The sequence below is a fragment of the Myodes glareolus genome, chromosome 26 (genome assembly GCF_982192425.1).
Source record: "Myodes glareolus chromosome 26, mMyoGla1.1, whole genome shotgun sequence".
NCBI classification, from domain to species: Eukaryota; Metazoa; Chordata; class Mammalia; order Rodentia; family Cricetidae; genus Myodes; species Myodes glareolus.
This window is the reverse complement of record NC_142051.1, coordinates 12,739,286-12,861,400: the sequence shown is the minus strand read 5'-3', so window position 1 is coordinate 12,861,400 and position 122,115 is coordinate 12,739,286. Positions and strand designations below refer to the sequence as shown.

General features: G+C 48.9%; 5 protein-coding genes, 1 long non-coding RNA gene and 2 other non-coding genes across 23 annotated transcripts; 6 read left to right on the top strand and 2 right to left on the bottom strand.

The window, feature by feature from the left end:
- Positions 1-3,564: 3,564 nt before the first annotated feature.
- Zc3h10 (zinc finger CCCH-type containing 10) lies at positions 3,565-7,737 on the top strand. Its single transcript, XM_048418497.3, is given in 4 exon segments — positions 3,565-3,692; positions 4,470-4,533; positions 5,786-6,347; positions 6,349-7,737. Coding segments are annotated over 2 exon segments (1,308 nt in total). The 5' UTR covers positions 3,565-3,692; positions 4,470-4,533; positions 5,786-5,837; the 3' UTR covers positions 7,147-7,737.
- A 40,513-nt stretch (positions 7,738-48,250) lies between these two features.
- On the top strand, positions 48,251-65,103 carry Esyt1 (extended synaptotagmin 1). Its single transcript, XM_087901924.1, has 31 exons — positions 48,251-48,669; positions 50,548-50,589; positions 51,005-51,139; positions 51,233-51,306; positions 51,401-51,473; positions 51,614-51,703; positions 52,253-52,308; positions 53,119-53,242; positions 53,349-53,525; positions 53,620-53,702; positions 55,097-55,145; positions 55,274-55,360; positions 55,446-55,538; positions 55,772-55,843; positions 55,944-56,030; positions 57,246-57,395; positions 57,610-57,756; positions 57,858-58,034; positions 58,167-58,249; positions 58,337-58,385; positions 58,474-58,563; positions 58,645-58,740; positions 58,951-59,022; positions 59,125-59,211; positions 63,122-63,262; positions 63,390-63,532; positions 63,624-63,722; positions 63,811-63,942; positions 64,019-64,124; positions 64,289-64,338; positions 64,675-65,103. Exons 1-31 carry the CDS (start codon positions 48,307-48,309, stop codon positions 64,712-64,714), a joined length of 3,267 nt encoding a protein of 1,088 aa, XP_087758050.1. The 5' UTR covers positions 48,251-48,306; the 3' UTR covers positions 64,715-65,103.
- Positions 65,104-77,739: 12,636 nt separating this feature from the next.
- On the top strand, positions 77,740-82,567 carry Myl6b (myosin light chain 6B). The gene is made up of 7 exons (XM_048418459.3): positions 77,740-77,896; positions 79,250-79,466; positions 80,017-80,044; positions 80,282-80,425; positions 81,582-81,755; positions 82,136-82,213; positions 82,317-82,567. The coding sequence occupies exons 2-7, from the start codon at positions 79,296-79,298 to the stop codon at positions 82,343-82,345; spliced, it is 624 nt and encodes a 207-aa protein (XP_048274416.3). The 5' UTR covers positions 77,740-77,896; positions 79,250-79,295; the 3' UTR covers positions 82,346-82,567.
- On the bottom strand, positions 80,725-80,828 carry LOC146889806 (U6 spliceosomal RNA). The gene has a single exon (XR_014999832.1). It is a non-coding gene; the product is annotated as a U6 spliceosomal RNA (small nuclear RNA).
- Positions 82,568-82,773: 206 nt separating the features above from the next.
- Positions 82,774-85,853, top strand: Myl6 (myosin light chain 6). 2 transcript variants are annotated; one of them, XM_048418461.2, is made up of 7 exons: positions 82,774-82,902; positions 83,162-83,189; positions 84,016-84,159; positions 84,344-84,517; positions 84,608-84,685; positions 84,953-84,997; positions 85,680-85,853. In XM_048418461.2, the coding sequence occupies exons 1-6, from the start codon at positions 82,900-82,902 to the stop codon at positions 84,979-84,981; spliced, it is 456 nt and encodes a 151-aa protein (XP_048274418.1). In that variant the 5' UTR covers positions 82,774-82,899; the 3' UTR covers positions 84,982-84,997; positions 85,680-85,853. The 2 variants fall into 2 exon arrangements, with proteins under 2 accessions (XP_048274418.1, XP_048274417.1); XM_048418460.2 differs by lacking the exon at positions 84,953-84,997.
- Positions 85,854-86,513: 660 nt separating this feature from the next.
- On the bottom strand, positions 86,514-114,658 carry Smarcc2 (SWI/SNF related BAF chromatin remodeling complex subunit C2). Of its 15 annotated transcripts, none has more exons than XM_087902168.1 (29): positions 114,499-114,658; positions 112,539-112,658; positions 110,772-110,857; positions 109,854-109,935; positions 109,668-109,760; positions 108,410-108,479; positions 108,141-108,210; positions 104,918-104,993; positions 104,634-104,765; positions 104,417-104,547; positions 104,061-104,185; positions 100,248-100,307; positions 100,090-100,127; positions 99,715-99,845; positions 99,366-99,437; positions 95,047-95,160; positions 94,556-94,709; positions 93,799-93,891; positions 93,352-93,471; positions 93,208-93,270; positions 92,581-92,839; positions 92,188-92,349; positions 91,872-91,936; positions 91,132-91,267; positions 90,885-91,051; positions 90,400-90,534; positions 89,006-89,372; positions 88,338-88,766; positions 86,514-87,801 (listed from the first exon to the last, which is right to left on the bottom strand). In XM_087902168.1, the coding sequence occupies exons 1-29, from the start codon at positions 114,607-114,609 to the stop codon at positions 87,725-87,727; spliced, it is 3,738 nt and encodes a 1,245-aa protein (XP_087758294.1). In that variant the 5' UTR covers positions 114,610-114,658; the 3' UTR covers positions 86,514-87,724. The 15 variants fall into 15 exon arrangements, with proteins under 15 accessions (XP_087758294.1, XP_087758293.1, XP_087758303.1 ...); XM_087902167.1 differs by having other exon boundaries at positions 100,248-100,311; positions 104,062-104,185; XM_087902177.1 differs by having other exon boundaries at positions 88,683-88,766; positions 100,248-100,311; positions 104,062-104,185.
- Positions 114,659-115,234: 576 nt separating this feature from the next.
- On the top strand, positions 115,235-115,316 carry Trnas-cga (transfer RNA serine (anticodon CGA)). Its single transcript has one exon. It is a non-coding gene; the product is annotated as a tRNA-Ser (tRNA).
- A 1,855-nt stretch (positions 115,317-117,171) lies between these two features.
- LOC148117739 (uncharacterized) lies at positions 117,172-121,832 on the top strand. The gene is made up of 2 exons (XR_015736789.1): positions 117,172-117,850; positions 120,850-121,832. It is a non-coding gene; the product is annotated as an uncharacterized LOC148117739 (long non-coding RNA).
- Positions 121,833-122,115: the final 283 nt, after the last annotated feature.

The window sequence follows — 122,115 nt, the reverse complement described above, 5'->3', positions numbered from 1 at the left end:
AAGGAAAATTGTGGGAATAAAAATGGCTCGGTTAATACTTCAACCCCAGCAGTTTGCTCCTGACTTGTTTCGTTTGGGTCTCTGTATGAGACCTTTCTCATTCTTTCTGGAACTCACTATGGAGACCAGGTGGCCTCAAACTCTCAGATCCACCAAGTGCCGGTTTATATCCCACCATGCCTGGCTACAACGAGGAAGTGTTAAGGAAGCCACTGAAAAGGAAGGATTATCAGCACACAAATGAGTCTCTTAAATATTGAGCCAGAGATGTTTGGCACACATTTAATCCCAGTTCTTGAGATTTAATCCCATTCTCTGGGCTATTCTCATGTATGTATCCTGGCTGGCCAAGACTACATAGTGAGACCCTGTCTCAAAATAAAAATCTAAATTGTTTTAACAAGATGAAGTTTCTATACCTAAGTTTAAGGTTTTTTTTTTTTAATGTAGACGGGTCTTGAACTCCTTATGTATCACAAGCTACCATAGTTTATGATCCTGCTTCAAAGTGCTAAGATTACAGACAGACGTGTGCCTGCTTTTCCTTTGGAACTCAAGACACAACCCACCATACCCAGCCTTTTTTCCTCTTCTTTTTAAATCACTCTTCCATAGTTAGGTTTTTTTGGTTTTTGGTTTTGTTTTTTTGAGACAGCATTTCTCAGTGTAGCCCTGGTTGTCTGAAACTCACTTTGTAGACCAGGCTGGCCTTGAACTCATGGAGAGCTGCCTGCCTCTGCCTCCCTTCTGTGAACCTGGAACTCACTGGGCAGAGTAGGCTGGCTTAAAACTCATATCCTTGTCTTTATCTCCTGTAATTAAGTTGTGTGCCACCATATCCTGGTAGCCAGGCAGTGGTGGCTCATGCCTTTAATCCCAGCACTCTGGAGGCTGAGAAAGGTGGATCTCTAAATTTGAGGTCAGCCTGGTCTACAGAGCGAATTCTGGAACAGCCAGGGCTCCACAGAGAAACCCTGTCATGAAAAGCCAAGAGTTCGAAGCCCATGAGACCCTCTCAAAGCAGTAATAAGTGACAGGTGTTGTCCCGAGGACTTGAGTTCATTCCCAGCAACTCCCAGCAGCTTGTGAAGACTGCTTCTGGGGATCCAAATGCCCCTTCTGCCCTTGGCTGGCAACTGCATGGCCCTGCATATACAAACAGAGACACAAAGTAAAAAAAAGAAAAATTTCGAGGGATAGTGGCTTACAAGTGCAGCACCGTGGCTGTGCCTGCAGGGTGACAGCTTTCTCAGCTTGCCAGGTTCCATTCTCCCATTTCTAAGTTGTTTGTTTTGGTTTTCCAGATAGAATTTCTCTGTGTAACAGTTCTGGACGTCCTGGAACTCACTCTAGTAGAACCAGGCTGGCCTTTAACTCAGAGATCCGCCTTTCTCAGCCTCCAGAGTGCTGGGATTAAAGGTTTGTGCTACCTCTGCTCAGCTGTTTCTAAAATCTTAAATCTTTAGAATCTCAGCGATCAACTATTTCCGAAGTAGTTTAACTAGGGGAGGGGGAGAGGATCTGTGGGAGTCAAACCAAAACGAAACTAGGAATTATTTACTTATACATTTACTTTAGGCAAGGCCTCATTATGTAGACCAGGCTTGTCTTTAACACACAGAAATCTGCCTGCCTCTGCCTCCCAAGGGTCCCAAGAGTTGGTAATAAAGGTGCACACCAACAAGCCAGGCCGAAACCAGTAATTCTTTGTTTTGTTTTCCGAGATGGGGTTTCTCTGTGTAAGAGTTCTGGCTGTCCTGAAACTGTAAATCAGTTTGGCCGCGAACTCACTGAAATCCGCCTGCGTCTACCTCCCAAGAGCTGGGATTAAAGGTGTGCGCCACCACCGCCCTGGTCAAGCCAGTAATTCTTTTTACAAGCCACACCTATTCATAATAAAATGGAGGTATTTACCAAGAAACTGCAACTTCCAAGAAGCAACGCGGGAGAAGACGGAAGTTACTTTTTCTCCATCTAATTTTTTCTGTCCCATACTCGAGGCAGATGCTCATGCTGAAATAATACAATGCCCTTAAAATAAATCTTAGAGAAGGTGGGGCTTGATAACTCGCAGTCAAAATATTTGTTTCCCTCAGTAAGGCAGCCGGAAGTCGCTGTTACACGATTGAGCAGCACCGCCCCTAGGGGATCAGAAGGCGTGTCACCGGAAGTGACGACACGGAGCACGCCATTAAAAAGCACTAGACCGACTTCGCCGCTCTCTCGGCCTTAGCGCCATCTTCCTTGGTGAGTCTTGTTGTAGCCGGTCTTCGGGCTTCGAGTACAATCCGTTAACATCTGGCTTCTGCACTTACCATCGTCGCAGCAAATTAACTGTAACTTTTTTTTCTCTTTTGCCGTAGACACCCCTGCGCCATGAGAGCGAAGGTGAGCGTTCCTAAAGTGTTGAGCTTGGGGGCAGGCGGACCCAGGCAGTGAGTCTCCGCCATGGTCCCTCTCTGGGCTTTCAAAGGTGCTCAGGAGACGGTTGAAGAGGCCGACTAGAGCCACCTTAGCCCTTGGCCGAGGAAAGTGGGCTGGGAAACCACGGGGTTCGGATCTTAAGTTGATCTGCTGTTTAAGTGCAACCGATATTGCTACCAATTCTTTAATCCTTTGTCAACCTATTTTTCTGAGTACTATTGCTAACGTCCTTTTTTTCCCCCCCTCACGTGATCGCGTTTCTAGTGGAGGAAGAAGAGAATGCGTAGGTATGTTGATTGACTACTGAGAAGGGCGGTGGGGCTAAGCTTTGGGATTTCGTTAAAACTACAAGTTTAAACTGAAAGTGTCAGTGTCGGCGTGAGGGATCCAGGCGCTTCTGCGCACAATAAGAACGATTGCTCGTGTGCTTTGTCAGCCTTTGTATACAGTGCAGACTGGTTTACGGCTGAAAGGAAAAAAAATCTCAGCTGTTTGGTGTATTTTGCATCACAGGCTGAAGCGCAAGAGAAGAAAGATGAGGCAGAGGTCCAAGTAAACCCGCCTGTCCACCCACGAAGGCCGAAGGAGCAGAAGTAAGGGACGCTGGAGGCCGGGACGCTGGGACAAGTTGGACTGAGCTGCAGTCGGAAGAAGTCTCTGGACCCGAGACCTCGCCACCTGCGCGCAGAGACCACCGAGAGACCGCCTGCCGCCATGACAACAGCCCCGCTGGCCCTTTGCCCTGGACCTATGGCGTTCTGGACTAGTTCTGTCCTCACTTGTGGCCAATTGTAACTTGTGTACAATAAACCATCTTTGTCGCTGTCAGCTGAAGGATGCAATTGCTGTTACGTGTCTTTTGCGGCTCCATTGGGTGGGAAATTTTCAGTATAGCTTGGTCTGTACTGTGGAGTGTCCAGAGCCTGCATAGGCGACAGTCTGGGTGTTTTGTGATCCGGCTGGAACCAGAAGTTGGCTCTAGCGTGTGCGCAATGAAGCTCGAGCGTTCGCCATTCCTGTCCTGCGTTTTGCCTGCAGGCACAGCAGCTCGTCTTCCGGCTGGGCCGTGTTGCCATGGTGACGCGCAAGGCTTGCTGGGAGCTTCCTGCGGCTTGTATCGCGCAAAGGAGACCATAGAGTGTGGTTCCGGGTCTGGTGGCTAGAGCGTCACTGCTTCCGCAGGAAGCGGAAGAACCGTAGGGTGGGCGGCTCTTTGTCGAAGCTAGAGGACCGGCAGGCGGCAGCAGCAACTACGGCGGCGGCGGCAGGTGAGGGAGGCGGGAGACTTAGGTGGAGGCCGCGCCCGGAGGGGAGGAGTCGGGGCCGGCCCAGCGGCCGGGCTCTGCCGGGCCATACGAGCCCCCCTCCCCACGAACCGAGCTGGCTAGTCCTGGCTACCCAGAGCAGAACCCCTTTTCTGACTGACCCCGCTTCACGAGCAAACGCCAGCTCCGTGACGTCACAGCCCTGCCCATCCCCTCAGCCTGATGTCACCCCCTCCCCGCTCACTGTGCGCTTCCTCAGTGTCCCAGTCACCTGGTCCACGCTGTGTGCTGGCGCCACTTGACGGGGCCTGCCGAGCCCGAAGACTTCCCGGGAACTCTAGGGTGCTCGGGACCGTTTTAATCACCGCCCCCGAGGCTAATCTCGCCTTCCCACTCTACTGTCAGTTGTTGCCCTTGTCCAGCCTTCAGGTTCGGCGTCCCGAACTCCAACCCTAGACCGGACTCTGACCCCCATATCCTTCTCATCGTGAGGTAAAGCTCCCCTCATCCTTCACCAAGAACTGTTTTGTTTTTTTGTTTTTTTTTTTTTTCAGCAGACTTTATTGGTAGGCTCTAACCTTTATCCTTTTCCCTTAAGAGGTGACGTTCAGTTTGAACTTGTAAGACAATCCTGAAATGCCTCAAAGCTCTTAAGGTTTTGTCAAAATTCGTTCCAGTTTATGAAAACCACCCCATAGCCCTTCACGCTTTTCCCCTCTTCCACTCAAATCTCTATCTCTCTTTTTTTTTGCTTTTGTTTTTGTTTATTTTCTTGTTCAGAACCCAGCAGTGATGTGGGAGTGGAGACTCGCAGGAGCCCCGGACTTCACCTGAGCTACCTCAGGTATTAATTCTGGGATAATTGGGCGAGGAGAAGTATCGTCCTTTTCTGTTATCTGCTGCTGGTGGGACCTGAAACACAGGTCAGCCTTTGAGGACATTTATTCTTCACCTGGTCGTTAGGGTTTGTCTCTCCTTAGAACTTTGCTTTATTCTGGGGCAACTCTTCCGTTGTGCAGATTCTTGGGTATCTCTGGCCTCTGGTCTGATTAGTCATTTTAGGGAAATCTAAAGATTGTGTGAATGGGGAAATCGAGAAACGTATCCTTATGCCCAATGCAAAATGTATGAACTCCTATTTGGTCAGCAGGGGGAGCCTGAACACTACTTAGGAAACCTTTAGAATTTCAGACACGTGGTAGCAGGGACTCCAGTCTTCTGGGGGGGGGGGGATAGAGAGAAGGGAGGGCTAGAATTAGGGCAGTGGACTGACATTCCAGAGCTCTCCTGGGAAACAGGAGACTTAAAAAACTTTTATAGAGTCTATAAATAAAGAGGGTTTTTATGGGGTAGGGAGTACTGTGGTTTGATAGTGGGATCTTTTCATGGAGGCCGGGGTGGAGAATGGGGAAAGGTCACCATTCCTATGAAATTAACTCCTTCCCACCTTGACCTTGCTATAGTTTTGTCCTGGGGTCCTCCAGGTAGAGATGTGAACTGAGAACTTCTTTCCCTGAAGTGGAGGGGTCTGTGTGTGAGCAGGCTGGAGATGAACAAGCTTCAAGGACTGCCCTCCAACTGGTGACACCAGTCACCTGAAGGGTCACCCAGGATGTCTAAAACACTTGGAGACAGCAGCTAACGTCCCATGGAAGAGGGGATCAGGGATGTGTTGTTATTGGTGTCCCTTCATCCATAAATTCTTAAAGCGAAATAGCCTGTCTTAGAGCGCTGTCTCCAGTCTGTCTGTTCACACACCAACGCCTGTTTTCGTTTCTCTCCCACAATAAGAAGGGAAGGTAAAATATAACACTAGTCTCTCCCTGCCCCCTCCTTGGCTCATCATCATTTGTAAGAGTGGTTTCACTCAGCTCTCTTCCCTCCTCCGTTAGCCAGGCAAGTGTGAATCACTCCAAGCAAGACCAGGTGCACAAGGGCCTGGGCGGGGCTTCTGGCAAGGCAGCCAGGCCAGCTAGAGTTCTCCCTTAGATTCTCCTCTGCAGAGCCACTGCCCCAGAGGACTGCCCACTGTATAGTCAGGGAGAGTGGCAGCTTGCTGGAGGGCCCCTGTTTAACACGGTTCTCTTTCTTAACAGTCCCCAGGAGTGGCAAGAGAAAGAAGAAAACCCTGAGTTGGGGGGGACCAGGATGCCTGACCGGGACAACTATGCCAACGGCACTGGGAACAGCGGTGGAGTCCCTGGAGGTGGTGGCAGTGAGGAGGCCAGCGGGGCAGGGGCAGGCAGTGGGGGGGCCACCTCAGATGCCATCTGTAGAGACTTCCTGAGGAATGTGTGCAAGCGGGGCAAGCGCTGTCGGTACCGCCACCCGGACATGAGCGAGGTGTCCAACTTGGGGGTGAGCAAGAATGAATTTATTTTCTGCCATGACTTCCAAAACAAGGAGTGCAGCCGCCCAAACTGCCGCTTCATCCACGGCTCCAAGGAGGATGAGGACGGCTATAAGAAGACAGGGGAGCTACCTCCTCGGCTGAGGCAGAAAGTGGCGGCTGGGCTGGGTCTCTCCCCTGCTGACCTGCCCAATGGGAAGGAGGAGGTCCCTATCTGCCGCGACTTCCTCAAAGGGGACTGTCAGAGAGGCACCAAGTGCAAGTTCCGTCACCTGCAAAGGGATTTTGAATTTGATGCTCGAGGTGGAGGGGGGTACTGGAGGCGGGGGCTCAACAGGCTCCATTCCCTCGGGACGACGCCATGATCTCTATGATATCTACGACCTTCCTGAAAGGGGCTTTGAGGACCACGAGCCAGGCCCTAAGCGCCGGAGAGGTGGATGCTGCCCTCCTGATGGCCCCCATTTTGAGTCCTATGAATATAACTTGGCTCCGCCCCGTGGAGTAGAGTGCAGACTGCTAGAGGAGGAGAATGCCATGCTCAGGAAACGAGTGGAGGAGCTGAAGAAACAGGTCAGCAACCTGCTGGCCACCAATGAGGTACTTCTGGAACAAAATGCCCAATTCCGAAATCAGGCCAAGGTCATGACCCTGAGCTCCACTGCACCAGCGACTGAGCAGACCCTGGCCCCCACTGTGGGCACTGTGGCCACTTTTAACCATGGCATCGCCCAGACTCACACTACGCTGAGCAGTCAGGCTCTGCAGCCTCGCCCTGTGTCCCAGCAAGAACTTGTGGCCCCTGCTGGAGCCCCAGCTGCTCCCCCAACTAATGCTGCACCTCCTGCTGCTCCACCACCCCCACCTCCACACTTGAACCCAGAGATCACGCCACTGTCAGCCGCTTTGGCTCAAACCATCGCCCAGGGGATGGCACCCCCGCCTGTTTCCATGGCCCCGGTAGCTGTGTCTGTGGCCCCTGTGGCTCCTGTGGCTGTGTCCATGGCGCAGCCCTTGGCAGGAATCACAATGAGCCACACTACTACTCCGATGGTGACTTACCCCATTGCTTCCCAGAGCATGCGCATCACAGCCATGCCGCACTGACAGGACTAATGGACACTCTGCTCCCTGTCACAGCATCTGGGGCTGGGGTCATGGCCCTTCCCCACGTGCCCAGCCCTTCTGTCTGAAGGGCCACTCAAAAACTAGGACAAGAGACTACAAGGGAAGTACTTTGTAGAAGCATCTCCTGAGGCAGGGCTGTGCTTGAGGGTCTCTTGTCCTGCAGGCCTCTCCTATACAGAGGCTTGCATAGGAGGTGAGACTGAAGCCAGCAGAAAGAAGGGACTGAGGGACTGTGTTCACTCATAGGAGGTTGGAGATGTCCCTGGTCTTGTCCTCACGAACAGCACAGGTTCCAGCACTGGTATGGGAGAGAAAAATTCCCCACTCAGAGGGAAAACCAGGAAAGATCGGGAGAGTGGGTGTGCAGGAGAGAAGGCCTCACACAAGCCTTCAGGTGATTCGGGGCCCAGAAATGCTCCTGGGTCCCTGGGAAGGCTGGGACCATAATACTCCAGCCCAAAGACTAGGGGAACATTCATTTACCAAGCTTGGCCTGGAAATCTGTAGGGCAGTGCCCACTACTTTCCAAAGAAATAAAAGAACATTATTTTTTAACAAAGAAAGTAAAAATTGCTTAGATGACTGTTGGGGAAGATGGGAGCATAAAGTAGATTTAATGCCAAAACTAAGGTAAAGATCTGCCCTCATGTAGCTTGTGTAAGTTGGGTGGATGCCAGCGATGAAGGGCAGAGATGTAAAATATCCAAATGGGACTTTGGTCTGGGGAAGGCACTTTGTGGGATAAAAGAAATGGAGCCACCTAGTCTAGTTTAAAAATAGCCCCATCTGTTTCTAGTCTCTGTCTTCATGTGCTGTTCCCAGATTGCCTTAGTAACCAGGGCTCTTAGGGTCATTTAGGGGGGCAGGTAATGAGGAGGGTGTATGCACTGAGAAATGGGGATATGGGGTGTTATGTAGTTGACAGATACTTCCCTTGTTCAAACAGTGGGACAGGTGGTGTTGCCTCTTGGAGCTGTTGATGGCAGCTTGTGTCCTGCTCCAGCACTTCATGGCCAGAACTTTAAGCTTTCCAGGCTTCAGTCATGCTAGGAAAAGGCAGATGTGTATTTGCACACCGCTAATCCTAGCACTTGGGAGGAGGGGACCAGAGGATCCGGAGTTCAAGGTCAACCTGAGGCCTCACCACACACACACAAAAATAATATAGGAAAAGGTGTTGATCCTTTCTTCTCTGTCTCTACACAAGAACAGAAGGTTTTAAGCCACATGAGAGTCATTAAGTAGCTGGGCGGTGGTGGTGCACGCCTTTAAGCCCAGTACTCGGAAGGCAGAGGCAGGTGGATCAATGTGAATAAGAGGCCAGCCTGGTCTACAAGAGCTAGCTCCAGGACAGGCTCCAAAGCTACAGAGAAACCCTGTCTCAAGAGAACAAACAAACAAAAAGATCAGTGGCCCCAATAGCTAAACTTTAGTGTCTCCTCCATCTATGGCTAATGTAAGGGAGACAGGTGTCTATTGGGGCAGCAGTCCTTGGTATAGGAAGTGATACTTGGTTGTGCCTGCTTCCACTGCATTACCTATGCTCTCACCTGGTTGATTTCAGGGTGGCCATACCTGGATTTGGAGATGGGGTGCTTGATCATGGTCAGCCCTTGAAAAAGAATTTCTTAAACTTGGGGAATGCCAGCCCAGCAGGTGTTGGTGCACGCCTCTAGTTCCAGCACTCGGGAGGCAGAGGCAGGTGGATCTCTGAGTTTGAGGCCAGTTTGGTCTGCAAGAGCTAGTTCCAGGACAGGCTCCAAAGCTACAGAGAAACCCTGTCTTGAAAAACCAAAAAAAAAAAAAAAAAAAAAAAAAAGAAAGAGTGGGGGATGCTGTAGCACATGCCTATAGTTGTAGCTGCTCACGAGGCTGGAGTCATGGGAAGAACTAAAGACAGAGTGTGGGTCAGTTGGGATGGGGAGATGGCTCAGTGGGTAAAGGTACCAACCACATTGGCCTGAGGTCAAGCCTTGAGTTCCACATAGAAGAGAACCAATTCTTTGATCTGGAGAGATGGCTCAGCAGTTAAGAGCACTGACTTCTCTTCCAGAGGACCTGGATTCAGTTCCCAGCAACCACATGGTGACTCACAGCCATCCATAAAGAGATCTAGTGTCCTCTTTGTCATGCAGGCATGCATGTAGGCAGAACACTGTATATAATAAATAAATGAATCTCTTGAAAAGAAAACAAGAAGCCGGGCAGTGATGGCACATGTCTTCAATCCCAGCATTCAGGAGGCAGAGGCAGGTGAACCTCTGAGTTCAAGGCCAACCTAGTCTACAAGAGCTGGTTCCAGGACAGGCTCCAAAGCCACAGAGAAACCTTGTCTGGGGGGGAAGGGGGGGAGGGCAGGGGAAAGAAGAGAATCAACTCTTATAAATGGGCTCTGAGCTCCAAACATGTACCATGGCCTGTGCAGCCTGTACATTCTCTCACACTTTTTTTTTTTTTAAGATTTATTTATTAGGTATACAACATTCCTTCCATGTATGCTTGCAGGCCAGAAGAGGGCACCAGATCTCATTATAGATGGCTGTGAGCCACCATGTGGTTGCTGGGAATTGAACTTGGGACCTCTGGAAGAGCAGTCGGTGCTCTTAACCTCTGAGCCATGTCTCCAGCCCCATCTCACACTTTTTTTAAAAAAAAGATTTATTATGGCAGGGCATTGGTGACCCAAGCCTTTAATCCCAGTACTCGGGAGTCAGAGGAAGGTGGATCTCTGTGAGTTCATGGCCAGTCTGGTCTACAAGAGCTAGTTCCAGGACAGGCTTCAAAGCTACACAGAGAAACTGTCAAAAAAAAAAAAAAAAAAAAAGAGAGAGAGAGAGAGAGAGAGAGATTTATTATGTATCCAGTGTTTTGCCTGCAGGCCAGAAAAAGAACAGACAGTTGTGAGCTATCATGTCCTTGCTGGGAACTGAGCTGAGGATCTCTGGAAGAGCAGCTGGTGCTCTTAAGCACTGAGCATTATTCTAGCCACCCCTTTTTCTTGAGACAGGGATTTTTTCCTGTGTGGTTCTGGCTGTCCTGGGTCTCCCTCTGTAGACCAGGCTGGCCTTAAACTCAGAGATCCAACTGCCTCTGCCTCCCGAATGCTAAGATTAAATAAAGGTGTGTGCCCATATCTGGCACATAAAATCTATTTATTTATTTTTTGTAGCTTTGGAGTCTGTCCTGGAACTTGCTCTGTAGACCAGACAGGCCTTGAAATCACAGAGATCCACCTGCCCCCTAAGTGCTGGGATTAAAGGTGTGCTCCACCACTGCCCAGCATAGCATATACAATTTTTTTTTTAAATGGGGAACTATTACTTACAGATTTTAGAAACATCTTGTTAAACTTAAAAATGTTTGTTTTGACACAGTAATATACATGTAGTTGAAACTGGGTCTAATGTTCTCTGCAGTGGAAGGGAACATGCACCATTGAGCATCGGAGGATGCCCCAACATGAAGTGATAGAACTTAGATGGGGGTGGGGCATGGTGGCACAAACCTGCAGTCCCCGCTCTTGGAAGAAAGAGGCAGAAGGTGCTCTGGCAGAGGACCTACGTTTGGTTCCCAGAACCCACATTGGGCAGCTCTTAACCACCTGTAACCCCGTCTCTCAGAGGTGTCTGACATCTGGACTCTGAAAGCACCTGCACTCCGCACGCACACGCCACACAGAGACACTGTGTGTCCGCATGTGCATGTGCGCGCGTGAACACACACACTTAATTTTAAAAGGGGAGAAATCTGATTTGGGGGATTTAAGGAAGTGAGTGTCCATCTGGATTGGGGATTGTCAAAAAGGAGGCAGGGATCACCCTACAGCTGGGCATCTCTAAAGGGAGGGCAGGCTACAGGGTTAGAGCTGTGGGGGTGGTGGAGCAGCGGTCCCAGCTCAGGAGCAGATGCTTGTTTCTTTGTCCCTGTACACTGACCTTGTTTTGTGCTTACAGTTATGGACTGAAGACCGGGCGGTGGCACATGCCTAGTTCCAGGACAGTTAGGGCTGGTACACAGTGAAACCCTTGTCTCAACAAACAACAACAACAAAAATTCCTTGTCTTCATCACAGTCATTGAATGACAGAGGGTGTTGGGTTTTGAGTTTTTTGGGGGTTTTGGTTTTTTGTTTTTGTGTTTTTTTGTTTATTGTTTGTTTGTTTTGTTTTGTTTTTGAGTCAAGGTTTCTCTGTGTAATAGCCCTAGCTATCCTGGAACTAGTTCTTGTAGACCAGGCTGACTTCAAACTCACAGAAATCCGCCTGCCTCTGTCTCCCAAGTACTGGGATTAATGGCGTGTGCCACCACTGCCTGGCATGATGGTCTTGTGCTAATATTTTGTATTAGGCTGAACACCAAAACTGTGAGCCCATCAGCTCAGCTCTGTCAGGCCAGCTCCTAGACAGCATGAGATAATGTGTGTGGTGTGGGTGTGCTTAAGCTATGTAGATAGTATGTGCGTGTGTGCACATTTGCTCATGTTCACGTTCCCAGTTCCAGTACTCCCCTCCCTCGCCCCCCCCCCCCCCCCGCCCAAACTGGAGAGATGACTCAGTGGTTCAGTGCATTGTCTACTCTTCAGGAGACCATGTTTGGTTTCCAGCCCCCACACGGCTGCTCACTGCAGTCTGTACCTTCAGTTCCAGGCGTCCAACACCCTCTTCTGGTTTCTGTAGATTCTACAACACATGGTGCAAAGATGGGAACTCAAGCACACACAAACACACATAAAGTAAATGATCAACAACAAAGCATTCCAGGCTAGCCTTGGCTACTTAGCAAGTTCAAAGCCAGTCAGGGTTACATGAGAGCCTGCCTCAAAAACACAAGAAACCACCACACTTTGTGAACTTTGGGAGGAGGTGAATAATCCCCTCTTCACCTCAGGGTGCCGACAGCACACCATATTAACCAGCCCTTTGAAACCAGCTTGAGAAGTCAATGAGTTTTATTTATTTATTTATTTGGTCTTCTGTGTGTAGCCCTGGTTGTCCTGGAACTCGCTCTGGTGACCAGGATGGCTTCAAACTCACAGAGATCTGCCTGCCTCTGCCTCCAAAGTGCTGGGATTTAAGGTGTGCGCCACCACCACCTGTATCATTAGGGTCACTTTAAGGAACATTAATGAAGTGATGCCCAACAGCGCTATCAAGGGTCCCCTCAACATGCGTGATAATTCCACAGAGCCACATAAGTGGACTCTCTCACCCATGCCTTATGGACTCTAGCACCTCATGAGTCCCTGTGACACAGGGCAAGATTACTGGGGAAGGATGGCACAGGAGGGAGTGAATTGCTGGACTCTCACGAGGAGGGCTCTAATGACCCTACACCATCTATGGGGCAACCTCAGCAGGACAAAGATCTTGCAGAGGGAGGGGTATTTGTAGGGTATCATAGCTGCTCTGATCAAGACAGCGAACGGAGAGTGGAGCTAATACAGGAGCCTCAGACCAAGAGGGCAGTAGACAGAGACCCGGGTAGCCAAAATGACTGGTTCTACAGGGATCAGAGACGCTGGGAGAAGGGCAGCCTGATCCTGGGCTGGAGAGTTTGGAGGAGGTGGCAGGATGTGCCAGACAGGAGACTCTGTAACAGGTAGGGATTGAGGGAGGCCGGTGGCCTGAGTCCACTTTGACAAGTTAATAGGCACTCAATTAGCCTTTTGTCCCGGGTCTGAGTCTAGCGAACAGTGCTTGCTGCTTTGGACATCTTCAAGAGTTCACCCGGCCTGCTAGCAAGAGCTCATCACTGCTGAATCTGGAGGAGGCAGGAGGGTGATGGGAGCCAACCAACTGCACGCAATTCTGCCTTGGGGCGGGGCAGGGGGAGGCATGTTCTTGGGGGCGGGGTTGGAGGATATCGGTGGGAAAGGCTGAGGGAATGAGATCTTCTCTGCAGCCACGAGGAAGCCATCGTCCCTCCAGGGTACAACTGTCCAGTGTGCTGCTTTAAGGTCACCTGTCCTCCCGCTCACGACTTCTCATTCGCTGCCCTGTAAGTAAGCCTAATAACGCACTCAGCCCCGGGTGAACTGGGTACAATTGTACCTTAGTCTTTGGAACTTTAGAATTAGGGGTGGGCATCGTGTTTGTCTACAGGGAAGGAATTTTCCAAACACTTGCCATAGTTGGCAGGGTGTAACAAAACCCAGGATGAGTTTGGGAAGAACATGGTACTGATCCTGCTAGAAGCATGCCCCGGACAGCTGAAGTGTCGCGGTCTGAAGGTAGGTTGGTTATAGAGAGACATGGTGGCTTGTCCCTATAGGGCTTGTGGGGGCGCTGACAGAGGCATGGGTAATATAGAGGATATTGACACACAGAACTGGTGGGGTTACCTGAAAGTAGGGTGTCTGTAGGGGGATCCCTGGTGGCGTTCTTCTGTGTAGTCTAAAGTGACAACAGGTCGATGAGTGGGGTCCACCAGTGACTATGGAGATGCCCGGAGAGTAACACACCAGAGACCAGGGCAGCGGAAGCGCCTGCAGGGCTCGCCGAGACACTACTGGGGGTTAGGAAGAAATAATCTCTGGGCCAGATGTGGTGACACACACATTCTTATTTTAATTAAATTTTTATACTTTTTTATTGATATTTATTGAGCTCTACATTTTTCTCTGCTCCCCTCCCTGCTCTTCCCTCCCCCTTTAACCTTCCCCCAAGGTCCCCATGCTCCCAATTTACTCAGGAGATCTTGTCTTTTTATACTTTCTACTTCCCATGTAGATTAGATCTATGTAAGTTTCTCTTAGTGTCTGCATTGTTGTCTAAGTTCTCTGGGATTGTGGTTTGTAGGCTGGCTTTCTTTGCTTTATGTTTAAAAACCACCTATGAGTGAGTACATGTGATAATTGTCTTTCTGTGTCTGGGTTACCTCACTCAAAATAATGTTTTCTAGCTCCATCCATTTTCCTGCAAAATTCAAGCTGTCATTATTTTTTTTCTGCTGTGTAGTACTCCATTGTGTAAATGTACCACATTTTTCTTATCCATTCTTCAATAGAGGAGCATTTAGGTTGTTTCCAGGTTCTGGCTATGACAAACAAAGCTGCTATGAACATAGTTGAGCACATGTCCTTGTGGCACGACTGAGCATCCTTTGGATATATACCCAAAAGTGGTATTACTGGGTCTTGAGGAAGGTTGTGTCCTACTTTTCTGAGAAATCGCCACACTGACATCCAAAGGGGTTGTACCAGCTTGCATTCTCACCAGCAATGCAGAAGTGTTCCCTTTTCCCCACAACCTCTCCAGCATAATTAATTAATTTTTAAAATTTTACATGCCAACCATGGTTTCTCCTCCTCCCTTCTTCCCGTTCTCTCTCCCTCCTCCTTCCTTCCCACCCCCCAATCTACTCCTCAGAAAGGGGTAGGCCTCCCATGGGAGTCAACAAAGCATCAAGGCTGAGCAAGGCATTTCACCATGGGGAATAGATCCCAGAAAGCCAGCTCATGCACCAGGGACAGATTCTGATCCTACTGCTAAGGGCCCCACAAACAAACCAAGCTACACAAATGTCTCCCACATACAGAGGGCCTAAGTTGGTCCCATGTAGGCTCCCTATCTGTTGGTCCAGAGTCCATGAGCTCCCAGGAGTTTGGGTCAGCTGTCTCTGGGTTTCCCCACCATGATCTTGACTGCCCCCCTCCCCACTTTCTCATATGATCCCTCTTCCCTCTCTTCAGCTGGACTCCTGGAACTTGGCCCAGAGCTTGACTGGTGACTTTTTTGTTGTTTATTTTTTTAATATTTATTTATTTGTTTATTATGTATACAATATTCTGTCTGTGTGTATGTCTGCAGACCAGAAGAGGGCACCAGATCTCATTACAGATGGTTGTGAGCCACCATGTGGTTGCCGGGAATTGAACTCAGGACCTTTGGAAGAGCAGGCAATGCTCTTAACCACTGAGCCATCTCTCCAGCCCCTGTTGTTTGTTTTTCAAGACAGGGTTTTTCTGTAGCTTTGGAGCCTATCCTGGAACTTCCTCTGTAGACCAAACTGGCCTCGAACTCACAGAGATCCTCTTGACTCTGCCTCCTAAGTGCTGGGATTAATTGCGCCCCCAACACACTTTTAATCCCAGTACTCAGTAGGTAGAGGCAGGTGGATCTCTGAGTTTGAAGCCAGCCTGGGCTACATAGTGAAGCCCTCATAACAACAACATGTGAACGCCTGTTAAGTGAATCATACATGGGGAAGTAGTTCTCAAAACATTCAAAAGCCAGGTGTTGCTGTGGAATTCTTGGGAGCTCTATGGGTTGTATAAGGCCCAAGTGATACTCAGCAAGGTGGTTAAGAGAAGTCTACAGCAGCCAGGGCCTGCACATGCGGAAGGTGAGCGAGGCTATGTAGTGAGGGTAGAAATGGGTGCTCCCAGGAGCTGGAAGGTTGCTAGTCAGGAGTCCCAGTGCTAGGACTGGGCCGTCTCCCTGGGAGCTGTTGGCCATAGAGGTCCTAGAGGCCCCTGAAGTGTAAAGGCTACTAGTAGGTAACTATATATCTTGGTTGCTATGGTAGTTATGTTAAACTCTTTGGACTCTTTTGGGGGGCCCACCACCCGGCTCTCAAATAAGTCACACAGAGGCTTATTCTTAGTTATAAATGTCCGGCCTTAGCTTGGCTTATTTCTGGCCCACTTTTCTTAATTTATATTATTCCCTCTACCTTTTGTCTCTGGGCTTTCTCTTTCTCTTATTTCCTTAAATCTTACTCTTGCTCCATGGATTGCTGTGTAGCTGCGTGGCTGGCCCCTAGCGTCCTCCTCCTCCGAGGGCTATTTCCCTTCCAACCCCCTTCTCCCAGTTTTCTCGTATATTTTCTCTCTGCCTGCCAGACCCACCTAGCCTTTCTCCTGCCTCACTATTGGTCATTCAGAGCTTTTTTAGGCCATCAGGTGTTCTAGACAGGCCAAGTATCACAGCTTCACAGAGTTAAACAAATGCAACATAAACAAGAGTATCACACCTTAATATTCCCAACAGGTTGTAATGGTAACCTACTGCTGAAGATGTCACATGCTTCGGTCACAGGACTCAGAGAAATAAAGCTAGGGTTAGACAGGAAGTATCCCCCTCCTCCCAACTAGCTCCTGTAAGTTCCAGAGGGTGCTGCTAGGGATGCTGGGTAGACTGAGGTCCAAATCCTGTCCAGCTGCGGGTCCTGTGTGCTTTGTGATGGATGTGGCAGCTAGTGCAAGAGCCCGCCTTCTGATAGGATGTAAGGCTGTTTCACTGGGGGAAAGACAGGTCTGCAAGTGCAAACTTAAACACCTGTGAGCAGAGGAGCCCTAGGCTCCGGTGGAGAGCGACTGCTGTCACCTGGTTATGGGATGCCCTAGGTCAGGCGACTTCCCACATACTTTCAGTCATACATAGGCTGTTTCTACCGTCCGTGACCACTCAGATTGTTCTTCTTTTCTGTTCTCATGCTTTTCCTCGCGGGTGTTTGTAGAAGCCACCTCTGGAGACAGAAAGGGCACAAGGGTGGGTACCTCACTGGAGTTAGAATGGTCAGCTTGTTTCCCCCAACTCCCAGGTTCAGGGATCCTTGTGCAAGAGGCATGGAAAGAATGTAAGAGCTGGAAGAAGGGGGTAGAGGTTTTGTGCGGGACTAACTTCCAGCCCGAACTGCCGTCTAGGAGTTCTGCTGGGCCTGCTCTCCTAGAAGAAGGAGGCAGAAGGGTCATGGGACCCTCATCTGAGTATCCAGCCAACCCTGCCAACCAGCTCTAAGCAGTTTTGCCCTAATTGACTTGGGTTCGTGGTTCTTGGGGGTGGGGCTGGAGGATATCAGTGGGAAAGGCTGAGGGAATGAGGTCTTTTCTACGCAGCCATGAGGAAGCCATCGTCCCTCCTCAGGACAGACTGTCTAGTGAGCCGCTTTAAGGTCACCTGTTCTCCCGCTCACGACTTCTCATTCGCTGCTCTGTAAATAAACCTAGTAACTCACTGGGTCCCCCTCGGGGAACTTTGGTTGTCATTGAAACTTTAGAATGAAGGATATATTGTGTGTCTCTCTCAGAGGAGTTTTAGCAACACTGCTCTTACAGAGGACCTGAGTGTGGTTCCCAAATCACAGTTCACAGCTGCCTGGCATGTGCACACCACTCACACACACGTGCGCGCGCGCGAGCACACACACACACACACACACATGCACGCACACACACATGCATGTGCATGCACATGCACACACACATGTACACACACAAATGAGATCTGTTTGTCTGTGCATATGCACATGCATGTGTGCTGATTCACAGGAGTAGATTGGTGCTTCCAGGAGCAATCATGTCTCACGTCAACAGAACCCTAAGTTATTTAAATGCCATATACTATAGATCTTCAAAGTGGTTGAAGATTACCTATCTATGCAGAATACAATCTCAATGTATCTAAAGAACCTAATTAGTCTGACTATAAGTATAACAAATATGATTGACTATTGACCTATAATACGTAATACCTGTATAACTTAAAGACTAAGACTTCATATCAGAAATATTAAATTATCTTTAAACAACTGTGCAGTAAATGAGGACAATGACCTCAAAACGTATAAATATCTTGATCAGAGGTAGAAATATATAGTGCAATATGATAAATATATCCTAAAAATTGTATCAATATACAAAATGTCTTAAACAGAGGTAGAAACATGCATGCGTACAATCTGACAAAATAACTTTACATAGGTGTACCAATCTTGTAAATAGAAATAACATATTAGCCAGGCAGTGGTGGCGTATGCCTTTAATCCCAGCACTCGGGCGGCAGAGGCAGGCAGATCTCTGTGAGTTTGAGGCCAGCCTGGTTGGTCTACAAGAACTAGTTCCAGGACAGTCTTCAAAGGTACAGAGTTTCAAAACCCTGTTCTGAAAAAAAAAAAAAAAAACAAAAAAAAGAAAGAAAAAGAAGTAGCACATTCATTATAACAAATATAATCTAAACTTGTATCATTATACAAGAATCTATACCAATGTACCATTACCCACTATTATTATTATTAATGTGAGTAAGTTCACACTAAACGACCTATTGTCCCCTTCAATTTTCCCTCTTTTTTTTTTCAAGGCAACCTCTGGGCCTACATAATTTCCACCCCAACCCTGAACCCTGGACAAGTAATAATCAACCCCTAAATGGTGTCCTTAATCCTAAGGACAAACTTTGTTAGAAGAGGGGATGTCGTCTTCTAGAATTGCTTTCGGCTGTCATGAGGGTGATGTTCTTTCTATGGGATCCTGTAAAAGTAAAGTTATGGCTAAGTTTCAAGATTACTGTCTTGTATAATTGCAAGTGATCTCTGAGTAGTTGATAGGGTTTTTCTAAAGTTCTTATTTGAAGTTCTGGTCAGAATGTTGTAAGAAGGGGCACTGTTTCAGCAGCTGGTACCAAAAACTGGTCTTACAGTAGGGCTGTCAGCATCGTGATGGCCTCTCAAGCAGGTACAGTCATTGTTGTGGGGTCCCAACTTCTTCCTGGAAACTTCAACGATTACTGCAGGAAAATCTACTGTTCATTGTGAAAAATTTAAACACTATTCATATAGGTATATATTCAATGAAAGGTACGATATAGACAAAAATAGGCATGGAGAAAAGTAAAATTTTTTCCTAAATTCTTTCTTCTTTCTGCTCCTTATCAGATGGCTCACAACCATACAACCATCTGTAATGAGATCTGGTGCCCTCTTCTGGCCTGCAGGTAGTGCTCGCTTTTAATCCCAGCACTCAGGAGGCAGAGGCAGGCGGATCTCTGTGAGTTCGAGGCCAGCCTGGTCTCTACAGAGCAACTTCCAGGACAGCCAGAGTTACACAGAGAAACCTTTCAAAAAAAAAAAAGAAAAGAAAAGAAAAGAAAAAAAAGAAAGGAAGGAAGGAAGGAAGGAAGGAAGGAAGGAAGAAAGAAAGAAAGAAAGAAAGAAAGAAAGAAAGAAAGAAAAGGAAACTGCATCAAGAGATGAGTCAGAGTTAAGACAACTGGCTGCTCTTCCACAGGCCCTGGGTTCAATTCCCAGCATCCACAAAACTACTCAACCTTCTATAACTACAGTACAGAATGACAACCTCTCCTGACCTCCTCAGGTACCAGGCACTCAGGACATACATGCAGGCAAAACACACACACACACATAGACATATAAATTATAAAAATATAAGATTATAAATATATTATAATTATGAAATATATAGGGTTTTATTAGATAGAATAAAAATTTTAAGAAATTGGAAATAAAACATATGCGTATATTCTGCTAGGCTTCTGTGATTACTAAAGAATGGGGTCAGCATTGAATTAGACAGTCTTGACTCCAGATTATAACGAAGGTCTAATAGCAACCAAGGATAGGAGCATTATCCGACTGATGACTGACTGATTTTGAAGACGAGTAAAGAAGAAAGCTTCCTCAAATCCTGTCTCTCCTTCTGTTTTCCAAAGAGTGCTGAGATCAAATACTACATCCGACCCTGTGCTTCCCGCTGGAGGCAATAATAAAGTTAACCTGTGCACCCGCAAGTCCAGGAAGTAGGTACTCGACTCAAGCCTCCATCGAGACACCGCCTCTTACCGTATGCAACCACCAGGTGGCGCTTGAGGTGCGAGACGGAAAACAGATGGCGCCCCACCCTGTTTGTGCTGATAAGGCCTGGCCGTTAAACCTGTGGCTCTGGGACCACAGCTGTGACAAAACCTTCCTGAAGATGTTTTGTGTGTCGGATGGTGTCTTCAGAGGTCTCCCGATGTGGATGATAAGGAGGAGAAGCCAGAAATGCACCTCCAGAGCTCAGCCTGTCTGTTCAGCAGGAGCCTTCTCCTTCGCTCCAGTTTTGGTGGGTTGAGAGCATTCCAACTAAGGAAGGTTTCACTCTGCAGTCATAGTTCTGGCAAGCAGACCACCCATCTCTCGTGCAACCTCTGTCTTCTTTCCTTGCTCACATCTGGGAACGTGGAGAGCCTGGGTAAGGATAGAGAATGGTGTGTGCAATCGGATGGAGCAGTCTAGAGAAAGGGAAGCGAAAGTTAAGATTACTCCCTGATCAGTATATAGATGATGAGTTCTGTGTTTTGTGCCTACAGGGGTGGCAGCGCTGGTTACTAGGGAGGGCTTAGGGCTGTAGCTGTGAGCGTCTCAATCACTGTCCTGTCGCCGTGAATAGACATCATGACCAAGGAAGTTCTTTCAAGAAAGCTTTTGTCCCATGTGGTGGGGCATGGCTTTAATCCCATCACCCGGGAGACAGAGGCAGGGGAATCTCTGTGAGTTTAAAGCCAGCCTGGTCTACAGAGTGAGTTCCAGGACAGCCAGGGCTACACAGAAACCCTGTCTCAAAACTAAAAAGACAAGAAACCAAACCAAAACACAAAGCAAGCATTTAACTGGGGGCTGGCTTCCAGTGTTAGAAGTCTAGTCCATCATCATCATGGTGGGGAGCATGGAGGCAGACAAGCCTGGTGCTGGAGAGCTAGCTAAGAGCTACGTACATCCTGATGCATAGGCTTGGCATGGGCTTTTTAAAAATTATTTATTTATTTATTTATTTATTATGTATATAATATTCTGTCTGTGTATGCCTGCAGGCCAGAAGAGGGCACCAGACCCCATTACAGATGGTTGTGAGCCACCATGTGGTTGCTGGGAATTGAACTCAGGACCTTTGGAAGAACAGACAATGTTCTTAACCTCTGAGCCATCTCTCCAGCCCGGCACGGGCTTTTGAAATCTTCACATCCACCCTCTCCAAAGGCACACTTCCTCCAGCAAAGCCACACCTGTTAATCCCTTTCTAATAGTGCTACTCCCTGGTGGCTAATCGTACAAATACATGACCCTCTGGGGCCATTCTTGTTCAAACCTCCACAAGCGGGTAATTTTAATCTGGACGTGCTTGGGGGCTGTGTTTCATTAATGGCTGATGCTTTAAACCCCTTCCAGCCCATCCACTCACTCGGTCCAGCCAGTACTCTGGGTGCTGGCCCCAGGTCTCCTAGGTCCTAGAGGACCAGGGCATGCTGGGTAACTCTAGAACGGCCTCGCAGCTCAAAGGCACCTGTCATCTTAAAGGGTCCCAGGCAGCCTAGGCTGTCCTTGAATTCACTTTGATGACTTTGATTTTGTAATCCTCCAGCCTCCACCTCTTGAGTGCCGAGATTACAGGTGTGTGCCACCATATGTGGTTTTATATGGTGCTGGAGATGGAACCCCGGGCTTCGTGTAATCTAGTTATTTTAGTCTGTTTGGGTTTCTATTGCTGTGATGAAACACCACGCCAAAAAGCAAGTTGGGGAGGACAGGGTTCATTTGACTCACACTTCCATATCTTAGTCCATCACTGAAGGAGGTCAGGATAGGAACTCTAACAGGGCAGGAACCTGGAGGCAGGAGCTGATGCAGAGGTCATGGAGGGGTACTGCTTACTGGCCTCCTTATCATGGCTTGCTCAACCTGCTTTCTTACAGAACCCAGAACCACCAGCCCAGGGATGGAAGCACCCACAGTGGGTTGGCCGTCCAACATCAATCACTAATTAAGAAAATATCACATAGCCAGATCTTTTTGTTTTGTTTTTTTGAGGTAGTTTTTCTCTGTGTAACCCTGGCTGTCCTGAAACTAACTCACTCTGTAGACTAGGCTGGCCTCCAACCCAGAGATCTGCCTGCCTCTGCCTCCCAAGTGCTGGGATTAAAGATATGTGCCACCACCATCTGTCCTTACAGTCAGATCTCATGGAGGCATTTTCTCAACTGAGACTCCTTCCTCTCTGGTGACTCTAGCTTGTGTCAAGTTGACATAAAATCAGCCAGTACACTAGGCAAGCACCCAACCAACTGAGCTGTATTCTCAACGCTTACCTGACAGCTTGATCAGAGGAGCCATGAGGAGCCATGAGCCCACCAGAGGTTGGACTCCAACCAGCGTGTGTTCTGCAGAGGGGAGGGTCACCGCAGAGGGAATGTCCTCGCTGCCCCCAAGGGAAGCCACATGTCCAGCACGTCCCTGATCTATTCCAGCAGATCTCACTACTGGTAAAAACAAACAAAACAAAAACCAACCAACCAACCAACCAACCAACCAACCAAAAAAACTAAAGCAGCCAACTGGCTTCTTCCAGGTTCCTAAAAGTAACCACTGAGGACCTCAACTGACCTTCGCAACAATAAAACATGTGTTTATTTTTTTGTTACATAGTCTTAAACACCCAAGGGAAAGGTAAGCAAAACAATAATGTTACAAAATAAAATTCTACCAACTTCCAACTTGGGTTCTCATCCTGACCTGGTTTAGCTGGGGGCCAGTGCTCTCAAAGCCCGGCAAAGACAGTCATTCCATGAAATAGCGACAGCGACCTTGGAGGGCCTTTCACTGCATCTCAGGTGACAAAATCAACAACCAGGAGGCGTGCTCCTCACCCGCCCCACAAATCCTGCTACCACTGCCAGGTCCTAGTGCTAACTCACGGGTGGAAGATGGCAGTAGCTCAGAGGGCGCCACCATGGCCACCAACACCAGTCTTCCGCCAGGGTGCCCGCGTCTCTCCATGTGATCACCACTCCCCACCCACGTTAACCTTAAGGCTCTGTCTAAAGAGATTTATTTATTTATTATGTATTTTATATGTATGAGTGCTCTACTTGCCTGTGTGCCACACTCCAGGAGAGGGCATCAGGTCGTATTAGAGATGGTTGTGAACCACCATGTGGGTGCTGGGAATTGAACCCAGAACCTCTGGAAGAGCAGCCAGTGCTCTTAACCACTGAGCCATTTTAAGCAGTCCCTCCTGTCTCTTAAGACGTAGCTCAACCCCTTATGGGGCTGCTCCCAGGAGAAATGAGCAGTGCCAATCAGCACCAACCCACGTTTCTCAGTCTCGAAGCAATTCCTCAATGATTCCACCTTGCTCACCCAGTCACGGGGAAATGCAGAAATTAAAAAAAAAAAACCCAAACCTAAAAAGCCAAAAATAAAAAGTCAGGGCCAGGGGCTGGAGAGATGGCTCAGTGGTTAAGAGTACTGACTGCTCTTCCAGAGGACTGGGGTTCAATTCCCAGCACCCACATGGCAGCTCACAACTGTCTGAAGATCCAGTTGCAGGGTGTCTGACACCTTCACACCAATGCACATAAAATAAAGTTAAATAAACCATAAAAAATAAAAAGTCAGGGCCAGTGAGATGGTTTTTAGTGGCGCCATCAAACTCGACAACCTGAGGAGCCCACATGGTGGAAAGAGAATCAAGCCCTGCGAGATGTCCCCTGACTTTCATCCCAGCACACACAGTGGGAGCTCACACCTTTATTCCCAGCACTTAAGAAGCAGAGGTAAGTGGATCTCAGTAAGTTCAGGGCCAGCCTGCTCTGCAGAGCAAGTTCCAGGATAGCCAGGGCTACACAGAGAAACCCTGTCTCAAAAAGCAAATGAAAATTTTATTTTATGCATAAGGCCCCCTCATCTGATACTGGGGCATGGGCAACTTTGTTAGGGACCCAAGGAAACCAGAATGTTAATCAAGGTTGGGAAGAGTGGGCTGTGCCAGGCGCTGTCCGGGCTCTGCAGGACTATCTGGGGCCAGGGAAGAGTAGGCAGCAATGGAGAAGCTTGTGAGGCTGGACCATCTGGGGTTAGACGCTCGGGAGCTATCTAGGATTCAGATTCCAAGGAAACACCTGGGGCCGCTGAGCTGCTGGAGCAATCAGGGCTTGGTCTGAAATCTCCTGGAACAGAAAGGGGGAACATTTTTATCTTGGATATACATTTGAAACTTTTAGGTTAAATTGGGCAGTGGTGGCACACACCTTTAGTCCCAGAACTCATGAGGCAGAGACAGGCAGATTTCTGGGAGTTTGAGGCCAGTCTGGTCTATAGAGCAAGTTGCAGGACAGGCTCCAAAGCTACAGAGAAACCCTGTCTTGAAGAAAGAAAGAAAGAAAGAAAGAAAGAAAGAAAGAAAGAAAGAAAGAAAGAGAGAGAGAAAAGAAATGACAAGAAAAGAAGAATCTTTTAGGCCCATGGTCTTGGAAGTTGGGGGAGGAGAGTTCCAAGACCAGGGAAAGGGGGAAAGATCCCACCTTCAGGAATAGATAGTAGACAGATGGGGAAATTTAGGCTGTTGACTGGTGGGAGTACTTTTTGACCCTTTGACCTGCGATGTCCCCCAAAAATCAACAAGGAGACCAAGTCCTGTATGTAAAAGCAAAGAGCCTTTATTTTATGCAAGTTTTCAAACTTCGTCTATCTGCATGTCCCACATATTGGAATAAACACAGAGCCCTGAGCTTAGCTAGAGTTGAATTTTTGTAGTAGTAAAGGCGGGGATGAGAGGTTTCTGAAGTTCAGGACCCCTGATTGGCTGACATTTGTCTAGGGGTGCCCTGGTGAGTGTGTGCTGTCAGGTGATCCTATCTACAGCAGTTGGAACAGATGTTTCTGGGTGGTGCTCAGGTAATCTCAGTTTGTGGTTCTTCCTGCAACCAGATATTGCTTCAGGATAAACTACTGAAACTCAGCCTCCATTAAACTTATCAATGACTAAGTTCTACTGTGGCAGGTGATAATGGTTGGAAGTAAAGAACTTCCTTCGGGTGGTCTGTTTCTATTTAGCTTATCATGGCTGGCTCCTACCTTTCCTCCTTCACAAACACCAATCTTGGGTCCTGCCTGCCCATGGTTTTAAGGAGGTATCATTGGGACCTAAGAACTACTTAAGTTAATAAATCTATTAGCTGGCAACTTTGGGCCTTTTTATTTTTTATTTATTTAATTTTTTTTTAGTATATCAACAGGCGCTATAGGTATTTATCTTGTTCCCCATGCCAGGGAGTTCCCCCTTGTCTCAGCCTTTCAACCTATCCTATGCAGGGAGCATGGGACAATGTGTTCCTTTCCAAAACTACTTCAAGCTGACATTAGTGTGTTGTTATCAGAGCCCAAGCAGGTTGAAAGGCTAGCCAAAGCTGGGGAAGGAATTTAGGCAATGGGGCACTCATCAGACTTCGTTGAAGGAACAGGGAGTGTTCATATCAGCTGGACTGGTCCACATCAGCTTTCAGGAAGCCCAGGGCTCACCGCCATTCAGAGCAGGTGGTAGTCAGCAGCTGATGCTTAGATGCGTCTGTCAGTCAAGTGGAAGCCTATTGAGATAAGTTTAAACTGGGAACAGAAGTTAAAATTTATTTACTTAAAGAAAAATCATGTTGTAGGAAAAGAGCAGATAACGGGCATCTGTACACAGAAGGAACAAACTCACACCTTTGAGTCCTAGCAAAAACTACAAATTTCGGTTAGAAACATGTTTATTTATTTATTTATTTTTTTTGCTATCCAGAGAACCATGTATGGATTGGACAGAGATGCTTTTGACCCAACGAGAAACACCTTTTAGTTCATATTTAAATGACAACTAGAACAAATCTAAAATCTGGAGCGTGTGACCCAAACAGTAAGTAATCATTGCTCTATCAGCTTATCAGCACTATACCATAGTGGGAGGAAGACATCAGGAACATTTTCCATATCTTAACCTGTATTTACATCTCAAGTCATTTTTCAGACCCGCAAAGCTTATGAACTTTTATATCCTCAGACCTTAAAACATTTTTTTTAAGAGACCTAGTATCTTTAGAATGAGCTGACAATCTGTCTATAGCTTTTGAAAGGATCTGGATACTTTTTGCTGCTAAACTGACATTATAACTGCCTCAACCATCAATACTATCAGAGATCCCAGAAGGATAAACAAAGTAAATCTGAGTACAGACCAAGTAGTTTCCGAATCTAATAAAAATGACAGGGACCAGAGTCCATATACAGTTAGCCATACCCAGGTCTCCACAGCACTGGAGGCAGAAATATCCAGAAACAGCAGTCTTACAGTCTTAGCCAGGCCCATAAAGTGAATATTTTTCCTGTGGAAGAGGGACATGGAAAAGATCAATCTTGTTTTGTCTAGGAAAAAGAGGTGCAATCAATTCTCCAATATCCTGCTGTTTGTCCACAGTCTGGACCGGGTCCTGGCAGCAGGTGTTGCACTGGGGCACCTCGCCCAGTGGTCAGCGTCGTCGTAATCCAGGTGGAAACATCTGGTGTCCCATAATCTTCTCTGGAGACCTCAGGTTACTGCTAGGATCTCAGAGTCTCTAATATAATAAACTTTTTAATCATTATTTTAAATGTCATTTTCTACAGATCTCTGAAGTGTGAGAGCTGCCTAGGTCTGTCTGGTTAGACAAACTTTGTTTCTCATTTCTTGTTTTAAGTTTGACTTTGAAAACACATACGGGGACCTAAATAAGGCTTATTCCTTAATTAATTAAATCTGTACCTTAGAGATGATTGACTAACTTGTATTTCTTAACAGTCTATAATAAGTTAGCAGCTTTCACAAGACTAGAACTCCACACTGTAATGATTTTGAGTTGAAACTAATAAAGAAATTGAATTAGTCATTCTGAGGGCAAGCACAGAACAAGTTTGTATCTAGCTGTTAATGCTGTCTCCTGCAAAGGCAAAGAAGGGGTCCCAGGGAGAAATGGGAACAGGAGGGAGTCTAAGAGCTGGCACTGCCCTAGGGCAAACTGAGACTCAGGTCTCCCTTTCTGCTGAGCTATAGAACCCATCTTGGCAGGAGTGTACCAAGTTGCCCTGGGAAAGCTGTCCTGGGCCCTACATTTTTTCCCCCTTCACAAGTACTTATGACAGGACTCAATCATGGGTCCTGTCTGTCCAGGGGCTCGAGGGGGTGATACTGGGACCTCATACCATCAGTCAACAGTATTGATCCATTCTGAACAAAAGTCATTAAGTCTGTTGATAAGAAGAAGCAAGATCATTAGGGGCCCGTTAGAGCTGAAAGTAGGTGGTTAACCAAGGAGACCAGTTGAACAAGTTTTCATACCACCCAGATTTTGCATGAGCATTCTGTTCTCTATCATTAACAAGGCCACTGAATCTCTAATTACATAGAAACACCATTCTTTCCTCAGAAGAGGAGGTCCTTAGTATCAATACAAAAATTTATGAGAGGCTCTTTGTATCAGTACAAAAATTTAAGAGAGGCTTCTTAGTATCAATACAAAAATTTATGACTCAGTCTATCCAAATAGCTTAAACCCAACAAAGTTAGCAAAGACAAGGAAGCTAAACATACATTTTTAAGCCTGAATAGACCTTGACCATGGAAATAAATTTTAAACCATTAGTTAATTATTTTTAATGCTTTGACCTTTTAACATAGTATTCCATGTTATAGTGATCCCCCATTACAAAATTTTTCCCGTTTTTTTGCCTATGTTGTGAATCTCAATCCAAACATCCGACATGCAGGTGGTCCCAGACTACCCCTGTACAACCCCCAAAAGATTGAGATTCACAGGCTTGGACGCTGTTCCAAGCCCTCTATCAAACTGCTTAGGTCATTGTCTTCTGCATCACAAGAAAAGAAGAATTCTGTTTCTGGTTAGGTTTGGTGCTTCTGGCTCTGACCCTAATTTTTAACCTTTTATTTTAAGTTCAAATATTAGCAACATAAAACATTTTGTAAGCACAGATGTCCCACAGCCTTATACATTTATTTAATTTTTTTTTAAAAATATTTATTTATTTATTATGTATACAGTATTCTGTCTGTGTGTATTCCTGCAGGCCAGAAGAGGGCACCAGACCCCATTACAGATGGTTGTGAGCCACCATGTGGTTGCTGGGAATTGAACTCAGGACCTTTGGAAGAGCAGGCAAAGCTCTTAACCTCTGAGCCATCTCTCCAGCCCTTAAATTTTTTTAAATGATTAAAGTCTCTTAAATATTTTCCTGCAATATCAAAGACAAAGTGCTTCTTTGGTCCCACCCTGGACAGCATAGACACAGCCTGTCCTGTAGACCTCAGCCTGCTCCATTTCACTGTGGCTGGTGCTCCTGTGACTGTCACCTGGCACTGGCATCTCTAAAACTGTTAAGGTCCATTGTTGCAACTGCGCATTCTTTGGGACTCTAGTCCTGCCGTATATTTGCAAACCTCAGCTGTTTCCTATGATCCCTTTATGTTTTTATGACCATTTTACCTGGGTGACTCTTAAATTAACAGAAACTAGTTGGCAGAGCAAGGTACATTTTTGAGTATAAAAACATTGAGATGCAGCTTTAATACTTTAAATTCTCTCTTTATATATATTTTTAAACCTTGTTTTTAGAAAGGGACATGAGTCATCACGCACAAATCTATCCCAATCCAAACTATCTTGGAGATTTGTTAGGCCCACTCCACATGGTCACCTTTAGTCAAGATGGTGGTGAAATCATGTAAATCATGTAGTCATGTGGCATTCTTTTTTTTTATCATTCCTGCTATGTGAGTTTTTTTTGTTTGTTTGTTTTGTTTTGTTTTGTTGTTTTTTTTTTTGAGACAGGGTTTCTCTGTAGCTTTGGAGCCTGTCCTGGAACTAGCTCTTGTAGACCAGGCTGGCCTTGAACTCACAAAGATCCACTTGCCTGTGCCTCCCGAGTGCTGGGATTAAAGGCGTGCGCCACCACCGCCCGCATTCTTTTTTTTTAACTCTAGCAAAATGACAATTCAAAATTTAAAATTGAATCATGCCTCATGTTTTTTTTTTAAAATTACCCGTGTTTTATTTAAGTAAACAAATTTAAGTAAATAAAACATGGGTCTAACAAAGGAAGAGCCATAATCCAATTGTAGAGCCAGCTTTTCAATAATAAAAAAAAAAAACAGCATATAGCAGTTTTAACATTATCTATACCAAAGTCATCTGAATTTCTGCTAACCCAAATTTAGTAACCAGAGCTCAGTGATAAATTTCTGAAGTCAGGCCCATAAATGTGGCCACAGCAGTGATGGGTGGCAGAGACAGCAAAAATAGACCATTTCTGTCTTAGCTCCATGCTTGCAAGAAAACTTACGTAGACAACCTTTTCAGCAAAACAAGCACATTTAGTATTTGCAGGTATGAGAAACCACAGCAAACATATTTCACATCCCCTTCTGATCTTCTATAACTTTTTATATACCTTCAATCTGTTTTCCTCTCTTCATTCTTTCAGTCTCCTGCTTTCTCCCTCGCTTTACAGACAACATAAAAACTCTTACCAAAGTCTTTCTTGTGATTTATACAGTGGTGTATAATATATTATATGACTACAATATTTTAAGCAAGAACAGAAACATGCATACTATAACAAAAATAACTTGAAATTTACATCATATATAAAATCCTGTACCATCGTAAAACATTTGAGATCAACAGTAGTTTTTTCCATACCCTAACCATAATTTGTAACCAGCTGCTATAAATAATGACAGATATTTATAACACATTGGATCTGAATGACTAAAGCAGCTCTGGTGGAGTGAAGTCTGGCTACAGTGTCACAACATGGCCATTGCAGCTTAACACCTATAGCCAGAGTCCTTGACCCGCAGAACCAAACCTTGGTCAGGTTTGACCAGAAGTTGAGGTACGCATCCCCCAGGGCAGGCGGAGGGAACTCATCCACCAGCATGGGAGGGAGCAGGGTGGTATGCAGCATCGAAGGGAAAAGATTGTTAACCTCTCCAGTCATAGCAATTAACCCCAGATTCTCTGTTCAGTGTTTGCAACCCTATTGGGGCACATCTGCCCCCTACAACTGTGGTTGGCAGCCTTGCTACATTGTAACAAGGGTGTATAACCCAGCCACCCATCCATATAAGCCTTTGGGCAGCCCCGTGCTTGTGTGGCAAACCTGCCCATGTTGCCTCTGCACTACAGGTCAAGCTGACTCCTTTTCATGAAATGCTTAAGGCGATGGGTAGAGGTTATTTATTTTATCCCTTGAAGAAAAATATATCCCTATGCTTATGGCCCTATCTCCAAAGTCCTGTAAGTGATCCCAGTATCGAAGTCAAAGAAGTCGTGATTTGAGTCTGTCCCGTATCATCAGCGACAGTCTAAGTCAGGACAAAACGACAAAAACACAACAACACACAGACACACGGGGCAATGAACAGATAAATCCTCTTGGCGCCAAACCAAACCAAAGATGACAGCCAAAGATGACAGCCTCAAGTTGTTTTGCGGGTGTGACCCACCCGTCTATCTACAGAACCGGGACATAGGGAGCATCCCTTATGTCTCTCTACAGAGCTGAGACCGCATCCCGTGTGTCTCTGTACGAACTGAGACCGCATCCCGCGTGTCTCTCCACAGAACCACTACCGCATGTCTCACCAGAGGGAACCACCCTCGTCTCCTCCAGGAGCCTCGCCTGTGATCTTTTTCTGCGTCCTCCTAGATCATCCACAGGCTCTTAACAGTTCCTGGGCCGCTTACAGAAAGACACGAGACCTGAAACAAAACACAAAAAACTTACCGGCCAGTTGAAGGCTCTAAGGGAGGTAGTCCCAGTGGGCTTGGGGGATCTGGGACGAGCCCCCAAATATTAAGGCCAGATTCACGAAGTTCCCCAAAATCCAACAAGGAGACCGAGTCCTGTATGTCAAAGCAAAGAGCCTTTATTTTAGGCAAGTTTGCCAACTCAGTCTCTCTGCATGTCCAATGTATTGGAATAAACACAGAGCCCCGAGCTCAGTTAGAGTTGAGTTTTTTATAGTAGTAAAGGTGGGGGTGAGGGGTTTCTGAGGTTCAGGACCCCTGATTGGCTGACATTTGTCTAGGGGTGCCCTGGTGAGTGTGCTGGCAGGTGATCCTATCTACAGCGGTTGGAACATTAGGCATTTCCTTTGGATAGTCTGTTCTTGGGCGGTGCTCAGGTAGTCTTAGTTTGTGGTCCTTCCTGCAACCAGGTATTGCTTCAGGGTAAACTACTGAGACTCAGGCCTCCATTAAACTTATCGATGGCTGAGTCCAAACCGGCAGGTGATAATGGTTGGAAGTAAAGAACTTCCTCTGGGTGATTTGTTCCTATTTAGTTTATCATGGCTGGCCACTACAGCATCAAAAAGGGCAGTAGACTTATGTCTTTGAGTTGTAGTCAAAGTTTGGGAATCTAAACAATAGCATAGAGATGAGGAAAGAAATCTGAAACAATTTTTTTATGTACCTTAACTCACTTTCTAAGACCCTCACAGACTATTTAAGCTTCTATACCCTCAGACCTCAGACCTTTGTAACTCCCGTGTACAGGCTGTCCACGAGGTGTCACCGCCAAACTTTCACATCCACAGCCTTCATAACTGTGTCATTCTCTTAGACCATCGTGGCTTCAGACCTTTATAACTTGGTGGGTAGGGAAGGTGGAGAGGTGAGGTTCGTTCACTGACATACGTTGTAGGTGTGGGTTAGGCTCTGTAAAAGAGTCTTATCTGGGTACTGGAGAGATGGCTCAGCGGTTAAGGTCACTGAGTGTCCAGAGGACCTGGGTTGAGTTCCCAGCACCCACAGGGCAACTCACAACTGATACCCTCCAAGAGCTGATATCCCCACCTAGGCAAACACACAGGCAAGACACCAGTGCAATAAAGCTTTATATATAAATATATATGTTATATATAAATCTATATATAAAATAGATATATATTATATTATATATAAATTTAAATCTATATATAAATAAAATAGGTGTTATATATAAATTTATATATATAAATAAAATATATTATTGATAAATTTATATATTTAAGTATTTATATATTATATATATAAATGTATTTTTATTTTATCTGCTGGGGCAAGAGTCAGGTGAGTGGAGAAAGGACAAAAGGCATTTAGTATTAGAGCGAAACAGCTGATGTAAGCAAATGATGTCCTGTGTTGGAGACAGTAGGGATGTTGTCACCTGGGTTACACAGTAGGGTGGCCTGGAGGGAAGTGGGCGAAGTGCCTAGGAGTGAAAGGACAGCCTGATGGGCCGCCATGTTTACATCGCTATTGCCTTTAGTGAGGATGGAGGGGGTCAGTTTGATGTGTCTTGCAATGAAACAAGCCAAGCTGAGAGGATAAAAGAAGGGCCTTGAGGAGGTTATGGATATTTGAAGAGTTAGAAATTGTATTGTCTTTTTTGTTTTGTGCTTTTGGCCTAGCTCTGGAGTCAGCACCCAGCCCTAACCCATCCTTTCTGATTCAGATATCTTTTTGTTGCCCTATGGGAATCTTGTCTGAGAGTTTCCCATGGATACAAAGCCTATGTAAACCTTGGTTAGGGAGCAACCAGGAGATGGGCAGTGCCTCCTGCATCAGATGTTTGCACTCGGCATTGCATTTTTGGAAGCTTCATTCAGCGAATGGAAATCTACTGGCTAACGTGTAAATATGGGAAAATAAAAATGCCCTGGGTAAGGGAAAGTGCTTCAGTCCATTGAGTCTGGAGACCCCTGTGGCTGCAAGGCCGAGTTCATTCTCAAGCGTCTCTGGGTTTTCATTTCACGGACCTGTGTGGTGTGAACTCACACCTGCGCCATGTCACCCGTGACATTTTGGTGCCCAACGTGTCGCTTGAGAAAAGATAAAGGATTCACTGAAGAAGGACAATTCTAGAAGCTGGCCACTCAGAACTAGAAGAAGTTCTCACAGGATAAGAGGACTCCAGGACCTTCGCGGTCACCGGGAATTCAAACACGCCATCCCAGGAGCAACAAAATGTACAGTCGCTAAAATGCTTGTCAAAAGAAAAGGTGGAACTGCACGTTTTTTTAAGGAAAGAAATAAAATGGCTCCTGAGACAGAAAATAAATCAAGGAGAAAGGCCCTTCTCTGTAGAGAAGAAGGAAGGAAATAAAAGGAAATATCCCGAAGGAGAAAGGTCCTTCTCTGTAGAGAAGAGAGAAGGAAGGGAGACACAAGGAAATTTCCCGATACAAAAGGAAAAAAATGTTTAACCAAGGAAAAAGGGTTTTGCTGGTAAAAGGGAGAAAATATTGATGCAAGACCTAAAAATTAAAAGATCTGGTAAAAGAAAAATAAAGGAAAGAAAAAAGCCTCTTCCCAGTAGATATAGAGGAGGAAGAAAAAGGGCTCTTTCTGATATAAGACATTGAGAAGAGCTAAAAGTCTGAGCTCTCTCTGGCTGCACTCTGCCAGTTGGCTCTTCCAGAGGGCGGCCAGCACAGGGCTGCGGTGTCTGAATCCCAACAGGCGGCCTCGCTGCTGCAGCCTGAGCATGCTCCGCAAGCCCAGAAATTAGAATTTTGTTGTGTTCGCTTAACTCAGGTTAAAATTTTGTTGATATTTTCCCCTCGGAGTGGGAATAACTCAGTAGTAAAGGTTCCTTCATGGGAAATAGTTTTTATTTTTCACTAAGAGTGGGAATAACTCATTATCAATGACTCCCTTCATGGCAGAAAGAAGGATTTAAAACAACCCCAGCTTCTAGTAAGAACAGTTGAGGTTATCATGTAAAGTATTAAGTCAATTGCTGTCTAAATTTCCAGAGATATTAGTATTTGTTGTTTTGAAGATGGTCTCTTGATTGTCTAATTAATGTTTAAATAAATGTTTAATTTTCATAGTAAACGAACTAAAAGAACAAAATTCATGATTTAAAACTATATTAGTGAGTGTTATCTTGTCTGTCTATCATTATGGAAAATTTGACTGTCTTTAAGTTGTTTTCTAAAAATTTTAGTGAAATTCTATAAAAATGTAACACCTGAAACAGATTGAGTTGTTAAGTTATTAGATAATAGGACCACTGTTAGAAATATTCCTTAGACGAGTCTCTCTGCTGACTCAAATAATTCCAATCAGACCGAATCAGACCAAATAAAAGATGCCCATGTTTAATGCAGTGCTCCCGGGGGGCACCGGAAAAGCATGGCGAGGGGAAGAGAGAGAAGGGGAGGCCACGCAAAACCAGGAGATCACGTGTTCATTCTCTGGGGGGCAGTTTAAGTAGCCTGGGGAGTGGTCTTGACCCCCCCTGGGGAAGAATTGCCATTTGGTGTGGGGGGGGTCACCGTTTGGCGGGCTTTCTCGGAGGTGGAGTGTGGACTAAGGCTTCCTGCCCAGTATTCCAAAGTTGGGTACCAGGGGTTGGGATGAGGCCCCGACTATTATATTCCAGATTCTTTGTATAAAAGGGTGTTAGGGAGCTGGGGTGATGCTTTTGACCAAACATTCCAGGTTTTTTGGATAAGAAGGGTGCCAGTGAGCTGAGGTGAAACCCCTCAACCAAACATTTTAGACTCCTTGGATAAAGGGGCCCCAGCTCAAGTCTGGATGCTTCCTGCAGACATGGGGCGACGCGGGAGAGGGGAAAGCTGGGAGTTGGTGGGCTCACGCTCAGCGAGAGGTGTGGCTGGAGCGGCATCTGGTTTACTGCCACCCTGGAGACCTCAGCCAGCTGTTTCCTGAGGGAGATGAGAAGGCAGGTGGCTAGGAGAAAAAAAAATATTGTTATTATTGGCCCGATGAATGGGGCTAGCCATGGGAAGAGTCATTGACTGCCAGAAAGAATGGGACCGAAAAGTGCCCTGTTTGTACAGGTGAGGCTTGGGTTATAAGTGGGATACAATAGCAGATAAGTCCAGATTTTAGTTGGTAGGTGTCCTTGATCCAGAAGAGTTGGTACCAATGGTGAAGTCCCAGGAGCTGGTGCAGGTATTGGCATTGCCTGGAGAGCACTTTGTAAGTTGGTCTTGGCCCAGACAACAGGAGTGACCTGTAAAATATGCTTAAAAATGGGTGGTGTTAAAATACGCTCTGGAGGGGCTGGAGAAATGGCTCAGCAGTTAAGAGCACTGACTGCTCTTCCAGAGGACCCGGGTTCAATTCCCAGCACCCACATGGCAGCTCACAACTGTCTGAAAATCCAGTTCCAGGGGATCTGACACCTTCACACCAATGAACATAAAATAAAGATAAATAAATCATTAAAATAAAATAAAATACGCTCTGGAGACTGTTAGTCTTTATCAGACCAGATTTCTTGATGACGCAGTTTTTACAGCCTGTATGTATCTGTAAGGCAACTGGAACAGATTTACATCTTGGTGTCATAGCAAAAGGCTATTGCTGGGGCTGGCGAAACGGCTCAGAGGATGCGAGCACTGGCTGCTCCTCCAGAGGTCCTGAGTTCGTTTCCCCAGCAGCCACATGGTGGCTCACAACCATCTGTAATGAAATCTGGTGCCCTCTTCTGGCCTGCAGGGATACATATAGGCAGAATATTGTATGTATAATAAATAAATCAATCTTTAAAAAAACATAAAAAAACACAAAAGGCTATTGCTTTAGGTTAAAAGGTATGAACATTTTAGAAGATATTTAAAGGGAATTGGAAACTCTGAACCTCTGAAGATACACCTGAAACCTGTTAGTCCTGAACTATGAAGCCTGTGAAAGAGGCACACCTGTCTGTATTTTATCAGAAAATTAACGTATGAAGTAATGAGTACCAGTACCTTAAGTCATCAAATGCTATTAGACAGATCTAAGGGGAATAAATGAGCAGAAATGAGACAGCTTTTTGCTACACAGGCAATCCCAAGTCTCTCTTTAGTCCTCGGAGAACACCAGTCTAGAAGCAGTGCTTGCCGTTAGCTGCTGAGTACAAGAGGCCCAAAGATTTTCCTGTGTGTGTGTGTGTGTGTGTGTGTGTGTGTGTGTGTGTGTAGTGGGAGGGGGAAGATTTAGTCTCCCTGTCTTGGCAGGCTGAGAAGATCAATTCCTCGGGTGGCATCCAGGAACCAGGTATTGCCTCAGGGTAAACTACTGAGACTCAGGCCTCTATTGAGCTTGTCAGGACTGGGTCCTATAGTAACGGGCAAACTATACATATTGGGCCTTTATCCTCAATCCTCCAATTAATGTAGCAGTGAGTTGGGAAAATGTGGATTGCCACGGCCAGTGTAGCATGGATAACCAAGAATGGCAGAGGGTGCCAGGATTGAGACACGGAGCCTTTTTTTCAGGTGGAAGAACAGCAGCCTTTAGTTTGCCCAGCAACCTTTTATACCTCTACTCCTTCTGTGGAGAGCCACCGGCCAGAAAGAACACAAACATCCTTGTCAATTACAGACCAGAACGAAGTTCCCCTGCCGGTCAAGGGGAGTGAGGGCAGCTGGATCACAACAGTGGATATTCCTGTAGTGGTTAATGAATTTTCATGGCTACTGTTCCTTATGACAGCCAAGATCCTGCTCGGGCCAATGGGGGAAGGTAGAGTTACTAACTATTACACTGTAGGAGTGCAGGGAATTCCTATTTGCATGGGAAATAGAACTCAGTGCCTAAATATAACCTCTCCAACAAGACTATTCGACTATCTGCACTCAATACTACCCAAAATAATTGTAACAAGTTTTATATGCTTCAAGCATCTGGTTTTAAATGGCAGGAAGTGAATGCTACTAATTGCATAAATCTACCCTTCTGGGAGATGTGGGCTACCAACAAGGACTCTGGCTGAGTACACTGGCAACAATGTAAGAGCGAGCGGCTGGAGTGTTAGTTAGTATCTCCCAAGGAGCTATCAGGAGACATCACAGATTGGAGCCCTTTTGGTTTACCTCAAGGAAAATATTCTCACTCAGAGTTAAGATTGGAACGGTAATTTGAATGGAGCTGTAGAAATCATTACTTCTGCTAACGAACCTGTTCGGTGGTATGGATGAAAGACTCCCCTGGGGCGTCTTCCCTCGGGAGAGGCCCCTGTGCCCCAAAGATCAGTCGAAAACACACAGCCGGATGCAAACTGCAAGAGGTTTATTGGAGATACACAGGCACCTGTGGGCGGCAAAGTCTCTCAGAGGATTTGCGCGCCCCCAGGTTGGGGGTGAGGGATTTTTATAGGAGAGCAGAAGCACGGGTACAGAAGCAAAAAAGCGTGGTTACGGGGATTCATTTCATTGGTCAGTTCAAATAAGGCTAAGCTGAGTGGCACATTCTTGACCTTTTACCTAAATACCAAGGAGGGGGTTGTCCAGACCCACCTGGATACCAAGGAGGGGGTTGTCCTACCTGTTTTTCTTATCTCTTCCTGCCTTCCTAGCTTGGCTGGCGACTAGATGTCTGATCGCACAGCCCCTAACTCGTGACGAGCCTCGCTTTCTACGTGACTCAGGCCTCGCAATCTTCTCTTTCTTTGTTCCTATGACCAATTCAGAAATTCCCTGTTTTGCAGCCAGATAAGGCTGTCCTTGCTCTAACCTCAGGTAGGTATCTTTGCTCAGCGGAGGCCTTTTATGGAGCTTGTTATTTGTTCAGCATTCCAGGAGGTCCTGAGCTAAGTTTGTTATTTGCTCATCCTTTGCAAGAACGGTATGACTATGGTTAAAGCGAATTGGGGTCCTTCAAAAGTTTATGTATTCTTAGAGCAAGGCCAGCAATCCGGATACCAGTGAGATTGTCGAGGCCATGGCAGGACTCTCCTGTGACGATCCTGGTACAGAAGCTGGCTGAGAGAATATTGAAACATATCGAATGGTGGGCTGGTTACTGCAGCTGTTGTTCTGGCGGAAGTTCCATCCCAAGCCCCCTCCCCTGGGAGTTGCTTCAGTCTGGACTCCATCCCCGAGGAAGCCCAACGATGACCCCTCCCCAGAGATGCTCAAGACCCTCCCACAGGGTATTTAAACTGTATTGCAGAGAAAGAAACATGTGGCTTTCCAGTCTTCCTTCCCTGTCTCTTCTCTGGGGGGTTGGAAAGCCTTCTGGGAGCATGGTATCCATTAAACCTGGGCTTTTCCTAATTTGATCTGATTTGGATTATTGCGTCAGTGGAGAGGCTTATCGGGGTGCAGAAATCTTTCATCTGGGGGTCCCACTGAGGGGCTGTTTATCCCACTGCCCAGGGCCACATGCTGGGAAAACACCCTTCTACCCACACCTGCTCTCCGCCAGGCTAAGATCAGCTTTCAGCCGGGTAAGTTGCCCTTTTCAAGTCATTGCCTTAGAGACCTAGGGCCTCCTGTGATTTTCGGGTTGTCCTCCGAAAGACCCCTGCGGCTGCCAAAGGCTAAGTTTCTTCTCAAGTGTCTCTGAGTCTTCATTTCACGAACCCGCACAAACCTACACTCACACCGCATCACCTGCGGCAGGTCTGTAAAGATCTGGGAGGCAGAGAGCCAGGGCTAAAAGAGAGTTTTTAAGTTTAAAGAACTGTTTGTCGATGGGAGGAAGAGGCTAGTGAGAGATCTGGATGTAGCTTGGTGTAGTGGGTATACGAGAAGGGAGTATCTAGGGACCCATGAGCAGAAGACATTGGCCACCTCCAAAAAGGAAAGCAGTTTAGATTTTGTTGAGGGCAGAGCCAAGGAGTGGAGATGGGCAAGGAGGTCTAAAATGAGGTGTTTATGGGTTGGGGTGAGAGAGAATCCAAAATAAATGGTTTGGGAGAGTTGAGCTTCAGGAGGCGAGACCCAGTAACTCCTGGAACTGAGAAAGTGGAGGCTGAGGCAGTACCAGATTGGCCATGGGAAAGGGGGAGGTCACCACCTACTGAAGCGGACAGGAGGAGAGACGGAGGGAGGCAGGCCAGGTACCTGGGCAAAAAGGCGGGGTGTGTCTTTGAATCCCTGGGGAAAGACAGTCCAAGATGGTTGTGGGGATTGGTGGGCATCGGGGTCTGTCCAAGTGAAGGCAAAAGATATTGAGAATGAACATTTAGCTGTGTTGAGAAAACAGCATCTTTAAGGCCTAGGACTGAGAAGTGAGGAGTGTTGCCAGGGATATTAGATAAGGGTTGGGGACCAGAGGGCAGACAGGGACAAGCGGCGGCAGTGTTGATGGAGCAAAGGTCTTGGACTAGCTGGAAGCTTCCGGTATGGTTTTCGGCTGCCAATATGGGAGTATTGTAGGGTGAAGAGGAGGAGCACAGAAACCTCTTGAACAAAAGGGATAGAATGGCTGGGAGGTCGTATTGCACACCTTTGATCCTAGAACTCAGGAGGCAGAGGCAGGCGGATCTCTGTGAGTTCGAGGCCAAACTGTTCTACAAATTGAGTTCCAGTACAGACAGGGCTACACAGAGAAACCCTGTCTGGTACCCCCCACCACTCTCCCCACAATGAAGATTAAATGATAAATTTGAGTCCTCTGAGGCTGGTTAAGGGTAGGGGGCATTGGGCTTGGAGATGGAGGCAGAAGAGTCTTCAAGTAGAATAGAAAGGGGTTCTGAGCCGGGCGGTGGTGATGCACACTTTTAATCCTAGCTCTCAGAAGGCAGAGGCAGGCGGATCTCTGTGAGTTTGAGGCCAGCCTGGTCTACAAGAGCGAGTTCCAGGACAGGCTCCAAAGCAAAGCTACAGAGAAACCCTGTCATGAAAACAAACAAACAAGGGATTCTGGAGGGCGTGAGGGTGGACAAACAAAATTTATGCCAGAGATTATCTCTTTCTAGTAAGGAAATGAAGGTGAGGGAAGAAGGAGGCAGAAGCGGCAAGGAAAAGCCTGTGAAAGAGCATGTTAAGGGTGGAGTCTGGAGGGGCCTAGAGGACTGGCCGTGTACTCGGGCTGTGGGCGAGGGAGGAGCGTGGTGAAGCTGTAAGACTTTAAGACAATTCTGAAGTCATTTCTGACAATTCTGAACCCTCTCAGCCTCTGTGCCTTAGTGCTTGCCCTCCTCCCCTGGGAATCAAGGACCTAACAGCTACACATGCATGTATGCTCTCCAGAAATTGGAGCAAGATAACCTTTAAGATGTTGACTCAGTTCCTGAACAATTACCCATACACGTATGTTTTGATTCATTCCCCTGGGAAACAGGGCCAAAATGACCTCTTACCTCATCTGGTCTGGCAACAGCTCTCCAGTCCTTTCGAATAAGCCAATCATAATGGTCAAAGAACAACCCCCCTTGCTTCTGTGGCCTCCTTTAAAAGTAGCCTGTACCAGCCAATCGAGGTCTCTCAGCTTCCCGAATGCTGAGGGACCCTGTCATGACAGAATTAATAAAATCCTCATGCTTTTGTATCAGCTGTGGTGGGAGGGGTGGTCTCTGGGGGCGACTCCTCCTCGGTGTTTGGACACTAGGGTCTAACAAAGCAGCGGGCACAGAGTGAGGTCCGAGGCTCCTGGGTGGTGTTTGCTGTGGGTTTAGGCGGGTCAGTCAGTGTCATCAGAGATCTGAGAAGGATGAGCTACAGCAGTTGGTAGCATTTATGGCGTATGGATTAAAATGGCAGAGAGTTTTCCATTACCTGGACAGTTGCCCCTGGCTCCGGTGGTCTCGATGGCAGTGGTGATCTTCACTGTTGTGTGGGCAGTGGGCCTTTGACTGTCAAACCCAGCTCTGAGAGGTTTTTCGTGCTGAGGAACTTGGGGAAATTAGGGCAACCAACCCCAAAGTATTTACAGTTTGAGCAGAGCCCTGGCAGCAGGCAAGGCATGGGGCAGTTTATCCAAGTGGTTAGTGTCACCACAATCCAGGTGAAGTCATCGTCAATGCCCTATGTATCTTTTTTGGAGACCATAGGGTTTATGTTAGGCATGTCTCTATACCTATTAAACATTTAAAATGCCATAGTTTGTATATCTCTGAGGAGTTTGAGGACCTTCTATTTAGTATGTTTAACTTTGGAAGCATAGATAAATCAGGTGTGTGTAGTCAATGGAGAGAGAGGGTGGAGAAATGAAACTCCACTGAAGGGAATCTCCATAAGCCGAGGGGGGCACGGCTCAGTGGCTCAGATGTGTTCCGGCATGGAGAAGCTATAGGAGAGGCCTAGGAGCTCTTAAGGAAAAGAAAGAACATGGAAGGAGCTGAGAGCCAGAGCTGGCTGGACAGAGTGCAGGTGACAGCAGCCAGACAATGGCAGGCAGCTTCTGGGAGACGGAGAGGAAAGGGTTAAGCCAGGAAGTGGAATGTTGTACCTCCATGTATGTACATGCTCCACATGCATGCCTGCTACTTCCAGAGGCCAGAAGAAAATGCTGGATCCCTGCAACTGAAGTTACAGACGGTTGTACACTGGCGTGTGGGCGCTGGTGTCTGAGTTAGTCACAGACAGCTGTACACTGGCGTGTGGTGCTGGTGTCTGAGTTAGTCACAGACAGCTGTACACTGGTGTGTGGGCGCTGGTGTCTGAGTTAGTCACAGACAGCTGTACACTGGCGTGTGGGCGCTGGTGTCTGAGTTAGTCACAGACAGCTGTACACTGGCATGTGGGCGCTGGTGTCTGAGTTAGTCACAGACAGCTGTACACTGGCGTGTGGGCATTAGTGTCTGAGTTAGTCACAGACAGCTGTACACTGGCGTGTGGGCATTAGTGTCTGAGTTAGTCACAGACAGCTGTACACTGGTGTGTGGGCGCTGGTGTCTGAGTTAGTCACAGACAGCTGTACACTGGCGTGTGGTGCTGGTGTCTGAGTTAGTCACAGACAGCTGTACACTGGCGTGTGGGCATTAGTGTCTGAGTTAGTCACAGACAGCTGTACACTGGCGTGTGGGCATTAGTGTCTGAGTTAGTCACAGACAGCTGTACACTGGCGTGTGGGCATTAGTGTCTGAGTTAGTCACAGACAGCTGTACACTGGCGTGTGGGCGCTGGTGTCTGAGTTAGTCACAGACAGCTGTACACTGGCATGTGGGCGCTGGTGTCTGAGTTAGTCACAGACAGCTGTACACTGGCGTGTGGGCATTAGTGTCTGAGTTAGTCACAGACAGCTGTACACTGGCGTGTGGGCATTAGTGTCTGAGTTAGTCACAGACAGCTGTACACTGGTGTGTGGGCGCTGGTGTCTGAGTTAGTCACAGACAGCTGTACACTGGCGTGTGGTGCTGGTGTCTGAGTTAGTCACAGACAGCTGTACACTGGCGTGTGGGCATTAGTGTCTGAGTTAGTCACAGACAGCTGTACACTGGCGTGTGGGCATTAGTGTCTGAGTTAGTCACAGACAGCTGTACACTGGCGTGTGGGCATTAGTGTCTGAGTTAGTCACAGACAGCTGTACACTGGCATGTGGGCGCTGGTGTCTGAGTTAGTCACAGACAGCTGTACACTGGCGTGTGGGCGCTGGTGTCTGAGTTAGTCACAGACAGCTGTACACTGGCGTGTGGGCGCTGGTGTCTGAGTTAGTCACAGACAGTTGTACACTGTCGTGTGGGCGCTGGTGTCTGAGTTAGTCACAGACAGCTGTACACTGGCGTGTGGGCTTTAGTGTCTGAGTTAGTCACAGACAGCTGTACACTGGCGTGTGGGCGCCGGTGTCTGAGTTAGTCACAGACAGCTGTACACTGGCATGTGGGCATTAGTGTCTGAGTTAGTCACAGACAGCTGTACACTGGCGTGTGGACGCTGGTGTCTGAGTTAGTCACAGACAGCTGTACACTGGCGTGTGGGCGCTGGTGTCTGAGTTAGTCACAGACAGCTGTACACTGGCGTGTGGGCGCTGGTGTCTGAGTTAGTCACAGAGAGCTGTACACTGGCGTATGGGCGCTGGTGTCTGAGTTAGTCACAGACAGCTGTACACTGGTGTGTGGTGCCGGTGTCTGAGTTAGTCACAGACAGCTGTACACTGGCTTGTGGGCGCCGGTGTCTGAGTTAGTCACAGACAGCTGTACACTGGCTTGTGGGCGCTGGTGTCTGAGTTAGTCACAGACAGCTGTACACTGGCGTGTGGGCGCTGGTGTCTGAGTTAGTCACAGACAGCTGTACACTGGCGTGTGGGCGCTGGTGTCTGAGTTAGTCACAGACAGTTGTACACTGGTGTGTGGTGCCGGTATCTGAGTTAGTCACAGACAGCTGTACACTGGCGTGTGGGCGCTGGTGTCTGAGTTAGTCACAGACAGCTGTACACTGGCGTGTGGGCGCTGGTGTCTGAGTTAGTCACAGACAGCTGTACACTGGCGTGTGGTGCTGGTGTCTGAGTTAGTCACAGACAGCTGTACACTGGCGTGTGGGCATTAGTGTCTGAGTTAGTCACAGACAGCTGTACACTGGCGTGTGGGCGCTGTGTCTGAGTTAGTCACAGACAGCTGTACACTGGCGTGTGGGCGCTGGTGTCTGAGTTAGTGTTCTAGTGCTGTGAAGAGCCCCCGTGACCACAGCAACTCTTCTGAGGAAAGCATCTAATTAGAACTAGCTTACAGTTTAGAGGTTTAGTCTATTATCGTCATGGTAGCAGACATGGTAGCTGAGAGTTCTACATCTGGATCCACGGGCACACACTTTCTCCTGCAAGACCTTGCCTCCTGATCCTTCTCAGGTAGCACCTCTCCTTAACAACCATGCATTTAATAGGAGCCTAAGAGCGCCATTTTCATTTAAACCACTGCAACTAGGAACTGAACTTGGGTTATAAGGAGAGATCCCACAGAGCCATTGCATCTGGCTTGAATTCCGGAGTGATAGCACCCAGGCTTTGAGCACCTTTTATAGTGACTATGATATAGAAATGAATACTTGGTATGGACTTCAGTTTATTGACACAAATTTAAGATAAATTTTGTTATATGCATATTTCTACTCTTGTTTAAGGTTTTATATTTATACAGCTCTAAAAATGTAATGTATAATTAAAATTACAGATTAATAGATAGTCATTTATAATAATCAAACCTGTAGTTGTGTTAGATTTTCTAGATATATTTCTAGAGATATATTTCAGCTAGATAATCTCCAACATTTCAAAGACCTATAGAATATGGCATTTAAAAGGTTTTAAGAACTTAAACTTTTCTCAACAGTGAGACATGTCTGCTTCTGGCACATCAATTACTTCAGAGAGGTTGATGAGCATTGAAGAAGCTTGTTATGAAATTTGCCTTCAGTGTGACAAGGCTAGCCATTTGGGTAAGAAACTGCTCTTGTCTGGACTACTTGGCGGTGTGCTGTATGAATGAGACATGCAGGACATGCAGAAAATGACTGCTAAACTTGCCAAAAGAAGGTGAGACAGTCCTTCAGGGTTCCTGCTTCATAAAAGAGTCTACTAGACATTCTCTACAGCACACAGAAGAAAGTGACTGACAAACTGCCAATATAGGTAAAACATTCTTTCTTGATGGAATTGAAGAATAGATAACTATAATTTTAGCTTTCCTTAGTTATGACAAAAGGTAAAGTACATATAAATATTGTAACTGTAACTTTTGGTTGATAACTGTTTTGCCATATGTAATCTTCCTATGTTAAAATTAAAATCTTCCTTTTTAATTAGACAGAAAAGGGGAGGTGATGTGAAATTCCCCTCTGTATGCAATGAATATGTTTTACTGCCATTGCTTAATAAAAGAAGAAGCTGTTTTGGCCTATAGCAGGGCAGAATAGCCAGGCTGGAATATATATATATATATATAGAGAGAGAGAGAGAGAGAGAGACTAGGTGAAGTCAGAGATGCCATGTAGATGCTGGAGGAGAAGTAGGAGAAGTATGCATGGCATCGTTACCAATAAACCACAAGCCTCGTGGTAAAATATAAAGTAATATAAATGGGTTAATTTAAGATGTAAGAACTAGCTGGAAATAAGCTTAAGCTATTGCTTAACAGTATTGCAATTAATATGTTTTCTGTGTGATTATTTTGGGTCTGGGAGGCCAGGAAACAAAGGAGCAGCCTCCACCAACAATGACGTAACTGGCGATCAGTTCATCAGAAGCTGGCTCGCCATGCTGCCTTTTGCTAAGCCTGTATTATATTCTGGAGTGACCCCGTGTCTTCGATGGTCCCATGCAAAACAGAACCCCGACACTGGATCCTCTGCAAGAGCAGCCAGTGCTCTTAACCACTGCCCTGTCTCTCCAGTTCTACAGATTTACATTCTCTGTTAGAATTTCCATATCAGAAACCAGACATAACGCTACTTGTCTGTGATTCCAACACTTAAAGTTCTGAGGCAGGAGGATCAGGAGTTCAAGGCCAGTCGTAGCTCCTTTGAATCTGAGACCAGTTTGAGATATGAAAGCCTGTCCCGAAAAACAAAAAGGGCCTGGAGAGATGGCTCAGTGGTCAAGAGCTTATGCTGCTCTTCTAGAGGTCCTGAGTTCAATTCTCAACACCTTTGTTATGTAGATTACAACTCTAGCTCCAGGGGCATCTGATGTCTCTGGCCTCCCAGGCACCGCCACACACAGACACAAATACACATGATTAAAAATAATAAAAATAAATCTTTATCAAAACAATGAAAAAACCCACAACTCTTTTATATCAGACTTGGCAGAGACTGAGTAGTTAAAAGTACTTGCTGTGTAACATGAGTTCAATCTCTGGAGTCCAAGGTGGAAGGGCCAAGTCCTGAAAACTGTCCTCTGAGCTCTACATGCACATGTATGCAGTATATACATGTGTGTGTGTGACTGGATGTATCATTTATATTCCGTGTAAAAGTGGGAAGAGAGCCACCTTCACAAGGCTTTTCTCTGACCTATACGTGCACACACTACACATAAAATAATTTGTGAGGCAAAGGCAGTTGGATTTCTGTAATTTCTCTAACTTCAAAGCCAGCCTGGTCTACACAGTGAGTCCCAGGCCAGCCAGGGCAACATGGTGAAATCATTTTAAAGCTGTGTGTATACCAGAGTGCATGGGAGATCAGAGGACGGTCCCCAGGAGTTGGCTCTCCACCTGGTGGATCTGGGGCACTGAACTCAGGTCATCAGGCTCGGTGGCAAGGACCTTCACCCAGTGAGCCAGCTTGAAGGCACTCCGCCTCATTTTCTGAGAATAAGTCTCACTGAAGTTGGAACTTGCTATTTAGGCTAGGCTGGCAGCTCAGCAAGCCCTAGAAACCCTCCTCTCAACCTTCCCAGAGCTAGAATGGGACTAAGACACATGCTGCCACATTCAGGGGTGCACATGCATGTGTGCGCGCACGTGCGTGCGTGCGTGCGTGCGTGTGTGTGTGTGTGTGTGTGTGTGTGTCACGGCCCATGTGGGGGCCAGAGTTCAAGTGTGTCTATGTAAGTGAGGGCCCATGTGGAGGCCAGAGTTCAGGCATGTGTGTGTGTGTCTGTGTATGTGTCAGGGCTCAGGCATGTGTGTGTGTTAGGGGGCCCATTTGGAGTCCAGAGTTTGGGTATGTGTGCATTTGTGTATGTGTGTGTATATGTGTGTCAGGGCCCCTGTGGAGGCCAGAGTTCAGGTGAGTGTGTGTGTGTGTGTGTGTGTGTGTGTGTGTGTGTGTTAGGGGGCTATGTGGAGTCCAAAGTTCAGGTGTGTGTGTGTAAGTGTGTGTGTACGTGTGTGTGTGTGTGTGTGTGTGTGTGTGTTAGGGGACCATGTGGAGTCCCGAGTTCAGGTGTGTGTGCATGCATGTTTATGTGTGTGTGCATGCGTGTGTATGTGTGTTTTAGGGGGCCCACATGGAGGCCAGAGTTCAGGTGTGCGTGCATGTGTGTGTATGTGTGTGTGGGGGGCCACATGGAGGCCAGAGTTCAGCCTTCAGGGGTTATCCTTACCTTTCTACTTCTGAAGTGGATTGCTCTGCTGCTTCATAAACCAGCTGGTTCTGGAGCCTTGGAGAGTCTCCTGTTTCCACACCTTGTTTCCTGAAGGTGCCCAGTGTGATTAGAGATGCTCTTACAGGAGTGTGGGGATGTGAACTCAGGTCAACAGGCTTGCAGAGCAAAGGCCTCTACCCACTGAGCTTTCGTTTGTGGGTGCTGGGAACTGAGCTTAGGTCCTCATGGGCTATGTGGACTGAGCCATCTCCCAGTCTGGCCCTTTCTCTTTCCTCCCTTCCTTTGGTTTCTGCTATGTTGTATGTCAGGCTGCCTTAGCCTCCCAAATGCTGGATTAGAGCTGTGAGCCATCCTGCCTGGCAGAATTCATTGTAGTGTCTTAGAAGTTCCCAATTGAGCCAGGTGGTGGTGCACAGACCTTTAATCCCAGACCTCGGGAGGCAGAGGCAGGCAGATCTCTGTGAGTTCGAGGTCAGCCTGGTCTACAAGAGTGAGTTCCAGGACAGGCTCCAAAGCTACCAAGAGACCCTGTCTTAAAAACAAACAAAAAACAAAACAAAAGTTCCCAATTATGCTAATTTTATGTCATCTTGACACAAGCAAAGGTCATCTGAGAGAAGGGAAACTCAACTGAGAAAATGCCCCCATTCGATTGGACTATTGGCAAGCCTGTAGGGCGTTTTGCTGGGGGAGGGCCCAGCCTATAGTGGGTGATGCCATCCTTGGGCAGGTGGTCCAAGGTTCTACAAGAAAGCAGGCTGAGCAAGCAATGGGGAACAAGCCAGTAAGCAGCACCCCTCATGGCCTCTGCATCAGCTCCTGCCTCCAGGTTCCTTCCTAGTTTGAGTTCCTGCCTTGACTTCCTTCACTGATGGACTATAATGAGTAAGTGAACGCCGAATAAACCCTTTCCTCCCCAAGTCGCTTTGGGTCATGGCTTTCATTACGGCAATCGTAAGCCTGACTCAGACACCAAGCATCAGGAAATGACTGGAAACGGAATTGCTGCTGCAGCGGAACCCTCACCTACTTTTGGTGTCGATTGACTAACTGGGAGATGCTAGAGAGAAACAATCCTCACTTCGCCACAACCTCTCCACTAGAGAGAAACAACCTCTCCACTTCCCCACTTCCTTCAAGGCTGGAATATTAGAACTCTAATTCTCATTCTCCAGTTCTTTAGTTGTGTGTCCCACAGACAAGGGAGGGGACTGAGGATAGGATCAGTGGACAGCCGGAGTCGGTCATCCAAGGCTTTCATTCCAAATAGGGTCATTTCTCTGACGTCTTTGTAAGGACAGCCAGAAAATGCTCAGAAGACAAAGAATATTCTTAGAATCAAAACTTGGGAAAGTTGACAAAGACTGTGGAAGATTCAGACAGACACTGCCAAGCCATCTGAATGGGTGGAAAGATAATACTGACCACCGGACACCCCTCAACACAAGCTCTCCCTGAACTCAGTAATTAGAGTAGCGGCTCTGCATGACGTCACTCCACAGGCGCTCCAATCCCACGTGGGAGGAGCAGTTGCTCCCGCCTCTAAGTGGGACGCCGCGCCCTGTTCTTTCTATGACCAGTCAAATACTGCCTTTTGGTTTCTTTCCTCCTTTTCCCGCCATCCAGCCCTCCCATCTTGACCCGCTGGTCCAATCACAGAGGTCCTGCCATCCCAAGCCCTCTAGTTTCTCAGGTCTGCGCGGCGCGAACCAACCCCAACGGGCAGGGGCGGGGCGGGGCGTAGCTTGAGGTCCCCGGGAGCACTATATATTCGGGGGGGAGAGCTGGACAGACCCGGCGCTGCTGCAGCTAGTCTGGAGGGTGCCCCGCGAGTCTGCCCCATGGAGCGCTCCCCTGAAGAAGAGGGCGCCAGCCCCGAACCCGCGGGGCAGCCCCCTGCCACCGACACCACGCGGGACCCGGGCTCGGGGATCCCACCCGCTGGCCCAAGTGCTGCGAGCGAGGCCCTGGCGGTGCTGTCTTCCTTCGGACGGCGCTTGTTGGTACTGGTGCCCGTGTACCTGGCCGGAGCTGCGGGTCTTAGCGTGGGTTTCGTGCTTTTCGGCCTCGCCCTCTACCTGGGCTGGCGCCGGGTCCGCGACGGGAAAGCACGGAGCCTGCGGGCAGCGAGGCAGCTGCTGGATGACGAGGAGCGAATCACAGCAGAAACGCTTTATATGAGCAACCGGGAACTACCTGCTTGGGTGAGTTGCCACTTCAGCCCTTGGTGCGGTATAGCTCTTCCTAGTCCTTCAACTCGGGCTCTCCCTCCCTATGAAGTCAGCTCCCCGAGTTGGGACAGTGCCCTCCCCCCCCCCCAGACTTCACCTCGTCCCGTTAGCGTTTGCTTGCTGGAACCAATACCCACCCTCTCCGCCCACCCTTGCCGCAGAGCGGATGCTTCCATCGAATCGGGACTTCTTCCTCAGTCTACTCGGACTACGGCAGTCCCAGCCCCGGCTCCCTCCCAGCCAAACGTGTAGAAAGCTCACTGTTCCTGACTTCTGGCGTCACTCGCGCCTTTGCCACGCTGCCTCTGGGGATCCCTTCACCCCACCCCCGTGATCGCTCAGAGGTTCCCCGGCTTTGCTAGCTCTTTCAAGGCTTTTTATCTACTTAAGGGCATCAGGGCTTCCCGTTTCCTGCCTTGTCCCTAGGTACCCGCTGAGACCCAACCCTGCAAGCATTGTTCAGCACCTGGAAGTGACCCACCGCAGTCGCCTTCCAGGGAGGGAGGCAGAGCAGCCAAGGCAGCTGCTGGGCCAAGGGAGGGGGTGCTGGGAAGAGAGTAGTGTGGCTGCTACAGTTCCCGCTGCTCGCTCTATTCGCACCCTGGGCGGCCCCACCCTTTTCCGGACTGTGGGCCACCTTCGCTTGCTTGCTTAGCTGACCCAGACCAGTATTTCAGTACCCTGTCTCCTGGGCTGAAAGAGATGCCTCTCTGGCCTTGCTAAAGCTGAGCGGGTTACCAACCCCTCCCTGGTACCCTTTCCAGGAGAGGTACCAGTTAGGTAGAGAGTGGCAGACACAGTCACACTTACCATGCCCTGGAGAGAAAAAGGAAGAAATGGTTCCATCTACCCCAAGCAACAACTATTACTCCTTCTCCCTCCCCGCTCCATGCAGAGCACAGGTGTCCTTTCCCATAGAAGGAGTTACCCAGGAAGAGAGAGAAAGGAGGTAGCGAGGATGGAAGCGAGGCGAGAGAGAGGACCTCTGCAGAGGCTTGCTTGCTTGCGCAGGCACTAGCGCACCAGGCCTAAGTAGCTCTTCCAGCCCCTCCCTAGGCTATCAAAGGGTTGTTTCTTCTCCTTCACCTTCTTCTATGGGAGCCCACGCCCAGTCCCAGGAGAGCAGGGAAGGCTGGACAAAAGAACCAGGACTTCTTCGTCCCAGGATTCCCTGGAGCTCTGATTTGACAGGATCTCCCGAGAAAGAATGTGCCCTTCTCTTTAAGACTCCTCCTCCCTCCTCCTCCTTTGCCCCAGAAGCTGCCATTTCTCCTCTCCGCACTCTCTGAAGCCTCTGCATGTATAGCCCTACATCCTGCCAGCTCCCCTCTCTAAAGAAGCCTGAGTGGCCACATTCTAAAGACAGAAGTCTCCTGCCCCCCGGATTGTATGCTTAAATCTGTATTAAAACCTTTTTCTTACTGGGCGTGGTGGCATAAAGCTTTAATCCCAGCACTTGAGAGGCAGAAGCAGGTGGATCTCTGTGAGCTGGAGGCCAGCCTGGTCTACAGAGTGAGTTCCAGGTCATCCAGGGCCACACGATGAGACCCTGTCTACAAACAGAACACAACTTTGTGCTGTCTTTAGACATAGCCTAGTAGCCCTCCTGCCTCTACCTTCCAAGTGCTGGGAATGGTTTGTGTCCCTAAACCCAGCCACCCCCCCCTTTTTTTTTGCTTTAAAAGGAAGGAAGAGGAAAAGAGAGGGAGGGAAGAGAACCCAGCACACCCTTGGCGTGGGGAGTCCCTGCCAGAGGGACATGTTGCATCTCTTCTGCATGCACCCACTGCCCTCTTAGGAAGCATACATGTAACGTATACTTACCCCTGACTCTGCTGTTTCCACTTCCAGGTCAGCTTTCCAGATGTGGAAAAGGTTGAATGGCTAAACAAGGTGAGGACTGTCTTGGCTTTGATTTTTCCTGAGTGGGATTTATTACTCTTTCGAGACCTTCTTACACCTCAACTCTAGTTGAGCCTAGTCCCCAAAGCTGCACATGGAGGTGGCTCTATCTTCCTGCTGCAAAGGTAGCTCAGACTCCTGACCCTCCCAGCTTAGCATCACTCCTCCAAAAACAGCTATGTGCTGTCAGGACCAGGTAGAGCTTGCCTTTAGACCAGTGGTTCTCAGCCTTCTTAATGCTGTGGTGACCCCCGACCATAAAATTATTTCCATTGCTGCTTCATAATCGTAATATTTTGACTGTTATGAATCGTAATGTAAATATCTGTGTTTTCTGATGAAAGGGTCGTTCGACCCCTGAGGGTCGTGGGTGAGTGGACTCTCCTCTGTTTTCTTTTCCGCCCAGATTGTGGCCCAGGTGTGGCCCTTCCTAGGCCAGTATATGGAGAAGCTCCTGGCTGAAACGGTGGCCCCAGCTGTGCGGGGCGCTAACCCCCATCTGCAAACGTTCACGTTTACGCGAGTGGAGCTGGGTGAGAAGGTGCGGCAGGAAAAAATGGACCAGGGTTTGGGGAGGCGGCAAGGGCTGAGTTGCTCCTTTCCTCCTGCCTCTTCTGAGACCACCTCTCTTTAGCCAGTACGCATCATTGGCGTCAAGGTTCACCCTAGTCAGAGAAAAGATCAGATTCTGTTGGACTTGAACGTCAGGTAACTCACCCCCTCCCCATTCCCTGTGGGTGGGTCCTGGTCTCTCCGCTGAAGCCTAGCATAAACCTTTATTTTCTTCCTCACTGCCTGCCAGCTATGTAGGAGATGTCCAGATTGATGTGGAAGTCAAGAAGTATTTCTGCAAAGCAGGAGTCAAGGGCATGCAGGTAGGGCAGGCGTTGGGGGTTCGTTAGGAGAGCCCGAGGTTTCATGGGCTCTGGAGTGAACAGTCAAGGCTGGGGAAGTGCAGGAGGACACGGGGCCTCTTCTAGAGAAGACTCTGATCTTCCTGCTCTTCTCACCCTAGCTACACGGTGTCTTGCGGGTGATTCTTGAGCCACTCACAGGGGACCTTCCTATCGTGGGGGCTGTGTCGATGTTCTTTATCAAACGCCCGGTAAGAGAGGCCATTGGTGGGAAATGGGCAACAGGCTTGTGGGTGTTGGGAAGAGAGGGAGCTGGTATAGAGGTAGCTAAAAGGATTAAGAAGACTGAGTGTAATGGTTCCCTAAGAGCCACCCTGACTCTTCTGAGTGTGACCATGCTCCCTGAGAGCCATCCTGACTCTTCTGAGTGTGACCATGCTCCCTGAGAGCCACCCTGACTCTTGTGAGTGTGACCGTGCTCCCTAAGAGCCACCCTGACTCTTCTGAGTGTGACGGTGCTCCCTGAGAGCCACCCTGACTCTTCTGAGTGTGACGGTGCTCTCTGAGAGCCATATTGACTCTTCTGAGTGTGACGGTGCTCCCCGAGAGTCATCCTGACTCTTCTGAGTGTGACGGTGCTCCCCGAGAGCCACCCTGACTCTTCTGAGTGTGACAGTGCTCTCTGAGAGCCATATTGACTCTTCTGAGTGTGACGGTGCTCCCTGAGAGCCATCCTGACTCTTCTGAGTGTGACCGTGCTCCCTGAGATCCACCCTGACTCTTCTGCCCTTTTCTTCCAGACACTTGACATCAACTGGACAGGGATGACCAATCTGCTGGACATCCCAGGACTTAGGTACTGGGGACCTTTGAGCACCTTCCCAGTCAGTATCACAGTCCAGGGCTGAGGGTTTAGAGACTCAAAGCAGTGAAGCCTCTGCCTCTGCCTTCGAGACCTCATTGCAGTGGGGAGATTGGACATGAAGTTTCGGAATGGGGTTTTTTTCTTCTGTGGAGGAACATGCATGAGGGAATGGAGACTCCTCAAGCAGGGGAAGAAAGAACAAGGAAGGCTGGGAATAGCAAAGGGAACCAGGGCCTGAAAGGAGCAAGAAAGATTCTCAAAGTCTCCCGCTCTGGTGAGATGGCTCAGTGGGCAAAGGCGTTGGCTGCCAACCTGATGGGTTCCGCACGCTTGTCCTCTGACCTCCACACATAGCCCATATGGCATACGTGTGCACACACATATGAAACAAATGTAATTAAAGAAAGACAAAGACTACTTCCTAAGCTAGGTGTGGTGGCACACACCTGTAATCGTAGCACCTGGGAGGTGGAGGCAGGAGGCGGTCAGGGCAGGCATGGACTATGTAACAAACCCTAACGAGGAGTTCAGGGCCAGCATGGGCTACATAACAAACCCTAACGAGCAGTTCAAAGCCAACATGGGCTACATAACCAACCCTAATGAGGAGTTCAGGGCAGGCATGGGCTATGTAACAAATCCTACGAGGAGTTCGGGGCTAGCACTAGCACGGGCTATGTAACCAACCCTCACCCAGCCAGGGATCCCCAGCGAGACCTAAAAGGCTGAAACCTTCTCTGCGCTGGGAACACAGCTGAGTGGGGGGGAACTTGAACCTTTCCTCTTCCTACCCCCGTTCAGCTCCCTCTCCGACACCATGATCATGGATTCTATTGCTGCCTTCCTTGTGCTGCCCAACCGACTGCTGGTGCCCCTTGTGCCTGACCTTCAAGATGTGGCCCAGTTACGCTCCCCACTACCCAGGGTATGGCATCTGAAGAGACCCCCAGGGTTTGGCATCTGAAGAGACCGGTCTCTCTCAGGGGCCCAGGCTGGGTTCTTCGAGTCTCACCATTGGTTCCTAACTCCAGGGCATCATTCGGATCCACCTTCTGGCGGCCCGAGGGCTGAGTTCCAAGGACAAATATGTGAAAGGCCTGATCGAGGGCAAGTCAGATCCCTATGCCCTGGTTCGTGTGGGCACCCAGACATTCTGCAGTCGCGTCATAGATGAGGAACTCAACCCTCACTGGGGGGAGACTTACGAGGTAAGACGCTGTGGAGCGGCAGTGTGTGGTGGTGGGAGAGACCCTCGCAGCTGCAGGCTGCAGCCCTGAGACCAGAGGCCACTGTGCTCCCCAGGTGATTGTCCACGAGGTCCCGGGGCAGGAGATCGAGGTGGAGGTGTTTGATAAAGATCCAGATAAAGACGATTTTCTGGGAAGGTGAGACTGCGCGTTTTAGATTCTAAAGTCCCAGTGTTCCCAAGATTCTGAAAGTAGTAGAGCGCGCGCTCTCTCTCTCCCTCTCTCTCTCTCCCTCTCTCTCTCTCTCCCCCCTCTCCTTCTTCCTCTCTCCCTCTCTCTCTCTTCCTCCCCCCATCTCTCCCTCCTTCCCTTAGTGTAAGATCCTCTTGGGGCTGGAGAGATGGCTCAGCCCGTAAGCATGTGTACCACTCTTGCAGAGGACCCAAGTTCAGGTCCTAGCACCCATGGGAGGCCCACAATCTCCTGTAACTCCAGCTCCTGGTCCCCTGGCCTTCCAGGCACCTTCACTCATGCATATACCCCACACAGAACCCACACAGACCTCACACAGTCCCCACACACAGACCCCACACAGAACCCACACAGACCCCACACAGTCCCCACACACAGACCCCACACAGAACCCACACAGACCACACACAGTCCCCACACAGACCCCACACAGACCCCACACAGACCCCACACACAGACCCCACACAGTCCCCACACACAGACCCCACACAGTCCCCACACACAGATCACACACAGACCACACACACAGACCACACACAGTCCCCACACAGACCCCACACACAGAACCCACACAGACCCCACACAGACCCCACACACAGACCCCACACACAGACCACACACAGACCACACACAGACCACACACAGACCACACACAGACCACACACAGACCCCACACACAGTCCCCACACACAGACCACACACAGACCACACACAGACCACACACAGTCCCCACACACAGAACCCACACAGACCCCACACACAGACCACACACAGACCACACACAGTCCCCACACACAGACCCCACACACAGAACCCGCACATACCCCACACAGAACCCACACAGTCCCCACACACAGACCACACACAGAACCCACACAGTCCCCACACACAGACCACACACAGTCCCCACACACAGAACCCACACAGACCCCACACACAGACCACACACAGACCCCACACACAGACCCCACACACAGAACCCGCACATACCCCACACAGAACCCACACAGACCACACACAGTCCCCACACACAGACCCCACACACAGACCACACACAGTCCCCACACAGACCCCACACACAGACCCCACACAGACCCCACACACAGACCCCACACACAGAACCCACACAGACCACACACACAGACCCCCACACAGACCCCACACAGACCCACACAGACCCCACACAGTCCCCACACACAGACCCCACACAGACCCCACACAGACTTCTTCAAGATAAATGAAAATGACTCTGGTTATTCCTGGAGGTGAGTGGAAGGGCTCTGACTGGCCACTAATTACCATTCCCCTCTTCTGCCCCCTTCCCGCCCCCCCCCCCCCAGAATGAAGTTGGATGTAGGGAAGGTACTACGGGCTGGAGTCCTGGACGACGTAAGTTGGGAGAAGAGGATGTGGGAGTGACCTCACCCTATGGGCAACTGATAGCTGCTATCGCGGTGGCAAACGGTTGGGTCGCTGACCCATCTCTACTTCTCACTTCCCTCACTTCCTTCCCTCAGTGGTACCCGCTACAAGGTGGGCAGGGCCAAGTTCATCTGAGGCTAGAATGGCTATCACTTTTGTCAGACGCAGAGAAACTGGATCAGGTAAGCTGCTCAGGAACCAGAAGACAGACAGGGGTGACATTTGGGGACAGGAGGATGAGGTGTGACCACGGTGCTCTCCTCCCAGGTCCTACAGTGGAATCGGGGCATCACTTCTCGACCAGAGCCCCCATCAGCTGCCATCCTTGTTGTCTACTTGGATCGGGCCCAGGATCTTCCTGTGAGTTTGGCTGGTAGAGTGGGAAAAGCCTTGGGAAAAGGGTGCCCACTCCTCCTTAACTGAGGATGCAGATGCCCCTGCCTACAAAGGGTACCACGAAGGTTCTCGGGAGGGGTCAGGTCTACCTGGAAGGAGAGAGTCTGCTAACCCCACCTTCGTTCATCAAAACCCAACATCCAACCCTCAAAAGATGACTTCTAAATTCTGTCGTCCGCTCCCCCCCCCCAACACAGCTGAAGAAAGGAAACAAGGAACCCAACCCCATGGTGCAACTGTCAGTTCAGGATGTGACCCAGGAGAGCAAGGTAAGGGAGCACAGGCTTCTCCGCAGGATGCTTGCAAGTGAGTGTCAGCCAAACAGGAGTGGTGTTGGGTACGTGTCCTCACACCATCATCGCCTCTCAGGCTACCTACGGCACCAACTGCCCGGTATGGGAAGAAGCGTTCCGATTTTTCCTGCAAGACCCTCGGAGCCAGGAGCTTGATGTTCAGGTGAGAGCCACCTCATTCTTCCTATCTCCCCAAACTTTATTGGTACATTTTGTTCCTTATGTTTTGTGTGTGTGTGTGTGTGTGTGTGTGTGTGTGTGTGTGTGTGTGTGTGTGTGTAAGATACTGGGGATTAATTCAGGGCCCCGTTTGTTCTAGGCATTAGATTAGGGCTCTTGTTTTGAGACAGGGTCTCTCTACATAGCCCTGCTTGTCACAGAGATCTGCTGCCTCTTCCTCCCAAGTGCTGAAATCGAAGGCGTGGGTTGCCACAGCCAGTTCTGTTTTTGACAGGGTTTCACTGTATATATAGGCCAGGCTGGCCTCAAACTCAGAGAAATTCACCTGCCTCTCTGCCTGAGTGCTTAAAGGTGTGTGCTACCACACCAGTCCTAGAGTTCCATTTTGTAAGTGCTAACTCTGTGCTTGAAATGAGTGACTTTTATGGTGCGCAGATTGTGCCCCAATAAAATGAACATTTTAAAGATCATAGCCAGTATCATGGCTTCTGTGCTCACTGGTCGGTTTCCTAGAGGAAACACCTAATGCAAACAAAGACCATACATACAGCCTTTGAAGATGGTGAGAGAAGACATGGAGGCTGAGGCAGGTGGGACTGGAAATGGGGGCTGGCAGAGCTGTTCAGAGGGTCAAGTCCTGCCTGGTGACTGGGGAACAAGCCACAGAATATACAGAGAGGCGGAAGAGACCCGACTGCACCATTGTCCTCTGACCTGCACACACATGCATGGGCACCTTCCATAAGTTGTGCCCTCACACACAACAGTTTTGTTTTTCCCAAACAGTTACAGAGTTTGTGAAGGAACAAAGATCTCAACGGAGCCTAAAGCATAGATAAGTAGGGTTGAGATAGGCAGGAGAGAATGACAATGTTCGCAGGGAAACAATGAGCAAAGGTAGAAGAGATGGTGGTATAGAAAAAGATGGGAAACTCTGGTCATGAGTGAGCAAAAGGTTTGTGACTGTTTAGGGGGAGCGGGGTGCAGGGAGATCAGCTGAAGTCATGTGTGACTGTCTGGGGGAGTGGGGTGCGGGGAGATCAACTGGAGTCATGTGTGACTGTCTGGGGGGATTGGGGTGCGGGGAGATGAGCTGGAGTCGTGTGTAACTGTCTGGGGGGACGGGGTGCAGGGAGATGAGCTGGAGTCATGCTGGTTTCCTCACTATGCCTTCACCTCACTCATCCTGTGCCTATAGGTGAAGGATGACTCTAGGGCCCTGACATTAGGGGCACTGACTCTCCCTCTGGCTCGCCTGTTGACGGCCTCGGAACTCACCCTGGACCAGTGGTTCCAGCTCGGCAGCTCAGGCCCAAACTCCAGGCTCTACATGAAGCTGGTCATGCGGGTACGGTGATGGAGGAGGTGATGGAGGATGTGCGGGTGCTGGGGAGGCCTGGGGATTCCTTGGTATTCAGAACATGGAAGGGAGCCCATTCCGGTCAAAAGGTCTAGCCCCTGTAGCCGGTCCGAGGCACATCAAACACTGCTGATCCCTAGAGCCCCTGCTCCGTCCCCCAGCCTGCGCTGTGACTTATCCGCCATCACGCTGTCTTTCGCAGATCTTATACTTGGATTCATCAGAAATCTGCTTCCCCACTGTGCCCGGCGCCCAGGACCTGGACAGTGACAACCCCCAGATGGGCAGCAGCGTAGATGTCCCGCCTCGGCCCTGTCAGACATCTCCTAACAGCCACTTTGGGACTGAGGTAAGCGGTCCCCGGAAACGAGAAGTTTGTATTCGCCCACACAGTGCCAAGCCTGTTCTAGGGTGGGTTCTGAGGTCTTGCCCCGTCTGTCCCTCCTGCAGAATGTTCTTCGGATCCATGTATTAGAGGCTCAGGACCTAATTGCCAAAGACCGTTTCCTGGGGGGATTGGTGAAGGGCAAATCAGACCCCTATGTCAAACTGAGGGTGGCGGGACAAAGCTTCCGGAGCCATGTTGTTCGGGAGGATCTCAATCCCCGCTGGAACGAGGTTTTCGAGGTCAGAACCGAGTGACCGGGACTCCTGTCTGCCCCACAAGTGGCTGCCAGTCCTCCGTGGTCAGAGGGTGGGGGATGGGCAGAGAGGAAAAGGAGAGAAATCCCTTTCATCTGCACTGTTTTCTCCTGGTAGGTGATTGTCACCTCGATTCCAGGCCAAGAGCTTGAGATTGAGGTCTTTGATAAGGACTTGGACAAGGATGACTTTTTGGGCAGGTAGGAGTCGGGAGTTCCGGTGGACAGATAATGTTGGCCGCGTGGGCCGTGGTATTGACCCCAGCCCCTTGTCTCCATTCCCTGCAGGTATAAAATGAGTCTCACCACAGTCCTCAACAGCGGCTTCCTTGATGAGGTGAGCATGAGATGAGACCCACGCCGCCGCCGCCTCGTCACCATGGCAACCATCTCATCCTCGCCACCCTCCCTGCCTATCTCCACAGTGGCTGACCCTGGAGGATGTCCCATCTGGCCGGCTGCACTTGCGCCTGGAACGTCTGACCCCTAGGCCTACTGCTGCTGAGTTAGAAGAGGTGAGGGGAACGGGCTGGAGACCAGGTGGAGCGGGGTGAGCCCTCCGTCAGCTCCCACCCACAGCCCACTCTGTGTCCCAGGTGCTGCAGGTCAACAGTCTGATCCAGACTCAGAAGAGCTCAGAGCTGGCAGCGGCCCTGCTCTCTGTCTACTTGGAACGGGCAGATAATCTGCCGGTAAGAGCGGCTCCCCATGGCCTTCGTGGCCCCTCTTCGGGCTCCCTTGGGTGTGAGTGCACCTTATAGAGTTGGAAGAGCAAGTGGTCCCACCGGAGGATGGTGCTGGGATGAGATTATCCAAAGCCATGAGGTGGGGGCTGGGAAGTGCAGATGGCGAGGTGGCCAGGGCGTGAGTTTGTGAACTTATGACTGATACTGTCCTTCCAGCTCCGAAAAGGCACCAAGCCCCCCAACTCTTACGCTACTCTCACTGTGGGAGAGACTTCCCATAAAACCAAGGTAGGAGAAGATGCCTTGTAACGGGGATCCTTTACTGCTAAGGGTAGGAGGAAGAGGCTAGAAGACAGTTCCCCCCACTGACCAACTCCTCATCTCCAACAGACTGTTTCCCAGACGGCAGCCCCCATCTGGGAGGAGAACACCTCCTTTCTCATCAGGAAGCCACATGCGGAGAGCCTGGAGCTTCAGGTAAGGGGAACTCACTGCAGGGACTCATTGCGGAGGTCCTGCGGCTCCAGCCACAGACCACAGGAAAACTCTTGGTGGCAAACACCTGTAATCATGTTGCTTGGGGATCTGAAGCAGGAGGATTGCCCTGAGTTCATAAGCCAGTCTGGGCTAGTAAGATCCTGTTTCAAAAAAACAAAGGGGCTGGAAAGATGGCTCGGTGGTTAAGAGCACTGGCTGTTCTTCCAGAGGATCTAGGTTCAAATCCCAGCACCTACATGGTGACTCACAGCTGTCTATAACTCCAAGATCTGACATCCTCACCCAGGTATACATGCAAGCAAAATACCAATGCATGTAAAATAAATAAATTATAAAACAAAAACAAAAAACAGGTGAGAGAGGAAGCAAGCCTGAGTTCTTATCCTTGGGAGTCACTCCACTATAGGAGGGCAGTAACCAGAGAATACAGACAGCGGTGTAACTGAGGCCGGGCGGTGGTGGCACATGCCATAATCCGAGCACGTGGGAGGCAGACGTGGGCAGGTGGATCTCTGTGAGTTTGAGGCTAGCCTGGTCTACAGAGAGTTTCAGGACAGCCAAGAATGTTACACAGAGAAACCCAGCCTCAAAAAAACCAAAGAAGAAAAGAAAGAAAGCAATGTGACTAAGTGTAAAGGCAGAAGGTGGGGAGAGAAAAGGAGAGGTGTGGGGCAGAGAAAAGCATCCTTGGGAGACTTCTGAACTTAAGGGAAGATAGGTCCTAACCAGCCAGCCCAGCAAGGCCAGTGGTGGCTCTCAGCGCCCACACTGGGCAGCTTCCATAAACCAGGATCTGACGTCTATATACATTGTGCATGTACTCTCTCACACACACATACATATATGCATAAAATAAAACCAAACATTTAAAAATAGAACAGGAATGCCTTTTAGGGTGAGGAAAAAAATAGTAGAAAAATTTATTATAGAGAGACTCGTAATAGAGAGTTCTCCATATCATGCTAAGGATTTGGATTTGGGATGCGATGCGCTGAAAAAAGAATTTGGCCTGGGTGTGGTTGGTGCAGACTTGTGATTCTGCACGTGGGAGATGGAGGCCGGAAGGTCAGAAAATCTAGGCCCACTGCATCGTAAGTTCAAGGCCAGCTAGGCCTCATGAGACCCTGTCTCAGAAGAAAGGTCTTTGTACTTTATACTAAAAGCTCAAGGGTCTTATTTGAAGGTGTGACCATTTCGGACTTGCAGTTAGGATGGTCATGACCGATTACAGGGTCAGCAGTGGGGTGGCTGCCCACTTAAGGAACGAGTTGGTCTGTGTACGTGGTGGCACAAGCTTGCAGGACACTGAGGGGGATCCTAAGACTGAGGTCGGCGAGAGCCACATAATGAGACCCCGCCTCAAGTGAGGGGAGACATCGGAGTGATTACGTTAGGACAAAGGTCTGCTAGAAATAGTTTGGTTTCTTGTTGAGTGTGCACACACATGTGAGTGCTGATCTATGGGAGAGGACACCCGTGGATGACATGACTTGACTTCTGCCTCGCTTTAGACAGGGTCTCTTTGTTTTGTTTTGTTTTTTGGTCTGTGTCCACCAAGGCTAGCTAGCAGAGCTCCCGTGGCTTCTATCTCCTCATGAGGACACTGCCATTGGTCACTTGGGTTGGGCTATGGGGTTTGAACTCAGGTTCTCTCTGCCCTCACTGGGTCACCTCCTAGCCCCATCATTACCCCCCCCAACAAAACAAAAATACGTTTTTATTACATAACTCTGACTGACCTAGAGCTCACAGAAATCTGTCTCCCAAGGGCTGGGATTAAAGATACGTGGTATCATGCCTGACTTTTTGTTTGTTTGTCTTGTTTGTTTGTTCGTTTGTCGAGGCAGGGTTTCTCAGTAGCTAGGGAGCCAGTCCTTGAACTAGCTTTGTAGACCAGGCTGGCCTCAAACTCATACAGATCCGCCTGCCTCTGCCTCCTCGGTGCTGGGATTAAAGGCGTGTGTGCGCCACCACTGCCCAGAGCCAGGCTATTTTGTTTGTTTGCTTGTTTAAAAACTTCTGGGTGTTTTTGTTGACTTTTTGAGACAGCATCTGTAGCCTCTACTTCTGACAGTCTTCCTGTCCCAACCCCTTGACTGCTGGAGTTGCCTGCTGGCACGAGACATCCTTCTGCTGTTTTTGCTTGTTTTGAGAGGAAGGTAGGAACAAAGAACAATCTAGATGGAAACCACCTGGGTTTGAGACAAAGGTGACGCTGATCGCAGAGCAAGGGATTATTTGAATTTGCAGTCTTCAAGGGAAATCTCTGAAGAGCCACCCAGAAGGTAGACCTGTGTGGTGTCGACTGCTTTCCCTCTTGTGGGAGCAAGAGCCTGCCTCTGGGCCTGCAACCATGGCAAGAGTGCGCAGGGAGTATGCCAAGTGAAAAAGACAGCCGATATGCTGGGCACCCTCACAACTCAAAAGACAGATCACAGAAGAATTTTCAAGGGACCTAAATTATAGCAAGAAAGGGACCTAAATTATAGCAAGAATACCATGAAAGAGCAGATTGCAGAAACCAAGATAGTTTCAAAAGACTGGAAGAGACCTAAAGTTTCCAAGAGGTAGAATAAAGACAATTTTAAAATTATGAGCCAGGCAGTGGTGGTGCATGCTTTTAATCCCAGTACTCGGGAGGCAGAGGCAGGCAGATCTCTGAGTTCGAGGTCAGCCTGGTCTACAGAGCGAGTTCCAGGATAGTCAAGGCTATACAGAGAAACCCTGTTTGGAAAAACATAACCAATAATGAGACAAATAAAAGGTGTGTGTCAGTTCTTCTTGCCTTCCCTAACAGAATATACACTGTCTGTAAAGTTAGCAAATGAGAGGACGGGAGACATGCCTCGGCACGTAAAGGCGCATGCCTGCAAGCCTGACACCAGGGTGTGATCTTTGGAACCCATTTCTAAGGGTGGACCTCTGACCTCAAGTATCATGACATTTGTGAATCTGTGCACACACTAATATTAAAAAGCCAGGAAATACAAAGAGATATAGCCAGGCGGTGGTGGCACAGGCCTTCAATCCCAGCACTTGGGAGGCAGAGGCAGGCAGATCTCTGTGAGTTTGAGGCCAGCCTGGTCTACACAGTGAGTTCCAGGATAGCCGGGGCTACACAGAGAAGCCCTATCTTAACCCCTTCCTCCTTCCAAAAAAGTTAGATGTGAAATATAGAAAGTATGGTAGGCAAAATTTTCTTTTCTTTCTTGGAGACATGGAGTCCAAGCTGGCTCCAAACTTGGCCTGTTGCCTAGGATGACTCTCAGATTCTGGCCCTCCTGACGCCACCCCGAGTGCTGGAATGATAGGCATGCACCCTCACACCCAGATTTATGTGGAGCTGGGGACTGAACTCAGAGCTTCAAGCATGCTAGGCAAGCAGTTCGCCGACTGAGCTCCATGCCCAGACACTCATCATTTGCTTTCTCCTAGTGAGACTATGTAGCCCTGGCTGTCCTGGGACTTGCTATGTAGACCAGGTTGTCCTCAAACTCAGAGATCTACCTGCTTCTGCCTCCTGATTGCTAGGATTAAAGGTGTGCGCCACCATGCCTGGCAATTAACTTTTAGTTTTTGCTGTTCTTTTTCCACTCTGGTGGTCCTGCTGGTAAGCCTGTGAATGCTTACAAAGTAGAAAGTAGAATCTAAGGAAAGCTAGGCATGGCGGCTCACGCCTGTAATCCCAGCCCTGGAGAGGCTGAGGTAGGCCATCTCAGTAACCGAAGGCAGCCTGGATGATACCTGTTCTCAGGGGTAAGGGACGGAGGGGCTAGCGGCTGTAATGTGTATTCTGTTCCTCCAAAAGGAAACTCTCTCACCAAACCACCCAAGTGTTTGGTTCATAAATGCCAAGCTTCAATAATTGATCAGTAAATTTGCCCCACAGGTTCGGGGTGAAGGGACTGGCACCCTGGGCTCCCTATCCCTGCCTCTCTCCGAGCTCCTCCAGGCAGACCGACTCTGCTTGGACAAATGGTTCGCACTCAGTAACGGTCAGGGCCAAGTGCTAATGCGAGCACAGCTAGGGGTGAGTACAGTAAGGGAGGCAGGCGCACGATGTGGGAGGGCTCAGGGCTGAAGTCCGAAGCGGTGGGAGCAGAGGTGGTGTCCTTCTAGTGAGGACCCTGCCCAGCTTACGGCTCTCCTGCCCCCAGATCCTAGTGTCCCAACACTCAGGAGTGGAAGCCCACAGCCACAGCTCCTCCTCTCTCAATGAGGAACCCAAGGCCTCAGGGGCAGCCGCTCACATCTCCACCCCAGTGCTGGAGGTCCGGCATCGCCTGCCACACGGTGACAGGTAAGGGACTGGGATGGAGACGATTTGCCGGCAAAAATATGATTTTTTTTCCAAGGCTTTCCTAGACGCCATGTTCTTCGTCTTTCCACAGCCCCTCTGAGGCTCCTATTGGGCCTCTGGGCCAGGTGAAGCTGACGGTGTGGTACCACAGTGATGAACAGAAGCTGGTCAGCATCATCCACAGCTGCCGGTGAGACCCTGCCACCCGTCCTCTCGGGCCGCTGCAGTCCTGCGGCGCGAGCGAGCGCTGCAATGCCCCCCGCACCCTTCTGTCCTAGGTCCCTTCGACAAAATGGCCGTGATCTCCCAGATCCTTATGTGTCGCTGTTGCTACTCCCAGACAAGAACCGAGGCACCAAGAGGAAGACCTCACAGAAGAAAAAGACCCTGGACCCGGAGTTCAACGAGCGGTCAGTGAACGGCCCTTCCCACGGGGAGGCGGAAGGCTTCACGTGGGCCTCGCGCTCTAATCCCGTGCCTTTCCAGGTTTGAGTGGGAGCTGCCCCTGGATGGGTCTCTCAGGCGAAAACTAGATGTGTCTGTGAAGTCAAACTCCTCCTTCATGTCAAGAGAGCGTGAGCTTCTGGGAAAGGTAAGAGGGTGAGGAGGAGGCGGGATGGTGCCGCTGCTGGAACCTAGCTTCCGGTTAAGGAGACCACCAGGGTGCCTTGGGAAAGTGGTTTGAGATAGGATGTGATGATGGGTGTGTTCTTTAAATACCAAAATACCATCTCAGCCCTGCCATCTTCCACGCAGGTGCAGCTGGATCTAGCTGAGATAGACCTCTCCCAGGGTGCAGCCCAATGGTGAGTGTCCGCATAGGAGCGGGTGGGACTGGGTAGGCACCGTGGAGAAATCCCAGTCAGAGGAAGAAAAGGACGCAGAGGAAGCTGAGAACCATTGATCCCATTAAGCCCAGAAGCCCTAGGCATGTCTTTCACTTTATGAGAGATGACAACTGGGCCCGGTGGCTCGTGGCTGTGGTCCCAGCCTGTGGGGGAGCTGGAGAATTGTGGGTTCAAGAACAGCCTGACTCCACGGCAAGTTCCAGCCTGGGGTGCAGACAGAATGAGACTCTGTCTTAGAAGGCAGAAGAGATGCAGGAGTCCTCATCTGCCTGAGCTCTGTCCTTGTTTCCCTAGGTATGACCTGATGGACGAGAAAGACAAGGGTGGTTCCTAGGCGCTGGTGACGCCCGACATTGCTCTGTCTTCTTGCCTTGCCTCTTGCCTCAGTGTGGTGAGCCTACAGCTCGGGCTCCAGGGCTGAACCTGAGCCCCTTTGCCTTCTGGGCCCGTATCAGGGTCTTTGCCTGACCAAAGACGATCATATATAAGCCTCCGCTGCACGGCCTTTATCCTTCGGGCTCCTGGGGCAGGGACCCAAGCTGGCTATTTCCTGCTCTGCCTGCACCCTGTTCTGCCTCCCACCTCCTCAGGGCCTCACGACCTGTGCCTGGCCACTGGCAGCACCAGCAGTGGCACAAGATCATGCCAGATACAGCTTTTGGGAAGCTCTCTTTTTTTTTTTTTTTTTTTACGTAATAAAAACTATACAGAAAAACAGCTTCACCAACTCGCGTGCCGTCTTTTTTTTTTTTAAATATTTTATTTATTTATTCTTTCTGTGTGTATGCCTAAAGGCCAGAAGAGGACACCAGAGCTCATTACAGATGGTTGTGAGCCACCATGTGGTTGCTGGGAATTGAACTCAGGACCTTCGGAAGAGCAGGCAATGCTCTTAAACGCTGAGCCATCTCTCCAGCCCCCCCGTCTTTTTTTTTTAAATATTTATTTATTTGTTTGTTTATTTATTATGTATACAATATTCTGTCTGTGTGTATGCCTGCAGGCCAGAAGAGGGCACCAGACCTCATTACAGATGGTTGTGAGCCACCATGTGGTTGCTGGGAATTGAACTCAGGACCTTTGGAAGAGCAGGCAATGCTCTTAACCTCTGAGCCATCTCTCCAGCCCCTCGCGTGCCGTCTTTGACCAGGGCCATGCTAATCTCTCTTATTGCTCTAAGTTAGTCCGTGCTGCCGAACTGAGCATAAGGTCTTCTGTGTCTGCCATGGGCCACCAGGGAGAAAACACGTGGGTGTGAAGGTAGACACGTGTGGAAAACGTACGGCGTCACCCCCACCTTACTCAACCCACTCTCGAAAAGATAAGTGAATCAGTCTGATCCACTTTGTGTGAACTGGGAACACTTAGGCCTTATCCACCTCCGAGTCATTAGAAATCGGTCTGGAGGTGGTGATTATTACCAAGCAATGATGTTCAGATGGGCAGAAAGGACTCCAGACAGCAGGACTGGGTTTTTGACAAAGGGCAGAGGCTATAAGCGCACTGTAGAACTAATCTGCTATGGAGTTCCGCACCGCCTCTGCCAATCCACGGTATCTTCTATTAAACGTTAGGCTCAAAGCAACAGTGGCCTTTTCCCTACGGATAGGAACTCCAGCCTATCCATGGCGTCTCTCCAACTGTCAAAAGCTTTCATTCAATTTGGAAAGATATGTTTACTTAATGGTTAAAACCTATGACACTGCAGTAACCAAGAGAATTGGTCCCAGCCAAGAGATGGAAAGGCTCTTGTGTGAGGTATCAGAAGGTGGTGGGGGGACTGGGACTAATCTGCTCATCACTGCCATCTGCCATTCATGAACTTGGAAGTCCCGTCAGAGCACAAGGTCATAGAGTCAAGGACAGCAGTCACCTCCAAATGGCTTCAGGGCCGTCTGAGAGCTGAGAAGTCACTCTTACCTGGAACTACTCACCTTTCAGGAGTTGTCTTTTCCTTCGCTGAAGCAGGGTCTCCTGCACCCCAGGTGTCCCAGGCTGCCAAGGATGACCTTGAACTGCAGTCCTCCTCCCAAGTGCTGGGACCACAGGTGTGCACTACTATCTAAGACTGGGTGTAAACTCCACACCGTCTGAACAGAGCTGGCGTGTTTTTATCAGCCTGTGTGCGCTCAGCTACACCTACCGAAAGGTCCAGACCCCTCACTCCAGAATTTAAAACAAAGTTTAATCTTGCTATGTAGTTTAATCCTGGCTGGCCTGGAACATGTGGCAATTCTCCTGCCTCACTCTTCTGAGTGCCGGGATTATAGGTGTGTCGACCACCTTTGACTTCACTTCAGCATCTTGGAGGGGGAAGAACCTAGAGACACTAGGTGGAGAAACTTAAAACTTTAGTTTCTTATGTAATTATGAGATGCAGGGCACATAAAGCCCAAGGCCTGCTGTTCTAGCAGGATTTAGAAAATATAACCAGCAGATTTGTTATATATGATTTCAAAAGATGCTCTTTTGTTTGTTTGGTTTTTGTTGTTGTTTTCTGAGTCTGGGTTTCTCTGTGTAATCCTGGCTGTCCTGGAATTAGTTTTGTAGACCAGGCTGGCCTCGAACTCACAGGGAGCCTCCTGCCTCTGCCTCCCCAGTGCTCGGGATAAAAGGCGTGCGCCACCACTTTTAAGTGATTATATTTCCAGAAGCCCAGAAGACTTGACACAGCTTCTGCTCCGGAAGGCTCTTCCTCTTTTCCCAAGGCTATGCAAAGGAAGAATACCAGATCTCAGCAGCTTTGAGACAACACGGTACACAGCTGCCCTTAGTCATGAGGCTGAAACTTGTTAAAAGCACTGGCTGCTTTAGCAGAGAACCCAGGTTTGGTTCCCAGCACCCACACGACAGCTTCCAACCCCTTGTAACCTCAGTTCCACGAGCTCCAATGGGCATGTATGTGGTGCACACATCAGCATACAGCGAAACATATGTACACAAAGTAAAATAAATCTAAAAAAAAACCTACTGTCTTTGTTTTTAAAAGGATTTGAAGAATCATCTGTTGTGGAATTAAAATACACTTGCTATTTCTCAAAACCACTTTGTTTCTGTAGCTAGGACCTTATGCATGCTAGCTCTACCACTGAGTTATAGCCTTAGTTCAAAATTTAAAAAAATTGAGGGGGGGCTGGAGAGATGGCTCAGTGGTTAAGAGCATTGCCTGCTCTTCCAAAGGTCTTGAGTTCAATTCCCAGCAACCATATGGTGGCTCACAACCATCTGTAATGAGATCTGGTGCCCTCTCTGGCCTGCAGGCACACATGTAGGCAGATATTGTATGCATAATAAACGAATAAATATTTAATAAAATAAAAAAATAAAAAAAATTGAGGGTGGCAGCCTCACCAAGTTGCTCATACTAGCCTTGAACTTGTGATCCTCCTGCCTCAGCTCCCCAAGCTGAGACTACAGGCCTATGTCACTGGACCCGGTTTGTGGTTTCTTATCTCTATGTGTGTGCTATTCATATGCGTTCATGTGTTGGAGGTATGCTTGCGTGTGTGTGTGTGTGTGTGTGTGTGTGTGTGTAGGCCAGAGGTCAACCTCAAGTCTTCCTCAAACTGTCCATCTATGCTTTGCTTTTCATTTTATTACAATGATTTAGTGTGTGTGTGTGTGTGTGTGTGTGTGTGTGTGCATGTGCATGCATGTCACTGTGTATATGTGGAGGACAGATGGCAGCTTGGAGGAATTGGTTTTCTCCTACCTCGTGGGTCTAGGAATTAGGTAGTCAGTCTTTGCCCACTGAGACATTCTGCTGGCCTCCACTTCTGGATTTTTTTTAATTAAAGAATATTTTTTTATGATTTATCTAACTTTATTTTATGTGAATTGGTGTGAAGATGTCAGATCCCCTGGAACTGGATTTTTAGACAGTTGTGAGCTGCCATGTGGTTGCTGGGAATCGAACCAGGGTCCTCTAGAAGAACAGTCAAAGTTCTTAACCACTGAGACGTCTCTCCAGCCCCCCACTCTTGTTTTTTTAAGATAGGATCTTCCTATGTGTCCTTGGCTGGCCTTGCACTTGCTATGTAGACCAGGCTGACCCCTCAAATTCACTGAGATCTGTCTGTCTCTGCCTCCTGTGTGCGGGCCCAAACTCAGCTGTCTCCCCAGCAGTTTCGAAACATCTTGCTACATGGCCCAGGCTCGCCTTAAACAGTCCCCCACCTCTGCTCCCAGAGTTCTGGAATTACAAGCACATGTTCCCGTGCCCAGCAGCTTTTACTCTTGTGTATGTGTGGGGTTGGGTACAAACCCAGGGCTTCACATGCCAAGCAAATGTTCTACCACTGAGCCTCAGCCCCAGCCAGCCCTCAAACGATGTACTTTTGACAGTGGCGGGTACAAGCTATTCCCCTCTTGGAACATGGCTTTATTGGACCAAACGATGGGCAGTTGTTAGGTGGGTGTGGCAGCTCTGTCACCTGCCAGCCTTTCCCCCTGTTCCCTACACACTCCAGCATTCCTGGTGGCAGTGAATGAGCCCTAAGGGATTAATATAATACTTTCCCAGCCCCCTCTCTAACTTGGAATAACTGCAACCCAGTTATAGTCAGCAAGATGTAAAAGGAAGTCGGCTGGGGACTAGAACATCTAGGGAAAGCAGTTAAAGCCTGGCAGGTATGGTGGGGGCAGGCTTTTGATCCCAGCACTCAGGAGGCCAAGGCAAAAGACCTCTGTGAGTTCAAGGCCAGTCTGGTAACAGAGTTCTAGGGCAGCCAGGACCATGTGAGAGACTCTCTCTCAAATAAAGTACCTTGCTGCTCTAGCAGAGGACCCAAGTTTGGTTCTCAGCACCTACCTGCTGACTCACAACGATCTAATCCAGTTCCAGGGGATCCATCCAATACACTGTCCTGGCCTCTGGACACTGAGCACCAGGTATGTACATGGTACATATACGTACATGGAGGCATATACATGCCCATACACATAAATATAAGCCTAAAAAATCATTAAAAAACACATGGAGCCGGACTGTGGTGGCAAATGCCTTTAATCCTAACACGGGCAGGTGAACCTCTTGAATTCAAGGCCAGCCTGATCTACAGAGAGTGTTCCAGGACAGCCAGGGCTACGCAGAGACTGCCTGATCTACAGAGAGTCTGGAAAAACAACAAATCGAAACAAACAAATAAAAAACAACATATGGGTTGGAGGGTGGCTGGGCAGTTAAAAGCACTGGCTGCTCTTTTTTTTTTAAAAATTTATTTATCTATTATGTATACAGTATTCTGTCTCCATGTATGTCTGCAGGCCAGAAGAGGGCACCAGATCTCATTACAGATGGTTGTGAGCCACCATGTGGTTGCTGGGAATTGAACTCAGGGTCTCTTGAAGAGTAACCAGTGCTCTTAACCACTGAGCCATCTCTCCAGCCTGCACTGGCTGCTGTTGCAGAGAACTCGGGGTTCCATTCCCAGCACACATAGCCACTCACATATCCAGTCCCAGGAGATCTGATGCCCTCTTCTGAACACTGGACACCAGGCACACAAGTAGAGTATAACAGTCAGCAGGTGAAAGGTCGATGCCACATGGCTTTTTTTCCTGAGACGGGGTGTCTTAGAATTCTACTGCTGTGAAGAGACACCATGCCCAGGACAACTCTTCTAAGGAAAACACTTAATTGGTGGCTTATGGTTTCAGAGGTTATGCCATTATCATCATGGTGGAACATGATGGCATGCAGGCAGACATGGTGCTGGGAGGGAGCTGAGAGTACACTCCCTATGATCTTTTTTGTTTGTTTGTTTTAAATATTCTTCTTCTTCTTCTTTTTTTTTTTTTGATTTTCATGACTGGGTTTCTATGTAGCTTTGGAGCCTGCCCTGGAACTAGCTCTTGTAGACCAGGCTGGCCCCGAACTCACAGACATCCACCTGCCTCTGCCTCCTGAGTACCGTAATTAAAGGCATGCGCCACCACTGCCCAGCACGCCCTATGATCTTATAGGAGCTAGTCACATTCAAACTACCAGACAGGGTTTCTCTGTCTAGCTCTGGTTCTCCTGGAACTTGTTCTGTAGACCAGGCTGGCCTTAAACCCCCGAGATCCGCCACCTCTGCCCGAGTGCTGGGACTAAAGGCGTGCGCCACCACCGCCTGGCTCGTCACATAGTGCTGATGACATACCTGAGTTAGATCCCTAGACCCACGTAAAGATGGAAAAAGTTGTGACCTTGACACACAGCCCACACGTACATCGTGCACACACAAACAATATTTGGGGAGGGGTTGTTTTTTAAAAGCCTCACTTTGTGGCCCTGACTGGCCTGAAATTCACAGAGATCTGCCTATACTGTGAGACTTTGTCTCCAAAACCCCATTTAAAATTAAAGTATTGTGTTGACTGGAGCCCAGAGGGTCATTTCCCTCCCTTCTCTCACAGCATCAACTTCAAATCTTTACCCCTTCTGTAGTCATCTCCTTCCACTTCCTCCTCAGCTGTCAATCAGGCTGAGAATGTAAACAGTGTAAGGCAAGGCTTCCAACCCTCAGGCCTCCCGAGCCCCTCCCTGTTGACTCTAGCTGTAGTGGCAGATCTGTTTTTGACTGTCTACAAATATTTCAGGACTGTATGTGTCCTAGATGACCTGGTTCTGCTTGATGCTGGACAGTGACAGGGGGCATGCATGTGCGTGCATGTGCGAGTGTGCGCGCATGTGCGTATGCCTGTGTATGTGTGCATGTACTATGTGTATGTGTGTGTATGTGTGTATGTATGTGCGTGTATTGTGTGCATATATGTGTGTGTATATGTATGAATGTGCATGAATGTGCATGTATGTGTGTGTGTGGTGGAGGAGGGCATAAAAGATCAAAGGAACAACCTGAGCAACCAAGAAGGTTATCTTTAAAGATCTGCAAGCTACTGGGCGCGGCTGGACAGAAATGCGGTCAGTACAGGAAATAAGTGTTTGAAGTTGAAACTGTGTTCCTTTCATGGTCTGTGCCAGCATGCTGAGCAAGAATTCAGCCTGATCTATACCTGCCACCTAATCTGTATCAAAGCACAGGAAAGCCGACAAAAGCTGGTCGTCGAGGCTCATGCCTGTGATCCCACCAGGGCACAGGAGGCGAAGGCAGATGGACTGTCATGGTTTTGAGTTCCAGGACAGCCTGGGATACAGACTAAGATCCTGTCTCTAAAAACCAAACACCCACCCTGTCTCACAACAAAACAAAAACAAAGTATGTGCAGACCGGATTATGAATATGGAAGGATTTCAAATAGGGAGATGACATAAGAAGTACATTCCGAGGCGGGTGGGCAAATTGACTCATCCGGTAAAGCCACCTGCCACCAACTGCCGTAACCTGAGTGTGACCCCAGAACTCACTCAGTCGGAAGAATCACATCTTCACAAGTTACCCTCTGCCCTTAGCACCCAACAACCTCCACCAAACAAAGAACTTTTTAAAAGTACATTTTGAAGGTTGGGTTTGGTGACGCATGCCTTTAACCCCCCCAGCACTCAGGAAACAGAGGCAGAGGCAAAGGCAGGAGGATCTCTGTGAGTTTGAGGCCAGTCTGGTCTATATAGTGAGTCCAGGACAGCCTGGACTATAAAAAGAGACCTTGTCAAAAAAAAAAAAAAAAAGCACATTTTGAAATGATCACTGTTTATTAAAACTGTTTATTAAAGCCTAGATTACTATGTGTTTGGTAATTTGTTCTCTGTGCTTTCCAACAGGCTAAAAAAAAAACTACAAGACGACTGGGTGGTGGTGGCGCATTCCTTTAATCCCAGCACTCGGGAAGCAGAGTCAGGTGGATCTCTGTGAGTTCGAGGCCAGCCTGAGTTACAACAGCTAGTTCCAGGACAGGCTTCAAAGCTACAGAGAAACCCTGTGTCAAAAAAATTAAAAACAAAAAACAAACAAAAAAACCTGTAAGATTTCTAGGCCCAGCACAGACCTTAAAAGCAATCTGTGTTTGCTGGCATACAAAGTTCCCAAGAGATTTTAAAGAACAGCTAGTTCTTCTAAAGACTTCTGCCTTAGGAAAGGAAACTGGCTTTATTTATATCTATATATTGCATCTCACACAGGTCTATAAAAAATAACCCAGGAAGGGTTTCATAAACTACAGATCATAGGACCGCTCCATTACCCTCCTTTTCATTGTGGGTCAGCTACTGTCTTAGCAGCTGCGATGTGACAGTTTATGGTGAGGGAAGTCAGAACAGGGACTTATGCAGGGCAGGAACCTGGAGGCAGGAGCTTGTGCAGAAGCCACGGAGGGGACTGCTTACTGGCTTGCTCAGCCTGTTTTCTCATAGCGACCAGGACCTCTTCCCAGGGATGGCAGCATCCCCAATGGGTTGGGCCCTTCAACATCACTGTCGACCAGGCTGATCTCGAACTCAGAGATCCACCTGCCTCTGCCTCCTGAGTGCTGGGATTAAAGGCATGTGCCACCAATGCCCAGAAAAACATCCCAAAATTTAGAAGTCCCATAGACTTTAAAAATTCAAACACTAGGGCTGGCAAGAAGACTCAGTGGTTAAGAGCACTGGATGATCTTCCGGAGGACCTGCGTTTAATTCCCAGCTCACAACTGTCTATAGCTCCAGTTCAAGGGAACCTGGCACCCTCACACAGACATACATACAGACAAAGCACCAATGCATATAAAATAAATAAATCTTCAAAAATTCACAAAGTAAAAGTCCAAAGTCTATTTAAAATGTTCAAAATCTAACTGTGGGCTCCTGTAAAATAAAAAATAAGGCCAGCAGTGGAGGCACATGCCTTTGATCCCAGCACTCGGGAGGCAGAGGCAGGCGGATCTCTGAGTTTGAGGCCAGCCTGGTCTACAGAGCCAGTTCCAAGACAGCCGAGGCTACACAAAGTCTCAACCCCCACCCCCACCCAAAGTTACTTTCTTACATCAAGAAGGAAGAAGCAGTTTACAGCACAATCTGAACAAAGCAAAACCAAATTCCAACAGTGTAAACAGTGTCCAGTTTCTGGAATTCATGCCCCAACTGTGCTCCTCCAAAGGGCTTGGGTCCTTCTCTGGGTCCGCCCTCTGCAGCACACACGGCCTGTCTACTGGGCTCAGGCTGGCTCCACTCCACAGCTGCTGTTCTTGGTGATCATCCCCGGCACTGGCATCTCCAAAATGCTGGGGTCCTCTCCTGCAACTGGGCTGCACTTTCACCAACAGCCTCTCCTGGGCTCTCTTCAGGGACTCCAGGCCTGCCACAGCGTCAAACCTCAGCGGCTCTTGTACGGTCCCTTTATGCCTTCAAAGCAGTATCAGTGGGTGACTCTTACACTACCAAGTTCAGCAGCCGGCATGAGGTTCAACCTTGGCTGCCTCTGGACCACAGCTTCTGTGTGCTGACTGGGAGGAAACACTTCCCGGGAGAGTTTGACTCAGTGAGTCACAGCTGACCCTTCAGCCCCGCTGGCCAGATAGCGGAGGCCTCACATGGAAGGTCGACGTCTTTGCTTCCCTGGGAAACTTCACAAGCCAGGCCTCCGTGTTCTGCACTGCTCTTATGTTTGTGTCTTTCCCACAGAACAGCCCGCTTGTAGGGTCCGAGGAAAAGATAAAGACCCCAGACTTCAACAGTATGCCAGAACAAAGAGCATTTAACATTCCAGCATTCCTGTCCAAAATGGCGACGACCCTGAGAGAAGCAGGCAGGCTCCTTTTAAGCATAGCTAGTGGTGTTCCGGGGACGGTGAGGTCATCACACCGCTAGTTGGTTAAGTAAGCAGCAGTTACATTTGCTTATTTCTTTTTTTTTATGGTCTTTTTTTTTAAATTAATTTATTTATTTATTATGTATACAACATTCCTTCCATGTATGCTTGCATGCCAGAAGAGGGCACCAGATCTCATTATAGATGGCTGTGAGCCACCATGTGGTTGCTGGGAATTGAACTCAGGACCTTTGGAAGAACAGGCAAAGCTCTTAACCACTGAGCCATCTCTCCAGCCCATATTTGCTTATTTCTAATTGGCTGAGGTTTAGTCTTATCATTTTTGGATTTCAAGGGGGTTGCAGGAACTGTCTTTGTGTAATGGGGAGAACTCAGGCCTAGGATGTGTGTTTTTCCTGCACCCCAATGCGAGGATGCAGTGGATAATTGGTTCTTGGCTGGGTTAACCCTACAGGCTTGTGTACAGACCCACCTCCTGGAGGCCCTTTCTCAGTTGAGGCTGCCTTTTCTCTGATGACGCGTTTGTGGCAAGCTGACATAGAAATTAGCCAGCACACTTATCTTGGCTAACCATTTTTCTCTGTTGCTTTACAAAGTAGGTGCTCCCCCTCCTAAGCTATTGTCCATCTAGTGTTTAAAAACCTAGTTGTATGGGGGGACCCATTACTCAAGTTTCTGAAACGACACACTGCCGTGCAGTTATCAAAACGTCTTCCCTTTCAGGGCTATGGGTGTTGTACAATCCGTAGAGCGTGCAGGAAGTTCTGGTTCAATCCCAAGAACCTTGTAAACGCAGTTACGGGGAAAGAGATCACTCAAGGTCAAGCACACACCTTTAACTCCCACGCCCCCGCACCAGAGTCCAGACCAGCCAGTGAGATCATTTAAAAGGAAGCCGTGCAGGACAACACGTCCAGCTAAGGGCATAGGTTGGGCTGCACGAGACCTCTCCCCAAAACAAAAAGTCTTCCTCTGGGGGGTGATGGAGACTGAACCAGTGCGGACAATCGCTCTACCTCCAGCGCGGACAATCGCTCTACCTCCAGCGCGGACAATCGCTCTACCTCCAGCGCGGACAATCGCTCTACCTCCAGCGCGGACAATCGCTCTACCTCCGGCCTTCTTTCCTGTTGCTTCGGGGATCGCGTCCTCCAGCACTGGTTTGTCCTCCCTCCACCCCCAGACCGGGCTCACACACAGGCACCACCAAGGCTACTTCATTCATTCTTCTTTCTGGTTTAAGACAAGGTCTTGGCACTGGAGAGATGGCTCAGAGGTTAAGAGCACTGGCTGCTCTTCCAAAGGTCCTGTGTTCAATTCCCAGCAACCACATGGTGGCTCACAACCATCTGTAATGAGATCTGATGCCCTCTTCTGGTCTGCATGAAGATGGGTCTTCCCGTGTCCCAGGCTGGACCAAGACTGCAGAGCTGACGCTAAATCTGAACTTCTAATTCTTCGGGCTCCACATCTTGAATGCTAGGATTGTCTGTGTGTGCCACCATGCCCACTTTATCTAGTGCTGGCCCTTGAATCCAGGCCCTTATGAATGCTAGGGAAACCCTAGTCCAAGAGAGCTGTTCTCCTTAGTGCCCACCTCCCCCTGGATTCTACCACAGAGCTAAATCTTCAAACTCTCAATTTTTTTTTTTTAAGTCAAGGTTTCTCTGTGTAGCTTTGGAGCCTGTCCTGGAACTTGCTCTGTAAACCAGACTGGCCTTGATCTCACAGAGATCTGCCTGCCTCTGTCTCCCAAGTGCTGGGATTAAAGACGTGAGCCACCACTGCCTGGATGGCTGTTTAATATATCCTTTGGAAGTGTGTATTAAATTATACTGAGACTAATACTAGAATAAAGTGGGCATGGTGATACATGGCTACAATCATGGCGAGGTTCTGGACTCTATTAAAAAACACTTTCAAAAATCAACTTCAGTGCAAGTTATGAGCTAATGTGTAACCTACATACATGACCTTTCTCTAAAGAGTCTTGTAACTACTTATGATTGATGCATTCCTTCTCCCTCTCCCATCTTTTTACACCAATTAATCCTTCAAAAATGTGAAACAAGGGATGTTGGACATGGGGACACAGCTCAGGCTCTCCAGCACCTAGAGGTGGAGGCAGGAGCCTCAGGAGTTAAGGCAAGATTGGGTGCCATGAGACTGTCTCAAACAAGAAGAGGCCAATAGACATGCGGATGTTGGGAATTTTCTTTGCCATGTTTACAGCATGTACACTCCATTCTGTGTTACAGATTTAATATTGCCTGGTTATGGGGCAGGAGAAACAGCTCGATGGCTAGGAGCATTGGATTGCTGGGCGGTGGTGCCCATGCCTTTAATTCTAGCACTCAGGAGGCAGAGGCAGAGGCAGAGGCAGACGAAGCTCATGAGTTTGCGGCCAGCCTGCTCTACAAAGCGAAAAGCACAGAAAAACCCTGTTTCAGGGGGAAAAAATTCAAAAGAGCACTGGGTTAGGGTTCAGTTCCCAATATCCACCCTGCAGTGTAGAACTTTCTGTAGCTTCAGTTCCAAGGGATCCAGTGCGGTCTGTGACCGTCCTAGGCATCAGGCATGCAACGGTGCACACACATACATGCAGGCTAAACGACGTTCACTCATAAAAATAAAGCCTTGGGCACATGGTGGCACAGGCCTTTAATCCCAGCACTTGGGAGGGACATGTGGATCTCTGTGAGTTTCAGTCCAAACAGTGAGTCTCAGGATAGTCAGAGCTATGTAGAAAGACCCTGTCTCAATAAACAAACTTGAAAAACATTACCGTGTCTAATCACGGGAGTTATTTCATGGGTCCAGAGAGACCACTCCTTTTCTCAGGCCCCAGTCTCAGGTGTACAACCTCCAGGAATAGTTTCCTGTATCATGTTACTTCTTTCCTTTCTGTTTTCTGAGGCAGGGTCTCGTGTAGATCAGGCTGGCTTGAACCTCCACCTCCTGAATGCTGGGACCCGGAGCTTTGTGCTTGATAAGCAAACACACTAGCAACTGAGCACCCATCCCCAGCACCCTTACAGACCTTTTTACTCTTCGGAGCTTTCTCTGGCTAGGGAGAGTGTGTTTGTTTCTGGCCATAAAGTTGGCTCGTGCCTCATTATTCCTACGGTGTCGCTGGCAGTTTTCTACCCTGAGCTATTTCTGGTCCACTTGCTTTCACAAGCTCTACTATGGGGCACCCCGCCAGAGTATTTACTCATCTGGCCCGGGACAGTGGTCCAGTTCCCTCTGCACCCAGACCTTTAGTAACCGCCAGGGAGAAAGGGCGAGCGCTCAGGCTGCAGAGCCCAGCGCGGCATTTTCAGGGCATCTGTGAGCACGGGGGAGGCCTCACCAGTAGCGTCTGGGGCACATGACTCGGCTTAACTGCAAATCTTAACATTTACTTCAGGAACCAGCTTCCTAAGAGTAAACGTAAAAATGAAAAAAAAAATATTCAAACTTTACAGCTTCAAGCCACACAATTCCGCGGGCTTGGTTCTTAGCAACCGCTGGAGGAAGCGAAAGCAACCTCTGCCCCGCCCCGAGGCTTGCGGGCGTCCGTGGGCCCCGCAGCCGTAAGGTCGTGGGTGGGGACGCTCAAGCCCTCTCAGTTCCAGAACCCGCGCACACTGCGGAGACTGAGTCACCAACTGCCGCCGCGGGCCGGAAGTCACCGCCATCTCTCACCGCTGGAGAAAGGTTTCCTGTGAGCCAGGGAGCGCGTACGGACTACGACTCCCGGTATGCTCCGCGGCCGCCGCAGTTAACCCTTCAGGGACCAGAGGAGCCCTGCGTCTCGCCCCCGCCCCTTCCTAGCACCCGGCAAGGTAAGTTTTGCACGGTTGGGTGGGCCTTCTTTTCTCTAAGGTTTAGGAATGTGAATAAGAGAAACAGGTGTGTTGTCTGCAGAAGGATTTCTTATTTTCCAAAAATGGGACAATTTTCAGTAAAAAGATTCTGACGCCCTTTTACAAAGGCAGACATAGTATCACTCCCCAGGGCCTAAGTGGAATGACCAGTCTCTCTGAATGCTACCTAAATCTTCTTTCTCCAAGAATAGAATAGCCAGAGCCTGCTCCTAGTTCTCAAACACGACCCCTCCCCTTTGCCACGACTTCCAGCAGGGTTTGTGACTCAGAGCTGAGCTCAGGTTTTTATTATGCTCCTGCTTGGGGTGTGGGTATGGGAATACCCATGGACCAGTCCGGATCATGTAACCTTTCGGATTAGAGAATCTAGGCTTCTGTCTCCCAGAGCCGTCCCTTCGTGTGTGTTCTCCAAGCTCCTCAGGCACCCTAGCCTTTTGTCTGATTTGAATAACAGTACCTTGTGAGAAAACGTTCTTTCTTGAGTATATGTGGCAGAAGTTAAACCTTGTCTATACCTGCACCCCTAAGTCAGCACCAGGTGCAGAAGATAGGGGGCGATGCCTTGTTTCAGCTGCTGTGCATGGTTCCAGGTTGGGGATAGCCTAGGGACTACATGTTCTAGTGATCAATAACTATGGGAATGGGCAGAAGAGAGTGGAAACACACACACACACCTTTATTTAAAAATTTTCGGAATTTATTTAAAAATTTCCCACTAGGCTCCTATACTGGCCAGCTCCCTACTCCACCCCCAAGTCCCCCATTGCTTGGGTCTTCTACAGTCTGAAACTAATGCAGCGGTTTTTGTTGTATTTTTGTTTTGTTTTGTTTTGTTTTGTTGGAGACAGGGTTTATTCTGTGTAACATCTCAGGCTGTCCTGGAACTAGTTCTTGCAGACCAGGCTGGCCTCGAACTCACAGAGATCCGCCTGCCTCTGCCTCCTGAGCGCTGGGATTAAAGACACGTGCGACCACTGCCCAGGCTCTCAGTTACGTTTTTTTACCCCTCTTCCCTCACTCCCATCTCAGTAGCACTGGAAGACACCCTATTCTCACCCTGGAGGTTAAATCTGAGAAGTCTCCTGTGTCTTTCCCCTATCCTTAAAGGAAACAATGTTCTTGTCAGCTTTGGGGGAGGAATGGCAGAAGGAAGAAACTTTGGGACAGGAGTCCTGAACTACAGGAGGCCAGGGGAGTGAAGGCAGACAGGCGTAACTCTCCTGTCCCTCACCCTTGCCACCGCCAACTGGCTCCCTGCCCCGTCCCTGCCCCCGCCCCTTGACATCCCAGACTCCCTGCCTATTTAAACAGAGATGGGTGCTCCCGTCGGCACACTGTCCTTTGGCCACCTGACATCATGCCTCCCAAGAAGGATGTTCCTGTGAAGAAACCAGCAGGGCCCCCCATCTCTAAGCCTGCTGCCAAGTCTGCAGCAGGGACCCCTTCAGCCAAGACCAAGGCTGAGCCAGCTGCCCCCCAGGCCCCTGCAAAAACCCAGGAGCCCCCTGTTGATCTCTCCAAAGTCGTGGTGAGTCCCAGCAAACTATGGCTTGGAAGGGGAGGTTCAAGGATGCGATCCAGCCCAGGGAATCAGGGAATGGGTGGGAAGATGAATGAGCACCATAGGGAGATTGGGGGTTCCCAGGCCAGTTTCAAGGTGAAGGGAGAGTGGCTGTCTGCCCCGGGCTGGCTGTTTAACACAAAAGACCATGTCTCTGAACCTCAGGAGGGGAGATTAAAGAGGACAGGCTTGTTAGACAATCACAGCTGGGGGCAGGGGTAAATTTAGCCTTTGTTCAGCCCCCAGTTATGTGAGGGATGCAGGCTCAGGGCAGTGGAGGGAGGGGAACAGGTGGCATGGGATTAGCCCTGTTCCCAGGAAACCCTCCCCCTATAATTCCTCTTGGGATTCTCCCAAGGCCCAGAGCCGGGAATGGGACCAGAGTGACAGGGCTCTCAGCTTCATCCCTCTGGGCCCCTCCCCAGAAGTGGCTGCCCAGAAGTGGGTGAGCGAGCCAGAGAGGGATTGAAAAGGCCCTGCCATCTCTCATCTCCTCACTTCTCCCCCCCCCTTACAGATCGAGTTTAACAAGGACCAGCTGGAGGGTGAGGAGAAGCCATTTCCTAAACCCCATTGTCCAGTCCCAAGCCCCTGGTCAGAGTCACTGCTCTGCAGTCCTGACCTTGAGGCCTCCCACTCCTGTCCTGGTTTCCTCCCTTGTTCTGCCCAGCTGCAGCACGCAGTGCTTTGCCCAGCTCTAGCATAAAATGTCCAAACGAAACCTCCCTTCCGTCCGGAGGTGATGGGACTCCTCACCATCTCTCCTTCTCCTCACACTTCAGAGTTCAAGGAGGCCTTTGAGCTGTTTGACCGAACAGGTGATGGCAAGATCCTGTACAGCCAATGTGGGGACCTGATGAGGGCCCTGGGCCAGAACCCCACCAACGCCGAGGTGCTCAAGGTCCTGGGGAACCCCAAGAGCGATGGTGAGAGGGACCCTGGAATATGCGGGTTCTCAGTTTTCTTCTTCGAGATTGTATGGGTTCTGCCCTGGGACGCTGAGCTCCCTCTTTCTTTTCTCTCTCTCTCTCTCTTTTGTTTTTTTTGAGACAGGGTTTCTCTGTGTAGCCCTGGCTGTCCTGGAACTAGCTCCGTAGACCAGGCTGGCCTTGAACTCACAGAGATCTGCCTGCCTCTGCCTCCTGAGAGCTGGGATTAAAGACGTGCATCACCACCACCACCCTTTTTTTGTTTTTCAAGACAGGGTTTCTCCTTCCCTTTCTTTTTTAATATGGAATGCTTCATGACTGTGCCTGCCATCCTTGCGCCGAGGCCAGGCTAAGCTCGGTACTGCTCTGCTTTAAGTACCTGTGCTGCCGAAGCAAGCACAACTGGGCTCCATTTCCTGCCTGTAGCTTTCTTTTGTGCACCCCTCCCCAGGACAGGGTCTCTGTCCTAGCGAAGAGTGATTTTAAATTCTGATCCTTCACCTCCTGTCTACTTCTGCCTACCAGAGTGCTAGGAATACTCCAGTTTATGTGGTGCTGGATTTGAATCCAGTGCCTTGTGAAAGACAGGCAAGCCTTTATTACTCAACCATAGCCCTGTTCTTTTACTCTTTGAGACAGGGTTTAACTTACTCAGTGTGGCCTTGACCTCACCCTGGCATCTACTGCCCTTGAACCTACAGTTCTATCCCAGCAGCCCTAACAACCCAGGTTGTCCTGGAACTAACTATATAGAGCAAGCTGGCCTCAAACTCACAGAGCGCTGCCTTCCTCTGCCTCTGAGTGCTGGGACAGAAGGTGCACCCATGGATTAGCAGTTTTCTCTTTGTCTTGAGTGTCCTGCCACTTCACTGCATCCCCAGAGCTCCCTTTTTTATTTTTCTGCAGAGATGAGGGAATCACTAAATTATTTGGCTGGCCTTGAATCCGCCTGGCCACTCTGCCTCCCACAGTGGCACTTTTCCGTGGTAAGGTAACGAGGATGCCAGGCTGGATCTCAGGACTTCAAAAGCTGTCGAACACAGGGCAGGAAAACATCCTGAATGCTGAGGGGGATGAAGCTACTATGACAGGGATGGACGCAACTGGATTCCTCACCTCAATGACCTCTCTCTCACCTCTCTCTGATCTCCAGAGCTGAAGTCCCGACGCGTGGACTTTGAGACGTTCCTGCCTATGCTCCAAGCAGTGGCCAAGAACCGGGACCAAGGCACATATGAGGACTACCTGGAGGGGCTCCGTGTGTTTGACAAAGAGGGCAATGGCAAAGTCATGGGAGCGGAGCTCAGACATGTTCTTACCACCCTGGGTGAGGCAGGGGCCAGAACTGTGGGATGGAGAAGGGGGGCAGGACCAGAAAGAGTCAGGTAAAGCTTGGAATGGGATTGCAGTCCTGCAGTCGTGGGCAGGGACTGGAAAGGCAGAATCGGAGGAACTCGCTCATCCAGAGGCGAAGGTGTCCCGCAAACAAGCGGAGAAGAGGGGATGAGGTGGGAGTCCCACATCCCCCTTTGCAAGCCAGACTTGTGCTGATTCCACGCAAGTCTCAACCCTTGCAGCTTGTTTCGTTGTCTGTCAAAGCTTTCCCCAGTTCCAAGGCACTGTTGCTGTGGGCCATGTGGAAAGAAAAGGGCGGGGTGGGAGAAGGAGGGGCTTGAGCTCACGAGGCGCTCTGGGTTTGGGGTTCAGGAGAGAAGATGACTGAGGAAGAGGTGGAGACTGTCCTAGCAGGCCACGAGGACAGCAACGGCTGTATCAACTACGAGGGTAAGGGGGCAGGAGCAGACCAGAGGGGCACCCTCAGTTTCCTAAAGTTCGATGGGTTACCCTTGAGTCAATTTCTGAAGTCCTCTCACCCCCTCTCGTGCAGCCTTCCTGAAGCACATCCTAAGCCTCTGAGCTCCCCCGCTAGTGTCGTTCTGAGGCTCCTCAACCAACCAGACAAGAGCAGGCAGTGCGTTTTCCCGATCTGTGCAGCTCAAGCCGGACAACTTTCTTTTCCCCACACAGACCCAGCCGGGTCGGATACTTACCCCACTTACCCCACCTCCCAGGCGGCTAGGAGCGCATTCCTGCCACTAGGCGGCACTTACAGTTTTGAAATAAAAACATGGTTCCTGCTTTGGTCTCCGACTGTTTTCTTTTGAGAAAGGGGAAGGAGGGAAGTAGTCCTGTCTTCTGCCAAAGCCCAAATTCCCTGGTTCTTCGTGCAGCTCGGGAGAGAAGCTTCCAAAGAGTCGCAACCCAGGCCCGGGGCGTTTCTGAGCGGGAGGGTGGGGGCTTCTCAACTCATTACTAATGTAGTGATGTCATCCGCATGTGCCCAGACTAGCATTCCTATTGGGTGAAACCGTAGGTGACGTCATACGCCATGGGGCGTACTAAAGCTAGGGCTGGGTCGGTACTCGGAGCCATTACTGCCGGAAAAGGTCCTGCAGAGCTGAGCAGCCAAGATGGTGGGCCTCGGGTATCGGGAGATTAGGGGATTTGGGGCAAGGAGGGAGCCATGGGTCGGGGGAGAGAAGCCAGTGGATGTGGACAAAGGCAAGCCCAGGTCTTGGAAGGTTGGACGTGGGGGTCGGAAGGTCTAGGACTCTGCCTCAGGAAGCGAGCCCTCACCTTGAAATAGGAGTCGGGGGTTCAGTTTGTGAGGCCGGGATAGAAGCTTGCGGGGTTGGACTTCAGGTGCTGACCAGTCCCTTCTTCTCCGAGCAGTGTGACTTCACCGAGGACCAGACCGCAGGTAGGCAGCCTCTGGCCCCCCACTGAGGTCACCCTTACCGAGGGGGACATCCTCCCTCCGCTGGCATCTACTCTCCGATCCCAGCTTGTCATCTCTTCAGCATTCCCGGGAGAGTGCCACATGGATTTCCTTCTCCTCCTCTCTGGATCCTCCATTTTCTTTTCTCATTCTTTCTTCCTTCCCCCTCCACTCTAGATCTGAGCCCCAAGCACTGGGCGAGTTTTAGGTGGTGTGGGTATGTCAAACAACTTGTTCGGTTACTGCCTGTTGTGTGTCGGGTCTATTTATGGCTGTGTTCTGCCTCTTCTAATCTGCCACTTTTGCCTATCCTGTGATAACTGCCCCCCCCCAGCTTGGATTGCAAATACTGTAAAGAGCAGTGCCTTGATATTTGTGAAGATGGGTTCTGAGTTTGCTAAGGATGTGACTTAACTTACCCCCTGGAAGAGCTCTGTAAGGGGAAGGGTGGGAAGTGGCAGGCTAGAATGACCCTAGATAGAGTCCCTAGCCACAGCTACTTCCTTATATGGACAGGACCTAGTGGGGCGGTAACAAATTCCTAGGGAGTAGTGTAGTAGCGGAAAGCCTGCCTACCGCAGGCTTGGGTGTGTAAACAAACAGATGGACACCACCTTGTGCTAAGGGGAAGGTGGCTATGTCTTTCTGCGGGACATTTGAGTTGGTAGAAATAGATCCCTATGGGCAGTCTTGGGTGTACAGGACAGGGGATCCGGTTTCTCCAGCATGATTAAAGTTGAATTGGCAGCAGAGTTCTACAGTCTGGACTGGCTTAATTCCCAGTGCTATTGTTCATTCGAATCCTTAGAATTCAAGGAGGCTTTCCAGCTGTTTGACCGAACAGGTGATGGCAAGATCCTGTACAGCCAATGTGGGGACGTGATGAGGGCCTTGGGCCAGAACCCCACCAACGCCGAGGTGCTCAAGGTCCTGGGGAACCCCAAGAGCGATGGTGAGCTTCTCAAGAATTTAGTGTGCCAGTGGGTTTATGGTTGTTCAGCTAAAAGCACCCCTGTATCTTCATAGCTCAGCCAGCCAGTCCTGCAGACTCCCTTCTCTGCTGCAGCCATCAGTTCTCTTGTGTTCCAAGAACACGAGCAGTTCTCTTGGCTGACACTTGTACCTCCTGCACGCAGAGATGAATGTGAAGGTGCTGGACTTTGAGCACTTCCTGCCCATGCTGCAGACTGTGGCCAAGAACAAGGACCAGGGAACTTATGAGGACTACGTTGAAGGCCTTCGTGTGTTTGACAAGGAAGGGAATGGTACCGTCATGGGTGCTGAAATCCGGCATGTCCTGGTCACATTGGGTAAGGCTCTGTGACCTTGCTCTGGAGCTGGGCTGCCACCTTGATACACCTCACCTGTCCCCCAGCTCTAAAATGATCCTTCCTCTGCAGGAGAGAAAATGACAGAGGAGGAAGTGGAGATGTTGGTGGCAGGTCATGAGGACAGCAACGGTTGTATCAACTACGAAGGTAATTGTCCAGCTGTCAGCTGGAGCCTTTGAGGAGGAAATGGTCTTAGGGCGTGTTAAGGACGGCACCTGAGGTGTTATGTTTTCTCCCTAGATTTGGTTCCAGAAAGGGGGCAAGGGGCAAGGCCCAGTCCAGCCTGGGAGGGGGCTGTTGGGTACCCAACAGGGGTGGACTATGAGTGGGAAGTAAACAGAACGTCTGTCCCCCACTGCTGACCCCTTCACTCATGTCTGTGTCTTCACCATTAATGTCTCTTCCTTCCTGCAGCATTTGTGAGGCACATCCTGTCGGGGTGACGGGCCCATGGGGCGGGTACGGCTCCTCCCAGCCTCTCCTCTAGTGTCTCCCTGGTGTTTCCTTTCTTCCCAACTGTGCTCTCTAGCCCCTGCCCATAGCTACTACCAACTGACTTCCTCCTGGCATGATTCTGCATGGAGCTGGCTCGGGAGGGGGGGGTTCCTCAATAAGGAAAGCAGCTTGGGGGTGTGGTACCTCCTTACTTCTCTCCGGTCTCTGAGGTTGGACTTACTTGGTGCTGGTGTCAGGAAATTCTCACCAGCTTGTAGAAAAGGCTTGCCTTACGGTGGATCTTTGGCCCTGGAGCATGGAGAGTTGGCAAAGGGGGGGTGGGCTGCTTGCCCCATTCTGCTGCTGTAACAAAACGGTTCTCTCCATCCCTCTGCTGGACAGCTTGGAGGTACCTAACCCAAAACTGTCCTCTCCTGCCAATGGCTGACAGTAGCTCTAGGTGTAGTTGAGAACTCCTGCCTCTGCTGTGTTCTTGCTACTCAGCGTGGGGTGGGGGCTAACAGCTGCTGGGAGGGGAGCCAGGGACAGAGAGAGCTGGTCACTCAAGGTGGCTCTTGGCAAACTAACCCCAGGGTTGGTTGCTGTGGCCATGTTCCTCATGCCACCTTCATGGTCTTGTAGTCTCCTGGCCCGTGGTGCACCCTCCCGAGCCCTTTCCTTGGCTTACTCCACCTCTCCCCCACAGAGCTTGTCCGGATGGTGCTGAATGGCTGAGGACACTTCCAGACCCCGAGCCTGTGCCTTGCCCAGTGTGAGATCTCCCTGTGGCCCCTCCTAGGCTCCCTTGTCACAGCACCTTGCCATCTGGTCTCTTCTGGATGTCTGTCTTCACCAAATAAAATTTTCTCTCTTTGCCCTATTTGGCTCTGTTTCCCTTCCTGGCCAGGGTGAGGCCGTGCTGAAGTCTGTCCTGAGACAGCCGATGTCTGTCCTGAGACAAAGCTCAGAGCTGAGGGTGGGGTTTAGGGAAACTGGATTAGGGCCTCATTAATGAAAGGCTCCTCTTTGGGGAATGAAGAAAGTCATAAATCCCTACAGGATCCAAGCTAGCTGTGTGCTTGTGTGTGGGATCTTTTTCCTCTATTCTGGGTCAAGTTACATTTCTTGACCTTAGGGCTTCTTTGAAACAGGCCCCCACCTAGGTACTGACCACCTTTGTGGCAAAGCCTGTGGGTGTTCACTGGAGCCAAATCGCCAGGACGTATCAGCACAGCCACCGCCTGTCTTGTCCTGTCTGCAGGGCTGGGGGCCAGTGACACAGTGGGAGGCGAGTGCCTGCCTCCTCCCTAATAAGGGAAAGAATGTAGCCACTGTCTAAAAGGATTTAGATCCATTCTCCAGAGAGCTATTTCAGGACAGGTGTGCCCTGCTGCTGCAGTCTTAAATGCTGGGTTGCCTTTGGCCTTTTGTGGCAAGAGACTGACATCTGTGGGCCTGAGGTAAATGCCCAGTGAGGGACTCCAGGAAGGTTGCCCCCTCCCTAGCAGCCACAGGTAAGAGAACACAGGCATTCACAAGATGGAACTGAAAGCAAATTAATTTATAAAAAAAAAAAATTAAAAAAAGAAAAAGAACAAAGAAAAGAAAAATTTACAGAAAACTTTGAACAGAAGAAAGGTGCCAAGATGCAGAGGAAAAGAAACACCGGGACAGGAGGAACAAAGGGCCTGGCAGAAGGGACCAAGCATTGGTGTGGAGCCTCACGAGGAGGGTGAGGAGAAGGAACCGGAGTGCAGAGGCACCGAAGTCCAGGGAGCAGGGCCATGCTGCGCTGCCCCCAAATCTTTGTCCTCATTTGGGGAACTCCTAGCTATCAGTGAGGGTCTGTCAGGCTTGGTGGGAGAGGCAGAAGTTAGCAGAGTGTCCCCACTGTCTTAAGTGCTTTTCAGATTCTTAGGGTTTGCAATCTCCCCATCCTCTCAGAGCTCCCGCTTCAAGCCGTCTAGGCTCTCACAGATACAACCAGAAAAAGCAGGAAGAACAGCCCCAACTGTGACCCTTCCTTCCTCTATCACCTACCATGGAATCCCCCCAAAATACATATCCCCACCAAATACACGCACGCTGACATCAACTAAGCAGGTGACTTTTAAAAACAAACACAGCTGACATTCAGAGGGAAGGTCATTGGCTGGGCTGTGGCCTAGAACAGCAGCAATGACAAAGCAGCGGGAGGGTTCAGCGTGGTCAACTGGAATGGGTGAGGGAGCTGACTTAGTGCCAAGGGGCTCGGGGGGCAGGCTTGGTACCCTAGTCCATCCCCACAGCTCGCCCCCAAACCTTAATTCCCCTTAAAATCTGCCCTTCCCCCTCAAAAAGAGTTATTTTTTTGTGGGCTCCAATATGTCTTTTTAAAACCTCCCTTTTAAAGGGTTTCGTTTTCACGTTATCCACTTCAAAAATACAGTAGTCTGAAGGGGGCACCCTCAAGAAGTGGTTAGCAGAATCTCCTATAAACATCTTTCCCTAGCCCTTCCTTTGAGGGCTCCATTTCCACCCTAGCCTTTCTCCCAGGCATTAGGAACATCTTTTAGTCAGAAGTCCATGGATAAGAACTGGATATAAAACTGCACACCTCTGCTGGGCATGGTGGGGCGGTGAGGGGCATGAGGAGCTTTCCTTACGTAGTGCTGAGCGCTCCAGGCTGAGAGGGTCCCAGAAGTGGGGGGGGCTGCTCCTGGAGCTGTGACCTCCATGGGGAATGAGGGGGAAAGATGGCTGGCTGGTTCCTCACTGTGGAGGTGGCACAGGGGTGACTGTGCCTGGGCTCGGAGCTGTGGGGTCTGGAGGCAGGGGGGTGCCAGGGTCTGTGGAGAAAAGGAAGATAAATGAGCTGGAGCAAGCAGAGGAAACGAACCAGCCCCAGGCTCCACACACACAAACTGGGCGTGGCATGCAGTGGGTGGGTAGATGAATGAGGTACCCACTCTGTTTAGCTTCTTTTCCCCAATACCCCTTTCCACCTGACACTGGGAAGACCCCAAACCATCTTCCTGCCCCCAAGGACTCTAGATGGGGCATCTGAATGTGGTGGGAACAAGCAAAGGAATGCCATCGCCATGCGTATGGGCAGCTAGTGTCCAGGTTTACAACGGAGGTCCTCAGCGCACTGGACTCCTCCATGACCCACCAGTGAATGGCCCCAGCGTCATCCCAGAGGTGGCAGCTGCCAAATGGGGAAGTGGAGGACAGCCAGAGAGGCCCTTCCTCCTGTATTCTAGTTTTACCAGAGTGTTGAAAATGGCTGTGGAAATTCTAGTATCTAACCCTTTACCCACTTGGCCTCCTTCCCACCATGTGGAACCCTCTCCCTCGCCCTTCTCCCCTCCTGGCCCCTTCTCACCTGGCAGTGGGCTGGCACTGGGCAGGAGGTTGCCCTGAACAGCTGCCACAATGGCAGGGCTCTGGGCTGCGGCGGATCCGAGCCCCGGCCCGAGAGGCAAGGAAGATGGCATGGTGGTGGTCGCCGGCAGGTTAGGATGTAGAGGGTTCGCCATGGACACAGGCAGGTTAGGTGGGGGGATAGTGCCCGGGGCAAACGGGAGATGGTGGTGATGCCCATGCAGGTTAGGAGGAGGAGGAAGGTTAATACTAATGGAGTCAGCTAGACTACCAAATGGGATGATGGATGGAGCAGCAGGAGGAGGAGGAGGCGGCATGCCAAAAGGCAAACCCAAAGGAGCATTACCCGCCACGCCTGGGTGCCCGCTGCCTGGCACTGCCCCTGGCATCATTGAGGGAGGAGTTTGTTGGTTGGGGAACGGTGAGGGGCCTAGAAATAAAGAGAACAAAGATGTGAGAGGAGAAAAATCTTACACACCAGCCCAAGCTTCACTAGCCTGACACTAGAATAAAACTCCAGACATGTTTGGGGAAATATCCCTGCTGGTCTGTGGACATAATATAACGGAGTCCATCTGAGAAACTGCAACCATCAGGAATTCCCTTGAAGGAACCAGAACATTTGCTTGGCTCTCTCTAGCCAACAAACACTGCAGAATGCACACTTACCGTGGGGTCCAGGGGGGGGTACCCCTGGTGGGACTGCCCCAGGCTGGGAGGCTCCAGATGCTTGTGGCTGCTGTGGCCCTGCAGTTGACCCTGCTTGCCCGATCTGTTCAGAAGGAGGGGCCCCACTGCCAGCAGGAGCAGGGGCCACAGCTGCTGGAGCCACAGCTAGACCATGGGCCGTGGGAGGCCCAGCAGCCCCAGGAGGGGGTATGGGCTGGGAGCCTGGGGGCAGGGTTGGTGGCTGCTGCTGCTGCTGCTGGTGCATCTGCTGGAAGTGCTGCTGCCGGGCCCTCATTTCTGCATACTTTAGCTGCTCCATGTGGAAGGCCTGCCGGTCAGCCAGGAGCTGCTGCCTCTGGTACTCCAGCTGCCAGTGCAAATGGAATATGGTTATCAGGTCCAGAAGATCCCTGGGCGAATGCCTCGGCCCCGCTTTTTCTTTTGAAAGACCCAAGACTGATCCTTGCTCACACCCCACTCCACAGACTCTAAGACCATCATGACTCCCGGCCACCCATACACCTCGATGCACTGGACTTTTTTCTGGTGTGGTTCCGGTTCGTTTCAGTACGAAACTCTGAACTTGTTATTACTCTGATTGGAAAACGCTTCCAGTTCCTATCAATTCAAGTTCTCCTCTCCCTTCAGAACAGGCTAAACACTTAACTACTCTAGTGAGCCGTCCTACATGGATTCACTGGCCTCTGAATTTGATTTTGTTCTGAATCTCCCAGCACTTGTTTTTGTTTGTTTGTTTATTTATTTATTTTTAGAATCAGGGTTTCTCTGTTATCCCTGGCTGTCCTGGAACTCACTATGTAGACCAGGCTGGCCTCAAACTCACAGAGTTCTCTGCCTCCTGAGTGCTGGGATTAAAGGTGAAGAATTTTAAAGTTACTTTTAAGGATGTGTATGTACATGTGTCTGTGTGGGTGTCCGTGAAAGGTCCCCTAGGGGCTGACATGGGTCCTTTGGAAGAGCAGGTCTGTTCCCAACTGCTAAGCCAGTCTATCCCTTAGGAAAATCTCCTAATATGAATTTTTCTGGGTAGTTTAAGTATTGTTAACTGTTTCTGATACTCCTATTATATACCTGATGTCTCCAGGGTCCCCATCTTCTACTTCTTTTTAAGTCCTCAAAGAGACTGACTTGATACTTGTCTGTCCTATCTGTTGTCCAAATTTACCTCCTTAGTATCTTATCACCTCTTAAATCCGTTCACTCACTTAACTTTAGGAAACTCTAGTAGAGGAAAGCTCTCTCCAGACTAGAGATGCAGCAGCCTGAAGCCCAGCCGCAGCCCACCTGCCCTGCTCTCCTCAGCCTCACACCCCTGAGCCCAGGCTTCTGGCAGGGCTCCCGGTTCCTGCGGACTCCTGACTGGAGCTACTCACTGCTTCTCGCTCCCGGTCCATTATTGTCTCTAGCTCCTCAAAATGGCGGAGTTTAATCTCTAGTTTCTTCATCTGGGTCTCCACCAGCAGGGCCACCAAAGACTTGATCTTCCTCTCCTCCACAGCAGCCAAGTGCTAGGTAAGGAATGTGACGGGGTCAGCCAGAGGACTCAGCTGCAGACACTCCAGGGGAGAGGGGAGGAAGGGCAGAGGCTGGCAAGTTTAAGAAGGAAGGAGCTGTGACCACAACTCAGAACACTATAACTGTAATTTTTTTTAAAATATAAAAAGCATGTAGAAAAAGAATAGTAAGAAATAAGACAGGTAAAAGAAATCAAAGGGCTGGAAACAGCCAATGTAAGAGATTTAAAAGATTAAAAGAGATGACTAACTCATTTAGGATAAAAATTAAAGGGAAGAGGCTGGCCCTAAGGAGTGAGAAGGGAAGGTCTGGTGAAGCGGGCAGCTTCTCTTAGGACCCTCACCTTGGCCTTGACTGCCGCAGCGGCCAGGGCAGCGGCAGCAGCTGTGGAGAGGTTCCCCTCACCAATGTCTCGCTCCACCTTCGTTCTCCTCTCCCCCTCTGACTCCACCACCTCCTTCAGCACTTCCTCCTGTCCTTCTTTCGGCTCCTTGTCTTTCTCAGGATCAGCTGTGGCAGGACAAAGGCTGACTCAGCCTTCTGAGTGCACATCCCACTCCTGTGCATACGCACCATGCTGGGCAACTCACCTGTCGGGTCCCCATCGCTCTTCTCAGACTCCTTCTCACTGTCCCCTTCTTTCCCTTTCTCCTCATCCTTCTTGGGAGCCTCACTGGCTTCCTCCTTCGCTTCTTCCTCTGCAATACCTGCTCCTTCCCGTGGTTCCTGCAGTTCCAGAAGAAGAAAGGAAGACACTGGAGGATGCAGTTCTCACAGGCCCTGGGCTGTAACTGACTCTTTGACTTACTGATCCTCTGTGTGCATGTGTAGTGTGTGCTGCATGTACATGTATGGGTGTGTAAACCTATGCGTGAACATGCCGAGGTCAGAGCAGGACATGGGGTATCTTACTGCCTTAAAGACAGGTCCACCTTCCAATGGTTCCACAATGAGGTAACAGGCACATAAAACGATGCCAAACTTTTTGTTTGTTTGTTTGTTTTTCAAGACAGGGTTTCTTTGTGTAATAGTTCTGGCTGTCCTCAAACTTGCTTTGTAGAACAGCCTGGCCTTGAACTCACTGAGATCCACCTGCCTCTGCCTTCTGAGTGCTAGAATTAAAGGCATGTGGTACTATGCCCAGCCAATGCCAAAGTTTACAAAGGTGCCAGGGATACTAATTCATATTTGTAGAACAAGCACTCTTACCACTGAACTGTCTCAGCCCCACACGACCCCTCCCTTCAGGACACGGCCCTTCCTCTGGACCCCTTATCCCCACAGGCTGTACTCAGCAGCCTCATCCAGACCCAGGCCTCTCCCTCTGTACCTTTGGCTCCTTCTTCTCATCTGCCGCCTGGCCCTCTGCCCGGGCCTCATCAGTCCCACTTTCCTCTGGACCCATGGAGAAAGGAGAGAAAGGAGAGATGTCTGTAAGTCCCATCTACGTGACAAGTTCCCAGAAGACAGAGCCTCAAGGACAGGACCAGAAGGAGCCACATCCCTAGAGTGACATCACGAAGGCAGTGAACCCGCGGATTCTCTCCTATTCGTACTGTGATGGGCAGACCACATGGGACAGCACAGGGCAGCCGGCTGGAGCTGGCTCTTGGTGACTGGGGAGAAATCTAAAAGCCGGTGCTCACCGATGCGCTCGGGCTCGTCAGAGGTGGTTCCCGCAATGCCGCTGCTTTCCAGACCAAAGGCGGGATCTGCCTTGCCTGTGACCTTGGCTGCTTCTTCTACTTTCCGCACGTGGGCTTCCACCAAGGCTGTGGGCACCTCTTCCTTCATTTTGGAGAACTCTTCTGTAAGACCCAGAGGGGGAGAGGCTGGGACGAAGCAGGTGGCCAGTTCTGGTCATCCCTGTGAACGCTTTCTTACAAGCCCATCTTCCTCTAAGAGCAACATGGAGTTTAACAGGTGCCTGACCTAAGGCAGCAACAGACAAGGCCAGTAGGGCAGCCGGACTTGAGCAGGTTCCACTCCGAGTGTCTAACCCTGAAAACAAACTAAAAGGGCCCCACACCCCAAATTACCTAGGGCTGACTTCGCAGCAGCAGAGGCAACTCGGGGGTCGACGACAGAGGCCAAGAAGGCAACAGTGCTCATAACAGGGTTGCCCGACTGACTGAAGGGGATGGGCTGGTAGGCCAGAGGGCCTAGGGAGGCCTCCGAGTCCTCCAGGTACGGGTCTTCAATGGGAAGGCGAAGAAAATGCAAGATGCACTCATCCTGCGTGCGGCTCCCCACATGTTCAGACACTTTGTTCCAGTCATCCTTGTACATTTCCAGGGCCTGGTGGGAGGGGTGGAGACACGACTCCGCTTACTCAGCACTTCCCTCGAAGGTCAGCTCCCCCCATCCTACTTAGGGCATGTGGCTTCAAAGCTCTCTGTGTTCTGGTATTTCTGTACTCGGCTGGATCCAAGGGGGATCTCCAAGTAGCACTAAGAAGTGATGTGGGATTATAAAAAGGCCCAAGTTCCTGACCTGGAGCTGTTCCTGGGACAAGAGTGAGCGGCACAGAAAGGGGCGTAGCTGGGCCTGATCATGCTCCACTCACAGCAGAATGCACGAGAGGGAGAGCGCCCCACTCAGGGGCTGCTGGCACCCCAGCCACTTCTGTCCTCACAGCAGAGCTCTCCTTGCTTTGCCCCAGTTACCTCCAGGAGCAGCAGCGTCTCCTGTTCTGTCCACTCCCGAGTGGCGCTGGCTGCAGCTTTGCTCTGCAGAGAAACAGGTACGTCAGTCAGAGTCAAACAGTGTGGAGCGAAGGCTCTCAAGCCCAGGCTGACTGCACCTCGTACCTTGGAGGCGACATTCTTCTTTGTATACATGTCTGTGCGCAGGCCAAAGTTCTGCATGTCTGGGGGTTTCTCTTTGCCTTTGTCAGGAAAGTTGAGCATTTGTTGGGAAGCAGAGCTCTGCTATTTATGGAAGGGGAGAAGAGGTGCACATGAGTGTAAGTGGTCACAGGAGGCAGAGAGAGACAGACAGACAGACAGAGACAGAGAGAGACAGAGAGACAGAGACAGAGAGAAAGAGAGAGAGACAGAGAGAGAAAGAGAGAGAGACAGAGAGAGAAAGAGAGAGAGAAGGAGCTTCCTTCCCAAAGCCAGGGATGCCCTGGGCAGGACTTCCTCCCTTACTGCTGCAGCTCCTCTGCCCTCTGCTTTCTTGTCTCTTCTTTCCAGGCAGGGGCCCCCCAGTGAAGGGGCAAATAAATAGCCCAGCGGGGTCTGCACCCCACCTACCAGCTCTGGCTTGCCCTTAGCCGTCTCTGGCACCAGGTCATCCAGCTCTTTGCCCTTCCGCCCAGCCTTGGTATCAGCATCAACCTGGCGGCCCTGGGGGACAGAGCTTGGCGTCATGGAAGCTGGGCAGAAAATGGCCAGGTCAAGGCCTTGGAGGCCTAAAGGTACACTGGGCGGCCACAAGCTCTGGGAACACTCATGCCACTGTCCCATGCTGCCTCCATGATTAATTAGACATGTAGTTGGCATGATAGACATTTGTAGTCACATGTATCTTTACAGATGCTCTAAGGAGCTGGACAGCAGATCCTAATCCTACATTCAGTCAGTATCTTTGTGTGAGCCACACAATGTTTTCTTCTCTGTTTAAATCATGTATGAGATGGAAATGGGAAAAAACAAGGTGACAATAATTATGAGGCAAAAATGAGAAAATATGGGAAACATGACAAAGTGTAAAAGCTTCATACGAGTTATCGCAAGCCATGTCTCTATCTGTCCCATCTCCTACGTTAGCCTGTCTGTCCCTGGGATAAGGAGCAACTTCTCTCCCTCAGCAAGGTGTCAGGGCTAAAAGAAGGATGAAACACATGGGCTGACTCCCATGGCCCCTTTCCAATTCACTGCTCAAGAAGAAGCCCTACAGCACCCTGACTGCACTCTAAAACACACACAAATAAAAAGGTGAACAGAAAAAGAAAAATCCAAAGAATTCCCATCTTCCCCACCCACCCGTCCCCAGTGCCCCTCACCCTACCTGTGGGGTCTTGGGCTGAAGAGGAACCAGCCCTGATGGTGTGTCTGCCAAGACATGGAAGTGAGACGTGGGTGGAGGCCCCATTGGGGTTGGTCGGCTCTCGGCATCTACCTGGTAGTTAATGAGACCCCATTGTTCCAGGAAGGCATGGACCCTGTGAGAGAAAGGAGGAACTAGTGCCGTCACCCACTCATCCCCGACAGCGACACCCAGGTACACCCCAGCCTGGACTTCTCTCCGTGACCACGTCCTAGTGACCCTCTCCTCCTAGACGGCTGGTAAAGTCCATCCAACTGCCTTTCAGCTAAGGACACGGCCCTTTGTCCTGTTTCACATCACACTTCCGATCCCCTCAGTCCTGTTATGTATGGCAGGGGATTTCTTAGGTGTGTTCTCCTGCTTATTCCCTATTTTCCTGAAAGTATCTGTAGCTCTGCCTAGACACACACAGCCATCCTCTCAAACTCACTCTCCCCGGAAGCAAGACCCACCTCATGATAGCGCAGACATCACCCGCCAAGTTCCGCCGACAGGCAGTGGATGTTAGATACTCCTGGGGATTCAGTCGGTAAGTGTCAATCATGAAGTTTCGATAGGCCAGGTAGCTTACAAGAGTCAGAGAGACAAATAAGAGGAAGAAAATTAATGTTTGTTGAGGTTCAAGGGGAGGAAAAACGAGAAAGTGCTACCGACCCCTTCTGTGTGACAAAGAGAGAAGCCAGGGTTATCTAACTCCACGGAGATGGCAAACCAGGTTCAGTTCCTAGCACCCCTGTGCCGGCTCACAATCATCCGTAACTCCAGCTCCAGGGAATCTGACGCCCTCTTCTGAACTCCATGGGCAGCAGGAACACGTGGCACACATACATACATGCAAGCTGATCACTCACACAAAATAAGTAAACCTAAAATACAAATGTTTCTTGTCGTCTCCTTGATGGCCTTTTTTTTTTTTTTGGCTTTTTGAGACAGGGTTTCTCTGTGGCTTTGGCGCCTGTCCTGGAATTAGCTCTTGTAGACCAGGCTGGCCTCGGACTCACAGAAATCCTCCTGTCTCTGCCTCCTGAGTGCTGGGATTAAAGGTGTGCGCCACCACTTCCCAGCTATCTTTGAGGTCTATTTTTTTTTTAACTCAGACAAAGGCAATTTATTTGAATATCCAAAGTACTTTACAAAATCATATATAAAATCTAAAATCATTGTCCTGTTTTATGCCATCATCATTTTAATTGGCTTGAGTTACTTACTAGAAAAATATCTTTTGCTATATGTAAAATATCCTTGCTGTTACCTATAGGAGAGGAGATGAAGGAAGTCAAGAAGAGACCGTCACAAACAAGCTTTAGCTGGCATCTACCCATCCCAAGCACAGAGGTGAAGAAGGCAGTAAGTCGCTAGTAAGTGGTGGTGCCATTAGTGACCCAGTTGACCTGAACAGATAATCCGTTAGGTCCAAGTCACTCCTCAGGTCACCGGAGGTCACTGTTTTGTCAATTCCCAAAGCCTGCTGTTTGTTGAAATGACAGAGACTAAAATGGCTATTTGAGACCTCCCTCCACAAATGCAGTGAAGAGACCCCCCTGACGGCTTTTCTAATGAAGTGAATTATCACCTCAGTTTTCCTTGGGATTCCTAGCCTCCTGAGTGCTGAGGTTACAACATGGATCACCATGCTCATCTTACCCAACTTTTAAAATAATAATTAAAGGTAAGGAAAAATGCCTGTTTCCTAAGACACTAAAAAGTCCTTATCCATGCAACTAGCCAATCAGCCTGATGCTGGAGAAGGACCTTAAAGACTGCTTTTTAAATTTTTTTTTTCTAGTTTTGAGACAGGTTTCTCTGTATATCTCTGCCTATCCTGAAACTCCATAGGTCATTAGTTCCAGGCTGACCTCGAACACAGAGATCTGCCTGCCTCTACCTCCCAAGTACCGGGGTTAAAGGTGTGCGCCACCACTGCCAAGCTGTTAATTTACTTTTTTTATGTGTATGGGTGTTTTGCCTACATGTATATCTGTGTAGTACATGCATGCCTGGTGCCCAAGGATGCCAAAAGGGGTTGTTGGCTCCCCAGGAATTGGAGCTGTCAACAGATGTGAGCCATCATGTGGGTGCTGGGAATCAAACCCAGGTCCTCTGTAAGAGCAGTCAGCCTGCATCACTGAGTCATCTTTCCAGTCTTTAAGGGTTGCTTTTGTTTTGGCTCTTGAGCTTTTTACTTATAATTTTTTAAACTTATCATTTTCTGAGACAGTCTTGTGTAGTACAGGCTAGCCTTGTGTAGATGGTTTTGTGCAGTACAGACTAGCCTTGTGTAGACGGTCTTATGTAGTACAGGCTAGCCTTCACCTTGATCTGCAGCATTCCACATCCCAAATGCTTAGATTATATACCACCATCCTAGCTTTTAATTATTCATTTTTATTTATTTACTGATTTAGAGTCAAGGTCTCACATAGCCCAAACTGGCTTTAAATCTGCTAAGTAGCCAAGGCTAGCCTTGAACTGCCAATCCTGCCTCTGCCTCCCAAGGGCTAGGATTTCAAATGTGTAACACTGTACTTTTTAAAGTTAGTTTTTACATATAGTAGTTTTCTCCATTTATTTATGCTTAGGTATTCTTTGTATGTAAGCACTCACACACACAGCACATCTGTGGAGGTAAGAGGGCAGCTTTCACGAGCTGGTTCTTTCCTGCCAGCACGGGGGATCCAGGGACCAAACGCAGGTCAGACTCAAAACTGCTAGGCCATCTCACTCCCTCTCTCTCTTCTGTCTTTTAAAACTCCATTATTTTTCATACATTTCACACATTTGTATTTGCCAATTTTGTGTGTGTGCATGAGTACCACGTGGATCCTGGACCGTTGGGTGGGCAGCGCGGGGCTTTTACCCACCAGGCCATATAACTCTTTTTCTGGTCTTTTTTTTTTTTTTTTTTAAATCAGTGTGTGTGGGCTGGAGGGATGGCTCAGCGGTTAAGAGCATTGCCTGCTCTTCCAAAGGTCCTGAGTTCAATTCCCAGCAACCACATGGTGGCTCACAACCATCTGTAATGAGGTCTGGTGCCCTCTTCTGGTCTGCAGACAGAATATTGTATACATAATAAGTAAATAAATAAATATTTAAAAGAAAAATCAGTGTGTGTATGTGTGTATGTTCCAAGCACATGTATGGAGGTCAGAGGACAACCTATGGGAGTCCACTCTCTTCTTCTGCCATATGGATTCTAGGGATCCATGCAGTTCATCAGGCTTGGTGGCAGGACAGTCAAGGCAACACAGAAAAATCCTGTCTCAAAGAAGAAGAAGAAGAGGAAGAAGAGGAAGAGGAGGAAGAGGAAGAAGAAGAGGAGGAAGAGGAAGAAGAGGAGGAGGAAGAGGAAGAAGAAGAGGAGGAGGAAGAAGAAGAAGAAGAAGAAGAAGAAGAAGAAGAAGAAGAAGAAGAAGAAGAAGAAGAAGAAGAAGAAGAAGAAGAAGAAGAGGAGGAGGAGGAGGAGGAGGAAGAGGAAGAAGAAGAAGAAGAAGGAAGAAGTACAAAGCCAAAAAAACCACAAACAAATAAAAAAACCCACTCTTAATATTAAAAAAGGTAGCTGTTATAAAGTATAAAATCAGACTCTGAGCCAAACTACAGATCCTGGTTTTACATCTTACTAGCTGTGTGAGCTCACTCAAGTGACACTGTCATCTGCTCCTCCCACCAGCACCCTAGTGTGTGAGCTAGACACAGTGGTCACCTGCCTCCTGAGACTAGTCAGTGCTGGGGCCGCTCTCGGGGATGTCAGCAGTTCTCACCATTCCTGAAAGCACGTGTGCTAACACGGGACCATGTCGTCTGGTAACCATCTCCCTGTCCTTCCTGACGAACCCCGCCCTCCTCAGGAGGGAGAAAAGAACAGGGGAGAAAAGACGCACCCAGAACACACACAGAGGGAGGCCGAGCAGCAGCAGCAGGCACAGAGGGAACTTCCCAGTCCCAGTCTCAGCCGCCCGGTCAAGCTCCACAGTCAGGTGTCTTAGAAGAGCCAGAGAGATGCTAAGAGTTCACAGCGGGCTCAAGGAGGGAGTGTGCTCCACACGGCACACACGGCACACATGGCACACAGCAGTGATCAAACTCAATAAGCACCAACACACAGGCCCTCACCCTGGCATCAGATGTGTGGACGAGACTGACTCACAGAGGTCCGCAGACAGCGCTAGGACACAGCTCCTGAGCACTTCAGGCCCGGGTTCTGCTTTGGAGCCACATCCCCGACCTGGACCTTACATACTTCCAGAATACACTCTCTCTGGTATTTCTCAGAACTGGCCCTTCCCTTTAGTTCCTTCTTGTTTTCTTTTTTCTTCTATTTGAAAAGTCTAGCTAGGAAGCCCACACTGACCTCAAATCTGAGTTCTTGTTTCAGTCACCCTCCCACGTGCTAGGACCACAGACAGATGTGGCCACCAGGGCTGGCCTTATCTTGTTTTCCTACCAGGATTTCAACCTAGTCCTAGTCATTTACATTTTAATTAAAGTTGCTACATACACTAAGATCATGTACATTACAGATAACAATTATGACTAAAATTCTCTGCATCTGTTAATAAAATGTGAGGCAAAGGAAGTCCACAGAAGACACATCCTACTTACTATCCTCAGGCACACCTAAAGAACATGCTTTAAAGGGTCAGGCTGTGACTGGATGGTGGCATCTACCATGTGTTTGTAAGCCTAACAGAGAACCTGGCTGGATGTTGCTAAGTCTGGAAGAGTAAAAGCAGAAAGGGCACCAAAAGACAGCCATGAGCTGAAATCTTACATCTCTGGAGTCTTGGACTTGTTCTTGCCGTTGAAGAACTCAGGGAGAGCCCTCCGCTCAATGGCGTGAACACTGCAGGAGAAATCACAATGGATCAGGAGAAAGTTTTAGGGGTGGAAGAGGAGATCTAAAGGGAGTGTGGTCACTAAGCAGCTCTAAACTGTAGAGGGGCCAGAAACTCCTCAAGTGCTGGAGCGTCTCTGGAAGGCAGTGAAACATCAGCCTCACTGAGGGAGAAGGACTGACGGTCGGGCTGGCAGTACCTGTTGTAGTCAAGGGAAGGACTGACGGACAGGCTGGCAGTACCTGTTGTAGTCAAGGGAAGGACTGACGGACAGGCTGGTAGTACCTGTTGTAGTCAAACCAGGCGGCGTAGCTGGGGATGATGATGTGATGGGTCTGCTCGGTCACATTGTCCTCATGCAGGTCTGGATTCTTGGTCTGCTCCCCCTTGTTGCCCGTACTGCTCTCGTCCTCATCCTATGAGTACGGAGGCTGCTGGACACACAGCATTCCCAATCCCCGCCTAGCACCCCTCCGGTTCCTACACCCAGGAGCATGGACACTAAGAGAGGTGGTGAGGATGAGCACATGGGCCCTGGGGCTATGAGCAGGCTGCAGCACTGAGCAACAGCTAGAGGACTCTACGGTGGGAAAAGCCCAGGCAGAAGGAACTATAGTCACAATCACAGAGAGAGGTAGAGCCCCTCTAAACTGGCTCCACCTTGCCCGTGGTCTCCATGCTTTCATCCTCCTGTTCATCTGAAACGGAAAGAAGGCAAGATGTAAGGCTAGAACCTCCTACTGAAAGCCAGAAGGCTAGGGGAAGGTAGCTGAGCTCTCCCTGCCGGGCACTGCCTGCCTCAAGGCTCCCTGTCTTACCCAGGTCAGTCATGGTGCCTCCTTTAACTGGGGCTGACTCCGAGTCCTTCTTAGTGTTGACTGCCGGGAGAAAAGAGCCACTATATTAGACATGCCGGCCAAAACCAAGCCCTCGATTCTCAACTATTATAGTTTTACATACCTTGCTTTCTCAAAAAACTCTGAAACAGACTTGTTAATTTACTGCCCTTACCCAACCCATGATTTCATTTAGCTTCTTTATCTAAGTGTGTGTGAACTCCTGACTCGCCTGCCTCAACATCCTGAGGGCCATCTTTGACTGCTCCTTGTTTCCCTACATAATCTTTGATTATGAATTTGAACTAGATCATTCTATAGGTAAGTAGTAGTTAGATGCCATCCCTTGATGGACTAGCAATTGAACCTAGAGCCTCATGCATGTATGCAAGTACTCCACCAGGGTTATGGCTTCAGCCCCAAATCTCTTGTTTTTGTTCTTTTTAAGAGTGTCTCATGTATTCGAGGCTTCCAGTTTGCTATGTAACCAAGAACGACCCCAACTCTCCAGCCTCCACTTCCCAAGAGCTGGGGTATAGCCAGGCATCACCACCACGCCCAGGTCCCCAGCACTCTTCCTTTTTTTCTTCTTCTCCCCAACTTTTTAATTTTGGTTTTGGCTTTGTGAAACAGTTTTATGCTGGAGAGATGGCTCTGCAGTTAAGAGCACTGGTTGCTTTTACAGAGTTCCTGAGTTCAATTCCTAGCACTCATATGGTGGCTCACAACCATCTGTAACTGTAATCTCATGGAATCTGATGCCCTCTTCTGGAGTGCAGAGGTACATGCAGACACCCATATACATAAAATCATAAAATAGATCTAAATAGATCTTTTTTTTTTTTTTGGAAACACAGACCACTATGTGGCTAAGACTGGCTTTGAACTCCTGATCAACTTGCCTGCCAAGCACTAGGATTACAGTTGTACAGTTATGACTTTGCTTCTTTAGGAGTCACTGCAGCGCAGGAAGGCTTTGCCCTACTTACCCCTCCTGCCGCAGTCTCCAGGTAACTGGGGTTAGAAGCCTAGCTATGCCACCAGGCCTAGTTGAATGGTTAGATCGCAATTAACTACTAATATTATTATTATTTTGGGTTTTCAAGACAGGGTTTCACTGTGTAGCCCTGGCTGTCCTGGAATTCACTGTAAACCAGGCTGGCCTCGAACTCTGTCGCTGCCTCCCAAGTGCTGGGATTTAAAACTATCTGCCACTATGCCTGACTTAAAATTGAGTACTGGGGACAGAACGCAGGACTCTGCACCCACCAGGCAGGCGCTCCACAATAAGTTGCACCCAACCTGATGTTAAACATCTTAAAGCAAAAGATAGTTCTCCTCATTGATTCATACACAAACACTCAGGCATACAGCTGTGCAAATCTCACCCTGGACTGCATTTCTGGAGGTTCTGAGGCTAGTGAATGGGACAGAGACTGCAAGCCAGTACTGGAGCGCAGCGGTCTCTAAAGTGGGACCCTCACACAGCGTGGCAGATGTCACCTCCAAAACACAGAGGAAACGCAGGGATTCTCTAGAGCTGTTCCTGCTGCCCTTTATGTTTTCTTTTTCTTTTCTTCTTTTTAAAGAATATTTGCTTTATAGTTATATGTGTACGTGTGCATGTATGTGAACATATGCAACATATGTAAACATGTGTATGTGAACATGTGTAGCATGTGCATGTACATGAACATGTGTAAAGGTGCCCCTGGAAGCCAGAAGAGAGCAATGGATCCCCTGGAGAGTTTTTATTTAATGTAAGCTGTCTGAGGTGGGTGCTGGGAACTCCAGGTCCCCTAAGAGCAGTATGCACTCTTAATTGCTGAGCCATTTTTTAGCCCCAATGTTATTCTTTTCAAAAAACTCAAATGTGTTGATTGTGTTTGTGAATGTGAGTATGTGGGGGTCACAGGGCTACACTGGTGTCATCTTCTACCAGTAGCCTTTATTTTTTGAGATAGGTTTTCTCACTGATTCAGCTAGACTGACTAGCCAGCAGGGCCCACCTCAGTGCTGGGATTATGGCAAAAATGGCCACGCTTGGCATTTTGTATGGGCCCTAGAGATCCGAACTCAGGTCCTCTGCAGCATTTTTTTTTTTTTTTGGAGACAGGGTCTCATGCAGCACAGAGTGGCCTTCAGCTACTGATTCTCATACTTCTCACGTGCTGGAAGGAAGGGCTGACCACAGAGTTAAGTACTGAACTCTGAGCTTCCTGCATGCTAGGCAAGCACTCCAGTAGGCAATACCCCAGTCTAGAGAGTTCTTTCAAAGGTGTGGGGGGACAAGACAGACACTGTGAGAAGAGGGAGGAGAAACTGCGCGGGATGTGAAATAGATAAACACATTTGCTAAAAAAAAAAAATTAAAAAAAAAAAAAAGATAGGCCCGCTGGTGGTAGTGCACGCCTTTAAACCCAGTACTTGGAAGGCAGAGGCAGGCCAATCTCTGGGAGTTTGAGGCCAGCCTGGCCTACAAAGTGAGCTCCAGGACATTCAGGGCTACACAGAGAAACCCTGTCTTGAAAAACAAAAACAAAAAATAAATAACTTTTGAGATGTATTTCTATGTGTACGAGTGTTTTGCTGGAATGTGCTCCCCCTGCAGCAGTGCCAGAAGAGGGTGCTGAGTCCCATGGGACTGGAATTCGACAGCTGTGACCCACCACTATGGGTTCCAGGAATCAAGCTGGGGCCTCTGCAAGGGCAGTAATTGTTCTTAAACACTGAGGGAACCGTCCAGCTCCCACCCCACTCCATTTCTTTATGATAATGCTTGCATAAGCTTTATAATGGTCCTGAAGTAAGGTTTTATAGTATAATTTGCATAATTTATCTTGAAATATATATATATATATACATACATGTATACACATATTTAATGATTTATTTATTTGCATTGGTGTTTGCCTACACGTACGTCTGTATAAGGGTGTTGGATCCTCTGGAACTAGAATTACAGGCAGTTGTGAGCTGCCATGTGGGTGCTAGGAACTGAACTCTGGAAGACCAGCCAGTGCTCTTAACGGCTGAGCCATCACTCCAGCCTCTTTAGGAATGTATCTTATTGTGGGAACGTATAATCAAAGCTATCAGGTTAGAGCGATAGCTCAGTCAGTAAAGTGCTTGTTGCACGGGCCTGAAGACCTGATTAGTCCTCGGTACCCATGTACAGGGCATCACAGCATTGGAGAGGCACAGGAAAGCAGACTAGCCTGATCCTGAAGACCCAGGTCTCAAAACACAAGGTAGAGGCAAGATGGCACAGTGGGCAACAGTACTTACTGCCAGTCCCTGGAGCATGCAGTGAAAGGAGAACCAACCCCACAACTGTCTTCTGACCTCTACATATGCACTGTGACAAGTTCTCTCTCTCTCTCTCTCTCTCTCTCTCTCTCTCTCTCTCCACACACACACACGCTATGTAAATAAATGTTAAATAACAAGGCAGAGGCTCCTGAGGAACGACACCTGAAGGTGAGCACTGGCTTCTATATGTGTGTGTGTGTACACACACAAAAGGATTTGGAGGGCTAGGGCTGTAGTTCTGTGGTAGGGCATTTGCTAGTACCCAGGAGGTCCTAGGTTCAATCTCCAGAAGAGGAAAGCAGGAAGTGTGCAGACAACTGCTGTCAGCTGGAGGGATCAGACATGGATACAAAGAGGATTTCTCAGGGTAATGCTAATTTTACTAACCAGCTATCCAGAAGGGAAAGTTGCTTTAGATCTGGAGAACCTGTCCTTTCAGGAGCTTGGTACAGCAGGGATGGGGAAGATGGGTGTTAGCCATACCTGCTTTGGGGAGTGTCACCTCTTCTACATTTGGGACAGGCGAGGGCTCATCCATGTCTTTCGTCAGCTCTTCCTGCTCCTCTTCTCTGTGGCCTCGCTTTGACTTGGTGTAAGGTGTTGAGGGTCTGGGAAGGAGAGGAGAGAGAGAGCATCAGGGCAGAGCTGGGCGGAGCAGAGCGGTCTGCAGAGAGATGGGGTGGTGCAGAAGCAGTTTAGGGATTACCACCCTCAAGCAGGCATGTGAAGATCCCCCCCCCCAGACACCCAGCCAGGGGCAGAGACTTCAAGAAGCATGTCTTTTCTTCGGCATGCACCACGTGAACAGTGCCTGTGGGTGCTGGCGAGGGGTCGCATACCCTTTCTTGGCATTCTTCTTCTTAGCTTCTGGGGTAGGCGAAGGAGAGGGAGAACGTTTCCTCTTCTTATAGTTACTCCCCTTCTTGTCCCGCCTGTCTGAATCCGGGCTGTTTACCTGCACATCAGAGAACTGGGATAAATGTCAGCCTCCAGCTCCCAGTGAGGCCTGTTCTGAGGTTTAAGTTAAGTGCTTAAGAAAAGGGAGCACAATTTCACCTCATCTGTCAGCGTCTTCGCTGAGATCTTCTTCCGTCGGGAAACAGGGCTTTTGTCGTCATTGACTTCATAGTCTTCCTCATTCATCCACTCATTGAAGGTGTCTGTGTCGAGGATCCACTTGGCGTGAATCTGAAGTGCAAAGGCAGATCAAAAGGGAGAGTTACCAGAAACCAGGGCTCTGTCTAGAGACTCAACACAAGCCCAAGAGCACAGAGCCCCTGCCCCCTGCAGAGAGCGCTGGTGCTGGGTGTTACTCCAGGGGTGGAGGTAGTAAAGCTCACCTTCCGAGGTTTCTCAGGCGTTGGAGCGTCTTCCACAGATGCTTCAATTTCACTAGCTGGGATCCACGTATCATAACTGCCGGAAGAGATTCAGCATGAAGTCGAGACAACACGATGGAGAGACAGAAACCGAGTGCAGCCTTGTACTTTCCTTTTCTTTCTCTTTTTTTCCCCACTGCACACAGACGATGGAACCCTGGGCCTCTACCACTGAATTATACACCCAGTCCTGCCTTTTCCACTTACAAAAAATATTCAGCTGTTGATTTGCCCAATTAAATTGGGATTCTTTTTACCACAAAGCAATAAAAGCATATTATAAAATATTTCAAGCAGTTGGGTGTGGTGACTTATGCCTATTATCCCCACACTCAGGAGTTCAGGCAGTAAAACAGATGCAAGTTCAAGGCCAGCCTGAACTATACAGAGAATTCAAGCACAGACTGGTCACTGTAGTAAGATTTTGTTTCATAATAAAAATGCAAAAGAGGGCTAGAGGTAGCTCAGTGGTGTGTAACTGGTGAGCAACACACACTCCTGAGCTCAAGAAACCATCACCAACAAAACAGGCTTAAAAACACTAAAGACAGGCTTGGTGGTACATGCCTACAATCCCAGCACTCTAGAAGACGAGGCAGGAAAATCTTGTGTCTGAGGCAGCCTGAGAAGCATAGCGAGACTCAGTCTCAAAAACCCAATTAGAAAACCAACCAACGAATAAAAACACAGAAGAAGAAAAAAACATTAAAAAAAAGTATGAAAATACTCTAACATAGGCAACTGTGAGAATCTGAGACAGGATTCCCTTGAGTCTGAGGCCAGCCTGGACACACAGTATGTCCTGGGTACCTGCGTCAGCTCATACCACTCCTTCAAAAATCATTACAATTATGCCTGGAAGTAATGGCACATGCCTTGAATGCCAGCACTCGGTAGGCAGAGGCAGGTGGCTCTCTGTGAGTTTGAGGTCAGTTTGGTCTGCAGAGGGAGTTCCAGGACAGCCAGGGCTACACAAAGAAATCCTGTCTCGAAAAACAACAACAACAACAATAGCAAAATAATTACAATTACATTATACTTGGTATTTGTTTTCTTTGGCTAACTTTTTACAATAATTTTCTTTTAAATTTAATTTTTTTTTAAATTTAAAATATGTTTTTTTAATCCCCTGGAAGGGAGGTCACACTATGTCTCCCGGAGGTTCAAGTGACTCTCCTGTCTCTACCTCTGAGTATCTGAAACTATAGATGCAACCAGCAGGTCTCACTTAAATTTGTCTACAAACTATGCATATTATATCTCTTTAAAGGCTGCATAATAGCCCAGAGTAATTATATACATTTTCAGAAACATTCATTTCCTTACTATTACACTGTCTTAACTTTTGTTTTGAGACACAATTTCACATAGCGTAGGCTGGCCCCAAACTTCCCAGAAAATCAAGGATGACTGAATTCTTGATCCTCTTTCTTTGGCTTGCTCAAGTGTTGAGATTATAGGTGTGTGACAACCTACAGACGTCAGACCGCAGAATGGCTCAGTGGGTACAAATGTTTACCACACAAGTCTGATGACTTGAGCTGGATCCCAGAAACCCAAAATGGAGTGAAAGCACTGACTCCCAATCCTGACTTCCAGTTGTGTATCTATATACATGCAAGCGTGCGCACACACACACACATACACACACACACACACATACACAAATAAGAAAGAGAAGGTCAGATGTGGTAGAGTAGAGCAATCCTTTAATCCCAGCACTTAGTAGGGAGAGGCTGGTGGATCTTTGTGAGTTCAAAGTCAGTTTGGTTACAAAGCAAGTCAGGTTAGCCCTGGCTATAAGTGAGACCTTGTCTTAAACAAATATGTATGTATGTATGCATGTATGTTTGTATGATAAAAAGGAAAATAAATCAACCCAGGGAATGACACAGACAGCAAGATTAAAGACCTGAATTCTATCCCAGAACCTATATGAAAGTTCTGGGCATGGGGCTGAGGAGATGGCTCAGCAGTTAAGAGCAACTGTTGCTCTAGCAGAGGACCCAGAATCAGTTCCTAGCACCCACATTACAGCTCACAACTATCTGTAGTTGCAGTTCAAGAGAATCTGTAGGCACCCCATTCTGATCTCTATAGGCACCAGGCATGCATGTGGTGCACACACATAAATGCAGACAAAACACTCATAAACATAAAATTAAACAAGCATGGCATGGTGGCTTATGCTTGCACCCAGAGTTCAAAGGTGCAGACAGTGGGATCCCCAGGCTTCTGGCCATCCATTCTACACCAATTGGTGAGTTCCAGGCCAATGAGAAACCCTGTCTCAAAGGAAATGGACAGCATTCCTGAGGACGACCTTGAGGTTATCCTCTCACCTCCATACATACATGTGCATCCACACACACAGAGTAGGAACACACATTAAAACCATTTGGAGTGGCGGTGCATGCCTTTAAATCCAGGAGGCAGAGGCACACAGATCTCTGTCAGTTCAGGGTTAGCCTGGACTACATGGTGAGTCCCAGGTCAGCCAAAATCACATAGTAGGACCCTGTCCTAAAACAAAACAAATACCAGGAACTGGGCACTGGGCATTGGGCATGGCGGTGTTCCTCAGTAACACAAGCACCAAGGAGGCAGGAGTTCCAGACCAGCTTGGTAGAATGACCGGGTCTCAAAACAAACACCAAACCAAAAAGCAGTGGCTAGAGAGACGGCTAAGCATTTAAGAGCAATCGCTGCTCCTGCAGAGAACCTAAGCTCAGCTCCCACCACCCAGAAGGTGGCTCACAACCATCTATAACTCTAGTTCCAGAGAATCTGATGCTCTCCTCTGACCTCTCTAGGTACTAGGCACACACATGGTTCACAAACATACATGCAGGCAAAACATTTATACACATAAAATAAAAAAATAAATAAACCTAAAAAAAAAAAAACAAAGAAAAAGGGAACACACACAAAGTCAGTGCGATGGCGCAAGCCTTTAATACCAGCATTGAGGAGGCTGAGATAGGAGGATTGCTACAGGTTTGAGGCCAGTCTGAGCTACATAGCAGGTTTGATGCCAGCCTGGATTACATAGCAAAATTCTGTACTTAAAAAAAACCAAACAAGGAAATAAACAACCCATAAACAGTGCCTTCTTGCTCTGCCAGATGACTTCTGTGTCTGGCTGCTGCTGCTTCTCCCGACTACCCTGAGAACCCATCCTCACCTGTCAGGGTAGTAGCCCCAGTGCAGAAGAACTTGCTTATCTCTCTTCATGACTGGCCGTACCCATTCCTCTGAGGATAGAGACAGAGAAGAGAGGTCAGCGGAAAGAAGCACGAAGACTGACCAGACGAAGGCACTCAGCACTCTCCCGTTCTAGCAGGAGATGCAGGACTGCAATGCTCAGAGCCTCAGGTGCTGTACAGTGAACCAAGCTGTCCTTCATCCACTAGCCCAAGCCACCATAGCAGAGGACGAGAAAATGGGTCTCACCTTCTTCCAGGTTCCCTGGGACAGGATACACAACATGGGAGGCATTGCTCTTGTCCTCAGTAACGGTTCCCTGGACAGGCAGCACAGGAAAGAGCAGGTAAATCTACTGCCTTTTCAATTACTCTCAGGTATAAATCTAATGACAGCTGTCATGCGGGGTATTAAAATCAGTCTGTATTTCCTAGCAGTACCACCTAAGTGGCACAGAAACACAGGGGCAATGAGAACTAAATGTCCCCACAGATAACCCTCTGCATAGACTCTGACAGTGGAGAGGTGTGGTGTGCTGTGTGCGCAGAGGCTGGAGGTCAACGACAAGTATCCTTTATTACTCCCCACCGTATTTTTGAGACAGTGAGCCCAGAGTTTGACGTCTTCTACTGAGTTGGTTAATGAGCCCCAGGATGAACTCGTTTCTACCTCCCAGCTTTGGAGTTGTAGAACCACAACACCCAGGTTTCACGTGTTCTGAGGATCCAAACCCAGGTCTTCATGTTTGCATAACACACACTTAGAGTCATCGCGCAGCCCTACCCATTGGAATTTTTTTGTTTTTTTGAGACAGGGTTTCTCTGTGTAACCCTAGCTGTTCTGGAACTTTTTCTGTAAACCAGACTGGCCTCAAACTCACAGAGATCTGCCTGCCTCTGCCTCCTGAGTGCTGGGATTAAAGGTGTGCGTCACCACCACATGGCACCCATGGGAAATTTAAAGTGGACTATATATACCTATCCACAATATCTGCTTTTTATTAAAAACTAGTTCAAGCACTCAAAAAAAATTAAAAAGTTTCAAAGAATAGAGATTTTGTTGAGTCTGTTTTAACAATATCACTCTAAAATCCAGGCAGGCCTGAACATACTATGTTGCCAAGTATGACTGAACTTTTGATCCTTCTGCTGCTACTTCCCAAGTGCCAGGGCATATCACTGCACCTGATCCCAAGGTTGCATTTATCAGAAATCAGATATGGCACGTTCAGTGGAAGATGTTCTCCTTCAACCATGACGATGCAGCCAAGGGGAGCGGAGACAGCGCTATCAAGCCTGGGCAGTGGAGCAAACGGACAAGCGCCACTCAGAGACGCTAGCTTTCCACTGAGTAGAGAGGGCCACGGTACAGAGGAAAACGTGCCACAGGCTGTTTCCTGATGGAAGACACCATCAGCCATGGAGGATCACAGTGTAACCATGGTAACAAAGTGTAAACCAGTCAGGAGTTCAGAAGCCGCTGACTTACCGGCCTCCCTTACACTCACCTGGTGTCTCTTAACAATGTCTTTTAATTTCCCTAGCAGTTTGGGCTCAATCTCTGGGCACAGGAAAATGTTAGGTCGAGACAGGCAATTATTCTGTAAGGAGAAGAAGTATCTGAGATGAGGAAAGGCTGTTTTGTGTTCTCACTGTGGAGAGGGAAATGGAGAGGGTGCGCGCTGGAATTTTACCTGCACCAAGGACTTCTCAATGGTCATGAACATTTCCACATTGCGGTCCATGCGGGACGGGTTCTGGAAATCGTAACGCCGCCTTGTAAAAGGAGAGTAACCTAGTCAGTTATAGTCTTTGTCTGGGGAAAAGGCAAGGGGACAGGATTTTTTTCTCTCTTTTTAAATTTATAGTTTTATTTTACATGTATGGATGTTTTGCCTGCTTGTATGTCCCATGTGTCTGAGGAGGCCAGAAAAGGTCACTGAGTCCCCTGGAACTGGGGTTACAGAAGGCTGTGAGCAGCCATGTGGGAATGGGACCATGTCCTCTGGTGTTGGGTTTTTTGTTGTTTTAGGACCATGTCCTCTGGAAGAGCAGCCAGTGCACTTAACCACAACTGAGCCATGTCTTTAGTCTCCACAGTACATAACTTTTGTCTTTTGTGTTTGTTTGTTTGTTTGTTTGTTTGAGATAGAGTTTCTCTGTGTAACATCCCCAGCTATCCTGAAACTTGTTCAGGCTGGCTTTGAACTCACAGAGATCCACCTGCTTCTGCCTCCTGAGTGCTGGGATTAAAGGAGGGCACCATCGCCCCATTTGGTTCGTAACTTCTTACCAGGGGAAATTAGGAGGTAATCTTGTCACAAATTTTGCCCAAATCAAAGGGAACAAAGGATTCCTGGTCTCAACTGCATAAATCACTCTGTTTAATCCAAAAGGACAAAGTTTGAGATGTCCACCTAAGAGGCCTCTTCCCAGCCTTCACACCCCTCCCTTGCTCTTGGGGACTGTTCTGGCTGTGACGACTAGTTTTCTGATCTATCAAAATAAAAGACATGTAGCATTTCTAATGTGTTCTCTCATTTCAGAAGGACCCCAGAAAATATGGGAATTGTTTCTAAAGTAAATAAAAGAGCAGAGAGAAGGCATCTCACCATCCCTGGTCACTCTTGAATTTGTAGGCAGCTGCAAGAATGTGGCACAGGGATCCTCCTGCTTTGAAATCTAGGAAACATTTGATCTGGAAATTGAGACAGGGAGAGGTGTGAAAGTTACACTGTATATATATTTTTTTTGTCACATAAAAATCCTGCTACAAAAATTCCACTCTGAACTGATTTCCCTCTCAAATGTTTTATTTTGTTTGCTTGTTTTTCCTTTTTGTTTGTTTTCAAGACAAGGTTTCTCTGTGTAACAGCCCTGGCTATCCTGGAACTTGATTTGTAGACCAGGCTAGCCTCTGAATTCACAGAGCTCTGCCTGCCTCTGCCTCCTGAGTGCTAGGATCAAAGGTGTGTGCTGCCCTGCCATTTGTTTGTGTTTAAGACAGTGTCTCACTATGTAGGCCTGGCTGGCCTAGAACCCACACATAGACCAAGTTGGGCTGGAGCTTTGCAGCTTTGCAGCAATTCCTCTGCCCCTGTCTCCCAAGTAGTGGGATTAAAGGCATTAAACCCACATGTCATCGCACCATGTGACCTGGAGAAAGTTAGAAAAGAAACCAATATTCATTTTTAAAATGTCCTTTTGGACCAAGCACTCTACTGGATTACCTCATGTACTACTGATGAAACGCTACAAAGTAGGCAATCAAACTCATGGAGAGATGAAATTATTAAGACTCACAAAGGTTGCCCCACAGCCGCCATGGGACAGAACCAGGACTAAACACAAGTTTACGCAAACTCAAATCTCACTGCCCCTTTTCAGGGATTGCACGGATTAATTTATCGGGTCCACGTGTCCTCCTGGAGGTCTCTCCTTCCAGCACGTGGGCAGCTGAAGGGAGCACTTGACCCGCTGAGCCACCCCTCTGTGGCACTGCAGACACAATTCAGGGCCGCTCAGGGCTAGGGTCTGTAGTCTTCCTGACTCAGCCGACCCCAGGTTTCTTCTTCTTTTTGCTCTTTTTTTTTTTTTTTTGGTTTTTCAAGACAGGGTTTCTCTTTGTAGACCAGGTTGTCTTACCACTCACAGAGATGCGCCTGCCTCGGCCTCCGGAGTGCCAGGACTAAAGTCGTGCACCACCATTACTGGCTGTGACTCGGGCTTCTAAGTGGTGGGTAAATCAGATGTGTGCCGCCATGCCTAGCCTCAAACCTCACTCTATTTGACTTTTTTCAGATTTATTTATGTGTATGTGTGTTTTGCCTTGTATCATGGGAGTGAGTGCCCACAAAGGAGAATTAGGAGACCGTAAACCACCACGTGGGTACTGGGAATCAAACCCAGGTCCTCTGCAAGTGTTCTTAGAACTGAGCCATCTCTCCTGCTTCCCAAACTTCACCCCCTTTTAAGATGGTACCAGGAGAGAGATACCGGAGAACTGAACCCCACAGGCTCAGATTACCTGTTGCATGCTTTTTCAAAAATAACAAGAATAGTCAACTGGTACTAGTTTAAGCCCTAACGCCCTGACTACTACTAGAGACTGTTACTGTAGGAAATAAATCTACCAAAATTATGAAATTTGAAAAAAAAAGTGGGTTTTATTTTTGTTTTTCTTTTGAGACAGGGTCTCACAATATGGCACACACTGTCTGAACTGCTGTATGGGTCAGGCTGGCCTCCAACTTTTCATTCTCCTACCTCAATTTCTCTAATTCTGGGATTACACGCACGTAGGGGAAAAAAATTAAAAAGCAAAACAATAGCAAACTCCCCTTCCAGTTGGGAGGCCTCGTCCCCTCCTTTGCACTCACCGGCAGTTTGGTAAGGGGTGCGTTGCTGACATGTTTGCCAAAAACCTCTTCCTGAAACTGGAGCAACTGCACAACCAGGCTCGACAGAGACTTGTTGGTGGGTGGTTCCGCCTGTATGTACTGGGGAAGGGGGGAAAGGAAGACAGGGATGGCAGGCCGATTCTCTGCCACCTCCCATTTCTTCCCCGTGAGTTCCTGGAAGCCCCTGGGGCAGACACATCTTGTCTATATATAAAGAGGGCTCCAGAAGCTCCTGAATTCTACTGCCACAGGCCAGATTGCCAGCACTGGGGACAGACATAAGGGAAGCTTTGCGTTCTTCTTTAGCTGCACCCCGACATTGGCACTGCAGGACACCCTGATATCTAGCCACCTCGTTCCCAACCAACAGTAAAATCTGGAAGGTTTATAGAGCTCAAGGCAACAAACATCCCTCTGGGGCTCCAAGAGACACAACAATGCATTTCTTGGGGACCAAGATAAAGGTCCAGGTTTCCGCACATATTGGTGTCTCAAAAGGGCAAAAAGGAGAGGCAGGGCAAGCCGATTTACAAACTAAGCCTGTACATTTTGCTTCTACTGAAACCAGGCATGATTGTCATTGTTGGGTCTCCTCTCCAGTAAGGAGCAGCAGACCACTCACCGGGCCTGACACAAGTAGGAAGACACCCTACTTACCCCTTTCTGAGGACATGAGTCCTCGGACATCCCCACAGCCCGCTACCTGAGATCCTACCTTTCTGTTCTGTTCACGGAGCCAGGAAGCTAATTTTTCTCTTTACCTTTTGACCCCTATTTCCTCAACCCTAATCGGAGTCAGCACCTCTCAGTGGGAGGTGTAAAGAGATCCGTAGTAACAAAGAGTTAAGCACTAGAAAGCTGAATCAGGTCACAGCTGTCAATCCCCTCGGGGTTACAGACTTAAGACCCTAGTCTGGTCTCCCTTCAAAAGGTCAAAAACGGAAGACTGGGAACCAGAGCCTCACGCTGGGGGTACAAACAAGTCACAGAGCCAACAGCTGTTTGTCAAGAGTCTGACACCCACAGAGACCCCAAACGGTTCCAGGGCCAAACTCAAACCAGGATTAGTGGTGAGTTCTGAAGCTGTCCACTATATACTGACAGGCTGCAAAGCCGGGGTAGGAAGACTTGGGGATTGTAAAAGAAAGCTAGGGGGAAAAAAAGAGTCCTCAGCCAGGGGTAGTGAGGAAGCTGGCCATATCCAGGAAAAAGAAAAAAAGCCTCGAGACAATGAAGACACGAGAATGTGATTTGTGTAGAAAAGGGAGAAAAAAGACAGGTAAGGGCTTCTGAACCCTTTTGTTCACCACCTCTATTATTTCCAGTTACGGGGTGGGGGTGGGGTCTAGCGCTAGGAAGCTTATCCCAGCCTCTAGACCTCAAACCCAAAGCGATGCAGGCTGGGTGGCAGAGCGACTTTATTGTGGAGCCAAGGGCCGGGCTGAGGGGCTGCTGCCCTGAGACTCGCACGCCCCGTCCCCCCCCGAGGAGGTGCGGGGACGAGCCTGGGAGACAGGTGATTCCCCAGGTAGAGACCCTTCCCACGGCCTGCTCCGCGCCTGGATCCCCGCGCTGCTTTCTCCGTCGGTCTCCGGACGCACACAAAGCCAGCACCGGGGAGGCCTGGGCCGCGCCGGTACCTGGCTCGGCGGGGAGCTCCGGCGGGCGGAGAAGAGGCGCGCGACGGCACCCGGCCGGCCCGGGGCCGGTTAGCCGGGAGAGCGACAGCTATCGCGCCCCGGGCCGCCGCCCCGGGCCGCCGCGAGCAGGGGGCAGAGGGCACGGAGGGGCACGGTGGGGGCGGGGTGGGGGAGGGGCGCGGAGGCCGCGGAGGCCGCGGGGAGGGGCGCGGCGGCCCGAGGGTGGGCCGGCCCCGGGGAGCGCGAGCCCTTTGTCCCGGCGGCTCCGGGGCGGCCCCAGTGCGGCCCGGCCGGCGTACCTTCTTGTAGTTCTTGCCGAGCCAGAGCCGCACGTTATCGAACTGGGTCACGGTGTCCGCGGCCTCGTAGTACTTCACGTTGGGGCCACCGTCCTTCTTCCGCACCGCCATCTTCTCGGGCTCGGGCCCCGCCGCCGCCGCCCGCCCCGCTCAGCTCAGCTCCCGCCTCCTCCTCCGCCCGCCTCCCGCCGCCACGGCCGCCGCCTCCCGCCGCCTGGGCCGGCCCCGGCCCGCCGAGCGCCCCCTGCCGGCGGCCCGGCACGACGCGGCGGCGGCGGCGGCGAGAGCGGACGGACGCGGCGCTCCCGGGCCAGCGGCGGGGTCTCCCGCTTGGTTTCGCGGCGGGAACGGGCTTCGTCTCTCCGGGAGCCCCGCCCCGTCGCCCCGAGAGGCCCCCACCGTGCACGTTCCGGAGGCCCCGGGCCCTTTCGCCCCCCAGACTTGCTTCACTTATTCGCATTTCTCTGTCAAGCCCACGGGCTCCTGACGCTGGGGGGGCCGGTGCACCCAGCACCCTCTGGCGCCACCCCGGGGGCCTCCGTGTGGTCTCCGGGTCCTGACAGTCGCCTCTGGTTAAGGAATCGGTTTGCTAGCCCGGAGCCCCCGACGCTGCCGGGCGCGGCGGGAGACGGGAGGGCGCGGCTCGAGGTGTGCACCTCGGGGTCACCACCGCGACGGGGTCGCGGGCCCCACACGGGCCCTTTCTGTAAGCGTGCGGCGGAGCATAGTTTTGGGAGTCACGGTGGCCGAGTGGTTAAGGCGTTGGACTCGAAATCCAATGGGGTTTCCCCGCACAGGTTCGAATCCTGTTCGTGACGATGGGATCCTTTTTCCCTTCCCCTTTTCATCTACATGAGGAAGTAAAATAAATGGTCGCACCATTTCAGTGGGTTAGGTCGGGGTGGCAGAAACTCAATTAAACACACTTGTATTGGATGCGTAGTATCCTAACGTGTAGTAGGCACTTTGAGATTTCTGTAAGGATTCATGGGCTAATGAGGATTTGGGTGAGGACCTGTTTTGTTAGGGAATGTGGGTGTTGTGCAATGATAGTCAAACCTGAAATTTCTAGGAAAAGAGAATATCTTCAAAATTTATGATCAGGCCTAGGAGAAGGCCTATTGAAACTTAGCCGCTGCAGACCCCACGGCTGAGATGATAACTTGGTATTCAATATTTATTAAGTAACAGAAACGGGCTCAAATCTTTATGTACATTAACCAAGCTAAGAACTCATCCTTTCTCAGCCTCTTACCTTTCACTGTCCTCAGTTCTTGGAAACCTTGTTCTTGCTATATCTCATTTCCTGCACAGCAAAATCTTCTCCAAGAAGGAGCTCTGAGAATTCATGGAGCTTTCTTGTATTTGTGCCGAAGTTTCCCACTGCTTCCCCGCACCCTTTTAAACACTGTTCCGCTGCCTCCCCATCGCCAAATGTCCACATTCCTTCAGCTCCACATGCGCTGAATCGCTCCAGCTGGAACCTGTCGTTCTTCCATCCACAATAAGTTGCGTACAAGGAATCTGTTTATTCGTTTGCTTTTTGAGAGAGTTTCACCGTAGCCCAGGGTGGCCTGCTGAGACTCAAGGCAGTCCTTCTGTCTCCGTCCCCTGACTGTTTAAGAAGACGTGTTTAAGCCATCATGCCCACCTTGCAAGGAATCTCTTCTTGTGTAAGAAACAAATTCTACTGATTCCGCCTTCTAAATCAGCCCAGTTTTCTCCGGGATGCAGTACGTGGTGGTTCTACCGCTTGTTAGTCTTTGAGAAGCTGTAGTAGGTTGGTGCACGCCTTTAATCTAGCACTCAGAAGGCAGAGGCAGGAGGATCTTTGGGAGTTCAAGGCCAGTGTGGTCTACAGAGTGAGTTCCAGGACAGCCAGAGCTTCGTAGTGAGACGCTGTTGTAGGAAAAATAAGGCCGCTAGTTAGTTCCCGGCCGCTTAGCCCCAAAATAATCACATAGAAACTGTATTATTTAAATCACTGCTTGGCCCATTAGCTCTAATTTCTTATTGGCTAACTTTCATATCTTAATTTAACCCATTTCTAGTAATCTGTGTATCGCCATGTGGCTGTGGCTTACCAGCAAGATTCTAACCAGAATCTGTCTCTGGTGGGGCTACATGGCTTCTCTCTGACTCTGCACTTCTTTCTCTCAGCATTCATCTTAGGTTTTCCTGCCTAGCTAAGTTCTGCCCTCCTATAGGTCCAAAACAGTCTCTTTAATCACAGCATACAGAGGGAAGTCCCACATCGCCCTGTCTGCCTCTGAGGAGCACGAGTTCATATGTTTGGGTATATTGGAGTAGCCACACAGCCACTAACCTTACCCCCTGCCACGGCTACTTATGTGCACCACGACTTGACTCTTAGCCACTCTTAGCAGGTTTTTACTGTATTTCGTCCCCTGGTCATCTGGCCCTGTCCTGGCTGTTTTGTGTTGACACGCTTTCTCATCCTTACTGTCCTCGGTCACCTCTGGTTGGAGGTGACTTCTCTCTGGTGCACAATCCCAGCACTCTGGAAGACCAGGAGGAAGATTGCTGTCGGTTCAAGGTCAGGCTGCGCTGTGCTGACTGGAGATGCAGCTCAACTGGTTGACTACCAGAATATGTGAAGTCTAGAACAACACGATCTGGGTGTGATGGCGGAGGGGGGAGGGGGGGGCGGCGCGCGGCATCGGAAGTTTAAAATCATCTTCTGCTACAGACCCTGTCTTAAAACCATTAAAACAAAACCTTCCTGATCACCTGTTGTTCATCCCGTCCTCCGCCCTAAACTGTACAGGAAGTCTTTCTTCTGCGTAGTCAAGTCCTTTTCCTTGCTATGTGTTTTCATCTTCATTCCCACTGAACTCTGGGTATCCTGAAAGTTAGGGTGGTGTTTGGTTTTGCCTTCTTGTTTTTTGTTTGTGAAATCTCTTCAGCAAGGCTTTAAACACAGTTGTGATCAAAGATGTAGCACAGTAATTAGCAGAATTCCCCCCCCCCTTTTTTTTTTTGCATGCTTTCAGATTAAAAATCTGGAGCGCCAAAAGGAGAACTGGCCAGCAGAGGGCAGTCCACAGCCATGTTGTGAGGCGGAGAAGGCCCCGCAGTTTACAAAATGGAGGCTGCAGAAGGAGGAGGAGCTCCCCACGCTTGGGAGTTCATGAAGATCATCCCTTCCACTCTCAGTTACTTACCTTAGAACCTTTAGGTGTGAGACGCCAGGGTTTCTGACCTGGGTGTGCAATAGGTACTTCGAATTTCTAGTTAGGCACGGTGGCACATCCCTGTGACCCCAGCAAAGATGAGGCTGAGTGAGGCAGGAGGATCACAAATTAGAGGTCAACTTGGGCTACATTGCATGGTAAGTTCAAGGCCAATTTGGGCTGTAATGACACCCTGCCTAAAAAAAACAATTTTAAAAGAATTTATTTATTTATTTAATTTATTTATTTGTTTATTTATTTTTGGTTTTTCGAGACAAGAGTTTCTCTTGGCTGTCTTTGAACTCACTCTGTAGACAGGCTGGCCTCAAACTCACAGAGATCCACCTGCCTCTGCCTCCCGAGTGCTGGGATTAAAGGCGTGTGCTACCACCATTTGGTTAAAGAATTATTTTTATTGTTATATTATTTTACCATTATAGACATACTCTTTATTTTATTTTTTTTACCCTTTTGTCTGTCCCAGCAGACTTCATGTTGGAGTGGATGAGCTGCCCCTCCCTGTTCTCGAATATTTATACTCCGCTCAGTGTTTGATTTCTCAGCTCCTCCTCTCTGATTTATCTTCACTGAGGGTTACAATCCTGCTTGTTCTAGCTGTTTATGAAATCTTCCATAACACCTTTCTCTTGGGGTTTCTTTTTTTTAAGATTTTATTTATTATTTATGTGAAGGTGTGTGTATCTGTTAGTGCAGATTCTCACAGAGGCCAGAAGAGGGTACCAGGTCCTCTGGCGCTGAAGTTACAGGTAGTTGTGAGCTGCCAGCAGCAAGTGCTCTTAACTGCTGAGCTTTCTCTCCAATACAGTTCTGATTAATATTTAAACATAAAGTTTTTTTTTTAATTTTTTAAAAATTTATTATGTATACAATATTCTCTCTGTGTGTATGCCTGCACGCCAGAAGAGGGCACCAGACCTCATTACATATGGTTGTGAGTCACCATGTGCTTGCTGGGACTTGAACTCAGGACCTTTGGTAGAGCAGGCAATGCTCTTAACCACTGAGCCCTGTCTCCAGCCCCTGTCTTAGGGTTTCTATCACTGTGATGAAATACATGACCAAAAGCAAGCTGGGAAGGAAAGGGTTTATTGGCTTACACTTCCATATCTTAGTCCGTCACTGAAGGAAGTCAGGACAGGAACTCTAACAGGCAGGAACCTGGAGGCAGGAGCTGATGCGGAGGCTATGGGAAGGATGCTGCTTACAGGTTTGATCAGCCTGCTTTTTTATAGAACGCAGAGCCACCGTCCGAGATGGCATGACCCACAATGGGCTAATTATTAAAATGCTTTATAGCTGGATCTTATGGGGTTCCTTCCTGTCAGGTGACCATAGCCTATGTCAAGTTACATTGTGGAAAAATCTTTTTGTACACTATGAAGATGTGCTGCTCCCATTGGTTTAAAAGAGCTAAGTGGCCAATAACTAGGCAGGAGGAGGTATAGGCAGAAGAGCCAGACAGAATTCCTCGAAGATGGGTGGAGCTGCCGGTCAGACAGAGGAAGTACGACATGTGAGGTGACAAGTCACGAGCCACGTGCCAGCACGTAATTATGGGTTAATTTAAGTTGTAAGAGCTAGTTAGTAATAAGCCTAAGCGATCACCTGAGCATTTATAGTTAATAGTAAATCTGTGTGTGGTTCTTTGGAAGTTGGCTGGTGAGACAAAAACTTCTGCCTACAAAGCTGGCATAAAATTAACCAGCACAACCTTGAAATTCTCCTGTCCTCTGGGCCAGTACTTCACAAAATCAGGACAGATAGAACCAGACACCTTCACTTGGAAATTCCAAAGCACTATTTTCTTGTTTGTTAATTTACTCAACTTAGACAAGGTCCTATTAGGTAGCCCAGGCTGCCCTAGAATTGACTGTGTAACCCAGGCTAGTCAAAACTATCATCCTCTTCCCGCAGCCTCTTCAGTGTTGGAATTGTACGCAAGCAAGCTCCACCACCCCCGTTGGTTTGTTAGTTTGTGTTTATTTGAGACAGAATCTCATTGTGTAGCCCTAGCTGTCCTGGAACTCACTCTGTAGACCAGGCTGGCCTTGAACTCAGAGAACCACCTGCCTCTGCCTCCTGAGTGCTGGAATTAAAGGTGAGCACCACCATGCCTTGTTTTATAGGGTTTCGCGATATAATTCAGGCTGGACTGGAATTTGCTGTGTTGTCTAAAACGGCCTCCAACTCCTGTCCCCTTCTGTGCTGGGGATTGAACCTGAGACCCTGCCATGCAAGTCCCCTGAGCTCTATCTCTAGCCTGGACATAAGTTCTCAGTTCTCTTGCTCTAGCCTTCCACGTGCTTGCAGTACAAAGGTCTAACATTGGCTAGTTCTTGAACGGCTCCCGGGACGAATCTTACTGGGGCATCTAGAGATTGAAGAAATGATGGACACCCATGGACAGAAACAAGTTGAGATCACATAGGCCTATCCGATGAGACAGCTACAACAGCCTGGAAGCTCGGGGTGTTTATTATTTACAGTTGAACATAGAGGCAAGGGTCAGGTTACTGAATTGAGGAGGTGTCTCAATTACAATATACAGCTGAACAAGGAATTAGGTCTAGTTCATCTCAGTAGAGGTCTCTGTAGGAGAAGAGCCATCAGGAGTGTCAGGGAAGAGGGATAAAGCTATGGTAGACATGTTCTGTATGACTATCAACAGCACATGGATGAGAGCACGGCCTTGGCATTCCTCTGAGCATCATGGTGGGCTGTGGCACTTGACATGACTGTGCCCATGCCAAGGTAAGCATTCATCAGGACATCCTCCATTCCCCACGAAATAGAGTCCTTAGTGTGTGTATATGTGGGGTGTTTGAGTACACGCCTATAGATGTGAGCCGGCAGCCTTCAGGCGTCCTCTTCACCATGTGGACTCAGGGATCCAGCTGAGGTCTTCAAGCTTGGTGGCAAGCACCTTTCATTGCTGAACGATCTTACAGTGTTTTGTTTGGTTTGGTTTGGTTTTTGGTTTTTGCAGACAGGGTTCCTCTGTGTAACTTTGTAACTGTGTAGACCAGGCTGACCTTGAACTCACAGAGATCCACCTGCCTCTGCCTTCTGAGTGCTGGGATTACAGGCTTACGCCACCACGGCCTGGCTGACAGTAGTTTTTATTCTTATTTTTCAGATAAAATGTTTGTCTTTTTAAGACCTCAACAAAAAGCCAGCCACACTATACTTTATTGAAGAGAAAGTGGGAAGTACATTTGAACGCATTGGCACAGGGAACCACTTCCTAAATATAACCCCAGCAGCACGGACACTGAGAGAAACAATTAAATAAATGGGACCTCCTGAAACTGAAAAGTTTCCGCAAAGCAAAGGACACAGTCAACAAGACAAAACAACAGACTACAGAATGGGAAAAGATCTTCACTAACCCCACATCAGACAGAGTTCTGATCTCCAAAATATACAAAGAACTCAAGAAATTGGTATCCAAAAGAACACATAACCCAATAAAAAAAAAATAATGGCGTACAGACCTAAACAGAGAACTCTCAACAGAGGAATCTAAAATGGCTGAAAGACACTTAAGGAAATGTTCAACATCCTTAGTCATCAGAGAAATGCAAACCAAAACAACTCTGAGATTCCATCTTACACCTGTAAGAATGGCCAAGATCAAAAACACCGATGACAACTTATGCTGGAGAGGTTGTGGGGAAAAGGGAACACTTCTGCATTGCTGGTGGGAATGCAAGTTGGTACAACCCCTTTGGATGTCAGTGTGGCGATTTCTCAGAAAAGTAGGAAACAACCTTCCTCAAGACCCAGTAATACCACTTTTGGGTATATATCCAATGATGGAAGAGGGTCATCTGTCTATGTGTTACTTTCATGGGTTAATAAAGAAACTGCCTTGGCTTTTGATAGGACAGCAGCTTAGATAGGCGGAGTAGACAGAACAGAATGCTGGGAGAAAGAAGCAGAGTCAGGCAGAGGCAGAGAGCTGCCCGCCATGAAGCTGCCAGGTCAGACATGCTGAATCTTTCCTGGTAAGCCACAACCTCGTGCTGAGACACAGATTATTAGAAATGGGTTGAATCAATATGAGAGAGTTAGCCAATAAGATGCTACAGATAATGGGCCAGGCAGTGTTTAAAAGAATACAGTTTCTGTGTAATTATTTCGGGTGTAAACTAGCTGGGAGCTGGGCGGCGGGAATGTGGCCCACCGCTCCTTTTACAATCCAAAGGATGCTCAATTGTGCCACAAGGACATGTGTTCAACTGTGTTCATAGCAGCTTTGTTTGTCATAGTCAGAACCTGGAAACAACCTAAATGCCCCTCAACCGAAGAATTGGATAAGGAAAATGTGGTACATTTACACAATGGAGTACTACACAGCAGAAAAAAAATAATGACAGTTTGAATTTTGCAGGAAAATGGA

Bases quoted from the DNA above. Each gene is read 5' to 3' on its own strand.
- Esyt1 (XM_087901924.1), top strand. From the start codon at position 48,307: ATGGAGCGCTCCCCTGAAGAAGAGGGCGCCAGCCCCGAACCCGCGGGG. The intron at 58,250-58,336 runs GTAGGAGTCGGG...CATTCCCTGCAG, and splicing joins AAGGATGACTTTTTGGGCAG to GTATAAAATGAGTCTCACCA. The intron at 59,212-63,121 runs GTAAGGGGAACT...TTTGCCCCACAG, and splicing joins CGGAGAGCCTGGAGCTTCAG to GTTCGGGGTGAAGGGACTGG.
- Myl6 (XM_048418460.2), top strand. The intron at 84,160-84,343 runs GTGAGCTTCTCA...TCCTGCACGCAG, and splicing joins GGGGAACCCCAAGAGCGATG to AGATGAATGTGAAGGTGCTG. The intron at 84,518-84,607 runs GTAAGGCTCTGT...CTTCCTCTGCAG, and splicing joins GCATGTCCTGGTCACATTGG to GAGAGAAAATGACAGAGGAG.
- Myl6b (XM_048418459.3), top strand. From the start codon at position 79,296: ATGCCTCCCAAGAAGGATGTTCCTGTGAAGAAACCAGCAGGGCCCCCC. The intron at 80,045-80,281 runs GTGAGGAGAAGC...CTCACACTTCAG, and splicing joins TAACAAGGACCAGCTGGAGG to AGTTCAAGGAGGCCTTTGAG. The intron at 82,214-82,316 runs GTAAGGGGGCAG...CCTCTCGTGCAG, and splicing joins CGGCTGTATCAACTACGAGG to CCTTCCTGAAGCACATCCTA.
- Smarcc2 (XM_087902167.1), bottom strand. From the start codon at position 114,609: ATGGCGGTGCGGAAGAAGGACGGTGGCCCCAACGTGAAGTACTACGAG. The intron at 99,438-99,714 runs GTACTACCAGCC...TTTCTCCTGCAG, and splicing joins GCCTGGTTTGACTACAACAG to TGTTCACGCCATTGAGCGGA. The intron at 92,840-93,207 runs GTAACTGGGGCA...CCCTCCCACCAG, and splicing joins AGACGCTGCTGCTCCTGGAG to GCCCTGGAAATGTACAAGGA.